The 109,877-nt window shown below is 33.7% G+C and overlaps 8 protein-coding genes and 1 non-coding gene across 17 annotated transcripts; 4 read left to right on the top strand and 5 right to left on the bottom strand.

The window, feature by feature from the left end:
• Window positions 1–7,412: 7,412 nt before the first annotated feature.
• Trnam-cau (transfer RNA methionine (anticodon CAU)) lies at window positions 7,413–7,484 on the bottom strand. Its single transcript has one exon. It is a non-coding gene; the product is annotated as a tRNA-Met (tRNA).
• Window positions 7,485–17,608: 10,124 nt separating this feature from the next.
• On the bottom strand, window positions 17,609–21,489 carry LOC106056463 (uncharacterized). Its single transcript, XM_013213238.2, has 3 exons — window positions 20,903–21,489; window positions 18,964–19,178; window positions 17,609–18,670 (listed from the first exon to the last, which is right to left on the bottom strand). The coding sequence occupies exons 1-3, from the start codon at window positions 21,276–21,278 to the stop codon at window positions 18,329–18,331; spliced, it is 933 nt and encodes a 310-aa protein (XP_013068692.2). The 5' UTR covers window positions 21,279–21,489; the 3' UTR covers window positions 17,609–18,328.
• Window positions 21,490–23,332: 1,843 nt separating this feature from the next.
• Window positions 23,333–36,548, top strand: LOC106056464 (AP-4 complex subunit beta-1-like). Its single transcript, XM_013213240.2, has 3 exons — window positions 23,333–23,485; window positions 32,478–33,593; window positions 34,077–36,548. Exons 1-3 carry the CDS (start codon window positions 23,381–23,383, stop codon window positions 34,524–34,526), a joined length of 1,671 nt encoding a protein of 556 aa, XP_013068694.2. The 5' UTR covers window positions 23,333–23,380; the 3' UTR covers window positions 34,527–36,548.
• Window positions 36,549–36,650: 102 nt separating this feature from the next.
• LOC106056466 (39S ribosomal protein L21, mitochondrial) lies at window positions 36,651–46,237 on the bottom strand. The gene is made up of 5 exons (XM_013213243.2): window positions 46,092–46,237; window positions 41,031–41,208; window positions 39,845–39,906; window positions 38,690–39,010; window positions 36,651–37,399 (listed from the first exon to the last, which is right to left on the bottom strand). The coding sequence occupies exons 1-5, from the start codon at window positions 46,183–46,185 to the stop codon at window positions 37,305–37,307; spliced, it is 750 nt and encodes a 249-aa protein (XP_013068697.1). The 5' UTR covers window positions 46,186–46,237; the 3' UTR covers window positions 36,651–37,304.
• Window positions 46,238–51,396: 5,159 nt separating this feature from the next.
• On the top strand, window positions 51,397–61,880 carry LOC106056465 (uncharacterized). Its single transcript, XM_013213241.2, has 9 exons — window positions 51,397–51,697; window positions 52,567–52,732; window positions 53,930–53,987; window positions 54,849–54,912; window positions 55,950–56,105; window positions 56,665–56,723; window positions 59,868–59,973; window positions 61,022–61,081; window positions 61,315–61,880. The coding sequence occupies exons 1-9, from the start codon at window positions 51,549–51,551 to the stop codon at window positions 61,466–61,468; spliced, it is 972 nt and encodes a 323-aa protein (XP_013068695.2). The 5' UTR covers window positions 51,397–51,548; the 3' UTR covers window positions 61,469–61,880.
• A 530-nt stretch (window positions 61,881–62,410) lies between these two features.
• On the bottom strand, window positions 62,411–69,761 carry LOC106056467 (PEST proteolytic signal-containing nuclear protein-like). Its single transcript, XM_013213244.2, has 5 exons — window positions 69,610–69,761; window positions 66,484–66,728; window positions 65,670–65,744; window positions 63,515–63,570; window positions 62,411–62,757 (listed from the first exon to the last, which is right to left on the bottom strand). Exons 1-5 carry the CDS (start codon window positions 69,626–69,628, stop codon window positions 62,619–62,621), a joined length of 534 nt encoding a protein of 177 aa, XP_013068698.1. The 5' UTR covers window positions 69,629–69,761; the 3' UTR covers window positions 62,411–62,618.
• An 89-nt stretch (window positions 69,762–69,850) lies between these two features.
• LOC106056468 (alpha-ketoglutarate-dependent dioxygenase alkB homolog 3-like) lies at window positions 69,851–80,310 on the top strand. Of its 6 annotated transcripts, none has more exons than XM_056032035.1 (8): window positions 69,851–69,950; window positions 73,596–73,854; window positions 74,601–74,635; window positions 77,829–77,876; window positions 77,983–78,175; window positions 78,898–79,110; window positions 79,209–79,313; window positions 79,689–80,310. In XM_056032035.1, exons 2-8 carry the CDS (start codon window positions 73,600–73,602, stop codon window positions 79,770–79,772), a joined length of 933 nt encoding a protein of 310 aa, XP_055888010.1. In that variant the 5' UTR covers window positions 69,851–69,950; window positions 73,596–73,599; the 3' UTR covers window positions 79,773–80,310. The 6 variants fall into 6 exon arrangements, with proteins under 6 accessions (XP_055888010.1, XP_013068702.2, XP_055888008.1 ...); XM_013213248.2 differs by having other exon boundaries at window positions 69,857–69,999; XM_056032033.1 differs by having other exon boundaries at window positions 69,863–69,950; window positions 73,236–73,854.
• A 2,372-nt stretch (window positions 80,311–82,682) lies between these two features.
• Window positions 82,683–84,552, bottom strand: LOC106056474 (uncharacterized monothiol glutaredoxin F10D7.3-like). Its single transcript, XM_013213256.2, has 2 exons — window positions 84,266–84,552; window positions 82,683–83,236 (listed from the first exon to the last, which is right to left on the bottom strand). The coding sequence occupies exons 1-2, from the start codon at window positions 84,482–84,484 to the stop codon at window positions 83,123–83,125; spliced, it is 333 nt and encodes a 110-aa protein (XP_013068710.2). The 5' UTR covers window positions 84,485–84,552; the 3' UTR covers window positions 82,683–83,122.
• A 573-nt stretch (window positions 84,553–85,125) lies between these two features.
• LOC106056469 (ubiquitin carboxyl-terminal hydrolase 16-like) lies at window positions 85,126–109,384 on the top strand. 4 transcript variants are annotated; one of them, XM_056033994.1, is made up of 23 exons: window positions 85,126–85,262; window positions 90,510–90,546; window positions 91,568–91,695; window positions 91,793–91,881; window positions 93,002–93,142; window positions 93,308–93,411; window positions 93,513–93,619; window positions 95,495–95,592; window positions 95,851–95,898; window positions 96,007–96,168; window positions 97,091–97,227; window positions 97,455–97,542; window positions 98,601–98,691; window positions 99,566–99,654; window positions 99,769–99,825; window positions 100,573–100,749; window positions 100,861–101,119; window positions 101,981–102,812; window positions 103,525–103,670; window positions 105,737–105,840; window positions 105,960–106,046; window positions 106,279–106,451; window positions 107,295–109,384. In XM_056033994.1, the coding sequence occupies exons 3-23, from the start codon at window positions 91,581–91,583 to the stop codon at window positions 107,503–107,505; spliced, it is 3,315 nt and encodes a 1,104-aa protein (XP_055889969.1). In that variant the 5' UTR covers window positions 85,126–85,262; window positions 90,510–90,546; window positions 91,568–91,580; the 3' UTR covers window positions 107,506–109,384. The 4 variants fall into 4 exon arrangements, with proteins under 4 accessions (XP_055889969.1, XP_055889972.1, XP_055889970.1 ...); XM_056033995.1 differs by lacking the exon at window positions 85,126–85,262 and adding an exon at window positions 86,803–86,943; XM_056033996.1 differs by lacking the exon at window positions 85,126–85,262 and adding an exon at window positions 86,935–86,958.
• The last annotated feature ends 493 nt before the right edge of the window (window positions 109,385–109,877 follow it).

Genomic DNA, 109,877 nt, shown 5'->3' with positions numbered 1-109,877 from the left:
TTCTCATCATGTGTCATGTAAATCAGCGGCGTACTCTAAGAGATAAAACTTTACACTGAAGTGATGGAGTGATGATAGAAGAACCCCTGGAATGTATTGGCGCCCTGGGCGATATTTACATCAATTATAAATTCATTATTTTATATTAGGAATAAAGCATCCAAAAACCATAAGCGGAACAAACTCTAGTGTTTTAGTGAAGGTTTTGATGTAAAACAATGCGTTTCAAATAGATTGTCACTACATGCCCCCCACCCCCCAACAAAGATTTGAAAGGGCCGCCTTTACAATTTTGCACTGATGATGTCGGTCTAAACACAAGTTACAAGTCTCGAGATATGCCGTGCATCTCATATAGCCTAGGTCTAGGTCAGTGTTTCTTAAAGTGGGAAACGTGTACCCCCGGGGGTACGGTTAGACTTTGAATGGGGTACGCGTTGCAACTCATTAGCTATGCTTTTTTTTTCAATACTCATTTATTATGTGCTGTTAATTAAAGTGTAGTGGGGGGGGGGGCGAGGGGAACTCTGCATTACAAAAAATATAAAAGGGGTACACATAGGTCAAACGTTTGGGAAACACTGGTCTAGGTGAACTCTTCTCCCCGAGAGTTCATTTAATTATATCAAGGAAACGAAAGCTTGGCGTGCGCTCTGTGTTCAGTCCTAGTCTGTGTAGGCCAACTTGTTATTTTGGTAATGGATGCTAAGTGAGGCGAAGCGGTTGGCTGAGCCGTAAAACAAAGTTGATGACATTGTACGTGTACTGGAGGAAATGTTTGCCAGAAAGTCAGAAGTGATACATTACCCTCTCACTTTGCCTCCTCCGTTTACATACAACATTTATAAGTTTTCATAAGGGGACAAAAGTGAATAGAAAAGAACAAGCCATGAGTGAGAGAACATGTGTGTCTGAACAGAACCTACCTTGACTCTTAGGCCTAATGCTCTACTCATTTTTTTAAAATCATTTTTCTATGAGAAAGATGAATGAAGAAAAAAAAAACAAGCTTTTGAAAATTGTATTAAATATTCAGTAAAAGAAAGACATCAACAGAGCCACCACGCACTAGCGGATCCAGAACTTTGGAGTGGGGGGGGGGCGATTTTTTTTACAAACCCTAACCCTAACGCCCAGTAAACCCTAACCCTGAGCGTAAACGCGCGTACCACATATATATATAAGATTTTTTTTTAAGCAGTGTTTCTCAAGCTTTAGCGAAAAAAAAACAAACGCCAAAGCGTTCTTCCCTACAGAAACGCATTTTCCTGACATCTACAGCTCATTATTCATCCTATTAAAAAAAGTACCTTTTAAAAATGTTATACGGTACTTGAAAAATATTATAATATGAATTTACAGGCCCTTACTACATTGAAAATGCAACCGATTTGTTCCTTGATATATCCTTGATATAAGATATCCCACATACTTAGATTAAGACTTTGAGGATCGCTGCCGAAAAAAAAAATTCGAAAAATAATATTTTTAAAAAACCTCATTTGTAAATTGTAAGTGATACATTTTGTTCAATTGGCATGTTTGTAACTTTGTTTTGTTACAGAACTATAAACATTCAAAGCTCTAAACAAAAAATTTCGGAAGTGGTAGGAGAAATTAAGTGGGCCAATTAGATTCTACTCTAAACTTTTTACATTTACATTAGGATTCAAGTATATATTGTGAGTTATAGTCTCAAATTTTTTTATACAATAGAAAAATATCAGTATGAGTAAAGGTTGGAAATGGTGACTAGGAAAATAATATTTGGGTTCAGAACTCATCTCAATTGTTACTCTAATAACGAAAATTTTCCTATGAATTCTAAATTTTCTAAAACAAAGTCTTTCTTAAAATAACTAAGATTAATTGGTGTGCAATTACATAAACTCTGTCGCCATATTTGACTGAAAAGGAGAGATGGCGGTACAGTGAAAACGTTAATCTTCGCTCCTTTTTATACAATTTATGCTAATGATTGCACTTGGAATTAAAGAATAGGGGTGGGGCGACCTTTTATAACAATTAAATTTATAGCATATATAAATTATATTTGTGACATTTTTTTTAAATTTTGTTATTTCTTAACTAAAATACAAAAAGAAAAAAATATTGTTTTGTCCGATGGGCGGAAGGCGATCGCCTGTATCGTCCCCTCCCACCTGTTACAACCCTATTTCATTTTATATTTACTAATGATAAAATTTGAGATCAGAGTGTGTGTACTACATAATATACAAATGGGACAAAACATCAATATGTATCTTATAGAATATAGATATTCAACTAATTTTGTTCACAGCATTTCTCCATAAAAATAAGACCCTTCCCCCCACTCAGATTGCTAGAGTGGGGAGGGCAGCAGAAGCAATCGCCCCCTCCCCCTCCACCTTACTTAATCGGGTAAGATACCAGAAGTGTAGCGATATAATACAAAAATTATATAGTAATTCAACTAATTTTGTTCACAAACTATGATTTCTAAATAAAAGGAGGACCGCCCCACCCCCCACTCAAAGGGCTTAGGTGGGAAGGGCAGTAGATGTATTCGCCCCCCCCCCCACCCCACTCAAAGAGTTTAGGTGGGAAGGGCAGTAGATGTATTTGGGGATTGATGCCATCGCACCTCCCCATCCCTGCAAATCGGCAAACATACTAGAAAGGGGGGGGGGCGAAATGATCTAAAAATAGGTTGAAATATAAATAATAAGTATATATTATTAACATAACTAATAAATTCGTATACATATTGTTTGATTTCTTTACTAAAATTCGTCCTTCCTCTTCGGGCGATCGCATTGCACCTTAAAAGACAACAACTCTTAAAGTCAAAATGTTATAGACCTAATTCTTCAATAAAAAAAAAAAGAAGAAGAAAAAAGTATGTACAAGCAGCAGACTATACATTTTAAACATATAAAGTATCTTGAAATAACAGAAATAAAAATGAAAAATAAAACAAACTACACTGTCGAGGTAAAAAAAAATCTGGACATTAAAATAGTGTCACAGTAATGTTTTAGTCGGTTTCCGGTTTCCCCATCTCTTGTTCCTTTAATGTCCTCTAATTCTGTGTTCCCAAGGTTAAAGAGTGTCTGTCAAGGTGTTCTATAACTTCCGGAGCAGCTGCAGGAACAAGATAACACTGAGCTCGTCAGAAGCTTTTAGTTTTTCATCTTTAAAAGATTATTTATTATCTTATAATGTATAGGATAATAATAACAATTTAATTTAACAAACATAATGTAGGCTCGAGGCGCTGATACCATTACAAACATAAACACGACAGCTAAAATGACAAACTAATCTAAAAATGTTTCGAACAGATAGGTCTTAATGTTCTTCTTGAACAAGCATGTTGTCTGTCTGAGATCAATGGAGAATGAGTTCCAAATCTCTGGACCATGCTCTGAAAAAGCCCGCAAACCGTAACTTTTGAACGAGAAACGTGGCATCACTAGAAGCGTTGAGTCCACTAAAAGCGTTTCACTGTGGGCTGTGGGACATATGGAGTGATCAGTTCACTAAGATACAAGGACATTTCTTTATTGTAGACACTGAGTGTGCTCATTTCTTGCTTTCACTGGAAGCCAATGGAGTGTGCGCAAGCGAGCAGTTACACTATCTCGTCTTGTTTTCCGAAGGACTATTCTATGGCTGCCTGGTCGTGCGGTTTGCGCGCTGGACTGTCGTTCAGATTTATCGATGGTCCAGAGTTCAAACCCTGCCCGCTCCCATCCCCCGTCGTCCTGCTGAAGGTTTGGACTAGGAAGTAATTATCTTCAACTCTGAAGGAATATCCAAAACATGTAAAACAAACAAAACATTGTTCTGAATTCGCTGCAGTTTGGGAGCGTAAATCTCTTCACGTCTATCTCTCACGTCTATTAACAAACCATATCTAAAAATGTTCTTTATTTGTGTCAGATAGTTACTGCTCTTTATTTCATGTTTATTTCCCATTGACAAAAAATCTCCTTCAATGATTCCATAGGCGGTCAAGAGTGTCTCAAGGGAAGGAAGTATAAATAAGTTCATCATTAGATGTGGCATGAGAAAACAGTTTTAGTACATAAATGAGAAAACTCGTTGACCCTCTTGATCAATAACACTTGGCAGATTCGGATTTATGACAGTGCAATACTATTGCAGCAACCTAGGGCCTCATCATAATAGGGGGCCTCTGCCTTTCAATTATCTATTATAAAATAGGCATATTAATTATGAGAAAATATAAGGGAAATTAGTTTAAAGGTACATGTAAGGATACCCTGTTTCTATCTTGCAAATACGACTTGCTTTTTGATGTATTGCATTTGGGCCCTATAGCAAAACTTGAACAGAGGGGTAAGGGCCAACACAACAATCCTGCCTGGTGTGCACCGCGTGGCTACCCATCACTAGCACACAGTGAATACAATTTTAATGGAAAAATGTTGATCTATATTAGGTAATGATTTATCTGAATAGTTGTATCTGATCCCAAGCTTGGAATGTAGCTTCTGTTATATAAAAACACACACTATCTCATTTAGCCTTTCTTTACTATTAAAACGGCGGTGGGAGGGGGGGGGGCAACAGCTTCAGGTATGACTCACACAAGATGTGCAAAGCAAAGTTGCAGTAGATAACAAAGCTTTCTCAGAGGCAGGCTTGAATTGGTATCTCCCCTCCCACCAAGACCCCTTACCCCAAACACACGCACAATCCCTGTAACACTTTTACCTTTTGTCTTTCACTTTGTTGTCACTTCCTGCAGGGTGTCACTCGGTTCTGTGCGCAACTCTAGCACCCCTATCGACATCACAGGGTTTTAGCACAGATTAGATAATAGCAATACAATTAAAATATATATTGAGCAAATTACTATTTACAGTAATTGATTGTATACTTTTAATGATTTAACAAAATGAACTACGCAGAAACATTCCGGACTCGGTGATAATTAACTGTTGACAGTTTGAGAGATGACTGAACATCAGGTGCTTCGTGGGACATCTGCTGTCAATCAAAGGGCATGAACTTTTGTTTTCTTTAAACAACAAAAATACTATGACCCAGACGTTATAAACGGCCTTTCTAAGTCATTAAATATTTAGGTCACTAAAAATAACTTCCAGAATGTACATTTTTATTTTAAAAAATTAATAGTCCATAGTTCATACGTAACAAGCACATTTTTCCCCAGGTATTTATCAATAAAGTAAATAAAGTAAAATACTCCTTTCAACCCTTTAGCTCTAAAGGGCGGGTGATTAGCGGTCAACTGTTTCTATGGTCGATAGTTACGAGGATGTCATATGGCCAGCACAACGACCAACCTTTGCTTTCCCCTATCTAAATTCAGGTGTCCATTAGAGTTGTGCGTCCTAAAAATGCCAAAATTAAAGATCCCAGTCTTCTAGATTTGAACCGGGGACCTCTCGGTTTGGAAGCCAAGCTCCCTCGGCTATCATGCCCCATGCAGTGTCATAAATCATTAGGATTTCTTTTTTATTTTGACAGACACTACGTACAGAGTTAAGCCTGCAAGTGTCAAGATGATACTGACACACAACAAGAAATAAGCCTAAAAATAGTTTTTAATAAATTCTTACTTTATGAAGCTGGTGGAGGTCTGTGATTTCTCGATCTTTTCGGATTGGTTCTGATTAGATCAAATCCCAATCGAAATGGATCTGATCGAATCGGATTCCGATCTGAGTCGGATTGGATTGGATTAGACCGATTCGGATCGGATCCACATCGCATTGTATAAGATCAGATTGAATCGAATCCTGATCGGAAATGATAGAAAAAAGTATCTGATGGACTGCTATATTTGGAAACTCCCGATCAATTTCAGTAGGCTTTAAGAGTTTTGTCGTCGTGTGTAGTATGTAGATCTAGGGAACAGAGTCTATGTGAGAGAGGCCATACCTTCATGACAGTGACATTACCAGAGCAAAGCTTGTCAGATTCAAGATGAAACAAAAGAATAACTAAAATCCACGGAAAGAAAAACTATAGGCCTAGGTCTTTGTGCTGACCACATGGCTGCCTGGTAGTACACTACTCCTTCCAGACCTAGCGATCAATAGGACAGATGAGGTAAAGATCATCTGTTTCTATGCTCAGGGGTTTGTGAGGGCCAACACGACCAACCGCCTTTACTTTTCACAACTAATGTTGGGTACCCATTAGAGCTGGGTGGACTCAGTGACTTCAATGAGATTCGAACCTCTGATCACTTGGATGGGAAGCCAAACGCTTTACCACTTAGCCAACACATCCGCTCATAGCTGCCAGGTCATGTCACTCAAATGGCCTGCGATTTGGAATGTTGCCGCGTCAGCCGCGATAACCACGCTCCCAAACTCCGCCAAATTCCTTCCCATGTCGCCCTGCACGTTTGAACTTCATTTCTAAAGATTTTTTTTTTAATTTCCTGTACTGTTGGTCAGAGAAATGGGTTCTTATATCATCATTTGCCTCCACAGCTACTGGCCGCAAGTGAGCCTTTACCTTTACCTATCCCTTAGTCTGTCGGACCATGCAAGATTTGTCGACCGTCTTTCTCCCTTCCTCTCTGTCTATTGGCTTAATTAGAACCTCTTTCAATGGTAGTCTCGCCCATTCTTTATGCTGTCCTCCCATCACTTTCTCTTTCTCTGTCTACCTCTTCTTCTTTTTCCTTGTATTGTTCCCTGAAGGAAGGTCTTTGCGAGCCCCGAAGACCTTGTAATATGGCCATAGAGATTGCCAAAGCCAGGGAATAATATTATGTGTCTCTTGATCAGAGCCTGTTCCAAAACCTATGAAAAATTTGTAAAAGTACCATTAGAGCATGAAACCGATTGCCTGAATCAGACAGAAAAACAAATGAATGAACATAATTTAAGTATCTAATTTACATGCACAAACTGGATAAACAGTGCACGTGGAAACGAGTACGACGTAACAATCTTCTTTTTTAAACGATTTATAGAATTAGATTTATATGAGATAACCAAAAGGTAGGCCTATCCCTCGGTGTGCCAGAGGCTTGTACAAAACAACTGCTCGCCATGCTGGCAACTCAATTCAGCGCTTATTGTAAATAAAATTTAATTGAAAACCTGTTCCTCTAACATCACACTACCCTCCCCCACGACTCAATAGAGAGAGAGAGATCATTGACTTCTTTGTTTTAAAATGCACAGATATTTATATTTAACAGTCAGCGTCTACGTGTATGTAGAAAACAGCTATATTAAACTAATTATATTCTGTCTGTAGTGTATGTAGAAAACAGCTATATTAAACTAATTATATTCTGTCTGTAGTGTATGTAGAAAACAGCTATATTAAAATAATTATATTCTGTCAGTAGTGTATGGTTTGATCGTAATCAAAGTAAAGTTGAACCACTCTCACACACACACAAAAAGTAATAGCAGAGCGTGGTTTCGATCCACGGACCTCTGGGTTATGGGCCCAGCACGCTTCCGCTGCGCCACTCTGCTTACAATGTGAAAATATGGCCTATGCCAATGCTTTATTTTGATTAAAGAAATCCCCCTACGTCCCTCCCTCTTTCAGGAGAAGTCAGGCTCGTCCCTTTGGAGCGGCAGCCAATTTTCTAAGTCAATCTAGCACACTCGCAGCCTATGGCCTATATGAATTTTTTCTCTAAGAAAACACATTATTCCTTAAATATAACTACTAAAAAAAAACAACTGACATTGTCAAAATCTAGATATGCCTGCACTTACAGACTGTATAACAATATACCGTAGAAAAGGAGTTCCACTACATTTGATTGAAAGAATGTTAGATATAGGCTTAATAGACTAAGCTGCAAAAGGATTTAAAAAAAAAGGATCCTGTGTGTGTGTTGGCCTGTATAGGTGAAAGAGTGAAATGGGGAGGAAAGGGGGGATGGGATCCAAGTGGTTGAAGCAGTACTTCTTGAAAATTCCATTAAAGAGTTACTTGGGTGAATGAAAAAAAGGTTCAGAAACACTGCAGTAGAAATATGCTCAGATTCGATTTCCTGATGGAATCGACGAACCTTATCACAAATTGCTTTTTTTACACATTGCCGGCATTTAGATCTAGACTGTGGGAATATTAAATTCTCTCCCTTCCTGTAAAACAGCGGTTCTCAACCTTTTAAGCTCGGCGACCCCTTTTTACAATCCCCCCACTCAGCCGCGACCACACACACACACACACACACACATACAGCAATAGAAGAGTAGACAATACCAATCCATATTTTCGATGGCAAATGGTCAATCGACACCCTAGGGGGTCGCGACCCACAGGTTGAGAACCCCTGCAGTATAATTTAAAGGTGTTTTTTTACCCCTCTTCCTATCGTGTAATATTTTTCTCATTTTACGGAAAGCAACCGCTACTCCTGTTGAAAGAGAACATTATTAGATTTATAAACGAACAACAAAGCCAAAGTCTCACTTCCCTCCTGTCAAGAGGTTCTGGTTTTGTTTTTTTCTACTCTTCCCTCATTTCTTCACTCTTTAGTCTTGAAGCTCTTAACTCTTGAAACAATCATATGACTCGTGTGTTTACAAATATATTAACTGTATGTGAAACTATATACCAGTGCTGTGTTGCACAGTAAGATCTAGTTGAGAACTCCCACTATCAAAGACCAAGCTGCAAACAAACTTTCCGTGGGTTGGTTGCCTTCTTTCAAACTGTATCGATCTTTCATCCCCGAGTCAGAGAGTTGATACTAAATATAGAATGTGAGTTATTCAACACTCGCTCTCTGCTACATTATAAGTTCACCCGTTCACATTTCTGTTTCAATAAATTCTAGATGTGGAGCTTCTTCACATTACGTTCACGTCTAACGTTACATCGCATTTGTTGTGTGTTTATTTATGTCTCAACATTAACAAGTCTAGGCTATTTTTAGCGACTTATTATTTTACAAATTAAAATATTCACCACAGAGAGAGAGAGAGAGAGAGAAAGAGGGGGGGGGGGAGGAGAGAGAGGGTGAGAGAGAGAAAGAATAGGGAAGAGGCTTTCTTTCATGTCTTCTAAGGGAGTAATCTCAGCGTGTTTGTTTACTAATGGGAGTTTCTGATACTGGGAGAGAGAGAGATAAGGAGGAAGGGGGAAAGAAAAAAAAGATAGAAAGAAGAGATAGAGAGAGGGAAGATAGGAAGCAAGATTCCAATGTTCTTAATTTTTAATTTACGAGACCTTCACAATTTAAATTAATTTATGGGAAAACGGAAGTAAATTATCTCCCTTTCAGCAGCACTCCGAGTAGGCCTACTGCATTTAATGGTAACTCTTGAAACAATGTTTGTAAAATGTTTGATATGTTTCGGATGTTCCTTCGGAGTTGAAGATAATTACTTCCTAGTCCAAACCTCCCGCAGGATGACGGGAGATGGGAGCGGGCAGGGTTTGAACCCTGGACCATCTATAAATCTGAACGACAGTCCAACGCGCAAACCGCACGACCAGGCAGCCATCCTATAATGTATAAGTTAAGCCTACTTGAAGTCGCTTAGGAAGTTGAATGTTCGCGTATTTTTGTGTCTGTGTGCGTGTTACTATGTATAGCCCATTTATTTATGTCTATGGTATAGCCTAGAAAGTTCTTTTGTATTTAATCAAAGCCATTTAGATTGGTGAATTAATTTAATAATGCTAAGATATTTTTGAAACAAAACCGTGCATTACAATTAATCTACAAATCATTGAACCTAAATGAAAAAGCAGATTTGGCCGTTCGTCTGAATTTCGTCACAATGGTCCCGGGTTCAATTTCCGCCCGCCACACCCCAAAGCGTCCAACGGGATATTTAGAATAGAATGTATATCTAGTATAATTTACTTTCATTGCTGAAGGAATGTGTGAAATCTATTAAGTCCAAACAAAAGACTTATATATAGAATATATACTAGTAACTAGTCCAAACATTAGTGTAAATTTGCCAGGTCAAAAATAAATCTGAAGGCCAATTTTGAGTAGCCTAATTATTAGCTTCAAAAGGATATTATTAATGTTCTCGCTTAAGATATTGGTCCCCATTTTTTTTCTTTTTAAAAGCCTAATACATTTGAATACTAAACTTGTTTTAAGATCTCAACTTCTAAAGACTTTGTGCACACGATGCAAACTTATTATTTTTATTACATGTTTACAGAGGATCGAGTACAACTTTTACACCTTTTTTTTCGAGCAAGTTTAATTAAAGGGACAGTGAAATTACATTTTAGTTTTTGATATTTTAGCGTGACGATATTCTTGGCTAAGAATTTAATTAGTTCATTAATAGGAAAATGTTCTAAGTACATTTATGTTATCTTATCTTATATTATACAGGCGTTACTTTAAAAAAAGAAGATAATTACGTCCTAGCGTCATGCATTTATTCATGCATATTAACCAGTGACCTAAATTCTGACAAGTCACTGGTTTTCCTGGATAGCTCAGGCAATCCATTCCATGCTCTATTAGCACTAGGGAAGAAGAAGCCTTTGTACACATTTGTCCTAGCATATGGAACGAGGAACGTGCCTTTATCTTTGTGTCTTTCTGAGTATTTTATTATATTTTGTTTTTGTAGTATAAGAGTTTAAACTCTTTCAACAAATTCTATTTAAAATATTACATTGGATGACATGAATGTTGTAGCGAGCAAGCGATGCAGCTTTTGGAGTTCTAGCTTCTAGAAAGTGTGATAGGATGAAAATGAAAATTGAAAAAAAAAAAAAAAAAAAAGGAACATTAGAAAGAGTTCTCGCCTTTTCCATTTTTTTTTTTAAATATAATAAAAACAAACTGTAGATCTAACTGGACTTTTTTTTTCTTTTTAAATTCAATTTCTTACACCTTCCTCCCCCCCCCCCCTTTTCTTTCTATCTTTTGTATTTACTTGAAGCCGCAGTCATTAACCTTTAACCTAGTGATTGAAACTAATCGGCTCTCCGGACATTTTCTTTCATGCTGTCAATGCAAATAGCGACGAAAATGATTTTTTTTTTCTTTTTAAGTTAGGGACCCCCCCCCCCCCAAGCTCTCTCTCTCTCTTTCTCGTGTTATCATCCTGGAAAGCTCATCTACATCAAAGTTTCTGAGTTAGGTGCTGCAGGGAACTCACCAATCAACCCCTTTCGGGCAAGCTGCGCCCCTGATCACGCCATGAGCACACACAATGTCAGACTAATGCCATCAACCTTTGCTAAAGGATTAACTTATTTATTGTCTTCCAGAGATTCTTGACCTTTTTGTTTTTGTATTCATTAATCTCTCCATGATTGATTGTCTTTAGCCATAAGGATGTAGAGGTCATCGGTTTCTTTGGCCGACGGTTAACGAGCAGGGTGTATTGTGTCCATCACTACGACCACCCCCCTTTACTGTACCCATGTTAAGACAGGTACCCAGGCGTCCTTAAAATCCTGAAATAAAAAATCACAGTCTTCACCGAGATATCAAACCGGGAACCTCTCGGTTTGGAAGCTAATTGCTTTATCACTCTCTGCCACCCAGCAGAAATTAGTTAAGTCTTTGACATTGAGTGTCACACGTTTTTAGAATAATTTAAAACAAAAATGTGCCTATTATCTGTCACCTAAACCAGAAAACTTCGGGAACGAGAAGCTTGTTAACGTAGGAAATAGATAACTCTAAATCCAAACCTTAACTGCCTTGCGGCTACACCCAAACACGGGAAAATCTCTGAGAGTGAACCCAAAATAAAAAAAACGGGGACCCTTAGGCAGCTTTGTGCTACATTGTGCTACACTCGGGAAGACTTCGTCTTTCCTTTGGACTCAAAAGATGCCTGAAAAGGAGGGACATGAAATGTGGGTGACAACTTTCCGCCCTTAGCCAGTGCCCAGGCTCTAATCTCGCCCTACAATAGAAGCCATTGTCATCATACGACTTAAGAAGGCTAAATTTTAGATACAGGGAAGTGGATCATCTTGTCAAGGACAGACGCTGTTTTCAGAGAGACTGCTACTTGTTCATATTATTGTAGCCCCGTGGCTCGCCCCACCCTTCCATGTTCCTCACTAAAAAAGTGTGAACACCTTAAGACATTTCTTTTCAGTTGTATTTACCCCTCAAAACACTCGCTTAGAAAAAATTCTCACAACTATTCGAACCATAGCTAACGTCTAGGGCTCCATACTATTGTCCATTGTCCCTTTCACATTTCAAGGACTGTTATGGAGTGTGTTTGTGTGTGTGTGTTTGTGTGTGTTATGGTAAAGTTGGGACGAAGTTAGCGATTGGTTTTGAATGATGCAAGATGAACAGAAGTGTTATTGTGAGTTTGATTCTGTTCAAAATACCATTTTACATTACTTCTTAAATCCGCAACATTTATTTTCATTTCTTATTAAGTTGATTTTGTCCATATGTTAATAAATGTTATATTTAGAATGGTTCACAAAGAAGTTATTTCACGTTTTTATAAGCTAAGACATTAGGCTTCATACGCCGACAGCGGTTTAGTTGTCTACCAGTTTGGTGCAGCAAGTCAACGACCGTCTACAACACTACCAACCCCCTCCCTTTTACCCCTCGATACAAGGAAAACGGCTTGTGACCCCGAGTTTTTTTTTTTTAAATCCTAATTATACATTTTGAAATTCTATTTTCGTTCGATCCACCTTGGAGAGTTTGTTGACAACAGATTGAGAACCACTGGATTGATCTATCTTTCATTGGAATCCGCTCACGTTCAGGTTCAATGGCAAAAAGAGTGTCTTTGGTGAAGTTGTTTAAATATATTTCTTAAAGAAACAAATAATATAGTAAACTAGTTCCTATGGCATCCAATTTTAAAGGCACTCACGTCAGTTTTTCGATGTAGCAATTTAAAAATAATAGACTAATAAAAATGGCACTACATCTATTGACAAATCTGTTTAAAGCTATTTATATAGTTATTAAAGAACGCGTGTTTTGGATGTGTTGACAAACACCTGTTTTAATCATTATAAAATATTAAATATCATTATTAATGATTATAGGCTCTCCGTTTAGCGAAAGATACATTCTCCTAAAATTGCAGGTATAAATGCAGTTAAAATAAAAATTAAAATTAAAATGCAGTTTATACAGATGAATTATGAACAGACATACACATTTTATTAACGCTTTTTGAAAAAAATTATAGGAAAAAAAAAGTTCTATATCGTAAACAAAAATCTTTCTCGATTCGTCTTATAATTCATTTTCAGTATATTATTCAATTTAGAAAAAAAAAAGAGGAGATGGAGGTAAAGACAATGGGGCGGCGGGGTTGGAATATATCTTGTGTAGAAGTCAACAAAGTTAACAATTGGCCTTGACTGTGTGTCTGTAGTTTTAACTTTGTAGGCCTCATGTGTGCTAATTTGGGATACATTTTTTGTCACACAAACGCAAAGCAGGTCATTTGCCTCTTTTGTAATATATGTGTCAAGGTCGACCACGAAAACAAATATGTTGACGTCTGGCGTTCTTACCAAACACCACACGCACACACAACAGAGGGAGGTTAAATAATCAAATCAGTCGGAGGCGGCAAGTCATGGTGGCGGCTTGACCACAAATGTATATGTATCGTATATTTCTAATTCTGTATTTAAATATTAACCCACAGGAAAATAAAATATACTTCAGGCTCAACTACAATCCAAAATATCGTAATAAACTTTTGATAGACATAATAAAACTCTATGTGTGTGTGAGTGTGTGTCTTTAATACACGTGTGTCTAAAATGTAGGCCTACTTTGTTCCAAAAAAAAAAAAAAAACGTAGACTATTGATATATTTGTAGGCAGGGCCGGATTTAAGTATGTGGAGACCCCATGGCAAAATCTTTGTGGAGGCCCCCTACACTTTTTCGAAAGCTTTAATAAATATTCAAACTATTATCTAATTGCAAGCCATATTTTAGAAGAAAGAAATGGAGCACTTGTAAATGTGATCTAATGTTCTTGCTTTAAAAACAAAAAAACTACAATTACTTAATTATGAAATTTTTGTTTTAAAAAATATATATTTTGAATGTTTTTGAGTTTGTGGACAGTAAAACTATGGGTGACCCACTGCCGTATATCCTAAACTGCATTTATATAATATGAGCACGCTACTAATGGATTCTTCTTAACCACGACAAAGTTGCCATCCGTAAAATGGCTTCTGTCTCTAAAGACAATGGATGCGCCACTTGCGCCTAGATTAATCCCTAGTTTTAGTTTCTTCTTGAGTCACAGCTCGTGCTTGTGGGTACTCCTGTTTTAAAGCTAATAGGGCAGCTTTCTTTCTCATTCTATTAGCGTTTCATTCATTTTGCTCTCAGCGAGGTTCGTAACAGCACGCACAGTCTGTCTCCATGTTGTGCGATCTTGCGTGATTTCCTGTCACATGCTTTCTTTGATGCATGTAGTCCTCAGATCTCGCTTGCAGACATCTCTGTAGATAAGCCTTGGGAATCTCTTGGGTCTGACTCGCTCAGCATTCAAAGGAATTCTTCCATCTGGCATGCGGGTGACATGTCGAAGCCAACGTAGTCTTCTCTGTGTCAAAAGAGCATAGATGCTGTATGTATGGCCAGTTTCAAAGCTTTCTTATCAGAAGCATGAACCCTCCAGAAGAAACACATTATAAGCCAAAGGCAGAGCAAGTGAAAACTGTTTAATTTATGCTCTTGGTGCATGAATGTTGAATAGCGCTCGCTATCATAAAGAAGTGTTGACTATACAGGCGTTGTAGATTAGCAATTTGTTTGCCATGGTCAGTTTAGGCCTAGGCTACTATTTTCCTAGACATGCTTATAGTTTTGTCAATCTTGCGCTAACTGTAACAACGTCAGAATTATGAAAAAAAGAAGCCATTGGACCTCATACCACTGAATTGAAAAGATGGACAGTGATCATGCACTGCAAGTGGAGTTATGGGTAGAGCATTATGCAGACTCTACTAGACCGTAAATACAATCTTGCTAATCGCGTTGTCTAACTTTTCAATACTTGCTGTTTAGGATGAATAAGATCAAACGCCCCAGTAAAGAAATTTAGAGCAGCCATTGACAAACTTACATTTTGGAAAGCAGCCAGAGGAGTTGGACTAAGCCTGTGTTGGGTCCCCCTGGATTTAAAAAATGCAAACATTTTTACAATTTAGAAAAAAAAATCAAGGGCGATTATAACAATTTCTGATTATAACAATTACAGAGGTACTCACTGCTAAGCATTGTTGGAAAGGAAAGAGTACTACTAAAACAGCTGCCTATCTTATCAGAACGAAGTTAGAGCATGTAGATCTATAACAAATTTGACTTTCTCCTTGCTGCAGAGGAATGGCAGAAAAGAAAAAAAAAGTTCTTTTATAAAAGCTTTTATCGATAAAACCTGATGACCATATTAGCAAAAGTGGTATTTTAGCCGTAAAGGAGAAAATTGACTGTTCAAAAAGCCTACTGCCAACTTGTAATGACAACATGCAGGGCGCTGTACAGTTAAACAAATTCGCCTCTATGTCAGTCTCCGTCAAGTGCAAGATAAAACAAGGATGTGTTCTGGCCCCAACACTATTCAGCATCTTCTTTTCGGTTGTAATCGCCAGCGCATTTGAATCCCTGGAAGATAAAGTACATATCCACAGTTGGTTCGATGGAAACCTTTTTTAACCTGTCTCGAAAAACGAAAACTGTTCACCTCCCATTCACAAGAATGTTTACAAAGGCAGGAAAATGCTTTGGCAGCTGCATATTGAGAGCTCGGTATTACAATAAGATTCACCAAGACTGAAATTCTGGCACAAGGCGCAGTGCCCGTGGTAAGTATCAGAAATCACACATTACGGTGGTGCATGAATGTACCTGCCTATAACCAACAAGTGCCAGCAGCCTGAATTTGAAATGACAGAAACAAAAATGAAAAAGCCTCTGCAGCAACGGTTGTCAATTTTAATAAATTGGGGGTGGGGGGAGTAAAAGTTAGTAAACCGCCTAAATTTAGAGACATTTAAAAATCTCTATTGTGTATATGTGTGGAGGCCCCTTTTGTGCGAAGTCCCCTGGGCTGTATCCCCGCCTTAAATCCGGCCTTGATGAAAGGCCTATCAGCCTACTGGTATAACCTTCCATACGTACGTCGCCTTTGCAAGATAAGAAACAAAATCTGCAACACACACTTTTGATGCGTTAACCCCCTTCTAGCATCCCCTTACCTAGTATCCTTAGTTCATAGCCCTACTTTTTCACTTACTTTATTGAAAAACCAACAAATTTTGCTTTCCGGCACTTGGTCTACGCCTTACCTTTTACTCTTATTTCGTATCTGCCAACTTTGTCAATGGTTTCTTTTAAGAAATGAACAATTGGTCTAACTTTATACAAATCGTGATAATCATCTGTACAAGCCCATATCTGGTTTGTATGTGGTTGCTTTCAGGGCCCCAAGCCTTAATAGTTATCAAAAAGGCTATACCGGTATTAGAATTTTCCTTACACATGAAATCAAAGCAGGATTTAATAGGTTAAGAAAATTTGAATCTTAACTTTTATTACAGTTTTCAATTCAAAATAACAAGCCCATGGGAGCAGTGGTGTTGCTTAAGTTAAATGTCATCCTCTTGACAAAAAAAAAGACTTTACCAAAAACATTTTTTTCGGTTAAAATAGATATAACAGATACGCTAAAGTATGTATGAAATCCAAGCCAAAAATTGTGTTGCAACATTTATTAATTGCAATTATTGTTGATCTTCTGTGTTCTTATAGTGTTGGTATATTTTTTCTTATAATAACATATGAGGATGTTTTGGGGCAATTGTCTTGTTCGGCCACTCCATGGTATGCATACTTTGGTGCCACTCCACCGGAATATATGTTGTTTCATTCCCTAGCTGGCTTGATTCGAGAACATTCTTTCTCAAGAGCATTTTGAGCTTATATGTTATGCTTTCATAAAGTTCAAATGCCATAGGAATCACTTGGCTAAACGTTTAGCATAAAGCTATTCTCTTGTATCCTAAACAAAAATCTAGACTTAGCTTATGAGCAGTGTTGCATGACTCCGATGCATAGCTGAAAGTATAGTCAACAAGATTGAAGGTGATATTAAATACAATGATACGATCTACAAATTTTTTATTTTTATTTCATGAAGGAGGGTATTAGAAGGCTCGGTACGGAACCACTAAGTCCACTGCAAATGGGAATAACTGTTCCTGGAATTAATTTTTTTTTTAATTTTATTTTGTATTTTTCCACATGCTAGGACAAATTTGTACAAATACTCCTTCTTCCCTAGTGCTATTAGAGCATGGAATGGGTTGCCTGAGCTAGCCAGGAAAACCAGTGACTTGGCAGAATTTAAGTCATTCGTACATATGCATGACTAAATGCATGACGCATAGGACGTAATCATCTTCTTTTTTGAAGTAACGTCTGTATTATATAAGATAAGATAAGAATTTTAAAATTAAAACACAAGAAAATGTGTTAATATACCTGGTATAGCAATGTACTGTTATTATTTTAGCAAATGCATAGAGTTACTGTTCATTGTAAAGACATTTAAATGAACTACGGCCAAAAACGAGATGATTGTTATACACAGATCTAGGCTATAAAAAGAAAAACACTTGAGTTTAAAATGCCAATATTTATTATCATTAGGCAACAATACTGTTGTACCGGTATAAAATGTTCAGCCCATTTCATGGCACACTATCATTCATTATTATAGTTTAAATTCATACACAACATTTATTTATACAAGTACTGGTATGACACATACACAGGCTGAACTTATAAAATATTTTACAAACAAAATACAACATTAAAATGCAACTTACAAGACATAATTCAGCTTATACTTGTTAAGTCGCCTCCTAAAGATTAGTTGTTAGATCTAATCTGGTACGGGATACAAAATGAATTTTAAAAATCCAGCTTACAGCAGCATAATGTAAGCTGAACCCCTATAAAAATGAGGTTGAATAAAAAAAAAAATCTTGTTTCTTGTCTTCTTAATCAGCATATGTCCTTAGTAAACCCTTTTCTTTACAGATCTTCAAAAAAGAAGATCAATATATACACAAGTTCAATACAAACATAACCAACATAAAATGTTTTACAACCTTTTAGCTGATCATGTCATAACTGATACATCCAACTTGTTTAAAAATTAAAAACTATGAATATTTACAACATAAATTTAAAAAAAAAAAAATGTACAAAAATACTAACTGACATACTGAATCAATGGTAAATTGAGATCATATGTCTTATAAGCAAAATAAATAAAGCTTATTAATGCTTAGGTATTAACATACATTGCATCGTCCACAATCACAGCCAAATAAAATTAGCAGTCAGGCACAAACTTGCAGTCCCCAATGCGGGGAAGGAAGACACCCTCAATGGCCAATAAATTGGCCTTACGAGATGAACGAGGCTTGAAAAGAATGGCCTCCCCAGTGACAGTCTCTTGGCTCTCATGAACCATCATCTCCTTCAGGCCATAGTGATGCTGTTTGTAGTATGTGATACAGCAGGTCATTGCCACATCCACATGCTTTGTAACTCCATTTTTTCCAGTAATCATGTTTGTTTCCTGTTGCGGACCATGAATTCTTTCAACAATGCCTTCTCCCACAACTTTACCGCTGACATCTTGGATGAGAAACTTCTGATCAGCATCAACAGCCTAAAAGCAGAAATTTAAAAAAAAAATTAAAAAGGAAACTTGAGAAGAATTAAAAGATAATGTAACCTATGGAAAAAAAAAATTACAAAGATTATGCACCAAAAAATTGACATCATTTAAATAGAAGGTATTTGTTTAAATTATATAAAAAAAAGCCTTTACAGAATTTTGCTGCAATTTTAAGTTTTCAAGAAAATCAAATTATGGAAATGTAAACAGAAATCCCCAATCATCACCAAAAAAAAAAAAACACAAAAAAACATGATAACAAAACTTTTAAAATAAAGACCTACCTGGATACTGAAGGCAAACCCATAAGGGTCACTGTCTGACCAAAAGTAGTTGTCGTTGTCATTAAGTGTCTCCCCTGAAAATGTTAGGCGAGCACCATAGCCAGTTCCTATGGACAACAATGTTTTTGCCTGACCATTCCAAAAGAAATTCTTGGACGTAACACGTCTAACACGGTACTGAAACCCTGGGCAGATTTTCTCATGAATGTAGACACCTTGAAAAAACAAAAAATAAAACTACTTGCAAGATGTTTAATGGGAATGACCAAAGGATTGGTCTAATGTAGAAGGGACAAAAACAACGATAAAAAACAAAAAACAAAAAAACAGTTTGGCTGTCCTAAAATAGGAGCTTTACAGACAGTTTTTCAATAAAGCTAAATTTAAAAAAAATGGATAACTGAACAAAAAGATAAATCTTAACTTTCAAAACCTAAATAATAAAATATATTTAGTGATAATTTTCAATATTTTAATTTTTATCTCACACTCTAACAGACATTGATTAATGACTAAACATATTTTAATAATAGCACATGATGATGCATACAGATGTTGGACAAAACTTAGTAAACAAAACAAAACAAAAGGTTAAATGAAATGTGAAAGTCAAGTAAGAAGACAGAAAAAGACAGAAGTAAAAGTGATTGTAGATAATGAATGATTCTAAATCTTACTGTCATTTACTGACTAGGTCAGCAGACAATGTTACTCTAATGCCCGTCAGTACGGGTCAATGGTCAATGATGGACCTCTCGGTCCCTAAGTGGGTCAACCATCTGGAACAAAAGATGTGCAATAGCAACGTGGCAAACACAAATAGGACAAGCCTTCTAAATAAAAAAATATATCTTAGGCTTGTCCATGCAAAATAAATTTAATATGTTGAAAAGCATTAAAAACAATGCAATAAAAACATGACAAAAAGATACACTTAAGTATATCAAGGGAGGGTTACTTAGTTATGTGCTGATTCAAAGAAAACTTGTTTCTAATGAAAAAAAAAAAAAAGAATGTTTTGCCTATGGCCTATGTGAAGATATATATTAATAGAAAACTCATTATAAATTATGGACCTATTTTTTTAAAATCCGAAATGCCTTTTGAACATTTTTTTTTACTAAAGCAAGTTATAAAGTGAATATAATTCTTGAGTAAATAATGCAAAAGTACATACCAAACACCTGTTAGGTCTAAAAAATAAACCTAGAGATATTAATTATAATTGAAGTATGATGACTGGAAGAGTGTTTATATTTGGTTACTAATGAAATGTATAATATAAATAACTTATTCCAGTTTGAGCATTGCCAATAATATAGAACAGATCTATCAATATAGTCTAGATCTAGATTAAAGATCTATATATAGTGTATAGAGATAAACAGAGTACAGAAGGCTATTTCCACATTTTTATCACAATGAAATCATTACTGTTTGTTTATTGATATAAAATATTTCAACAGAAGGACAATGAAAGATGTAAATATTGTTGTTGGAATGTTATTGCATCATGACAACACTTCCTGAAAATGCAGCCCAATGACCTAGATAATCTGATTAGGTGGTAATACTTTAATTCTCTTATTGAATATTGGACCAAAGTACTAGATGTAGAAATGTGGAACTAATAATAGTATTATAGCACTCCCATTGCAAGCAAATGAAACTTTTCATTGCAGTAAACCAGTAGATCCAGGCTCTATAATCTATAGTTACATGGATACTTTATGTATGCAATTTATGCATATAAACTAGACTCTATTCTTATTCTACTAACATATAGTGACTTACAGTCTATAAACTAGATCTATAGACTATACTATTAATTATGACCTACTCTATATTGAAAGCAAGCCCACACAAACTGATTTCAGTTATTGAGTTATTAGGACGGGGTGGATATTTGTAATTCTTAGATCTATATTTTAATGCTTACCAATTACTGGGAACTCGTGTCTTTTGATCCCTCTCACAACGTACTGGGCCGGTACATGTCCTTGATGGGCGCCGTTGCAGACGACATCGAGTAACTCGTCGTCAGACTTATCGTCGTCACTGTCTCCTGCTGAAAGCAATGGCTTCTTTTCGAAAAGCGTTTCGATTCCACAACCATGTTGTTTTTTAACATGGTTGTGATTATGGCCAAACTTCGCTAAAGGGGGCTGAACATCTGTGTAAAGCTTAAGAAGGGCAGAGAGGTCCCCTGGTCTCAGAGTGACGTACGGCGAAATTCTGCGTTCAAGAATCCCTTTGTTTACGTCATCGTCGTCGAAAGAAGAGGATGTGATGTAGTCTTTGAGAAATAATTCCATTAAAATTTGCACTAATGACAGTTTATATAACTTAGTAAGATAAATCTAGATCAACTTTGTATGCGTGTGGGACAAAGTAATTCTAGGTCTATGTTATCAAACTAAATAAGTATAAAAATGGCTTTTTTGTCTTTTTTTTTCCGCTCTCGGGACAAACGGGAAAATATGGTCAGCTGCAGAAGCTAAAAGCTAAACGGAAACTAATAGTTTTACGCAAGACGACGCGTTTTATACCCCAAACACATTATTTATTCCCACCAATCAGAGCTAAACACTGGGAGAACACCGAAGTAATTTTATTGGCTCGTTGCAATGGAAAATTTTGTTCACGTGCTAGTCTCGTGATCTCATTTACGTTTACAGGAAATTCCGATGTCTAAGCACGTCCAATCGTTTGCCGGGATCTGAATCTAGTAATATCTAGTATAGACCTATTTGTCTATTAAATATTATATATATATATACTAAATGTTTTACGTTTTCAAAACAGTTATTCATTATAAGCCTAGATATCTAGATTGGTATACTTTAAAATATTTTCAATCACAAATGTGTGTTTTTTTTTTAATAATTCATTAGACATTTTATTATAGATGTACCTAGTAGATCTAAACAGATTAAAACACTGAACCATAATTTACAAATAGAAAAACAAAACCTAATAAAATACTCAGAAATACACAAAGACAATAGCACACTTCTTATTCCATGTGCTTGGACAAATTCGTAGATAAGTGCTTCTTCCCTGTTCCCTAGTGCCACTAGAGCATGAATCAGCCAGGAAAAACACAGGGTTAGCAGAGTTTAAGTCACTGATCAACATGCATGACTATTTACAAAATTGAATTTACATGCGCTAGCTATAATAAGCAAAGAACCTCGCAGACTTTAATAAAAACAAACAAACAAACAAAAAAAAAAACCTCCAGAATTAGCTAGTGTAAAATTAAGACTTTAAATGAAGCATAGATCTATATCTACATCAGTGTTTCCCAAACTCTTTCCTTAACGGAACACTTAAAACATTTTGAGTATTTAGCGGAACACTTTGTTTATTTTTAGAGAGATTAATTCATATAGTGACAAACTAATTAATTTTTCCAGTAGTTCTTGGAACACCTATTCGTGCCTCGCGGAACACAGTTTGGGAAACACTGTTCTATAGGATTTACATTAGATTAGAGTTAGATTAGACTGTAACAAGAAAAACATTAAAAATGTTTCTTTAAAAAAAAGACAATATCTCCTTTATGCAACTTGTAGAGCAATTGATTTTCACTTTAAAATTAATGAATGTTAGATTTTAAAAAACAATGGAACTTTCTTTTACCCCGCCTCCCCCCCTTTCTCCCCGATAAAGAATACCGGTAAGCGAATGTACAGATTTAGTACACTTAATAATCGTCCAAAGATAAGCACTTATAGATCTACACTTAGAAGAAGAGGCGCACAATTTTCATGAACATTTATTTATTAAACTCTTCTGTCAGAAAAGCCTTGCATTGGAAATTCCCAAAAGCGATAGTCATTTCAAGAACGCGGTAGTCCTTTCAAAACCAATGTTGGATCTAGATTTATATCTATTCAATAACCAAATTTAAATTTTCTTTCATTTTTTATTTGAAAAATGATAACGGCCAAACTATAGTTTCGCCCGTGTGACCAACTAGCTCAAGGGACCGTGACCCATGAACATATGGATCATTCACTACTCGTTGACGATGGACCTCCAAGCATGCAGACATCATTGTCACGGGATAAAACCCTTTCCCGGGTCACACGGATTTATCTCGAACCTTTTGGACATTTCAACGAGAACCAGCATAGACTCCACATCTAGATATAAACTTTTACTGCGAGCCGAACTTTTTTTTTTCTAGAAGGCTATAAGAGGATCTATTTACTAAGCAAAGAAAGGATCCTGTCTATGAACGAATCCTTTTCTTAGCGTTCTCCCATCTATTTATAGCTTTGGCACGGACCTATATATATATATATATATATATATATATATATATATATATATATATATATATATACATAAATATTCGTGTGTTCATTAGTCTGGTTCAGAATAGCTAAAAATCACGTGACATGTATCTATGTACAAAATGGCGGACATCACCGAATTAAATAAATTATTACACAATCTTAATGATAATGACTTTTTGAAAGATATACGTGCTGTAAGAATTAGTGTTTATAAGGTAACATTAAACATTCTATAATAAATCTCCAGATCATAATAATTATTGATAATTAAAAAATCAAACAATTACTGAATAAAAAACTTACAAAGCATTTCTAAGTTTTCTTTATTTTAAATTTTATTAGATCTATTTAATTTAAATTATTATTAATATTATTATTATTATACTTTATAGATCTAAATTATAGATCTACTATTATTTACTATGACTATAGTTATAGTTATACTACCAGTTATACTCTATAGTTATACTAAGATAAGTACTAAGTTATAGACTTGTACTTTAGTGTCTTTAGAGTTAGAGACTAGAGTTTTGTTTACTTTAGACTAAAGACACTAAAGTCTAAAGTAGAGTGTCAGAGTCAGTGTCATTTCTTTAGAATTTAGATGTCTAGATCTAGATTTCTAGATCTACTAGATGATTTGTGATTAGATCTAGTATCATTATGATTAGACTAGTGATTAGACTTATTATCTTATATCTAGATCTATGACTTTAGATTTTGATTAGCCTAGCACTAGGGTAGGGTTTATTAGAAGAAATTTTGGTATTAGTATTAGTATTAGTTAATGTCTAATGTGACTAGAAACGCTAAATCAGGTTTCTCTTAATTATTTAATAACACTTATATTTTAAGAATATGCAGAAAAAAAATGCAGATTACAAATATGCAATTTGATTTCATCAGAGAAAAATAGTTTTTAAAATATATATTTTTAAGTTTTATTTCTTATTACCATATATTGTCATTGGAAATATGCCATTTTGGTTTTAAGGCTTAATACTAGACTATCTCCCTTGAATTACTTGCCAACTTTTTTCAGTTGCTGTTTTGTCTTTCTTTCTAGCAGCTATTAGATCTAATATTAAAATTCATTTAAAATGATAGCATAAGAACAAAAACTCTCTTTAAAAAAGTTATTGAAAAAAAGAAGAAACAACTTCATCAATTTATTATTAACATTTTTTAGACCTTCATTTCAGTAAATACACTTAAAAATTCATAAGTTGACAGCATAAGAAAAAAAATCTCTTTTAAAAAAAGTTATTGAAAGTTTAATATAGATAAGGGAGATAAATATGCTTGTGGTCAGTAAAGGTATCTGGGCATCTAAACTATTACCGAAATTTCTACAAATTACAAAATAAGAACATAATATAAAACTAATGTTATTTAACCTTGGACTTGGTTAGGTCAATAGGCCTACTAGAATATGCTTCCACTGTTTGAGGCCCCTCAACTTCTGGCTCAACTCAAGAAAACATAATTAATAAGATACTGGAACAAACACAAGTGACAAACTACATCAGTTAGCAGTGAGATTCATAACAAATGAATATTCACATTTGATTAGAGTATCATTAGAGTAACATCTTTAGTAAAATCACTAAATTTAGAAACCCTTCAGGATAGAAGACTCAAAAGTAAAGTAAATACATAAAACAATAAAACACTGAACCATTATCTTCAAATACAAAAACAAAACCTAATAAAATACTGTTACGAATGAACAGTGACAGGTAGAGGTCACTATGTGTGACCCCGGCGAGATGACACAGCACCGAGTGTTATCTGGAATCTATACATGTAAACAAAGACAGGATGGGACGTGCCTCACGTGTTGTTCCAGAGGACGAACAGATTTACGAAGGGGGGCATTGTGACAAATGAACAGTGACAGTTAGAGGTCACTACATGTTACAGTGACGAATTGTTATAGTTATAATTCAATAAAGTTATTTAAAGCTGAAAGTTGAGTCGTCAAGTTCTTTGCTGTGTTTCTTTTATTTGTGTGCCTAGTACATTTAGCCAGAAAATCAGAAATACGTAACAATTGGTGTCAGAAGTGGGATGTTTTTCTGGCTGAAATGTCTTCGAGGAAACTACTTAACCAGCTGTTGGTCAAAGAATTAAGGCAAGAACTTCGTGAGAGAGGTCTGCAGCTCAATGGTAACAAAGAAACACTAACAGAACGCCTAAGACAGGCCCTTATTGAGGAAGATCAAGATCCAGATGAATACATATTTGAATTAAACCCAGATATGACAGAGATCCTGAGTAACATGCAGGGCCAGATGAACTTAATGAAGGAGAGCCTCAAGAAAATAAACGCCATGAATGAAAACGTAAATGAACAGATGAGCTCTATGAACGAGAAGATTGACCAGAGAGTCAACACTGTGGAAAAAGAAATGGAAGAGATAAGGACTCATGTCCAAGAACAACTGAGTAAGGAACGGGGTACTAGAACAAAAACATTAGTGCCCGAAATCTCTGGGAAGATAAAGCCGCCTGTGTTTGATGGATCCATCTCATGGACTGTTTACAAAAGACAGTTTGAGGCAGCGGCCAAGGTTAATAACTGGAACACTGAAGAAGAGAAAGCGACTGCTCTGGTGTTAGCTTTAAGAGGGAAGGCAGCAGAACTGCTTCAGTCAATAACAAATCAACAAGATTACGCTGCCATTGTTAAGGCTATGGAGCTCCGTTACGGAGACGAACATTTACAAGAAGTTTATAGAGTTCAGTTGAAAACCCGACAACAACGCTCCGGTGAAACCTTGCAAGAGCTAGAGGCGGACATAGAACGTCTTGCTCATTTGGCATATCCAACAGCAGCACAAGACTTTCTGGACGTCATTATCACTGATGCATTCATTGATGCTATTCGAGATCCAGAACTGAAGAAGGCAATAAGAATCAGTGGTAAGCGCAAATCCAGCGAAGCTCTGGTCTACGCCCTCTCCTATGAAGCCGCCAAAGACGCCTCTAAGAATATCCATCATGGGCGTATGCTGGAAGTCCAAGAAGAAGATCTTACACAACTTCTCAGAAGGGTAACTGAAGTGCTAGAAGAACGCAGACCAAATAAGAAGCAAGAAGGACAGAATAGAACCAGTGTACGTTGTTGGAATTGTGGAGAACCTGGCCATCTACAAAGGAACTGCACGAGAAGATTTCCCCGACAAACAGAGTATCAGCACAGACCGGAGACAGATGCAAGGTCAGGTGCTCATGTCTACCAGGGAAACTAACTTTCGCCGGTTTTATGGGGCAAAAATCGGCGATCAAGAACATGACAGCCCCTGCAACTATAATTCCAGTCGCTGTGTTAGGGAAGAATAAAAGTCTGTACATCAATGGTAGAATTGGATCTCGAAATTACCGTTTTCTTCTAGATACTGGTGCCTCACGTTCAGTCATTCGTCCAGACATTGTCAAAAAGAACGAAATCAAGAGAGTGAACTCTTACTCCTTGAAGACGGCCAGTGGAGAGATGATGCCTATACATGGACTGACAAATATAAACTTTGAGCTCGGGCATCAGTCATTTATACATGAATTTCTGATCGCTAACATTACGGATGACTGTATTATTGGGCTCGATTTTATGCAGAAATGTGAATTCTCTCTGAACATCGGAGGTGGTACTTTGAAATGTGGTGATGTTGAGATTCCCTTGCTCGGGGATGAAGATGAAGAGAATGGTCAAATAAGAAGAATCCTTTTAACAGAAGATACAAGTTTGCCAGCTCAGTCTGAAGCAATTATCTGGGGAAAGTTAGAGCATGGTCAAACTGCAACGATGACGGCGATAGTGGAAGGCATTGAAAATGACAACAGCGGAATGGCAGTAGGAAAAACATTGGTCCTTGTCGGAAAAGATCAAAAGGTGCCCGTCAGAATCATGAACCTCGGCCTACAGGAGAGACATCTAGAGAAAGACAGCCCCATCGCAATATGTAATACTCTTGACCTGATAAGAAACTGTAATAATGATATCATGATCGTTAATTCCACCAAACCTTTCAATCCACAAATTACCAAGCTCCTGACAGAAATGAAAGTGAATTTATCAGATGAGCAGTTCAGCAAAGCGGAACAGTTGATCATTGAGTTTGAAGATATTCTGCCATCTGATGAAACAGACTGCGGACGGACAAACATGGTACAACATCGAATAGACACTGGAAACACCAGACCGATTCGACAGCCACCACGTCGCTTGCCGCTAGCAAAGCAACAAGAAGCTATGGACATGATAGAGGGCATGACGCAGCAAGGAATCATTGAGCCCTCAAATAGTCCTTGGTGTTCGCCTATTGTCTTAGTAAAGAAGAAGGATGGATCTATGCGATTTTGTGTAGATTACAGAGCTCTGAATGAAGTCACACATAAAGATAGTTATCCACTTCCTAGAATCGACGATACTTTGGACACGCTTGCAGGGTCCCAGGTATTTTCTACTCTCGACCTAAAGAGTGGGTATTGGCAAGTTGAAATGCATCCCAATGATAGAGAGAAAACCGCCTTCTCTGCTGGCAATGGCCTCTGGCAATTTACTGTGATGCCATTCGGTCTCTGCAACGCACCAGCCACCTTTGAACGATTGATGGAGAGGGTTTTACGAGGACTTCATTGGACTACATGCCTTGTTTACCTTGATGACATTATTGTCATTGGCAAAACGTTTGAAGAGCACCTTGCAAATCTGAAGGAAGTATTTCAATGGATAAGAAGTGCGGGAATGAGACTCAGCCCAAAGAAGTGTTCCTTATTCAGGAAAAACGTTAAGTACCTTGGTCACATTGTGTCAAATGACGGAGTCAGCACTGACCCTGACAAAGTTGAGGCAGTGAAACGATGGCCTACGCCAAGTAATATCCATGAGCTGAGAAGTTTATTGGGACTCTGTACATACTACCGACGTTTCGTGCCAAATTTCTCAAACATCTGTAAGGTCCTTCATCAACTGACAGAGCAAAAGAGGCCATTTATTTGGACATCTGAATGTCAAGAAGCTTTCGAGAGGCTGAAAAACACACTATCCTCATCACCAGTATTGGCCTACCCCATTCCAGGGAAGACATTCATACTCGACACAGATGCAAGCAACACTGGAATAGGCGCAGTCTTGTCCCAAAAGGTGGATGAAACTGAACGAGTCATCGCATACTTCAGTCGAAGCCTATCGAGAGCTGAAAGGAACTACTGTGTGACGAGACGTGAATTGCTGGCTGCTGTGGATGCAATAAAACATTTCCACAAGTACCTATACGGGCAGAAATTTATCTTAAGGTCAGATCACGCAGCTCTGCAATGGTTGCTTTCGTTTAAGAGCCCTGAAGGTCAGGTGGCAAGGTGGATCGAACGTCTTCAAACCTATGAATTTGAAACTAAGCACCGAAAAGGGCAAATTCACCAAAATGCTGATGCACTGTCTCGACGACCCTGCAAAGCAGAATGTAAGCACTGCAAGAGGGCTGAAGAAAAGGAGGTAGATGTCAATTGTCTTCGGCTCGGAGTAGATGTTTCCGGACCCTGGTGTGATAAAAGGATTCGAGAGGACCAAATGCAAGATGAAGATCTGGCTCCCATTCTTCTATGGAAAGAAGATGGACAACGGCCAGATTGGAAAGACATCTCTGAGAAGGGGGTAGCCACCAAGGCGTACTGGGCTCAGTGGGACTCGCTGACGTTAGTCAATGGTGTCATCAAAAGAGTTTGGGAATCTGCTGATGGAACATCCAATCGCCTTCAGCTGATGTTACCGAAGGTGAGAGTTGCTGAAGTACTGAAAGAGATGCATAATGGCGCTAGCGGATCTCATCTTGGTGTCAATAAGACTCTGGAAAAGGTTCGTCAGCGGTTCTACTGGTTCAGATATAGAGAGGATGTAGAGGAATGGTGTCGAAGGTGCGACATATGTGCGGCAGCAAAAGGCCCTCGACGCAAAACTAGGGGTCTTTTGCAACAGTATAATGTTGGTGTTCCATTCGAGAGGATCGCAATAGATGTAGCAGGCCCATTTCCTGAAACCAAGAAAGGAAACAAATACATCTTGGTAGTCATGGACTATTTCAGCAAATGGCCAGAAGCTTATGCCATACCAAATCAAGAAGCTATCACAGTGGCCGAAACACTCGTGGATAACTGGATCAGTCGCTTTGGTGTACCTAATGAGTTGCACTCTGACCAGGGCAGGAACTTCGAGTCCAAAGTTTTCCAGGAGATGTGCAAGACACTTGGCATCGAAAAGACTCACACGACAGCTCTCCATCCGCAATCTGATGGGATGGTGGAGCGATTCAACAGAACCCTAGAACAACATCTGTCTAAGGTTACTGATGACCGACAAGACGACTGGGACAGCCATATCCCCATGTTCCTCATGTCATACAGAGGATCCGTTCATAGCACCACAGGATATACCCCAGCGAAGATGTTATTTGGTCGTGAGCTTCGTCTACCATGTGACCTGTTATTTGGGATTCCGAGAGATACGCCAGTGTCTTCAACTGAATATGTCACCAATCTCCGAAGACGATTGGAGAATGCTCATGTATTGGCCCGCAGAAACATCAAGACCAACAGTGACCTGATGAAAACGAGGTATGACAAACGGGCCAATACGTCCGGGTTCCATGAGAATGATCTAGTGTGGCTCTATAACCCACAGAGACGAAAAGGCAGATCCCCGAAACTCCAAAGAGACTGGGAAGGTCCATACCGTGTCGTAAAAAGAATAAACGACGTGGTCTACCGGATACAGAAAAGTCCACGGTCCAAGCTGAAGGTTGTCCACGTTGACCGACTCCATCAGTACCGTGGTGAAATAGAATCTGTTCGGGACGAACAGATCTAAGAAGGGGGCAGTGTTACGAATGAACAGTGACAGGTAGAGGTCACTATGTGTGACCCCGGCGAGATGACACAGCACCGAGTGTTATCTGGAATCTATGCATGTAAACAAAGACAGGATGGGACGTGCCTCACGTGTTGTTCCAGAGGACGAACAGATTTACGAAGGGGGGCATTGTGACAAATGAACAGTGACAGTTAGAGGTCACTACGTGTGACCTCGGCGAGATGACACTGCAGCAGGCATCCTCTGGAATCGACATGTATAAACAACAACAGGATGTGATGTTTCCTCCCATGTTGTTCCAGAGGGTACTAGCAGTGTTTTTGCAACAATAGACAAGCGATTAGGGACTCTTTATAAACCAGAGATGTTCATGTGAAAAGAGTCAGTACAGTCGTCGATACTGTTCTCTACTGTGCGAGACAGTAGAAGAGAGTGGACTTGAGCCGTTACAGTCGATACAGTCGATGTAAGACGTATACGCTACATGTTACAGTGACGAATTGTTATAGTTATAATTCAATAAAGTTATTTAAAGCTGAAAGTTGAGTCGTCAAGTTCTTTTATTTGTGTGCCTAGTACATTTAGCCAGAAAATCAGAAATACGTAACAATACTCAGAAAGACACAAACAGCATAAAAATGTCCTTCACCATGGATCAGAAAAGTTGATTTAAATTTTTATTTTTTTTGGTTTGTCTTTCAAAACTAATATTAAAAAAGATGTTTATATTTAAAAAATTAATTTTGTTCAATATGTCAGCCACCACGTTACAAAACTATAATTAGTCTCGCAAAGCTCTGGAAAAAAAAAGTTGGGAGAGGGGAGATTAATAGGTTTAGGGGGCACTGTGGCTGAGCGATAAAGCGCTTGGCTTCTGAACTGGGCATACCGGGTTCAAATACCTAACACTAGTTGGGGAAAAGTATAAAGGCGGTTGGTTGTTGTGCTAGCCACATGACACCCTTGTTAACCATGGGCCACAGAAACAGATGACCTTTACATCATCTGCCCTATAGATCGCAAAGTCATAATTGTTGTTTCAACATTTGTTCCAAAACAAGAAAAAAACATAAAAAATACTTTAAAAAAAAAAGCTTATTCGAATTGTAATTTACATATCTTATAGATTACAGACATTAATTCAAAAAAGAAGATAATTACCTCCTCCGCATTTCATGTGTCAATTTACGTATGCATGTTAATCAATAACCTAAACTCTTCTAAGTCATTATGGTTTTCCTGGCTTGTTTCAGGCAACCCATTCCATTCTCTAAAGGCATTAGGGAAAAGGAGCACTTGTACACATTTTTTAAAGCGTATGCAATACGAAATGTGCCTATATCTTTGTGTCTTTTTGAGTATTTTATTAGGTTTTGTTTTTCTACTTAAAATTAGTTTGGATCAGTCAAGTATTTAAATTTGTAATAGATCTAAGGATTCTAGATCAACAACAATAAATCTGTGCAATTAGAATTATTTTTACCAAACGTTTTTATTTAGTGCTATTTCATGCTTTTAGCTTTCTCAATACTCTGATCCTATCACTTATCTGAAAAATAAGGGGGGGGGGGGGTGAGAAAGAAAAGGATATCTGGGTGAATTTTTACCATATTCACTTTTTAAAAGTAAAAAAAAAAAAAGGCAAACGACCTGAATTCAAACTCATGGCTCAAGCCAACATCCTAAGCACTCTGCCTATTGAAATAGCTGACATCCTAACCACTCTGCAAGTAAGGCCCCTATGGAAATATAAGATTGTGTGTAAGTATAATGTTACTTTGAAGAGGACTAATTCAGCTTATACCACAACTTTGCTGAAGTACAATTTCTTTCCCTTGTTCGAGATACAGAACAAGATCATTTATTACCAAAAGTTAATTAACCAATTGATTAATTTTTTAAATTGATTCTTTTGTTGTAAACGAAATAATTGCACAAATTTCAGCTTCATCCGAGATTGGGCGTGGGAAAAACAACATTTACACAATTTTTACCAGACAAACAGATAGAGTTGATATAAGCTTTGTAAAAAAAGATTTAAGTTAGGTTATTCACTTGTTGAAAATATGTAGGTCTACACAAAGAACACATAGTTTCTTCATTTATATACAAAATAAAGTCTTCCACTATAAAAAAATTATAAAACATAATTTTGACACTAATATTAGTATACAGTCTAATTTCTATATAACATTCTAAGGTTGTCTGATATATTTCCATGTTATATATTATAATGTTTTGCAAGAATTTTTTGTTGCGTTTTTGTTTAATCATTATTTCTGTCGTTTTTTTCCATGTAATGTGAAACATACTAATTATTATTATTTTTTCATTACCAGATTCTTTCATTAGCCAACGATGGGTGTGATGTAACTGCAGCTTTACCAACTGTGGTAAAACTCCTGGCGCTAGGAGATTCCTTTGTTAAACGTGTGGCTGGTGAAATAATTACATTGTTTGCTGAGAAAAACCCAGAAATGGTTATGCTAGCTACAAACACTTTGTTGCAAGATTCAAAGGATATCAACCCCGTCATCAGAAGTCTGGGGTTGCGAATATTGAGTTCACTGCATTCAGAATCATCAATAGAAATGCTGACTAATGCTGTAATGCAAGGGCTAGAAGATGGCAGTCCACATGTTCGGAGACAAGCAGCATTAACATCAGTGTTCTTGTATCAAATGGCTCCTAATGTTGTCATGGAAGGAGGCATATGGGATTCACTGTATGGACATTTAAGTGATTCTGACTCTCCAACTGTTGCCTGCTGTTTATGTGCCCTAGAAGAAATCTTTGCAAGTGAGAAGGGCATTGTTGTCTCTAATAAATTAGGTCATTATTTAATAGGCAAAATGTATTCATTTTCTCCTTGTGTTCAAAGATATGTTTTACAGTTTCTTTTAAAATACTCCCCTAAATCAAAAGTTCAAGTATTTGAACATTTAAATGACCTAGATAACAGTCTTACCAATGGTACATGTTTGCCTATTAATCTGTGCACATTAGAACTCTTTTGCCACTTCACTTCCTCCCTACCAAAAGTGAAACTGAAAGCATATTTAAGTGGCTGGAAAACTATCAAGCTACATTTCACTAGGGAGAGAAATGAAGAAATGGTCACTGCCATTATTGATTATCTGTGCCAGACTAACTTTCCAATCGATGTCATTACGAAAGACTTCAACAAATTCTTTTGCAGGGATGATGATGCTCAATACTTAATGGAGCAGAAAATAAGAATATTGTGCAGGCTCATCTCTGCAGAGAATTCAGAACACATACTTGAGGAGTTTTTTATAATTGCTAAGCGTCTTGAAAAGGAAGCTTTAAAGAAAATGATTTTGCGTTTGACGGAGACTGTTTCACTGAAGCCAGAATTAGAGAGGCATTATGTTTTATTTTTGAAAAGGCTGATGCAGCTTGGTACTTCAGGAGTCATAGATTGTCTAGTACAGGTTTGTTTGTTGTCAAGCTTTTTAGCAGTATTTCCACAGAGAAACAAAACATTTCCTACAGATTTTTTTTATGTAATGGATGGCATTGAGGTTAAAAGCTTTGGGTTACAGATCATCATGTCAATTGTAATTTGAGTTTTGTAGTCAATAGTTGCTGTCACTACAATCACCTTTAGGTTAATCTATGAAGTCAACATTTTTATTATTCTAAGGCGTGGCCAAAGAGCTTTTCAAATAAAATAGAGATAATTTCATTATACAGCCAAATCCAGTTAATCAGACCCCCTGTTATTTGGGACCAAATTAAAGTACAGACACCTTCTTGTAACACAGGACATGTTGAGCCATAAATTGTTAAGACAATACAAATCTTGTTTGTATATGTTCTGATTAACCTTATCCATAGTAATTTATTAGAATACTTATATTCACAATATTGGAAATGAGAGCTGAAAATAAAACTTGTTTTTTTTTTTTTTATAGGTCCTGGTAAAAGTGAAGTTCTGCAGTCAAGAAAATTGGTTGATTGTAGCACCAAGTCTACAAGACCATTATCAAGAAATTCACAGTACACTGGGCAAGATAGCATTATTAGAAGTAATACGGTCACAAGGAGAGCACCTTCCAGATGCACCTTGTATCTTAGAACAAATAATGGATGAACTTGATTTGGACACAAAAGATAGTCATTTTAGCCATTCTCTTGACCAGGACCTGGTCAAACAGCAGCATAAGCAGTTGATTAAAGTCAGCCTTCTTGGTGCCATGGTAAAAATGTGCTTGCACAATGCATCCAAGATTCAGCCACTTCTGTCAAGGTTAATGGACATCTGTATGTGTGACAAAGACAGAAATGTTCAAGACAGAGCTCTATTCCTCTATGGTTCACTCTGTAGTCAAGTTATGACATTAACAGGAACCCAGATTACATGAAGCTTGATCATTATCATATCACTTTATCACTTTACTGTTACTTGGCAAAAACTTGTTATTTCATAAAGCCTGTCATATTGGACAGTGCAATTTAATTTTATTATGTTGGAAATGACAGAACATTTTATATCATCTAAGTATTTGTAATTCCTTTAATGTTAGGATATATTATTCTACTGTGAAGGATTATTCATTGTAAATGTAATATTATTATAGTTCATTGTTTCAACTGTCATTTTGTGCATGTTGATTCTACAAATTTAATGTATTATAGTCATAATTGTCTTTATTTATATGTAATTATAAATGCTTTGAGCTGTACTTTGTTTTACAAATGTTACACCTTACACCAGTTAAGTGTTGATGAAATGAAACAGGAGGAAAGGAAAGATAAGTTGGACTTGACCTTTGAAATAATTTCCAGCACACACAAAATTCTATTGTTCACACTTAGAGAATGAAATTATTTATTACACTTTTCAGATGTTGTCATTGAAGGGGGAACAACCCTAGTTCAGGGAAAAAAGGTAGCTTTAGCAAAGCAATTGATTTTTAAACATAGGAGATTTCCAAAAGTAAACTACTCAGGAGAGCACTTACTATTATATTTTAAAGTAAAATTAGTAGTACCTTGATGTACCAGTACTGAAATAAGTTATACCCATAATTTTCAAACTTATAAAAGTCTTCAAGCAACCTACAGTTTTCCTAGGTGAGCATAAAGTTTAGATAGTAATTCTATACAAAGAAAAGTGCTGTTGTGTTTTTTGTATTACCAAAAACATGTTTATTACAGTTGTCATTTGAAATGGTTCTATAATATAAAGTGCAAAGCCCTCAATCCCTGGATGACGTAAGTGGTCATCATTGAACAACGATGGACAAACTATATATATATATTTATATATACAGTGTTTGTAATTTGTAAAAAAAAAACAGGTGCCGGTACTCAATGATGTATTGCCTTTTAACTACTAATAAATAATATTTTTTTCCCCACATTGAAAAAGGTGCCAGTTCGGTTATATATATATAAGGGAGGGAAACACTGAGAGCCAATTATTGAAAAAATACTAAAGTCAGGTAATCTTTTATTCAATTGTACTAAAATTAAAGAACAATTGATAATAAAAGTTATGGTAAAAATGTTTTTGTTCATTTCATTCTTTTAAACAAAAATTTTTTTTATTTATACACGAACTTCAAATAGTTATTAGTTAATTCTGTTTCTTCAAAACTTGGACTAGATAATATCATTGACAGTCACAGGTTACTGAGATAATACAAGTCCCTGTTCATTGTTCTATATTGTATACAGCACAAAGTTCACAATCAATTATTTGAGAATCAGAATGTTAGACAAGTTATTTAAGAAACAAACAGTTAGTGCTCAGATATCTGGAAATGCTGGTAAAATAATATAAATATAAATCTGCAGGTTGGACATTGCCTCTGAAATGTTAATAAATGGGAAAAGAGATTCTTATTCTAGTTAGTCAAATGTGGTCCTACTGAAACTATTACATTACTTATTATTGGGTCCTACTGAAACTATTACATTACTTATTATTATCTATAATATTAAATATTGTAATTTAAAGATACTACATTATCCATATAATATTAAATATTGTAATTTAAAGATACTACATTATCCATATTGCGAACTGAAAGATACTACATTATTTATATTGCAAACTGAGTTCAATTTATGTTTGAGTTATCTTTTCATCACCCATGTTCAAGAGCATTTTTCAACTAATACAAACTTGCATTGCACTAAAGTGGGAATGAAAAATCTTAACATTTCTCGCCACTACTGTGATAAATTCAATCAGTGTCATAATGTAATATAAATATATATTGATTATTTAAATTTATGTTGCTCATTCTATACATAAATGTATAATATTACAAAAATATAATGGAATTATATTCATTTTCGCTGAAGTATAAAAGATTGGAAAATGGTCTATTCCTCATCCTTCATTTTCAGTAATGAATATTACGGTTCTATTGTAAAAAAGAAAAATACTATACAATAAATTATTTTTCTGAAAATGGATTTTCCCCCCCAATAGAATGCTTATATGTATTTTTAATAGACACTGAACAAAATAGATCGACAGTAAATCAATGTTTAATGACAAGAAAAAGCCTGTCAAACACATTTGTACATTTTTTCTGATCAAATTGTAATGTAACAGTTCAGTACCTTGAAAACATGTTTTCATAGAAAGTAAACATGATTACTATTAAAAATATAAAATGAAAAGAGAGACATTTCTCTGAAATTTTTACATTGTAACATAGAATGCTTTAAAAATAATTAAATGGGCCATTAATTTAAAGTTTAAATTTTATAAGGATAAAACAAGAAATTGAAAAGAAAAAAAAATAGTGTGCCATAAATGGTAACTAAGTAGTATTTAATAGAAATGACAGAATTGATTGTTGTTTAAGGCTCATAATTTTAGTCTCACACAAATACTTTGACAAATACAAAATGTGCAATGTTCTCAGTTGATACAATGCCTCCTAGTGCTCCTAACTTATTCATTAATGAAATAAATTATGTTATTGGGTCAGGCACCAAAAACCTCAACAGGAAAAAATTTGCCTGCTCTCAAGAGCAACAATTATACTTTGAAAACTACTTGAAATGCACCGTTCTCTAAATGAATTTCAAATATTATGAGTTAGTGCTGACCATTCAGTTCATCCACAAAATCAAGTCAAATTTATGTCACAAATATCTGGTTATATACATTTTTTAAATTATTTTTTTTCATCTATCTGTTCCTGGGCTTCAACTGGTAATTTTCCTACTTGAATTGAATTGATTACTAGCATTGTGTACAGCTCACGAAATACTGAAAAGAATTTAAAAAAACTGAGTAAGAGACATAGTTATTTTGATGTAAAAAAATATATTGCACATTTTTCATTTTGATAACAATTGGTATATTCCCCTCATAACCTCTAGAGTTTAGTACTTTCACAGCAAATAGATTTCCTATCAAGTGAAAATTAATCATCAATATGCACTATTAACAAAAACCTCTCCAATTTTTAGTAGGTTCAACAAAATGTACATTATAACAATAGTTGATTAGTTTTTAATATTTAAATATCTAAATTTAAAAAACTCTGATACAACATATTTTCTTTGTATATTATAATATTACTAGTCGACTGGCGGCATAGCATACGCCACTATTTTGCAGAGCCGACCTTAGGCCACTGCAACCTAAACGACAGCAGCGGGACCCGCACTTTCATAGGATCCGTGCTAATTCTAGGTGTATAAATTATTAAATTAAACCATTTTATAACTTATAACAGATTTCCCGCTGCCTCCTGTCGATTTACCAGGAGCTACTGGAAATCTGCTGAAATTGCAAAATATACGAAAAGTCCTGGAAATATCCGGAAATTATTAAAATCTTTTGAAAACTCATACAAGTCTCCTGAAATATATAGACAAAAATTGTCATTTTGGGGTGTCATTCAATATGGAAAACGCCTATTTTAAGCCTCAAACTAATGAAGAATTACTTCAGGTCAATAATTCTCATAGATAGATTAAAACATTTGGTAATTCTTGCTATTGAGCAAGATCTATGTAGGAAATAAAATTTTTATGATATACTTTATGACTTCGCTACATGCAAGGCTCGTAAAGTAGTTCTGTACGTAGTAAAGAATGAATAAAAAGCAAAGACGAATTTATTTTCTAATACAAACTCTTAAATTTCACTTATTATCCATATCCCTACCCAAACTTGGCCCTGCGAAATCTGTTTTTCTCTCCTGCCCCCCCCCCTTTTTTTTTTTGTCGCTAAAATTATGTGGGGTAGAAATAAAAAAGAGTGATCTTTCCATCATCACTTCTTGGTCACAACGGTTAAGTCCGGCCCTGCTATTTTGTGATGGGTGAATACTTCTTGTCCTCCCCACCCTTTTTTTTTCATTGGGTAACTCTAGTCCGCCCAACTTGCAGAAATAAAAGAGTGATCTTTCCTTTACGTGGTGTCCATAGATAATAATATTATAATACATGTGTTTTTGGTAGTACAAAATGATAATTATTTTTTGAACAATCATTTTTCTTTAAATGAGTTTATTTCGTTGTGAACGTAAACAGAAACAACAGTACTTACAATGGAATCTTTGGAAACTTTTCCTTTTCTGGTAAACTCGCCAAATACGACTGTGAGATAAAGTTTTTTCAACAACAGTGGCATCCACTCGAACAACATCACGGCTCAACATGGGCTGTCCAAATAGTGTGAAATCTTTCCCACCTACAGCAAGGACTTTTTCTAGGCGTATTCTGTCACCAACATTTGGTGGAAAGTTCAGCCTAACAGCAATAATATCTCCAGCTGTGACTTTATGTTGCATGCCTCTTATGTAAACAACAGCAAACAGGCGTCCTGCTTCACCCAGCTCTATGCTTGTATTTACACGTTCTGCTACCCCTACAAACAAACAAAAAATGTACCAGTTAACAAATGGATCAAACAACCTGGCTTGCTATTTACCCTTAATCCTTGTTTTACTTGTTTAAACTAACTTTTTAAAATAAAAAGAACCCCTCAATCTCACTCTATTTCATTGTAAAAATCTAATATAGAAACCATATTGTAGAGATCTACACCATTTGATCAATTCTGATGGAACTTGGCAAGAATATTTCTTAGATCATCAAAGAAACCGTAGGTTATGTTAGAGCTCAAACATGCCGGGGGATGGAGGCTAAAAATAGCTTTATATGTATTGTTAAACTGTTTGTCTGAATGATCAGTACTTGAAGGTTTAAATCCTACTGGAAGATAAGGCAAGGTCTTCAGTAATGCTATCATAGCACAATTTTGTTTTGCAGCTCAGGCAAAGGAAACAGATTACAATTACAGCATCATGTCCATCAAAAGAGAGAATAAAAAAAATAATTAAAAGATGACAGGTTTGTGAACAACTCCAATAAACAAACATAAGTTTTGACTGTAACTAAAATAATACATTAGATGTATATTCTCAGACAAATCAGCTTCAGGGTGAAATGAGTTTGCCAAGTACAATGGATTAAAAAATTAGCATGTTCAATGTAGACCATTCCTCTGACATACACTGAGGAACACTTATCATGCACCACATCTCAAAGTAGCTTAGAGGTATTTTCCAGTGTCAAGCCTGACCTTAACAAGCCTTATAAATTCTTAAAATCAAAGATAATCTTGGTTGAATTCTATTGCCACATGATTTAAATGTGTAACTTTTAATTGAAGAAAAAAAAACAGTTATGATTAACAAACCTTTCTGCAGCTCTGGGTCTGTTAAAGGAACGAAATCCTCTAGTTCTTCAATGCCACAAACCCTACATATAGATGGAGAAAGAAAATTCATAATAGAAAAGTGCTCTCTAGAAATAAAGTTTACAACTGCAGGAACTTATTCTTTATGATTTTTTTTTTTCAATTATTAAACCTTCTCATACAATGTATACATACATATAGTGCTAAATTAGTAAAAAAAAAAAAAAAAAAAAAAAAAAAAAAAAAAAAAAAAAAAAAAAAGGTGCCAGTACTCAGTAATGGATTGCCTGACTTTTAACTACTGTGTCTGTTTGTCTGTCTGGTAAAAAGTTTGTAAACGCTATTTCTCCCACACCCAATCTCTGATCAAGCTGAAATTTTGCACAATTATTTCTTTTACCTGAAGAAACAAGAATCAATAAAAAAAATATTAACCTATTAGTTAATAAGCTATTGGTAATAAATTATTTTGTTTGGTATCTTGAACCAGGGAAAGAAATTGTAATTGACTGAAGTGGTTGTATAAGCTGAATTAGTCCCTTTTTATAGGTCTTAGAGAACACAAACTTGAAAAATAGGATGAGACTATAGAAACAATAGGTAACTATACAATCTTCCATGTTCATAAGCTCTCCACTAGCAGAGAAGTTACTGTGTTGGCTTGAGAAGGCTTGAGCCATGAGTTCAAATTCAGGTTGTTCACCCGTTTTTTAAATATTTTTATAAATGCTTTTTTATTGTTAGTCTAGATCTATCATTAATTTAATTACAGGACTGATCCAAACTAATTGATAAAGTACACTTAATATAAGCTTTGTTTTTTAAAAGTATTTTAAAAAATATTTTCTTGTTATAAATTCAAACAGAATGTTGACATTGTATATATGTGTAAACCTACAAGTTATTTGTATTATTATTATTATTTCTCATGGAGGGAGTTGATGTTGTAATATTGTGTGCAAGAAAGTTAGTAAACAGACTCATGAATCTAGATTTTATAGCATTGGCTCTGTTTATTGCTTATCAAGTGTACCAGTATCATATTTATAAGCTAACACAGAAAACCACTTATGCCTCTTCTATAATTGAATAAAGTTTCCCAGTCCAATACCAGGCTAATGTCAATTACCATTGTACTCTCAGAAACAGCAAAATAATCTGTGATGTTTAGAACAAGATCACTTACCCCATTGCCCAGCTGGTTGTTGAATCTGCAAGTTGAATACTTTTACAACGATATGAATGATACACAGGTGATGACTGCTGTGATAGTACATGGCCGTTTCCATAATGACTGCACAGACCTACTACTCCTATGTGTGCTCTTAAGTAATTTCCAGCTACAGAGCTGAGATTTCTAGCACCTTAGGTAAAGAAAGAATAAATATGTTATTGTTAAAGGAAATTTCTCTTTGAAACTTTAAGCTTTGTTGCATGAATTTATTTGTAAACTAAATTTTTGTTAGTAACAATTGATGTAATATATATATATATATATGTTTTGATTTACAGATAATGAATATATTATTCTTTTTTTTTATTTGCATTAATAACTTAGTAATTGATGTTTTTCCAACACAATTTTCTTGCGCATCCAAAACAGTCAGACTTTCACCGGGTTTCTATGTGACGTCACAAATACGTTTAGTTTAATCTATTGACTTCTATATAACGAGAGACCATACAGCAAAGTTTACATTCTCGTAAAAGAAATATATCTTTGTCTATGCAGTTAGATCTAGGATCTTGTATGCAAAGAAAAAAATGCTTATTAAAAGTAGATTTCTTCTTCTTCTTCTTCTAGCCAGCTTTATTGCTGCTGAGCTGTGAGCTCTTTTGCAGACTGTGCCAAGGAAAAAAAGTGTGCTGTTTTCTTCAGTTGTTCAGCACTGCCGTACAGGGTGTTGGTTATGTTGGGCTGTAGTGGAAGTAGGGTCTGCCTAAGGTGGATTAGGGAGGGGCATTCAAAGAGGATATGGTTTACGGTTTCAAAGGGGTGAGTGCAATGTCTGCAAAGGGGTAGTTGTGTGGAGTTTATTTTGTTCAGGTGGTAATTTAATAGTGGTGTGTGTCCTGTTCTTAGTTGGAAGATAGTAGATTGTTCTTTACGGGGGAGGAAGTTAATACTGTCCAGTTTGTTAGGCGTAGTCATTTCTCTGTACATGGCTCTGCCTGTGTTTCCTGATGCCCATTGGTTGAGCCACTCCTCTTTGTGATTGTTGACTAACATTGACCTTAGGGTGAGGTAGTTAACAGGTCTATCTGGTTGTTCCATAGATGAACCTGCCTTTGATAGCTTATCTGCCTTTTCATTTCCCATGATGCCAATGTGTCCAGGGATCCACTGTAGTGTAATATTGATATTTAATTTTGATATCATCTGGTGGATTATCACAATGAGTGTTGTCAACTCTCTTGGGCTGTTTGAGGTGCTGCTGTTAAGTGCTTGCAGAGTAGATTGGGAGTCTGTAAAGACAACAATATCTGATGGTGGTTGCACTCCTTCATATAATTTGTTTTCCACTGTCTTGAGTGCTATGGTAATTGCCTCAATTTCGGCTTGGAAGTTTGAGCAGTAATCACCACAGGGTGCACGTTTCTCAAAGTGTTTATTTTTAGGGAAGACCAGGAAGATTTACATGCTTGACTAACCACGGCAGTGTGTATTTTCCCGCCAGACCACTCAACACACAACAAACACTATCACTTGGTTGTCTTGTCATGACCGACTATACAAAGTCTTGACTAGCCTTACACTGACCAGTTAGTTCGAATCAGTCAGACACACGATCTATTTACTTCTTGGGACAGGGACAGGCTTAGATGAAAATGTTACTTATTTTCTCGAGTTGGTTATCCAATGCTTTTAGATCTATTTATACAAGTATATATATATATATAAATGTTAAATGTAGTTTCTCTTTCAGTATTGTTGAGGGAAGTGAATTATGAAATAGCTTAAAACAAAATCTCATTTTTTTTTTAGATGTCAAGAATTTACTGACTGATTCATTAAATATAAATGTTAGAAGCATTTAAATAAAAAATGGTAAAATGTTTACTATTGCAACTTTGTTCACGCAGAATTTAAATATGTCAATAACTCAAATTTAAAAAACTTTCGGAGTTTCCCTTTAAAATTTAGGCACATCTCAAAAATCAAAGTCCAATGTCATATAAAAAAGCTATAAATTAAAAAAAATCCCCACCTTCATGCCCCCTTGTCAACAAATCATTAGATTTAGATCTATTTTAATAATTTTAAATCAAATCTCCATCTACTGGTGCCTAAATCTATAAAAATAAATCTTATTTAGGGTCTGGATTATATTATGCAGTTTGATATTGATTATTAAAAAATTGTGTTAGGGAGAATTGGAATCATTTTTTCCCAAAATAATAATAAAATTATTTATTTTTCAAAGTGTTTTGTATAATAGAGTCTAGATCTGTTTAATCCAATTTACGATGTACAGCTTTGGCTTTTTGCTACATCTACATTGATTATGATAGAAATATTAGTTACTGTACTACAGTTCAGTTAGTACAGTAAGACTACAGTGTGACAGAAAAAATAACTGGATTAGAATCAGATGTAAAGTAAAAATAGTAAATTTCCCCTTTCAGACCTTGTGGTCTATAGAATCAGATGAGGGCAGTACATTATTTTTAATTATCTAGTATTACCCTAATTCATTTATAATTTTATTGCTTATATAAATGTTAAACTTGTTTTAATAGTTTTAAGTATTGCATTAATGTGGTGAACCATGTACTTCATAACATACAGCTAAATTTATTGTTCATATTATAAACACATACATTACTGTTCATTACATTACACACACACTGACTACCCTAGGCCTAGAGTGGCTAGAGCGGCTAGAGACTAGATAATAGTAATAGATATATAATATATAGATCTATATAAATATACTCTATAAATAATAGTATTTATAACTATAAATATAGAGTCGGCTAGATAGAATGTAATAGAGATAGTCTAGTCACTCAGAGTCACTGTGACTGTGACTGTGAGTAGTGTGAGACTGAAAGTAGTGAGAGTCAAAGTGTAATTAATGCAACTGTAACACTCTAGACTAGAGTGTCTTAGAGACATTACAGTGTCTAGAGTCTATTCTATGTCTATGACTATGTTAGTAAATTTTTACTAGACTATGTGACAGTATGTCTATGTATAGTGATGGGAACTAAACTAAATTTTTTTAGTTAAACTAAAACTAAGTTTGAACTAAAAAAAAGTAATTAAACTTTTAGTTAATCACAAATTGAAAAAATTAGTTAAACTAAACTAAGAAACTTTAGTTAAACTTTTACTAACTATTTTGACCTTTTTTAAGGACGAAACAGCCAAACATGAAAACTATAAACAACACGTAACCAATCTCTTTAGCAAAATGTAATAAACATTTATTTGTGCACATGAAAAAAGATTTAAATGTCTTTATGGGATAGATGTAGATCTTAATAGAATCACTAGATTAGACTAGAATGATACTATTATAGAAAGAAATTAGAAGTAATTGTCCAAGTTCTAATATAAGTTACCTTTTTAGAAGTAATGATAAAACTGCATGTTGACTCTCTAACTAACTCTAGATTCTAGAATATTCTGGATCTAATATCTTCTACAAACGAAATGATCAGAAATATAATCTGGATCTAGACCTAGAATTAGATCTAGCTACTAGACCTAGATCAAATAATTAATATTTTAATCTAAAAATAATTTAAGAAATACTAGTTACTACTACCACTAGATCTAAATAGTGTCTATAGTAGATATCTTAGTAACTCTAGATCTATCTAGAGATTTTAGATTATTATAATTATGATTATAACAAGATATGGGTATTTAGATCTATAATAATTAATATACTATAATATAATATACTCTAATAGATAATATAGGCCTACTAGATCTAGATCTAATAGATCTAGATAGTAGATATAAGTATAATTATAATAGAAGTAGATCTAGTCTAGATTTAGTTAATTTAGTATTAGATCTAGTATAGTGACGACTATTATTAGTAGGGCCTATTATAGTCATTAATATTATAGATCTATCATCTTTGCATCTTAGGTCTTAGTATAGGCCTAATAAGTAATCTAGAATTTTCTAGATATATCTAGATCTAATCTAGACTCTAATTCTAGAATAGTAGAATCTCTAAATTAATACTACTAATAGATCTAGCCTATATTATTGACTTATAATTTTAAATTTACATTTAGATCTAAGACTAAGACTACTAAGAGTTAGACTCTACTTAAGACTAAGAGACTAAAATAATTAAATATAGACTATTATGACTATAGATCTAATAGTAATAGTAGTAATAGACTAATACTAATAGACTAGACGTCACTAGACTCTAATTTTAGATCTATCTAGTAAAAAGTTTTAAAATAAAAAGAGTCGACATTTCTTTTAGATCTATAGTAAAACAAAATTTTTTGCCTGCAGCTATACAGGAACACACTGGTGTTTAATAAAAAGAGCAAAATGTAGATCTATAGAAGCAAGGAATTATCAGGATTTATCAAGCAGCGAAACTTGCTAGAAATATAATGAACACGTGTATTTTTTTTTTAAAGGCGGGAATAGTGGCTATTATAGGGTAAAGGTCAAAAGGCTTTCTAGTGACCTGTGCACCCTCTAGTTTATTCTCCTCTCTATCATTTATTATATATATTCTCCGAATTACATATATCTAAATATTTATTGGTATGTTTGTTAAAAAAGTTTGTAAAATTTGTAATTAAACTTTTTAGTTTGTAACTAAAAAAAATTAATTAAACTAGGATTTTAACTAAACTATTTTTTTTAAATTAAACCTTGGCCTTAACTAATTTTTTTTAGCTTAACTAAAAGTTAGCAACTTTTTAGTTAACTTTTGCCCATCACTATCTATGTAATATGTAAAGTATTAAACAATAACAAAGATGGCTGCCCCTTGAAATCCTGCAGAATTACCGTAAAGTCTTACTAAAGTCAAGTACTGTAATTTGTAATGTAACTTAACTTATTCAGTTATTGTAACTGACTGTGTTTTGTAACTTTTCAATAATTATTATAATTTCAAGACTTTTTTTTTGCAAGATATTAAATATTAAATTATTAAAAATTTAAACGATGATCATGATCTATATCTATTTAGATCTTAAGTTTTTAATAGTTTTCAATGGGCTAGCCTAAAATCTACATCTATATACTATTTACCACAGCAATTTTTGGACAAAGAGCATGACTGCAAAAATGGTTTTAGAAGGCCAAAAATGCATGTTTTTGCAGCCATTGCTGTATCCTTGTTCATAACCTCGTTTAATTATTTTCTGAGTAGCGTCCCTTGTAAATAGGCAGTACATTATAATGGATCACAAGTCTTCCAATAAAATCTACCCAAGCCCTAAATATCTCCGTAAATGCACAACCCTTAACGTTTTAGACCACTTTACATATCTGAGAATCACGGGATCGACGCATCAGTTTTCAGAGAAGTTGATAATAGCCGTTTAACTAAAGCAAATGGGAGGCTGAGTGGTAAAGCACTTGGCTTCCGAACCGGAGGTCCCAGGTTCGAATCCTGGTGAAGTCTGGGATTTTAAATTTCGGGATCTCTAGTGCGCCTTAGAGTTCACCCAGCTCTAATGCGTATCTGACATTAGTTGAGGAAAAGTAAAGGCGGTTGGTCGTTGTGCTGGCCACGTGACACCTTCGTTAACCGTGGGCCACAAAACCAGATGACCTTTACATCGATCTCCCCTATAGATCGCAAGGTCAGTAATAGGAACCTCTTTTTTTATTCAAAGCAAAATAGCACTTTTGGACGCCTCCAAGCGAGTGCAGCGGAGTAAATTGCTCCAGCTGTCTATAAAAATCAATGCCTACCTTATCTTATATAATACAGATGTTACTTCAAAAAAGAAGATGATTACGTCCTGCTGTGGTTCTCACTATTACCACACTTTTGTACAACTCTGAGACCGTGGTGCTCTCTATAGGGCGTCTACGACTCCTAGAACGCTTCAGTCATACGTGCCTTCTCTCGTACTGTTCATACGCTGGCTAGACAGCCTTAACAACAACCATGGTGTGGACAGCATGGAAGCTCTAGCTTACTTACCATTCGACAGCTACCCTGGATCAGACACTTATCTCGAATAGGGGACGACCGCATGCCAAAAGCAATTTACTTTTTTTTTTTTTTTTTTTTTGGCGAGCTTATAAGAGGACGGCGTAAAAAAAGAAAACGCCTCCAATTCTGCAAAGCTGTGTGTAGACCTTGCGATCTATAGGTCAAAAAATATAAAAAATCAACTGTTTCTATGGCCGACTGTTAACGACGGTGTCATGTGGCCAGCAAAACGACCAACCACCTTTACTTTCCCCAAACCGAAACTCTCGGTAAATTAATGCAAGGCTCTAAAACTCGGAAGTTTCGTATTTCTAGAAGCGACTTTTCGGTGTAGTCCGACCGTGTAAATATATTAGTTGTACAAACATCATCGTAAAAATTCATGCGCATTTTCTTCAGATGTTACTTAGTGATTAAAAAAAAACAACCTTTCTTTAAAGTAATGGAGTAATCAGTCACTCTCTTGTTAACTTAAGCATTATGGACAATCTCAAATCTTGAGAAACGCAGAATAACATCAATCTTTTCAAAAGACTTTAAAAAAAAATACATGACATTCACGAAGAAGGTTGTCAAGGACTTTCCAATATTTATGATTGAGTTTGTGATTTTGAAGCAGCATATATGAAGGAAAGAATTCAAGGGATGGAAAATATGCAACCGCAGTAAACAACAAAGTAAAAGCCGGACATTTCCACACTTCTCACACCACAAAAGCCTGCGGGACCCCAAAAAAAAACATAGGACTATATTTCCTCTTTTTGATGTCGTCTGATAATAACCCTACGCATTGTAAAACGTCAACGCTTTACAAGAAATAATCATGCCGAATAGTTCGATGGCAATGAAACAGAGGTGTATTATTGAGGGGGGCGCCACACGCAGCCTATATTTCTACCTGATGTTCATGGAAAATGGGGGGGGGGGCGGAGGCGCCATTAAAGTACCTTGCCCCTGGCGTACGTTTAGCTCACTACACCTCTGCAATGAAAGCAAAAGTTACGTTTATCGGGGGAAGCTTAAGGCTTCCTCCTCTCATCAACGTCCTCTATAGCATATTTTTTTTCTAATCTATTTTGTCATTCTCTGTTGAAAGCTTTAATGGGTATCTGTGGTTGCAACAACTCAACTCAAGAAAACATTAAGAAACTATCAAACACACAAAATAGAGCAGTGAGATTCATAACAAACTAAACAAACGAATATTCACATTTTATTAGAGTAACAATTTTATTAAAATCACTAAAATTAGAATAGAAACCTTTAAAAAAAGAGGACTTATATAGCAATTATACATAAAACATTAAACCATATAATCTTCAAATACAAAACCTAATAAAATACTCAGAAAGACAAAAAGATAGGGATTACTCCTAGTTCCATATGCTAGGACAAATTTGTACAAATATGATCCTTCTTTCCTAATGCTATTAGAGCATAGACTGGGTTGCCAGGAAAACCAATGACTTGGCAGAATTTAAGTCATTGATTAACATGCACGACTAGAATGACCTAAGTATTTCATAGGATAAGAACTATGATTGGAGTATGGAGGAAACGAAGACTTCGGGCAATTTCATGACATATATAAACCTACGAACGTCATCGGATTCAATAAATTTGTCTCATCTCTTATTGTGATATCTAACATCACTTATGAATAATAAATCTTCCTGCTTTCCTTCAGGTTTATTGTAAATTGTAATGGTGGCTAGTGCGTTTGAACTGATAATCGTTTTCCTATCTCCAGTCTTTCTTTTCCTATATGTTCATAAAACCATTGATAGTATTTACAGGTATGGGGGGGGGGGCAAGAGGGGATGGGGAGAGTTTGATTAAGAAAATATTAATGTTTTGTACAGGGGAAAAAAGGGCGGAGGGAGGGGGCGATATGGATAGTCCTGATAGTCACAATTTAAAATTTCGATACAGCTGCGCTAATTATTCAATTTTCTTAAAGCTTAATCTGTTTCTTATTTTGTTTTGTATTTAAACTATTGTACATTATATCATTTTAATAGGACATACAAATCATGCAATGTTACTTTATAAATATAGGTAACATCTTATTTGTATTACTAAAATGTTAAGTAGACATTTAACTGTCACGATTGTTATGTTTCCAATACTATTAAATCCGAATTTGTTGACACTGTAAAATAGTGTAGAACATTTAATCAGGACGACTGTGTCCTCTGAAGTCTTCAACACATTGTTATGTTTGTCTTCTGTAATGTGTAAATAAAAAAATTAATGCAATTAGAACAGAATAAAAAGGGGGTAAAATCTAAACAAAAAAAGAAAATAACATTAAATATTTATCATGCCAAAGAAACATCAGAGTATTGCATAGAAATCGTTAAAATTAAATACGTTTGTGCTATTGCAATTAATGAGAAAACCCATTAGGGCAGAAAGTTTATAACAAAGATCTAGAAGATAGAGAGATGCCTAAATGAATGGCATAGTGTCGTTCACTTGATGTTTGGTTGAAACTTGGTTCATAGCTCTAAATTTAAGTAAGTAAACTATATTTATACAAAAACCTCAGAAAATTGTTATGAATATTGACATTTGGCAGGAACACAATTATTAAAGCCCCACAGATATAATAGATCTGTTGGGTAATGCAGTTCTGGCAAAATACCGGTAGCCTACAATAGGACATCCATTATGCACCTTTTTTTTTCTTTCATTGGGTGGCAGCGCTCAAGACAAATAAAAAGTTGATCAAATATATATATATACTGTTTAGTGATCTCCGACGGTGGAACATCCAAAGATATAGCAATTAGATAGTCATTTCTAGGTTTCCATATTTGTGAGAACCAATTAAACGTCTACATAATTGGCTGAACAAATGCTCCAAGTAATTAAAAAAATCCTCATTTATCCTTAAATAAACTGCAAGTCTAAAGCTATGATGGTGTTTCCAATATGACTGGAGACTAGAATGCCCTTTGGGCATTGTTTCATTAAAATAAGCCGCTCACACATTTAGAAATAGATGCACTGGTTTCTTACTTATTGCTACTTAAAATGCCACAAAAATGTTATTAAATAAATATTCCACCTATTTACAGTTAAATAATGGACGTAGAACTCAATACTAGTTTGTATCAATGTTTCAAAGTTTTACACCTAGAAGTGTTTTTAGGAATGTAAATGTGTAGAATGGGAACTAGATCTCATCAAACATTTCTTTATACATTTGAAACACCATTAATTCGTTTAATTCTGTTCAAAAATTGCTTTGAAGTTCTGATTCAAACGTAATAAGATTATTCGACTCTAGTTGTATTGGAATGTCTTTTGGTAAATATACCGATACGTTCAGATTACTCGATGGTTTGTCACACATTACATTCGTCTTATTTGGTTAGGGGGGCCCACCAATATATTCTTGAACCCGGGCCCACGGGTACCTTGCTACGCCACTGCTCAAGCTAATTCAACATCTGTCAAGTACAATTTCTTTCCCTTGTTCAATACCAAACAAAATAATTAATTACCAATAGTTGATTAACTAACTGGTTATTTTTTTTTTTACAATTCTTGTTTCTTCTTCTACTTATATAATACAGATTTACTTCAAAAAAGAAGATGATTACGTCCTACGCGTCATGCATTCAGTCGTGCATATTAACCAATGACTTAACTCTTTCTCTCCGTAATTAATTTCCTCGTTCTGATAGAATTATTCATTTTGCTCATTTGTATTTCACTCTCCTGTTATGATTAAACTTCAATAACTTTTTTGTTTGCTATATGTAAATGATATATTTGGTATCCAATCATAGGGGAATGCATACTCTTTTTACACAATACAAATTAAAGTTTAAACATCCAAAAATAAATTTAGTTTAATGGGGTCAAATCAACGTTGGCATCGTCAATTAGGAGAGAAAGAGCTAATAAATTCTGCCTAGTCACTGGTTTTCCTGGCTAGCTCTAATAGCACTAGGGAAGAAGGAGTATTTGTACAAATTTGTCCTAGCATATCGAACGAAGAATGTGCCTTTATCTTTGTGTCTTTCTGAGTATTTTATTAAATTTTGTTTTTGTATTTGAAGATTATGGTTCAGCGTTTTAAGTATAATTGCTTCTTTACTTTTGCGTCTTCTGTCCTGAAGGCTTTCTAAATTTAGTGATTTTACTAAAGGCTAGGTGTTACTACAGTCTCTAGTCAAATATGTGAATATTCGCTGAAGGGGTACAGGAAATAAGTGTTCAAAATTTCACCTTGGTCCAAGATTGTGCTGTGTGGGAGAAATAACGTTCGTGTAGACAATTTTACCAGACAGTTGATAAAAGCGTTGTAAAAAAAAACAAACAAACGCCGACCTCGCGCCCTCTTTGTCGCATATCTCCCCCCACCCCACACAGCTAGGGGCATCCCCCAGTTTGAGAAACGCTAGCCTACCAATGTATATATTTAGTCCCAAGTTCGATTTAAAATAAAGAAAAGAACAACGGAACAAACAACGGACTACATATATTGTAGTCGTGGAGAATAACAAAAGGCATAGGCTACTCAGAAAATGGCTTATACTCGTGAAAATTGTCAACGTATTGTGAAGGTGGGGTATCGAGATGTCGCCTTCCCTTCAACACAGCTACAGTCAATGGAAGATTGCAATGATTATCTACATGACATGTCCGCACTTCGCAAGGACATGAACGACAAAGGGTTGGTGTTTCTTATAAAACCTCAATTTAAGTCATAGATTCAAGATTGGTATAATATTAATAATAGTTTCATAGCAAAAGACTCGCCAAATAAATGAACAGCATATTGGATAATAGAATTATCATTTGCTTGGCTTATATAGTTTAAACATAAAGAAAGTAGAACATAGAATGTAGATCTGAGATTTAAAACAAATGAATATTCACATTTGATAACTAAGAGTATTACTATTAGTAAAATCAGTAAATTTAGAGGCACTTAAAATTCAGGACAAAAGAATTCAAAGTAAAGTAGAAATAATACATAAAACACTGTACCATTATATTTACAAATACAAAAACCTAATAAAAATACCCAGAAATACGCAAAGATAAATAGGCACAATTCTTATTACATTTGCTAATACAAATTCTTACTATTGCTCCTTCTTAATTATACTGCCATATTGTTAGTGCATGGATCATATTATAGTTTGTCTGAATCAACATGATAGACCAATGACTTAGCAGAGTGTAAGTCTGCAATTAACATGCACAAATTAACACAGGGATATGTGTAGGATGTAATTACCTTCTCCTTTAAATGAACGCCTACAATTAATATGCTTAGACAAATTCTTATAATTACTCTTTCTTCCTAAGTGCTATGAGAATGGAATGGTTTGCCTGATTCAGCCATGATAACCAAAGACTTAGCAGAGTGCGATTAACATGCATATCGAGATTTACACATGAAATGAGTCTGTCATTTTTAAGAAGTCTAGCTCTTTTAGTGTATATAGCTAAAGAAACACACATTAAGGGAAACAGGAAATACCATTCTTCTCACAATTTCCTATAACAATTATTATTTAAGAGCATTGATTTCAGATACTTGCTTATCCGAGGACTGCATGACAGAGATGATGTTCTTACTGCTAGACAAGCTGTACTGAACTATATTCACAGTCTTGGGGATAAATTAGACAAGAACCACTCAGTCGATGAAGGAGTTCTCAGAGAGGGCTGTGGTCTAGGATGTCTTCCCGTTATGGAGGTTATCTAGCAAACTTTTTAAAAATATATATTACATGGAAAATTGCACTCACATAAGGCAAGCAATCTGGGTATTTAATTTAGTTTACCATTTATAGCTTCAGTAAACAACCTCTCTATAATGGCTCTATAAAGTTGAGTTAATTCCAAGGGAAGGGACTTTAATTGTAGGGGGCTGCTGAGCTTATTTGACCATTAAACAATATACATCTTTTGAATTCTAATGAATATGCAGTGTGAATGTTACCTTGCATAAGTCAATTTTAAAATATAGCTTAATTATAAACAAATTTTTTGACTTTCAGAAATTTACATTATTCTCATCCATAATTATGGAACAATCTGTAAATAGGAGGTGCAAAGATGAGTTAATATTTAGTAGCATCAATTGCTGTTGCCTATTACAATGGAATTGTGCCAAATGGTGCTGGTAAATATGACTTCAGAACCATGACACTAATTCCACCATATTGTTTTGTTTTGTAAAATGTTTTACATGTTTTGCAGGATGACTTGGGATGGAAGTAGCCAGGGTTCAAACATGGGATATTAAGACCACGAAATGACAATCCAGAGTGCAAACCAGGCAGCCAGAAATACTCGATTTAAGTGAAGAAACAACAGAATTCCTCTTAGCGAAACAAAACATTTTCAATACTGAAATTGAAATCATGGAAATATTGAACAGATTCTATAAACACAAACGATATAATTAAATTTCAATAGTAGTTTAACAAAAGCAGACATATACTATCTAGTCTAATCTTACTTTGATCAACTGACTGGCCCCACTTATTTCCTCCCCCCTGGTATATATATATATATATGCGTAATCAATTTAAATTCTTTAACATCTGAGAAATAACTAAAAATCTATTTTTATTACTATGAAAAATTTGACAACTAATAGCAGTATGAGCAAGTTATCATACATATTAATATGTAGTGAATGTCCTTATTTACAGAAACCATAAGACTTGATGTATATATGTACATTATGAGACACTTATTGCTTTATATATTAAAGAGATAATAGAGGGACTTATGGTAGAATATCTTTTAAAATGTTATGTTTGTTATTAGGGTGAGTGGTGGGTTAAAAAAAGTAAAACCTTTGGTGATTTTTATATAGTGCTCATTCTTTTAAGTTGTACTAACTGTATAAATGAGTTATCTTTATTTATTATACTTTCAACAGGGCCACACTGAAATCTCACATACCATGCCTGTGTTGAATGTCATAGCAGGAGAAAGACGTACACTTTTTTTTATATTTTTTAATTTACCACATTACAGAGCGTTGTTATGATAGATTTTTAGAAACAGTTTTCAAAATTCATAATTACTTCCACATGGGATGCACATTTTAAATTTCATTTATTGTTCTATTATATACATGAACAATAATTAAAATCTATAAATTTTTAGCTCTGCTAAGTACACATGGAGATCCAGCTAAAGATGGCAAGAATTTAGTGATGTTTGTGGCTTAGTTTGAGATTGAATTGCTTACCACCTCTTAGAGGCATTGGCAGCCAACAACACAACTCCAAAGTCTTATGTTTCAAACTTGTTATAGATGTAACCTATCTTTCATGATACCATATGTTTCTTGGATTGCTTCTGTTTTTGAGTTCTACTATACTACTTTACTAGTAATACTAGTTGGTAACTTTTATAAATTGTGCCTTACCAAGTCCCACATTCTGTTACTACTTTCTTCAGCAACTCATTTGGCTATTCCTTTGCAGAAGAAGGATTACAGTTTGGAAAAACTCTATGGATGCAGCTTTTGATAAATACCTTTGTCCTTTCCCTAGCTCTACTGTGATTTTTTCACATATACATGTCAATTTGAATCCACACATTTCTTAATCCTTAATATTATAACAGCCTGCTAAATAGGCATTTAGTTTGCTTGCTATTTAGAAATCTAGACTTATTATGGAATTTCTAAATACCCATTCTTTTCCATTTTTGTTTCTCTTACAATTTAAACCAGTGTTTTTTACTGAGCTACAATGACTTTAATAACAGCAAAATATCTTTATTTGCTTTTTAAAAACAAGTCTAATAATTATTGAATATTTAAAACATTTATGTATTTTTTTCCCCAGCTTTCAAGTTTTTTAGCCAATATTTTGATGAAGATGTCACTACCTTTGATTATAAATGGTTAAGGTGATTATGTTGAAAATATTTAGCTGTCAATACTAAATATATTATATATCTCACTGATACAGATAAATGCACTACATCCAGATTCATTTGATTATACTTCTGAAATATTTGAAGATGAAAGTGAGATCTACCCTGGGTTTACTTTGCCTTTAGCCTCAATCTGTCACTTTAAACTGATTTGACAAATCATCCCACAATCTATTCTTAATTGTCAATAAACTCCGTCAGTTAGTCTAGCATGTTTAAAGCTTATTTGAAATCACAAGACAAATTTGGGGGGCATAGAAAAACGACAGATTATAGATCAGTTGATGTTCTGATATTTAATATGTGTTCTCTCAAATTGCTTAAATTCTATGAGTGAAAAATAAATAAAATTGACAGTATATTACTAATAGACCCATTGGTTTGTGTACTTTACTTTATGTAATAGGCTGTGATATTTGTAGTTGAATGTTATGTCTAGCATTTGGCTTGGTGGATGTGTGCTTGACTACTTGACATCCAAACTAAATATGCATTGCACTGATTGTGGAAAAAAGGCATTAAGACAGTTGGACATTGTACTAGACACACTTATGTAGGCTACTTTAAAAAATCATTGACTACAAATATGGGTAAATGATACCGGTTTTACATTGGTAAGGAAGAAGACAAATGCTTTCAATAAAATTAAGTCTTTATTAGCATTGTTTCTTTCTCTTGATATGAATGAAGCAGGGCCGTCTAGAGCCTCTGTTTGTTGGTGGCCTCACACAGGACTTAAAACAAGAAATAGTGAAACTTGTCCTCATTGTTATTGCTAAAGTACACTAGGTCTTAAATAAATTGTGTAATTTTATTTTTTCACTGTTTATTTTTTATTTTTCTATTTCATTTGGAACCATCAAATTCACTTCACCTAAGACCTCCAATTATCTAAGGCCCCCTTATAAAAAAGAAAGAGCTCTTTTTATCAATGCAGCTTAAAACAAAGTCTGTCTTTTTAAAAATGCCTTTGTGAGCCTATGAAACATTTTTCTTTTGTTTCATATAAGAGCCATGCATCAGTCTGGGTTTACTGGAGCTCATGTAGACAATGTTTACATGTGTCGGGGATCCAAAGATTTGCTGACCATGTGGACACCCATTGGTGATATTACAGTTGAGATGGGTGTCCTTGCAGTTTGTGAAGGGTCAAATAATTTGCCAAGGTAACTTACACTTTAATCATATTCTTAGACAGTTTATTTTGAAAACATATAACAAACTGTATTTATAATTTATCAATCAAAACAAATGAGAAATCAGTTTGATTAGCCTACATTGTGTTGGTACATTTACGATATGCATACCATACAAGATACACATTTTCAAAGATTGTATTCTGATCTAAGAAAGGATGTACACATAGAACAGAAAGTAGGACATGAAAAGACAAGATATTAGATTTTCCTATTTGGATTCCTTGAAACATTTAAAGCAAGCCAAAAATTTTAGTTGAGTTAAACATAAATGATAATCAATCTGTTATTGAATCTAAGAAATATTAAAGATTATTATGTGAGTGACTTTTGAAGGTTTCAGTGAATAACATACAATGTGCAGCAATGATGGTAACACACTCAGTGACACAAATTCAGAATCAGAAATTGGATCATTTTATATTTAAAACAAATGATCAAGATCTGCTGTCTAAATCTAAATGCTAAAAATAAATATTGTAAAAAAAAATAATTAAATTATCCTCTTAAAAACTTTAAGTTTGTTTAGTTTTCAGAGGTTTCAATCCACTTATGGTGAGATGGATGCAGAATTAGTTGGATTAAAAGGTGAACAGTCAACAATAAATGGCTTTATTTCTCTGCTTTAAGGCCTTTATATCTTATTTTCTTTTCTTATAAAATACAGACGTTACTTCAAAAAGTGATTAATTTAAATCATTGACTTAAACTCTGCTAAGTCATTGGTTTTCCTGATTCATGCAACCCATTCCAAACTCTAATAGCACTAGGGAAGAAGGAGTATTTGTACAAATTAGTCCTAGCATGTAGAACAATAATATGCTTTTATCTTTGTGTCTTTCTGAGTATTTTATTAGATTTTGTTTTTGTATTTGAAGATAATGGTTCAGTGTTTTATGTTTAATTGGTACTTTACTTTTTAGTCTTCTTTGCTTAAGGGTCTCTAAATTCAATGATTAGACTAAAATTGTTACTCTAATCAAATGTGAATATTTGTTTGTAATGAATCTTACTGCTCTATTTCGTGTCTGTTCTAATTTAATGTTTTCTTGAGTTGAGGTGTCCCAAAGTCTAACTAAAGTTAAATAGCATTTTAGTTTTATGTTCTTATTAGATATGTAAAAAAAAATAACTCTAATGCTTTGATTTTTTAAACAATTTCATCAATATGGGAATTCTTTGATAATTTTTCATGTATTATACCACCAAGTTATTTGGAGTTTTAAGTCTGTGTAACTGGTTTAAACCACAAGTAAGATAAGTGGCATTAATTTGTTTTAGTTTTTTTGTTACTCTTAATAACTGACATATATCTGGGTGGAAAGATATGGTCCAGTTGGATTCCCAGTTTTCAAATTCATCTAATTCTCTTTGTAAAATTTCTGTATCTTGTTTTCATTTTTATTGTTCTATATAGTATACAATTGTCTGCAATTACTGACTTTCGTTCCTAAACTAATGCAAATTGGTTAATCATTTATGTAAAATAGAAATAGTACTGGGCCTAAGACTGTTCCTTGAAGTACCTGTACACCTGAGTTTACTGTTACAGGTGTAGATAGGAGCCATTTATTATTACAGTTTGTTCTCTCCCTGAGATGAAATCACCTGAGATGAAATCAATTTGGTAGCAAGGCTGGAAGGGCTAGTCCTCCCGTAGAGCCTTGGCGAGAAACTCTGCTGTTCGGCGTAGTGCCTCATAGCTCCCATAAGGTCAAGTGACTCTGCAGACACACTTCCCCACAACTCTCGGAGCTGCTGACACTCTTGCAAGATATGCGCCACTGTTTCCACCGACTCTCCACAGTGTCAGCATTGGGCATCAAAATTTGTCTGGAACCGGGCAAAATAAGCACCAACAGGGCAGTGCCCCATCCTACACTGTGCAATAATGGATTGTTCCGGCCTTCTGAGCCTCCACCATGGATCGTCGTGGTCCGGGCAACGCAATTGCTGCCAGACTCTTTTGGCTTTGTCTGAGCCATCCCAGGATTTCAACCGCTTGTCATGTACCCACTCTCGGATTAATCTCGTAGCTTGGTTAAATATACTTGGGGCCATAAAAGTGGGCATGGCCAGCGCTCCTTCTTGTGCCAGAGCATCAGCCACCTCATTGCCTCTCCCCCCACATAGCAATGTGAGGGCACCCACTGCATAAAGATGGCAGCTCCAATAAATCGGAGGATGTTATCTGCGGCGCTGAGTGCCTCTTCAACCAAAGGTGACTTTCCCCCCAAACCAGCCATGGCTTGGAGGCAGAAGCTCGAATCGGTAACCATTACAACAGAAGTCACAACGGTTTCTTTTTTACATAATATTTCCCCTTAGTTGTGTAGTGCCATGGTAATCGCTTTGATTTCAGCGTTGAAGCTACATGCGGCGAGACCTCCTGTGCCTGACAGCTTGTCTGGGTCGAGGTCCGGGTAACATATAAAGCCCCATACCTGGCTCTCGCGGGGTCCTTTAGTACACACCCATCTCTGTAGCAGAAGATGGCATCCGATGGGTATGTTTTTAGTGTGTTTGATGCCATCTTTTTAAGAATGTCAGGTGGTATGTGTTTTCTAGTGCCCCCCTCCAGTCTCGCTAGTGTAAGGTTTATGGGAGGGCTGGGCAGATTCCTCCATGGAGGGCAAGAACCTATCCTATGGATTGGTTGTCGGTGGAGAGTCCAGCTTGCACACTCAAATTACATGTGATGTGCATAAATGATTGCAGTCTTATCCGTTTTTTTTCTCTCCACCGACTGACTAGAATTTGGGTGGGGAGCCCTGGATCACTCCTTTTATAGCACTCCCAGGCTACAAGTACCACTCTCTCTCTCCTCAAGCCGAAAGGAGGCACGTTACACATTATTTCTGCAGCGCATGTTGGGCCTGTCCTAAAGGTGCCAGTAATGAACCTTAATGCCTGGGCCTGCACTTTGTCGAGTGATTCGAGGGCTGTCTTGCTCGCGTAGACTTGTAATGACAGGCAATATTCGATTTGCGAGTGGACAGCTCCTATGTTTTTATCTTAGCTAATTGTTTTGGATCCCTTTTTCATGTACATCTATATCTCCTATTGTTTGTCTCCTGGGGCTGAGAATGCTGATTCAAAGTATTTATTTAGAATATTTGCTTTAGTTTAATATGTAAGTTAAGTTGTGTTAAGTTATCTTCTCCTTTTAATGGTGATACTCCTGTTGTTTACATTTCTCTATGTTTAATGTATGACCATAGGTTTTTATTGTTATTCTTAGGTATTACATTATTTATGTAGGCCTATTCACTCTGCATATCTATATAAAATAACTCCCCTGCACCCCCAAAGAAAAAAACAAAACAAGAGGGAGAGGGACACAAAAGGAAAACCAAAACAAATTTATTAAAATTATTATGACAGTAAAAGGATGGAATGTTAAAAAAAAAAGTAATGTAGGAGCAAAGAAAAAAAAAAAAGAAACAAATTTATAAGGAAAACAGCAATCCTAAAGAAATAGTGTTTCAAATAATCACCTTGATGCTTAAATTTCATGTTATAAATTCAAATCTGTATAAAACACAAACATTATTCTAATATAAATTTTATTAAGCCTAATGAATATTCATGCTAGAGTATACTTGTTTATGTACTGTTGGCTTAGTTTAGTTAAAAGTATAAACATTAAGAGACTTTTATTACAATTGATATATATGATGAAGTAACCTACTTTACTTTTAACTGCGTCTTAACTTTGATGAATCTCAAAAGGAACAGGCTGGTTTACTGAAGATCCATTTGAAATCACAGAAAAATTTGGTGGGCAATGGAAAACAACAGATTTTAAAGCTGGCGATGTTTTGATATTTAATATGAGGTAAGCCACAGAAGTTTTTTTTCCTTTTGGAGATTTTTCTAATGGCTGAAAAACTTTCAATGGCTAGATTTTTGGTGTATCTGGTGTACAGAATAAAGGAAAAGTTGCTAAGCTAGGTGTTTTTTTTTATAGGTCTATAGAGCTGTTTGTACTTTTTAGCACTGCAGAAGTACATTTTACAGATCTATAGAGCTGTTTGTACTTTTTAGCACTGCAGAAGTACATTTTACAGATCTATAGAGCTGTTTGTACTTTTTAGCACTGCAGAAGTACATTTTAAAGGTCTACAGAGCTGTTTGTACTTTTTAGCACTGCAGAAGTACATTTAAAAGGTCTATAGAGCTGTTTTTACTTTTTAGCACTGCAAAAGTACAATTAAAAGGTCTATAGAGCAGTTTGTATTTTTTAGCACTGCAGAAGTACATTTTCTAAACTCTTCCCCTTGTAGCATTCAAATATTTCAATATGAAGGAAGCATGGACTTTCATACTATGACAGTCACGCAAATTTAAAAATAATTTTGGAAAATGGACAACACCAGGATGTAATTGTTACGATAGATACTTGAATATAAACATACTTGAAATAAGAACACTTTCAGATCATAACAAACAACTTTAATCAGCCATCTTGGTTACCAGAGCAGTGTCCCCTATACATGGGCACAACTCTTCCTACTATATACAGTATCCCTAAAGGGGGGGTAATATACAATATTATGTGAGTTACTGAAAGTGGCATAACATTCCCAACAGTAATAGTGCATCTTAAAATTTTAGGCTAGTGCATTCAGTAACAAAATGGCATTAAGAAATTTAGATCAGTGTGCTTTTTTTTTTAATTTAAAATCGAGATAGCAACATCAAGGCTCAATTTACCATCCTTGATAGTGTTGAATTTATCATGAAAATCTCAAAGAAAACACTGGTATTCAATTAAACCAAAAATCACATTTGAATGAATCTAATTTATTAGGTTTGAATTAATGTCAATGTATCATAAGTAATTACCAATAACAGTGTTTAAGAGATGTATTAACTCTCTACAGGACAGTGCATATGTCCACAACAAACACCACACAGTTTGCCAGAATAAGCTGTGATACCAGGTAGAAGGCAATTTTTTAGAATTTAGTTGAAATCATATTACTAATAATTTAGTCTACAAAAATACTAAGTTTGTTGTAGGTGAAATTTTCAAACAAATTTTATTGATAATTATTGCACAATAATTCTTGACTTTATGTATTAAAATTTTTTAAACAGTTTCTTTTTAAATCTGATGCTAATTTTAAAACATTTTTTTTTAATGCAATAAAAATAATAAAAGTTTATAACTCAGGTGGCAACCTTCAAGTCAACCAGCAGATCCAAGGTTTAGTGGTAATGTTGAAACTTCAAAAGCTAAGTTTGGTTTGCTCAGCAAGATGGATTGTTCAGATAATATACAGACATTTACTACAATTGAAAAATTAAAAGAAGAATGGGGTCTTTAATTACTATCATATTTGACTAATTCTTAACTGTCCAATTAAAGTGGCCGGAAGATGCATTATCAACTTTGGTTGAAAAAAAAAGCATTTTGTTTCATTACTGCTGCATTCATCTTCTAGATCTATTTGCTGTATCTAAAATTTGTACTATTATAACAGATAAGATAAATAAATAAATAAGCAACACAAACAATTGAAAAAAAAAGAAGCCAGAAAATGGTGTTTGTAAACAATAAAATATTAAATTCCCCAATTTTTAATTTTTGCTTCTTCAATTATTTTTTTAAGTTAAATAAATACAATTGTATCAGTTACATGTTATTTTTTTTTTGTTGGTTCTGTAAATGTCTTTTGACTATTGATATCACCACAAACACAATAAAAAAGTTGAGGATATCTTGGTTCTCAGACATGACCCTTAGTTTGTTAACTGAATAAATGAATTGTTATGTTATGACCCTTGTTCAATTATGTAGCAGATGAGTCACTTAGTCAAAGTTTACAATGGATGTAATCTGAAGTTCTTTTATCACCCATAAGTTAATGCTAAATGCATGTAACTTTACAAAATGTCTTGGATAGATTGTCTCATAAAATCTGTTGCTATTTGTTTCAATAGTCTAAGATTTTTAGCCTAAGTTTTCAACTGCTTAAATCAGACAATTTTGTGTGCTTTTGCATAACAAATAATGTAACAAGGTATTTATATTTCAAAACAAGGTCTCAATTGCCAACCTTATGCTTCCTGTTGGAGTTTGATTGGACATACTTTATCCTGCATATCTTAAGACATGACTGTGAAAATTAATTAAATTAATTTAGGTCAGAATTGAAACTCATAGATTTTTTTTTTTTATCAGTAAAGTATGTATACATTTATTCTAATGCTGATTAGTTATTGGACCTGTAATCAAAGCAATCAAAGCAAAAAACTTTCACAAACACTTTGTTTCAAAGTGAACATTTTAATAATCAAATTATTTAGTTCATGTGATAAATCATTCACACAATCTTCCATGCATAGAATAACATACAATATGACACTGCATTCCTGCAGCTTTTATGATAATGATTTAAAAAAAAGGATTAAAAAATGATGCAAACTTTTGTATTAAAACAACAACAATGTACAAAGCAATCTATCTACATTAGGTCACTTCAAAGGTCTTTCATTGTCTCCTGAAACTTTTTCCATTTCTTCTTTCAATTGTTTCTCTATTATTTTATGTCGATCAATGAATCCTTGCTTGCCTTTGCCGTAAGAGTTGGGTCCTGAAGCAGTGGGTGTGTCTCTGAAACAAAAGGATAAGCCTATTAGTATTTTAAAGTCAGAAAAGGATATGATTTTAAAAAATGATTTAACATGTTCCAGTTTTAGATTTTAAACATTTCTTCATGTACATTTCTAAACAGCAGGTCAGTGTATAAAAATGTCTCTAATTAGACACATTGACCTATACAAGTGGTAATTTCTGTGCATTTTTTTTCACTCCAGCATTAAAGAAATTTGCCACTAGTAAATTATGAAATAAAATTAATTAAAAGTTTTATGATAAACATTTTTAAGTTCAGCATCTCTGGTTTATTGGCCACTCAGTTTCAGTCCAGTATACAGGACGAATGTAACTGAACTATTGAAGGGTATTGAAGTCAATTTCACCAATATCATATTTCTGGTTTTCTTTATTTGGATGACTGCAGGTCTAAATGCATCTCCTTATATAGTCTCTGCGCAATCCACATCTTTCCCTCTTGCTGGAACCATCTAAGCTATTTGTGGTATGTGTAGAAAAGTCTAATGTCCTCTTAATTTAAACTTAATGCAAACATCTTCTTGCTGAACAATTACTCTATGTTCTCAAAATACACCAGTGATGAACAAAATAAGTGTTTTACTTTTAAACATATGACCTTGATGGGTACATTACCTGACAAACAAATACATAAATGCCATCAATGCACTAAACCCATTACACAAACAATAAGGATCTTAAAAAAAGATCTTAAAAAAAGATATTGGAGGTTTAAAACACAAAAGAAAACACAAACCTGCCAATATTTTTCATCCTCATTTTGGCTTCAGGGGGCATCTCTTCATCTCCACTCTAAACATGAACAAGAAATAATATAAAAATTATCTTTACAATATTAGTAGATTATGATGAATTCTTTATAATTAATATTTTTAAAATAAATATGAACACTGTGAGGTCTATATGAGCAGTGCTTTTGAATACAAATTTCAAAACTAAGTTCTGATGTTGACTTAGTAAAGAGTGTGTGTTTCCATGGTGAAAAAAGATTGGTAGGTGACTATGCAGTGTGAATGATGCAAGATAAGTGCCATTGTCGTAAGCAGACTCCCAATCTACTCTGCAAGTACTTAACAGCAGCACCTCAAACAGCCCAAGAGAGTTGACAACACTAATTGTGATAATCCATCAGATGATATCAAAATTAAATATCAATACCACACTACAGTGGATCCATGGACACATTGGCATCATGGAAAATGAAAAGGCAGATAAGCTATCAAAGGCAGGATCATCTATGGAACAACCAGATAAACCGTAAACCATATCCTCTTTGAATGCCCCTTCCTAATCCACCTTAAGCAGACCCTACTACAGCCCAATATAACCAACACTCTGTACGGCAGTGCTGAACAACAGAAGAAAAAAGTACACTATTTTTCCTTGGCACAGTCTGCAAAAGAGCTCACAACTCAGCAGCAATAAGTTGGCTAGAAGAAGAAGAAGTCTTGGGTTGGCCAGACAACTCAAGAATGTCAGAGTGAAGTTTTTGAAGTAAGATTTTATTTAAAACTAGATGACCGGCGGCTTAGCATTCGCCGCTACTTTGCAAGGCCGGCCTAAGGCCACTGCAACCTAAGCGACCGCAGTGGGCCCCGCACTTTCATAGGAACCGCGATAATTCAAGGTGTATAAATTATAAAATTAAACCATTTTATAACTTAAAACAGATTTCCCACGCCTTCCTGTCGATTTACCAGGAGCTACTGGAAATCTCCCAAAATTGCAAAATATACGAAAAAGTCCTTAAAATATATGGAAATATATAGACAAAAATTGTCATTTTGGGGTGTCATTTAATATGAAAAAGTCCTTAAAATATATGGAAATATATAGACAAAAATTGTCATTTTGGGGTGTCATTTAATATGGAAAACGCCAGTCCTATGCGCGATAAATAAAAACAGCATTATGCATTAGCCGTAATTGTGTAATCTGGTGAAAGAAGCTTCTCGCACCTCAAATTCATGAAGAATTACTTGAGGTCAACAATTCTCAAAGATAGATTGAAACATGCATAGATGAATTTATTTTCTAATAGAAACTCTTAAAATTTCACTTATTATCCGCTTCCCTACCCAAACTTGGCCCCGCGAAATCTGTTTCGCTTAGGGCCCCACCATTGTTAAGTCGGGCCCTGCTAATTAGTGACCTGTAACTATACATAGAAGATTACTTGTTCTCTTTCCATGACTTCTTGGTCACAATGGTTAAGTCCAGCGCTGCTATTTAGTGTTTGTAAAATGTTTGCTTGTAAAATGTTTAACATGTTTCGGATGTTCCTTCAGAGTTGAAGATAGTTTACTTCCTAGTCCAAACCTCCCACAGGACGAAGGGGGATTAGAGCGGGCTGGGTTTGATAAATCCAAACGACAGTCCAGCGCCCAAACCCAACGACCTGGCAGCCACCCGTAGAGACCGGGGAAAAAATACCTGTTCTCCACCTCCCCTTTTTTACGTGAGGTAGAAATAAAAAAAGAGTGATCTTTCTTGGTTACAACTGTCTGACCCTGCTATTTTGTGAATACTTGTTCTCCCCCCCCCTCATGTTTTTTCGTGGGTGACTATCTGCAGAAATAAGATAGTGATCTTTCCTTTACTTCTTGCTCGTCCTAACTGTTGAGTGAAGAGTAAAATTACATATATAGATAGATACCACTTTTATATTATTACTCAAGTCTGCTGCATTTATTTCATTTCATCCAATGTTGACTTTGGTGCTGCAAGTCAACAACACAACAATTAGCATCTTATTTTATAAAGTTCCCTCAAAAGCGCATTGCATTGCAGACATTTGTAGACTTGAAGTTTATACCATTTTTGGTCAACAGAAGTTGGATTTTTTTTTACCAGCTTTAAAGCCATATTAAAAGATTAAAAATCATACTTACATCATCTGAGTCATTGAATATTTTGGCAGCAAGAGCACTCTTCTGAACAACTGGTGGAGCTTCTTTTTCTTTTTTCTAGAGACATGTATACATAATACATTGGTTTATTATTTGGAAAGTCTTTGACAAACAAAATCAATGGGGTTAAAAACTTTGGTATAAACCAGGCTTACATATGTTTTGATGGTTGATAGTCAGTAAATTAGTAAATGCTAATATTAATTTAGCTAATCACAGTAGAGCTAGTTGTCAGGAGTTACTTGTGTCACAATGAACCATTGTATTTATTTTGTGTAGTTTGTTTTGAAAACTAAGAGATAAAGTCATGTAAACTTCAAGAAATTTTCACAAAGAACTAAATAACAGTATGCTGCTTTTTTTTTTTTTCGAAGGTGTTACATAATGTAGAAAGTACTTCAATTACAATAAAATTTTAAAAGTTTAACTAACAAGACTACATATTAAGAAAAGTAAAATTAATAAGATATTATCTATATGTCTATTACACCTTTTTAAAAAATGACTACAGGCAAGTTCCTGATTTACATTTGACCTTACTAATATTTAGAAAAAAAAATGAAATAAAAAGAAGTAATTTAATTATACCATTTGTACAAATCGTGCAAAAATAACAACAAAAACCCGGATTATTTGTCTACTGGCATAAGTTTCATGCTTATATTGTAAATGCTAATTAATTATCAGAAAAACTAAAATATGCACATTAAATAGCAGATGTAATATTAGTTGTTTTTTTTAAACAGTACCGGTATATAAAAAAAAACATTTTCTAATCATAAAAATGATTGATTACCTGTGTGGGATTTAATGACATTTTAATGGGTGCTTTTGTTTTACCAGTAGCAGGAAGTGGTTTGAGTTTATTTTGAGAAGGTGAGCCCAAGTCGAAGCTTATTTTCTGATTCAATAATGGCTTTGGTTTTGGCCCAATGGAGAATTTTTTAATGGGTGCTGATTCTTCTGATGACTCTGTCGAGGGACGCTTCTCTGCTGATCTGCTTTTGACTTCCCCATCTTCACCTGGCCTTGAATCTGCTCCTGGGTAATGTGAAATACTGGGGGATTTGAGACTACAAGTTGCACCGAAAGAAGAAACAAAAGAATAGCAGAGTGAACATACTTGGTGGAGCTGATAAGCACCTTTCCAGTTCTGAGAGAAAACTCCACATTGTATACTAAATGCTTATTGAAATCTAGTGTCACTTAGAATGAAGAACAATGAAACTCAAACAGCAATTTAGAAATTAGATATACAGAAACCAATAATTTTCTCCATCAGAGCATACAATAAAATCATTTCCTTACCAACTAGTGTGACAGTTTGATAAAGCCTTAAATTTAAGAGGCAAGATTTAATAATAATACACTTTAAAAAACATAGATGTAAGAAATAGACTGGTGTGTAGGGAAGCAAGAATGTTGATATTTAGTACTAACTATAGTAACTTAAGAAACATTTTTTATTCTACTAAAATTATTAAAAGTTGAATACATGTTTAGTTTTTGTGGTTTAGATAAATGGACTATTTAACTACAAGTTCACTTTCTTTAACTTCATATAGATCTATTATTTACAAGCTTTGTGAATAAAAAAAATGCTATTTTTATCAAAGCTTGGAACATCTTCAGAGTTTGATACAGTGGAAAAAAATTAGATAATTGCACATGGTTGAGATGTAAGAAACAGTTCTACTAAACCAATTAAAATCCACCAATTGTACTCGTCATGTGGGTTGTATTTCAATTGACTGTATTTTTACAGAAGTGGTGGTATAGTACAAGAGCTAAGGTGATTAACCTTTGGCCTTGTTTCACTCAGAAAAAAAAAAAGAGATGTTCTCAAACCACTCAATCAAGTTCTGATCTTAAAATGAAGAGAAATAAGATAAAAATCTATTATTACTGATACATTGTGAAAAAATTCTTTCTATTGGTCATAAGGCCTCAATGGATTTTACCTTCTCAATACATTTTTTTTTCTTTCTTCTTTTTCTTTTAAGTTACAGGCTCTAATAATTATAATAATTATATGATAGGCCCTCTTATTCTCTCAGCTTTTTGTTTGTTCGGCGCTATTTCATGCTGGCATCTCGCCTTGCTTTGTTTCTCGTGACTCTTTTTTAAACACTTAATAGTCTCTGCCTGTCAGTGGCAATGTAAGAATGCTGAATGGATACTTCTTAAGTATTCATTCAGCAATCTTACATTGCCATTGCCACAGACAGGCACAGCTAAAGACTATAGTCACACTATTGTCTATAATAGTATGCAGCTATGCTGTATAGTCAGTGAGTAATGAGTATAGGTCTAGTGATAATAGATTAAATAGTGCTAAACTTACTAAATTTATAACTATTTTAGTATTTATTAAGTCAATTAAGACATTAACTTATTCTAAAAACAAAATGACAAATCAAATGATATAGATCTATTAATAATATTATCATATATATAGAGTAGTTTATGCTATTCAGACACCTATAGGCCCAAATTTGAAAATTTGACTTTGACAGAGCATTATTTTACAATGGTTCGACGTAGAAAAGAAAATGAAGTATCAAAATCTTCTTTAGTTTAAGGAGAATAAGGATGACTACTTATATTTGTACCCCTAACCTATATTTGTTATTATATTTAAGGTCAAAGAGGCTGTGTGTTTTCATTTAATTCGGACAAATTTGACCCACATTATTTGATTCTGGACAACATAATTTATTTCTGACAGTCTCTATCTTTAGGCATCAATAAACTCAGATTTTAATTCTATATTAACATTAACTAAATTTTAAAATCCCCAGGCATAGCCCCTCACATGAAATCATAAGGATGTTCTCAAACTATGCATAAATACGAACACAAAAAATAAAAATATGAACACACTCTACCAAAATTAGGTCACTGGGATAGTGACTTCTACACAGACTTTTAGACTTATTTTATGTTTGCATGATTAGATGTGTGTTGAATGTTTGTGTTTTTTGTTTATTAATTTCAAATACAGATAATCTTTTGTAGTATAGTACCGGTTAGGATAGCCATTCTTGCTTAACTGAATCCTCTATATTCTATATTCTCTCTTTATAAATCTAGATCTATCTAGTAGCTCTAGACTCTAGATCTAAGCATTTAACTTCATTCAATGTACCTAGCTCACTCCAAACATTAATTCTCTTTTAAAAAAACATCAACAAACGAACAAATATAATATAAGATCATTTTTATTGATGTCCAAAACTGGCTGTCTGAAATAAATTTTGGTGACAAAATCGTAATTTAATTCGGACACCCTATTAATTTTTTTTTTTTGTATGGAATCAAACAACTTGGCTTATGAATCAAATAAATCCCCTCCAAAAACAGAATAAATATTGCCAGGCTCATTAGCAAAGACTTAGCCATTAAAAAAATATAGTCTTAACCCTAGGAAGAGGTAAAGTCATCCGGGTAACATAGGTTGAGGAAAAAACAACAACCTGACTAACAAATTTGAAATCCATTTTTCTTACATAAAAAGACAGCTAAATGGAAGGAAATTGGGCCAGAAACATTGGAAAATGGACAAGCACATTATACAGCGCACTAGTTTTACAATAAATATTAATATAATTATTTATTGACCACAAAAACAGCGAATGTCCGAATTCATGTAATGTCCGAAATAAATAAACTACTTATTTTAGTATATAGATCTATATTAGTATATAAGTAGATTATATATTATATTTAATATTATAATCTCTAAAGTAAAATCTAGCTTTATTATACTACAAATAGCTAAGGCATTAATTAAACGATTAGGTATTTGCTTTTAACAAAAATTGTAGATCTAGATTTGTTTTAATAATTTTTATAAATATTCAATATGGATCTAGATCTAGATATCTAGATCTATAATTTTATAAACAACAACAATGCAAACCTCTCGGTAAGTCCGCCATCTTGATTAAATATTGATTGTTCTTAATTTTTTAATATGGATGTCTATTTTTTTTTAAGCTTTATGATTAAAATGAATTATTTATTACTCTATATAAGCATTTAATTATTTTTTGAGATTAAAAAAAATAATTTCCACAATACTGGAAATATATGTTTGTTAATATATTATTTCATATGTACAGTACAATTATATCTCCCGTAAACTACTAAAACCAGATTTCATTAAGTGAAGAGTTTTCTGTTATGTCATTACTAGAGTCAAGTACTAGAATCTAGATCTAGATGTAATCTAGATCTATTCTAATCTATAATCTATGGCTAGTATGATCATATCATTTAGATTCTAAAAATAAAAACAACAGATAACAGAGTATGCCAAATGCTAGAAATTTAGAAGAGATCTAAGAAGTGTAAAATCTAATACTCTATATTTATATTATAGATAGAATGATAGAAGATCTATGTCTATAGATAGAATCATAGATGGCCTATAAATAATTAACTATATACTATGACACTATGTGCCTATACTAAATTATAATACTTTTAAATAGTTAAAATAGTAGTAAAAATACAAGATTATAACTCAGCGGCTTACTCAACCTACTGAGTTACTGAGAGTTACTGAAAATTAATAATTGCTTATTAAGACTATAGTACAGAGGTGGCCAACCTATAGAGACTAAAGAAAGAACTTAGTTGTAAAAATGTACTTGTATAATTAAACATTGAAACTGATACAAAATCAAAATTAGAATTGTCTTTGCTGTTATCGAAGAATAAACTAAAATATAAATCATCAACAGTAAAAGAGCTTGCATCATAACAAGTAGCCAGTAGTGCTTCTATGTATATACTGTCTAAATACCTAGGTGTTATAATAAATGAAAAACTGTTATGGAATCCACATATTGATGAAACTATAAAAAAAATAAAACAAAGCATTAGGGTTTATTAAAAGAAATTTCTATAAATCAAACAAGAACATAAAACTAAAATGTTATTTAACCTTGGTTAGGCCAATAATAGAATATGCATCCTCTGTTTGGGACCCCTCAACTCAATAAAACATTAAGAAACTGGAACATACACAAAATAGAGCAGTGAGATTCATAACAAACGAATATTCACATTTGACTAGAGTAACACCTTTAGTAAAATCACTAAATTTAGAAAGCCTTCAGGACAGAAGACTCAAAAGTAAAGTAGCAATATTATACATAAAACACTGAACCATAATCTTCAAATACAAAAACAAAATTTAATAAAATACTCTGAAAGACACAAAGATAAAGGCACATTCCTTGTCCTATATGCTAGGACAAATTTGTACAAATACTCCTTCTTCCCTAGAGCTATTAGAGCATGGAATGAGTTGCCAAGAAAACCAGTGACTTGGCAGAATTTAAGTCATTGGTTAATATGCATGACTAAATGCATGACGCGTAGGACGTAATCATCTTCTTTTTTGAAGTAACGTCTGTATTATATAAGATAAGATAGATATCTGCATCAAAACATCATTATTGATAGTGAAGCCTTGAAATCTAATGTTCATAATGTAGCGTAGGAACTTTTAGTGGAAACATTCAGTCATTTGAGAAGCTAGGCCTTAGTTGCTTTAAAATAACATCAGCCAATATGAAAGGTTGTGAATACCACTGCTTGGTATACATGGATCTTTTTTACAAGATGGATAGACCTATTTCTTGACATACTTATTTTAAGGCATTTAAAATTAACAGTTTTCTCAACAGTGATCAGTCATCGGATACCATACTTTCAGATACACAAAGTGATCTCACACATTAAGAGAATGGCTTTCATGGTGATTTGTGGGGCTGAATAAATTTCATAAAAGGAGATTTCTGGAACATGACTTCTGTTCCTTTTCTTAGACCCAACAAAGAAGTAGCATCCCAACTGAATGATAATGAGTGGAAGCTATTGTTCATTGTGAACAAGCACAAAGCAGTCATCTGCATCTATAGTTTGTCCATTGTGGTTCAATGATGACCACTTTTGTCATCCAGGGGGCTGAGGGCTTTGCACTGGGGTTTTGTGCCTCCTCATGTGGCTGGTGAGACCCATGTGAACCCGGAGTGTTTGGCTGCACACTGGCCAGGTTATTCCAGCTGGAGCTAGTGTCATTGGCCTTGCTTTTTTTCTCAGAAGCTTTTCTTCTGCCAGCGCTGTTCTCTTGTCCTCAGCAATTATGTGCGCATTTGAAGCGTTTTCTGATGAGAGATTACCTTATGAGCGCTTTCCTTTCCTTAATCTCATACAGAAGTCATTTAGGGATGTGGTCTTCCATTTTGCAGATGTGTACTGCCCTTCGCAGCTGGGACTGCATCAGGATTGTGTAGATGCTTTTCAGGCCCGCTCTTCAAAGGATTTCAGTATCTGGTATTTTTTCTTGCCATTTAACATTTAGTATTTTTCTGAGACAGATCATGTGGAAGTGGTTCAGTTTTTTTGCATGTTTTCTATATACTGACCAACTTTCTGAGGCATAGAGCAGTGTAGGGAAGATGACAGCACGATAGATGCCTAGCTTTGTGTTTGTAGTGATACCTCTTCTGTTCCATAGGATGCACTGATATGCAGGTCAATTTCATTATTGATCTTTCCATTTCTGGAGAGTGTGCTGCCATGGTGAATCTGTCTACTGCATCTATATCATGTCCGTTTATCTAATAGCTTGAATCCAAGTAGGCTTTACCTGGAGCAGGCAGATATAAGACTTCTGTCTTTTTTCTGTTTATAGTGAGGCCAAAGCCTGAACATGCTCTTGAAAAGTCACTGACGATGCTCTGCAGATCATTTTCAGGCAGTTAGAGCATAGTTGTCAGCAAATAGCAGGTCCTTCATTACTGCTGATTTTGTTTTTGATTGAGCTGCCTTGGGTTGAATAGGCCACCATCAAATCTATACAATATATTTTTCCCGTTATTATCTCTATTTGTGAATGGATCTGTCAGCATAGCAGAGAACATAATACTGAACAGTGTGGGTGCTAGGACACAGCCTTGTTTTACTCCATTTGATACTTTGAAGGGCACTGATGGTTCTACACTTTCCTGGAATGAACCTTCATGCCATCATGAAATAGTCTCACCTTGGATATAAATTTTTGTGGACATCTAATCTTTGACATGATCTTCCAGAGTCCTTCTCTGCTAACAGTGTCAAATGCTTTTGTTAGGTCGACATATATCTGCATCTAGAGAAGTGCTATACTGTAATAATCTTTTTCAGTTTTACTATTGGGCAGTATGAACCAAAGTTTGACTACATAGCTATGAGAGCTCCAAGTGACTAAAAAGCCTTTGTGAAAATGTTATTATTAAGCTTGTCACTGAACTGACGCAAGATAGTATGCCTACTAGGTCTACCTAGTTCATTGGAGTTGTACTAGACTCTATTATAGAGCATTCAGTTTTAACTCTTTTATCTGTTTATTCATATTTAAAAAAAATGATCTTATGTTAAAAATAAACCCATACCACTAATGACATCAGAATCCCTTAAGCCTCATTACTTTTCTTTAAAAATTCTGTATAATCTGTATCAAGATTTGAAACATTGATCTTTTTTTATTTTCAGATGTCAAACATTTTATTTCTTTGCTGTTACTGAAATTTCTGCTAACATTTAAATAAAAGGCTTGAGAAAATATTTTTTATAGCTTTCTTTCAAAGTAGTTTCAACAAATATTCTTTGGATGAAACTTTAAAAAATATCATCTAGCCTTATTTAATAATTATTTTCTTTACTGTTACATCCAATTGCTTTCAACATCTTGTTGTTAAAGGGAACACTATCAGTAGTCTTATCAATATTTTTTTTTAATTTAATAGTTATGCACCAACAATATATACAACAGTATGATGCATACTGATAACATATAGGTATTGACCTTTTTAAAAAAAATAAAATCAAGGATTATGTTCAATAATAACTTAGGAATATGAATACTGGAAATCAGAGAAGGTCACGTGTACAAGGAGGATGGGCTGCAACTTCCAATGGTGCTTCTAGTAGATTGAAAAGTAGTGCAACAGCTGTATCTTCTTCAGACATTGCTTGCAGCAAAAAAGGAGATAAACTTCCAATGAACAATGCTATATCACAGAAAGAAAAGATGAAGGCACCAATCTGGCTTGGTAAAAATATAGATCAAGTAGTTCCAAAGTCAAAATATGTCTTTGAGGATCCTGAAGAGGTGAGAATATATTTTTATTAATGTGCCAATACAAATACAAAAAAAAAAGATATAAATGTATTCAAATATTAGTGTCATACGCCTGTGTGTAAACCAGAAGTGTCACACTCCAGTTACAATTAATTACTTTAATAAGCATTTACTTTTATATTTCTGTAGCTGTTCCAAGTACTGTGTAAAAACAAAAAACGATAAATGTCATCCAATGACACAAATAAAATTAGGACTTATAAAAAGTTTTGTACTAGGGGAGGGGTATTTTAAAAAAGGACAAGAGATATTAAATAATAATTTTATGATGAGTGTTCTCCATTTCAAACTACACTAGAGAGCAGCCTTTTTTAAAACTTTTAACCTTTTGATCTACATAATGAATGATCAGACTTTGGGTTGATAAATAAGATGAATTTACAAGTGTTGAAAAGTTAAAAAAAAACTAAATATGGTCAACATAGAAATGAAACAATTTTATTTTAATTTTAAAGTTACATTTTCTAAACTCAAAGCTTGATGCAGATTTAGTTGTGCTGAAAACTGTGCTGCAGTTTAGAATAGGATTATTTTCTTCTTATTATATCTCCTTTAAAACAAATTAAAATTAAACCACAAAGAAACAAAAAAATTACTCAACTACATTGGTTAAGTTGAAATATGTATCTATTTTTTTGCACTATTTTGTGCAACAGTCCCATTTTCGTAAAAAAAAAAAAAGTACTTTTGTTTTCATGTACATTTTGTTGTTGCAGGAAATAAAAGTCAAGGCTGAAGATCAAGTTATTTTGTAAGTACAAGAGAATAATAGTAATTATAAGCTGCCTAATGAAGTTTTTGTTTTCTTCAATTCTGCATTTTACTGACCAATCATTAAGATTTCATGTTGATTAAATAATAATGTCAATCTCTTTGATTCCTAAGATAAACGATGAGTTCAGTGTTTTCTGTGATTGCATATTTAGCGCTATATCCTATACTCTTAAGAGAGCAATTCTTGTATATCGGTTTGAAAACAGCTCATTACTGAAATATTAATTTTGGCTAGAGTGTTTTATGAATGAAATTTTCTATATGACGTTAATGGGAAAAAAACTTGACACCACTTACGTCACTAGGCTCACAGCAGTACACTAAGACTTTTCTTCGCAAACAAGAAAAAGTTTTAATGATTCATTTGGCGTAATTAAACATTTGCGCACCATCTTATTGTAAATTGATCCATTATGAAACTATGGAAGAAAAATAATGAAATTAAATATCTTTAAGTATGATTAGCTATTGTGTTTTAAAGGCTTTATAAATTATTTACACTTTAATGGCTTACACCCGTAGGTAGCTTTTACTTTTTATTATTTTGCTGGTGAATTATTGCAATGTGTTTAAGCTTCGAAGTCTACTGACTGTCCCATTATCTATGCCTTACTTGCACAACCAGGGCCGACCCTAACATTTGCGGGGCCCTATGTGAAAATAAAGATTTTGTATTAGAAAATAAATTTGTATTTGCATTACATTTTTATTAAATGAAAGCTGACGATGCCATTTTTTTATATCACGCCTAGGACTGGCGTTGACCATATTGATTGACACCCCAAAATGACAATTTTGTCTTTTTAAGGACATTTTATGAGTTTCAGGAGATTTCCAGGAGCTCCTTGAAAACAAGGAGACCACGGGAACCCTATTATAAATTACAATGGTTTAATTTAATAATATAATGGTTTAATTTAATAATTTACACGTAGAATCAGCGCAGGGTTTTTGAACCTTCTGGGTCCACTGCGGCAGCATAGGCCTAAGGCTGGCCCTGATGATATCCAGCTCGCAATCAACAAATTTTCATCACGCTGCTGCTTTTTTTGGTTAACCTATAAACCTCGGTAAAACAGAAGTCCATGTTCCAGAAGTCACCCAATAAAACCTACTCAGCCCAAAGATCACCACGCATAGACTTCCCTTAAAGTGGTAGATAACTTCACATTATCTGGGAAGCATAGTATCAAATGACACATTGCTTTAAAGAGAGGTTGATATGCGATCAGGGATAGTTGTGCTTTTGGACGACTCCAAGTGAGAGTGTGGCGAAATAAATCGCTCCGCCTGTCTACAAAAATCATTGTTAACCACAGATTCTCTCAACCCCTCTATGTGGATCTGAGATATGAGTACTTAATAGAAAGCAGCCAAGACTTCTTGAACGACTTCACCAAAGACCGCAATACAAACAGCGATATTCTTGCAAAATGGTATGAACTTCTTATATTCCGACAGTCACGCTTTGCAGGGCACTTATTCCGTATGGGAGATGAACATATTTTTGGCAATCTTTTTTTTTTAGTAAGCTGAAAGGTTGTTGGAGTAACAGAGATGCCTAACAATAACGCTTCTTTAGAATACTGACGCGATGTTTTTAATCTCTTAGGAAAAAATGCATGATTTTACTTTGTTACTAGGTGCACCTTTTGCACCATAACGTAGAGATTTTGCATCACTTGATGATTCTTACTTAAGCTGTCTCGTTCGGAGGCCGCATACAACCAGGTGCTATCTTCTATGTCAGCCAAGGAAAGTTGACGCCTAAGCTGGTCTTTTTCTATAGGCCTCTGTTGGGGGGACTTTCTATTTTAATCGCCATGTACAATTACATTGAGAACTGACAGAACGAAAAAGCAACTCTTCGGATTGATAGTCTTTACCCGATCGTTCATTTTCGTAATTACAATATTCCCAAAATGACTTCAGGTATATATCCTTCCTTAACAAATAATTCATCCGAGCGAGGCTCGGTCACCTGATATTAAAAGCTATAATTAATTAATTAATTAATTTCATGCAGACAAAGCCGTTGTCTGCCAGTGGTCTATTTAAGTTTTCTTTTCATCTTCTACACCTGTCTTAAATAACTACTTTTACTTGGGTCTCAAATACCTGCTGCTTTTGGATAGCTCTCCAACTATCTCTTTCAGAGGCCATATGCTGAATATGCTATACAAATACACAACATGCATACACCAATCTTTCAAAGAGGGATCTTCTTTTTTGTCTCTTTGTTTTTTTTTAGGGTTACTTCTAGCATCTCCCTGGATGTAAAAAGAAAATTCTGAAATTTTCTTAAAAAAAAACATTTTTTAATTAAAATTGGAAAGGTTTGGGGAAGGCTGTTATTTCAATTTGAAAACAGTACAACAGACAACAGGTGAAATAAAAAAAAAAGGGGTGCTTATCTAAGGGGATTAAATCCATATTTACACACACACCACACAAATACCCATAACATAACATATATATATATATATATATATATATATATATATATATATATATATACACCGGTGCAGTGCTTTTTTTGTAACAAAATAGGTACACCTTTTTCTCAGTGATGTATTGACTAATTTTTAACTACTGATAAATTAATAATAAACGTTAAACTACAAAAAAGGTAATATTTTTCCCTCACATTGAAAAAGGTTCTGGTAGGCCATACCGTTTGTACCCTCACAAAAAAGCACTGTATATATATATATATATATATATATATATATATATATATATATATATATATATATATATATATATATATATATATATATATATATATATATATATATATATATATATATATATATATATATATATATATATATATATATATATATATATATATATATATATATATATATATATATACTGTAAGGTTTATTTCCCTTTTTGATATTAAAAAATATTAATTATCACTATTTAACTAACTTACTGGTCAATTTTTTATTGATTCAATTTTTTAGGAACAATGAATAGTTGTGCAAAGATTCAACTCGATCTGAGAATGGAAAGTGGGAGACAAAACATATTCAAAGTTTGTACCAGACAGACAAACAGACAGATTGAGTTGATATTTATATAAGCTTTATAAAAAATTTTTTTTTTTCAAATCTTTAATTGTAAAAAAATACTTCATACTTAACTATGTTTTTTCTACTCAGAAAGCCTGGTGTATATGATATCAGCACTGAGCCATCTGGATTATCAAGGTAGGCAACTCATGAAGATCTTGTAACAAAAGCATTCCCTGTCATTGTACATGCAGATTAAACTAATTACACTAATTTGAGTAAACAAAACACATTTTTTTTTTAGATTGAGATACTTTCCACAATTCATAGAATTTTCTAGAAGTGAGGCCATCTTTGCAGAACTGTATGATTCAATAGAGTGGCATCAAAGATCTGACATACATAATGGCGTACATGCCATTCAGCCCCGCCTGACTCAGTGGTATAGTGACTTGCCATACACATATTCTGGGATCACTGTTGAAGCTAACACATCAGTAAGTTGAAATTTGTAAAGGTCTTTGCAAATGTATTTGTATTTCATTTCGATTTTTGTTTTTACAACTTGCAAAAAAAAATATTTTTTTATGTTCTCAAGACATAAAATTAATTGCACAAGTTCAAGTATCTCAAGTTGAAATCCTTAGTCTATTTACCCTTCAAGGCTAACATGTAAGGGGGAGAAAGGGTGATCATTGTGTTGGCATCCTAATTTCCTCATAACCCATTATTTGGCCAACAGCATTTACAATGTAAAGTTTCATTTCCATTTATATTAATACACCTTGTCTTTGTAATAAAAGCTGTTTGGTGCATAGTCATTTTATTTTTAAGCACATTATAAATATAAACTTAAATATGTTCCATAACAGACATTAAGGAAATGACGCCCACTTTATAAATATTAATTGAAATGTAGGCACAAGGTGTACTTTATACAATCTGGCAAACTATCCTGCAGTGATATTCAGCAGGAGCTGAATATGGCTCGATAGTAAAAAATGGCAGAATATTCTGCCGGAGCTACTATCCGGTGCATCCCTAATTGGAATTGATTTTTCAATGCAAGAGAATATATCAGACGAAAATTCATAGAAAGATGATGTTTTAGTCTGTTTGAAATGCAGGAGACAAGGCATATAAAGATATTTTTAAAGCATGATGTAGTGAAGGGTACAGTAAACATTTTTCTTTCCTATGTTTTTAAAAATAATTTTAGGAATGGCCAAAAGCACTTAAGGAATTAAAAGAACAGCTCATAGAAGTAACAGGAATTGAGTTCAACTCTCTAGCTGCTAATCTGTACAGAGATGGTCATGACAGCATTGGATGGCATACAGATGATGAGCCTATTATGGGAAAAAGACCTGTCATTGCCTCATTGTCTTTTGGAGAGGAGAGAGTGTTTGAATTAAGAAAGAAGCCCCCTTTGGTAAGTGTCCTAGTGTCCTTTAGTAATGATAGTCAGTATATGTGTACTTTAGTCCAAATTGTGTTAACAATTTCCCACATTCATTAACTATTTACTAGAATGAATCTGGTGAGAGAGATTACACATACAGTCAAGTGATAAGAATTCCCCTTAGGAGTGGTGCCTTGCTCATTATGGAGGGATGTACACAGCTAGACTGGCAGGTGTGTTTAAATATGTTGATGTTAATATAAGCTTGAAAAATTTGTAAATTTTCCTTTCATGTACGTATCTATTTTTTTTAACTCTAGGTAGAGTTTTTTTGTTAAAAGTAACATTTGAAAATGTAAAGTATTTTTATCCAATGGTACTAAGATTCCTAAATAATTGTTGAAACTATAGTTTCTTTTTGGTGTATTTAAATTGTCACATTAAAGAATTTAAAAAAATATTTTATGGCTTTTAACACATTAGTAAAACATTTTTTAAATATTATATTATTATTTCTTATTATTATTATAAAAAAAATAATTGTAAATTTGTTAAAAAAACAACAATACAATTTAAGCGTTTTTTCTCAATATTTTGTTACAATTTAGCATCGAGTGCCTAAAGAATATCATGATCGAGGACCTAGAATCAACATCACATTCCGGGTAGCGAGGCCTGTTGAAGAATCTTAGAGAATATCCTGCTATACAGAGCTGTTTTTGTTTTTAAAGGTGTAACCACAATACAGTATTATGTTTAGTAGAGTAACCATGTCAATCCTTTGATTCTAGCCCAGCCTAAATTCACCTTTTTTTATTTTTAGACACTTAGAAAGTGCAATAATTGTCTGTAATGTAAAACAATTTTTTTTTATGGGTATTGGCATACATCCCTGAAACTAGGGAGACACATATAATAATTATTTCTCCTCTTAAATAGTTTCATATGCAATTGTCTGTGCTCTAAAATAATTTTGGTCAGAATTGAAATTGTTGTATGTTTTGCAAAATAAAAATAATAAAATTATTCCACTCAAAATTAAATATAATGTGAATTTTGACATCTGCATAGAAAATATTTCTAAAAATATTAATTAACTTCATTAAATTTATAGCAGCTACAAGTTACTGTATTTGCTCTAGTATGGTTGCACCTATATATACATAGTTTATTTAATTAATCCAATGAAATTTTTGTCTAACATTAAAGATTTTGTGATAAGTATAAAAACCTTGTTAGATAATTCTTTATTTTGTTTTTCTTTAGTTAATTATTAATTAAGTGCCACTATTATGTTTTAATTTTATATAAGTATGCTTGCTGTTCTATTTATTACACTTTATATAAATATTTATGTATAAATAGATAAATATATTTGTGAGTTTTAATTTTTATACAATAAATTAATATTCAATAAATATAAACTTAAATTATGTTTACATATATACTGTCTTCACTTTATTGCTAATTAGCAATGTTACATCTTCACACATGCACACAAAAAAACCTAGCCCTAATAATATATATTTTTGGAAAAGGTTTTTAAAGAATGGTTAGTATATACATTTTACTAAGCTAATATCAACTCACTTTGTATTTCTGGTAAAAAGTATGTACACATTATTTCTCCCGCAACCAATCTTGGATGAAACTGAAATTTCGCACAAGTGATAGGATCATAGCGTATTGAGAAAGCTAAAAGCATGAAATAGTGTAAACAAAAACAATTGGTACAAATATTTGTAATCACAAAGATTAATTATTGTTAATCTAGATCTATTACAAAGTTAACTACAACTCTGATCCAAACTAAGTGATACAACTACACTTAATATAAGCTTTGTTTTAAAAAAAAAAGTATTTTTCATGTTTTTCTTGTTGATGTAACTGGTAAGTCTATGAACAATAATGTTATAAGCCTTTGGAATGCCATTTGATGAAAATTAAATGACATTTTAATAAATTAAGGATTAAATTAGTAAATAATAAAATGGAACCTGGATGCTAATCTCAAAAACAGCTTTAATGATTTTTCTAGAAATTAAACAATTGATGTATATTGTTGAAAAAAGAATTACTATGACCTTGGTCATATTTTTCAAATAAAAAATGAAAGTAAAAATTTGGCTAGAGATCTAGACATAGATCTAGATTCAAAAAAATGTTACTTTGTTTTTTAAATTAGTTATTAAGACAAAAACAGTTACTCTATAAGTTCTAAAAAAAAAGGTATTGTTGTTTTTTTAAAAAGTATTTTAAATGTTTTTCTTATTTTGATTGAATTGCATTAGTTATTTTGAATCAATCATGTTATTACTTTTTTTTTTTAGTAAATCTAGACAAACAAATTCATGGAGTAGTGAAGGTACATAAAGCTTATCTCCCCTTGGCTTAGTAGGCCCTACTGTCTCTTTATAAAGCAAAATTAATCAATTAGGACTAATTGATTAATTTTTGTTTCATTGATTCATGTGTTGCCATTGACAATTAATAATTATGCAAAGTTTAAACTTGATCCAAGAATGGGAAGTGGGGGAAATAATGTGTACAAGATTCCACAGGCAGAGCTTTGTAAAAAAATAACTGATGCTTAAATGGTTCAAGGAAGAGTAGACTGTCTTGGGCTTCATAAATATTCTTAACAACCAAGTAATTGCTTTTAACTGTAAGACTTATTCATCACATTTACGTATGAGTTATATCTGCATAAAATCAGCTGATATAATTTAAGGACCCTTGGTAGGACCAACATTTGTTTAAATTAAGCAGTAGTGTCTCTTTATGACTTGCTGTACTTAATATTTGAACATGAAAATTATACAGTAATTATTTCAACTTCATCAGCAGACATTATGAGATAAGATAATCTATATATATAATTCTCGTCTTCCCTCAACGATTTAAACGAGTAGTAAGGAGTAAAGGAAAGATCACTCTGCGGATAGTCCATGAGAAAACAAGAGGGGGGGGGAGAACTCGTAGTCACAAAATAGCAGGGCAGGACCGTTGCAATATCACTTTTTTTTTTTTATTTCTACCTCACGTTAAAAAAAAAAGGGGGGGGGAGTAATCTACTCTGTAGTAACTATCGAAGCGACAGAGAACGCTCAAGAGTTTGGTACAATGGAAAGAGCACTCTTTTATTTTTGCAACTCGGACGGAGGGAGTTATCCTAGGTAATTTAAGAGTGAAAAAAAAAAGACAATTTTCATCCGTATATTTCAGGAGATTGGTATGAGTTTTCAAAAGATTTTAATAATTTCTGTATATTTCCAGGACTTTTTCATATATTTTGCAATTTCAGGAGATTTCCAGGACCTCCTGTTAAATGGACAGGTGGCTGCGGGAAATCTGTTATAAGTTATAAAATGGTTTAATTTAATAATTTATACACCTAAAATTAGTGCGGGTCCAATAAAAGTGCTGGGCCCACTGCGGTCGCATAGGTTGCACTGGCCTAAGGTTGGCCCTGCAAAATATCGGCGTATGCTACGCCGCCGGTCACTAGTATATATTAATATACTTAAATTTAAACGTGATAGAAGTAGATGTTAACAAGAAAAAAAAAAAAAAAAAAGAAAGAAAGGAAAAATCTAAAAACATAAGTCTATATTGTTTAATGTTTAAGTTGTAACTAATTTACTCTAGTAAACGTTAGTAAATATTGTTTTTATTTTGTTGACATGGATAAATAATTTTCATACCAAATTTTGTTGTACTACAAATTCAGTTTCAAGGTTTATTAAGTACAGCAGTAATAAATTGTACACATTTTAAAAAATATTACATTATGATGTACATTTTTTATTCACATAAAATATATAGATACAATTATATAATTATATAGGTTTTCTTTAAATCTAAACAAAAGACTTTATACATATTTATCTGACAAGAAACACAAAATAATCACGTTAGTATTTACATTAAATTACAATGATAACCTGCCAATTTATATTTTTCTTTTAATAATATTACAAAAAAATGTTAAGGTATTTAATTTAATTTTTTTTTTAATGGCGCAAACTGCATTCTAAATATGTCAGTCCATGGCATGGGCTTCTTTCAAAATTCTCTTAAGCTCTCCAGATTTTTGCAAAAGGTTGATTTGCTTAGCTCCACCAATATAGTGTCCATCTATAAATAGTTGTGGAACCTGCCAACATAAAATTAAAATGAAAGATTCTAAGAAGCATCCCTTCTCTTTAATTGATATATTTTATTTGAACTTAACTCAGAAAATACTTAAGACATTATTGTGTTAGAAGAGGAAAATATACTGGGAGACCCAAATTTTCACAGGACAGGGTGGAATGAAGTTCAGCAGCCCACAACTTGGCATTGTTAACTAGAAAGTGTTTTGTAGAATACTTAGCAACCATCCATTTCTTTCTGGCTGATACAGGTTCTCATTTGAAGCTGGATGAGCTAAAGAGATTTAATCTACTCCTAAAACCTTTTGTTGTACTCCTCAGACTGCTTGATCTGGTGCACTAACACAAATTATTCACAATAAATATTTGTTTAAGGACCCATTCACTCACACATGCATTTAAGAATGGTACAAATATTTTGTCATTTACTATTTTGCTTGCCCTGGATGTGGCAAAATATGTAGGTCACATCTGGGGAGGAAATACAGCATTCCTCATTAATCTTCGGACTCAAGACAAGCCTTTTTATTATTGTAGACCATATCTGATCTAAAGAATTTTTTTCTTTTTACTCTGGCTCACAGCTTCAACAGCCAAAAACACATAACCATAGCAGAGATTACAAATAACTAAGCCAAAAGCTCATCATTGTAGGGTAATTTATAGATATAAGATTAAATGCATGACTATAGATTGAAACATAGACACACATAGAACTTAATTATCTTCTCATTTGAAGTACTGATAATGTCTGTATTTTATAAATTAATCTGCCCAATATTAGTTTCTTCTTAATCACTTATGTCTTTGACTATCAGAGGATATGAAATTAGACCTACATATAAAGGTCTGATTTATTACAAAAGTAAAGGGATTACAAAAGTAATTATTAGCATCTGATTCATTATTATAATAATAATAATGACTGCAATGGCTTTAGTTAGTGATTTAAAATATTCATTAACCAAATTAGAATATGCAATAGTAAGTAGCCTATAAATGTAAAATTTGAGCATTAAGATTAAACTTACTGCTCTTGAATCATCAAGACATAAAAACTGAAAATAATTTTCGATTTGCACACAATCTTGTCGTTTTTCGATTTCCACAATTTCATAGTCTTTGTCTGATAAACTGTATTGACTTAGAATAGACTTTACCATTGAAGATTCTGGAGAAAATGTTTTGGAAAACAGTAGCACTTTTCGTTGTTTTATTTTGTAGTCTACAAAAGGTATAGCACCAGCCATATTTATGAAATTATATCTAATAAAATTGATTTTTATTTTACTTGGCTGCAGCTTGTTAAGTTCTAGATCTATTTTAAAAAAAAGGTAATAAAAAATTATCTTTATAATTATGTAATTTATGATGATACAAAGTCAAAGTAATCAAAGTTGAAAGTATATGAAAATAATGAAACTAATGAAAGTTTCAATTATAAAAATAATTAAATAAGTTGACTAGTTGTAGATCTAACGTAAAAAGTTGAGTAGATTTAGAATAAGATCATTGATTTAAATTAATATTAGTTAACTTGACCTAAGTCTAAAACGAAATTATAAATACGGCCTAAAAATAAAATAGCCTAACTAAGCACATTAAAGTAAAAAATGGGCAGAAAAAAAAAATACTTTAAATACATTATAATTATATTTTGATAGCCGGAAACGGGCACTCTGTATACATTGACAACTGTAGTTTTGTCTGTTCAGCTTTAAAAGAGTGTAAGTCGCAATGAAAATTATAAATAGTCTAAAATATTCTTTATTATATTATACATATCATCTACGTTTTAAAGTAATTACAACACATTTTCCACATTTAAATTAGAAGTCTAGATCTAAGGAGAAAATATGACCAAAAACTGGAACTATTTGCGACAATCACAGGTGTGCACAATTTCCTCCATGATGATGTTTTCCAAGTAGATTAGATCTAGAATCAAGAATAGATCTGACTTAGAAGACTTAGGTCTAGATCTAGAATAGATCTATTAATACTTTCCGATTTAGATAGATCTACAAGGTATCTAGATTAAGAAGTTAACAATATATCTAGAGTATAGCCATATAGATCTATAAATGTTCTAGATCTAGATCTGGACTAAGACTACTTGAGTCTATAGTAGCTTCTTATATTAGGCACAGCTCATCAAAATCTCCTTTAAGAAACACGTCGCTTTTTTTGTTTATAATTAATTTGTTTTTATGTTTGGAGCTAAAAACGATGTTTCGGCACAGTGCATGTCCAATTTTAGATAAGTTCCTGTATTTTTGTTCCGCTTTTCCAAAGCAGATGGCAGTTTTTTAGATTCTCGGTAACCAAGTATGTAAAGCTATTGTTTAAACCTCCCCCGGCAATTCATACCCATATAAGGGATGAAGGCTATATTATGAGCCTGTTATATCGTAGGCTGGTGGATCTATCAAAATAAGCTTCCAAACATCTTTAGAAAGACATTCCAATCACATTCATACTGTTAGCTGTTAAATAAAATTAAAAAAGGAGGTGTTTTAATGAATAATAATGAATTAAACACATTCTCCTATAGTGCACAAGGCAAAATCGTAATAAGAAATATTATTGGGATTAATAAATCTATGATTTTTTTCAATAAATAAATGTGACCTAGATCGAGAAATCTAGAATATATAATTTATGAATGAAAGAAAAAGTGCGGGCTGCTAAATTGAAGCCAGAGACCATGCCCACTGCAGGTGATCACGCCAGGCGAGCGCTGGTGGTGAGGAGAGGTATACACTAGGCGTGTAGTGTCACAACCTATCATACAGGCAGTGGAGGGAAGGGGGAGAGAGTCATGAAAAGAATTATAAGCATCTATGGGAGGGAGGGGATGTAACAAAACGAACATCCAAATTATGAAAAGAAGAGGGTCCTTGGATGGGAATTAAAAGAAAGAGACAGAGAATACACGTAGCCTAGTTGAAAATATCATGTTTGTTAAATTATAATAATTAATTTATAGATCTATAATTATATAGATTTATTTCTGTTTCTACACATAAATTATATAGGTAGGCATATATATATATATATATATATCTAGAGAGAGAGAGAGAGAGAGAGGCAATATACTATAAATACATATTGCAGAAGTGAATCTACTTCTTTTAATACAATCTAAATAATTTTTAATTAACACAGATATAATTTATTAGCAATAACATAGTGGTGTTTCTTAACGGTGCTCGATGTGTGCTGAAGGAGAAAGCACAAAAACTGCGTTTATTATAGGAGCATGAAGTGACCTGATTTATTTTAAAATAAAATCTTGACTATGGGTGGTAATTCAAAGAAACACAGCTATTTTTATAGTCCTTTAGTTGCAGAATAAGAATCTGCTTTCAGTTTTTTTGTAAGTTAAACCGTCACCAAATAAAAAAATAAAATAAAAATTTGACCTAGTTCCCGAATACGGTGTGCCTAATATAAGAATCTACTATAGGTCCTAGCTAGGTCTAGTCCTACTAACTAGGAGTCCTAGTAACACTCTAACAGTGACTAACAGTCTACTCTTCTTCATCAAAACCAAGATTTAGACCTGATCTAGATCTAGTTATCAATCTAGTTAGATTATCAAGTGACAAATTCAATAATTCATGACGTTTTATTATCAAAATTATGATCAATTATTTGAATTATCAATCAATCATATGGTTTTCCTTGTTTAGCCAGCCTTGTTCAAGTTGTATAATATAAAGTAATAGTATTAAGACTATTAAGTATATATAATATAGATCTAGTTGTAGTACAGTACTGACAGTAGTTACCACCTGACTAAGTAGATCTAGATCTAGATCTAGAAAACTAGACTATTCTAGACTTAACTAGTCATTAGTAATTTAGTATGTTACTATTGTAATTATAATATAATTAAATATAATACTAGTCTAGATCTATGTAGTATGTTAATGTACAAGTGTAAAATTACGACTCAGTGTGAAACTGCTTAATTATTTTAATAAAAAACAATTAATGAATGAGGAAGTTCCGAATCTCTGACCTACTTTATAAAAAGTCACATGACTATGGTCTTATACATGGCAATATTGGCAATATCTTCCTATGATAAGATGTAGATTCTATCTAGATCTAGATTTAGTGCTAGCCTAGATCTAGTTAAATCTAGTATTCTAGTAGACCAACTAAATAATCATAAAAATTAGTGAATTATTGTAATTTACTTTTTATTACTTAAAGATGTATAGATCTCTAGAGTGAGACTATTTTCATGTTTAAATTACAATGAAATCAATGAGGTCATTAATGTAAACAACATTTAGTATTTAGTATTCTAGTAGACCAACTAAATAATCATAAAAATTAGTGAATTATTGTAATATACTTTTTATTACTTAAAGATGTATAGATCTCTAGAGTGAGACTATTTTCATGTTTAAATTACAATGAAATCAATGAGGTCATTAATGTAAACAACACACCCACGTGACTGACAAGAGATCCGGAACTACCTCATTAGAATCTATACATATTATAGTAGACAATGATTATAGATCTACGTCTACATCTTACTAAGATGATCTTTTTATTCTTAGTCATCTAGTTGATCTAGTCTAAGTCTAGAATAGTCTAGGTCTAGATCTACACTTAGACTCTTAGTCTTAATAAGTCTTAGAGTCACTTAGATGTATTGTAAGTTCTAAGTTGTCAAAACTCTACAACTCTCTGACACTCTTTTCTTATGTACAGATCTATATTTTTTTTTATATAATAGATGAATTAGATCTAGCTAGATCTAGATCTATTTATATAGGTCTATCTCTCTCAACTCGTCTCTACTCTACTTTCAACTCATTACTCAATCGCAGTCTTGCTCTCAGTACAACAGTAGTGTAGTGTCACACTCAGTCTGAGTCTTATGAGACTCTTACACTTACATTTTACAGTCACAGTGTGTTAGTGTGTATGTTACCTAAAACTTAATTACTTGATATTATCATTATAGAATAATATAGAACTAGACTAACTAGACTAATCATTATTATTATTAAATTTTGATAGTATCATGTATGTGTTGATTACTCTTGATAGTATCATGTATGTGTTGATTACTGTTGATAGTATCATGTATGTGTTGATTACTGTTGATAGATCTAGATTCTACTCATCTAGAGTCTAGACAATCTAGATCTATGGTACTAGATCTAGATCTTTACGACTATAGTATCATTCATAAGTAAACTAGATTAGGGATGTGATAAATTAATATCTTTAAAAAATGTGTTTTTGTTAATACATCATTTAAGGACTTCATTAGGGCTTTCCAATGAAGTATAAATTATGATTATATGTTTAAAATTTAATAGAGAAAAAGTTTAGATTTTTTTTTTCGTCTCATTTTTACCTAACAAAAATTAACACTCAGCCCAATGTGTGAGAGGAGATTTTGTCACTGGCTAAGCTGGACTAGGCTAAGCAAGACACTGCCCCAGGTCAAAAGTTCAAAGTTCTAGTTGAGTTTTGTAGATTATGATAGATCTACTTATAATGTCTTATTAGTTAAGAAATTTATTAGTAGATCTAGTAATCTAGTATTAGTAGTAAATTTCTAGCTCACAAAACCGATTTCATTACCAATTTTCACTAGTTTAGAGTGTTATTTTGAAGGAAATGAAATTATGAGGTCCTGAGCTACAAGAAATGTCAGAGTGGTATGAACAAACGAACACTTCGCACATTCTGAGTATTTAGCGAAACACTTTGCTTATTTTTTAGATATTAACCCGTGTGGTGGCCTACTAGTTAATTATTCCAATAGTTCATGGAACACCTATTCAGGCCTCGCTAATCACTAGGGTTCCGCAGAACACAATTTATGAAACGCTGATATATATATTATCATATAATATCTATTTCGATATCTAGACGTTTAGTCTAGATCTAGAATGTTGATCTACTAGATTGCTAACTAGAAATCTAGATCTTAGATACTAATGATCACTCCTGAACACATTAACAACTTATTTTCTTTTAATTTTTTAGCTCAATAATGATTAGACCTATTGAAAAAAAAATTGAAAATGTGGGAAAATCATTAGCTTTTGTACAATACAAATAAACTTGTTGCTTTCCATTCCAATGCATAGCATATATTGGTGATATATGTATTGATGAAATCTATATCTGAAGATTTTGGGGGTCTTGACTATCTCAGGACATTTTTTCTATGCCAAACAATAAATGGACAGCTGTGCATAAAATTTGCTTACAATGTACTTTCATTGTTTGTTTGTTTTTTAATAAAATGTAATTGTTTTCAATAAAAGTTTAATAGTCGAAGCAGCCTTAGATTGTTAGAATTGTTCCCCTTTTTTTAAAATTAATGCTTTTAAAAAGCAAATACGGTAAAAAAAATTACCAAGATACCACCCTTTTCCAAATTTTTCCAACTGGTCCAGATAAGTGATAGGATCACAGTGTATTGAGAAAGCTACAAGCATAAAATAGTGTTAAGCAAAATAAATTGTTAAAAGTATTTCTAATTTATTTATTGTTGTTGGTCTAGATCTATAACAAATTTATTTACATGACTGATCAAAACTTATTGATACAATTACACTTTGTATAAGCTTTGTTTTTTCAAAAAGGTTTTTTTTTGTTATATATTTTAGTCTAAGACATCAATATATTACATTAAAGTGCCAATTAAAATAGAATCTCTAATATTTTTAATCTGTCACAATGATCAGTCATGTCAAATGCAGATAATGTCTGGACATCCCTTTTATTTTTACTTAGTTTCATTTAAAATCTAGGCAAAGAAACAGCGTAATATGTCCCTTGGTGTGATCATTTACTATTTACATTTATGACTCTACTATATGGTCTTGGTCTATACAACTAGTCTAATTTTGGATCTACTTGTCTAAAAAAAATTTAAATGTAGATTCAAATCTATAAACATGAAAAGTAAGAGTTAGAATCATCAGAAGATAAGACTGTGATTAATAAGTTAAATTAAGCCAAAAACTAAATTTAGAAGTAGACTGTAACAGTAGCATATACTGGAGGAGTATGGCTTTAAGGTAGAAAAATGAAAATTGTTGATGATTAGGTATAATAGAATCAAAATTAGTCTAGATCATTAGTACCTAGATCTAATCAACATTACATAGATATGGAGTTTAGAATCTAGTTCAAGTACTCATCTAGATCTCAAGGAAAAAAATTAATTAAAGATAATCCATAGACTTGAAATGAAACATTTGATACAAATTCTTTTGCTTTCAGAACTTTTGAGGCTGGATCAGTGGTTGAATTTTTTAATGTAAGTAATTGATTGACAATACCAGTGTTAATGAATCATAAAAAGATAATGATACAATGGCTAGATGTTACTTTATTATTATTATTCCTAGGATCTTAATAGACATGAACTACTCTTGACAAGAGACTAGTGGATAGACTATAACTTATAAAAGTAGTACTAAAAGTAGTATCTATTTAGTTAAAATTCTACTTAAGTAAACCTAGTACATTGTCTTGTCATTTACTATTTAATGAAGTTTTAGGCTCAGCTTTGTATATGACTGACTAAATTTAGGTAGTTGCTTTAAGGCTTTATTAACTTAATTTTGGGGAGAGGGTTTGAGTTAACTTTTTATCTCTAATCTAGTACCCTACTGTCTTAGCTTTTATTTACTATAACAGTTATACAATTTTGAGTTAAGTAACCTAGAACAAGTATGCCCAAAATACAGCCTGTGGGCCACATTCGGCCTGCGATGTGATTCTATCTGGTTCGTGATGGCACAAAGTGTAAAAATTCCAAATGAGGAGCATGCATGAAACCACCACCTAATAGCAATTATACATAAAACACTGAACCACAATCTTCAAATACAAAAACAAAATTTAATGAAATACTCAGAAAGACACAAAGATAAACATTCCTTGTTCCATATGCTAGGACAAATGTGGACAAATGCTCCTTCTTCCCTGTTGCTATTAGAGCATAGAATGGGTTGCCTGAGCCAGCTAAGAAAACCAGTGACTTGGCAGAATATAAGTCATTGGTTAAAATGCATGATGCGTAGAACATAATCATCTTATTTTTTGAAGTAACATCTGTATTATAAGATATATTATTATATGGAATGTGTAAATGGACTAACTTGTTATGACCAAAATGATTGTGTCATTATGTGACCTTATTAAGCTTTGCTGTGAATATCAAATGTTAGTGTTTTTGTTTAGTATTGCTACATGTTGTTTTTTATAATTCATAAATTGGTGCTTGCTATGGAAGATCTGCTGATGTTTTTTTTACACTCCTATTTTTTCCTCAGATCTACATAACTAATGAGAGTACAGGAAGTTGAGCTATCAATTTCTTACAACATGGGTAAAAATAGAAAACACAGAATACGCAAATCTAAAGAAAATGAAGCTGATGAATCAAGCGAAGATGGTTTAGGTAGCGAATTTTACTTTTAAATTAATAGTGCACATAAAAAATATTCAAGTTGTCTTTTGTTTAACTTTTTTCATCTTGTTAACCTATCAATTTCAAGGTGGATGCCCACATGTTACAAAAGCTATCAATTTGGCTGCTCTGAGGAAAGTTGTTACAAAATCAACAGTTACATTAGGAGAATGCACTGTAAGTATATTTTATAGATCATTATCTTATGGGTTCATTTATAAACAACAGTTTGTAGAACTGCTTTTTTTCTTTTCTTTTAAACCATGGTTAGCTAAGCTGTAGAATGTTGGAATGTCTTACAAACATTAATATGGATAGCTATTGGAATGCAAACGAGAGGTACAGGAAACTGGCATTTTTACTAGAACTCATGGTCCAAGTATTTTTCTCATTACATTTAACAGACAGTGAAAAAAATTAAATCTGGCTCTTAAACACACTTGTAAACCTTTGAACATAGAAACACTGAAGACATACTACCTTGATTGATCATTCTTCTTTAAAGAATTAAGTAAAGTAAAGAACTACTTTCAGACCTTGTGATCTATAAAGCAGATGATGTAAAGGTTTTTACGGCCAATGGTTAATGAAGGGGTCATACGGCCAGCACAACATCCAACCGCCGTTACTTTCCCCAACTAATGTCAGGTACCCATTAGAGTTTGGTAAATTAAAAATCCCAGTCTTAACTGAGATTCAAGCCTGGGAGCTCTTGGTTTGGAAGCCAAGCACTTTACCACTCAGCCAGCACACCTCCTCTTTAAAGTATATTTACATTCTTTTAAGTTCTCAAAGTGTTTTTTTTTCATTGAAGTATTTACATCACAATTGTCCAAATAGTTATTTCAAATTTACTTATATTGAGCATCTGGTTATATTAAAGCTCAAATTCGAGTCCTGGCCGAGTACTAGAAATTCAATTATGTGAAATCAACTGAAAAAAAAAATCCAACAACCTCATCATTGCTCCTGATGTCACGGAGCCATTAATGTTAGTGTTTCCAGCTATGAAACAAAGAAGATAACTGACGAAAAGAAAAAAAAAACAAGACAAAAATCTAAAAAACACATTAAAGTAATATTGCATAGGCAGAGCCTATCTATGCCTTGAATGTAATTAGCTTTTCAAAGTGAAGATCAGACTCCACAGTCATGTTTGAATTTGAATGAAATAGTTTACTATAAAGAACTGTTGTATTATTTTTATTAAATTAGTTTATAAGAAATAAATGTGTGTGTGTCTTTAAAGATTAGAATAACTTTGCAATAAATTAAATGTGTCCCTTTAATATTCAAGAGCTGCAGTAAAGAGGCTCCAAATACAACTTCCAGGGATCTGTTTGGCGGAGTGATTGAGGGTCCTGTTGCAGCCACAGAAACTGATGACACTGATACTCCAGCTACAACTGTTTGCATTTGTTTACAGTGTGGTCATCAGGTTTGTAATGTTATTCTAGTCACTTAGGTTTGAATTTTTTTTGTTCTCTACTTGTTAGATTAATTAATAAAGATTTGTAAAAAACATAACAAAAATCAATCAAATTAACTACTTTTTTTATTTGTTAAAACTTGCTCAGTGTTAATGTTCTATTGTTTGATTAAGGGTTGCGACAGAAATTCCCTCAACAAACATGCACTGAAGCATTACAAGACCCCTCACACTGGCATACATTGTATTACAGTCAACCTATCTACATGGGTTATCTGGTAAGACATTCTCCTAGCACCAATGAATGTTACTTTCTATATCTTTTTTTTTTTCATTGCTAATGCATTAAGAAAATAACATTTTTAAAATTCAATGCTAGGTGTTACATATGTGACGATCAAGTTCAAGCAAGTGGAAGAGTTCAGCCTTGTATAGATTACTTACAGAAACAGTGTGGAGTGACAAAACCTGAATTTCAGTCACCTGGTACATATGTATTGCAATAAATAGTATATTGAAAGTTCTTTAACTTTTTTTTTTTTTTTTGGATAGAGAAAGTAACTATAAAAAAAATCCAGAAAGATTAGGTCTTATAAATTTTGTCCCTATTACATATCTTGGTGTAAAACTAGACCAAAGACTGTCTCTAAAAAACTTTATGGCAGATTTAAAAGAAAAGGCATCACAAAGATTTAACATAATAAAACACCTAGCAGGAACATCCTGTGGAGCTGTAAAGAAAACCTTAAGACAGTTATACACTGGATATGTCAGATCTGTAATGGATAACTGTCTCTCCATACAAGTAGCTGCCAACAAAACCTATCAATCATCATTAGACACAATCCAAAACCAAGCCTTGCGGCTAATTATTGGAGGTATGAGAACTACTCCCACAGCAGCCTGTGAAATAGACTCCAATATTGAACCTCTTAAGTTAAGGCGCAACAGAGCAGCATTAGAAGCTATTGAGAGATACAGAAGGTTGGAGGACAATTATCCAAATAAATTACTAACACAGAGAAATAGGAAAAACAACCAAAAAAAGCAAAGGACTCTGATCCAACTTACTAACGAACTAGCCCTAAAACACCACCTACCCAATAACAGAGAAAAAATTACCAGGTTTTCAAACATTACACCCGAACTAAACTACAAACAACCAACCATCAAAACATATTTACTAAATAACACCTTAACAAAAGAATCAAATCCACTGGAGCTCAAAGTAGGCACGCTTGAAACAATCGAAAGCTATAAAAAAACAGCTATCCATATTTATACAGACGGATCGGCTTTCAAAGTCACCATCAATGCTGGTCTTGGTGCCTTATTATATGAAGGAGTGCAACCACCATCAGATATTGTTGTCTTTACAGACTCCCAATCTACTCTGCAAGCACTTAACAGCAGCACCTCAAACAGCCCAAGAGAGTTGACAACACTCATTGTGATAATCCATCAGATGATATCAAAATTAAATATCAATATTACACTACAGTGGATCCCTGGACACATTGGCATCATGGGAAATGAAAAGGCAGATAAGCTATCAAAGGCAGGTTCATCTATGGAACAACCAGATAGATTTGTTAACTACCTCACCCTAAGGTCAATGTTAGTCAACAATCACAAAGAGGAGTGGCTCAACCAATGGGCATCAGGAAACACAGGCAGAGCCATGTACAAAGAAATGACTACGCCTAACAAACTGAACAGTATTAACTTACTCCCCCGCAAAGAACAATCTACAATCTTCCAACTAAGAACAGGACACACACCACTATTAAATTACCACCTGAACAAAATAAACTCCACACAACTACCCCTTTGCAGACACTGCGCCCACCCCTTTGAAACCGTAAACCATATCCTCTTTGAATGCCCCTCCCTAATCCACCTTTGGCAGACCCTACTTCCACTACAGCCCAACATAACCAACAGCCTGTACGGCAGTGCTGAACAACTGAAGAAAACAGCACACTTTTTTTCCTTGGCACAGTCTGCAAAAGAGCTCACAGCTCAGCAGCATAAAGCTGGCTAGAAGAAGAAGAAGTCCCTATTACACAATTTTGAATATTTCAAGAAACATGATTCAACATTATACATTTCTGTTCTCATTTCTATGGCGATTTTCACAACTTGTTAAATAATATGTATTTTTCATGAATCCTTTTGTATATATATGTATAATAAATTTATATTATGAATTTATAAAATTAGTAAAAATAAAATACAAATAAATTGGGATCATTTGTATATGCTTAGATTATACTATTAAATATTTCTACACTTTTGATGTGATGTTAATATTATATCTATATTTCCTGTTATTAAGTTTATGTTATTACATGTTTTAAGTTCGACCTCTAGATAGCCCAGTTGGGGAAGCTGTACCACTTCCAGTGAATACTCTGGCTGCTAAAAATGTAACACCAACTTCCTGCATGAAGGTTAAGGTAAAAAGATTTCAATCACTTACTTTGATCTATATGTATTATGTTAGTTTCTGGCTTTTATGAAGAGAATACAGGTTAGGTAAGGCTTTGTTGCTAATACAGGCTAAAGGATGAATTAAAGGGATATACTATAGCAGCTGGGGACAGTTACGGTGGTTAAAAATGGTTAATATTGGGAAAACAGAGCAGCCAACTGAAAATTAAAATGAATCAGCTTTTATTTACTAATTACTTTTTTTCCCCCTAATTTCCATACAGGGTCTCAACAACCTGGGCAATACTTGTTTCTTCAATGCTGTCATGCAGGTAAACATATCGCATAGATGAGTACATAGAATAGTTTTAGACTAAATTTCCAAACATTGTGTAGCTCTAGTTGCCACATATTGATTTTTTGTTTACCACAAATTATAGATTATATGTCAGACTCGAGGTCTAGAGTCATTACTTCTAGACCGTACTAAAGCAGGCAGGGTGTGTACAATACCTGGTCCAGAACTAGGATTGGACACAGAGAGCAGCTCTAGTGATGAAGATGAACATCAAGAAGACCCAGCAGATAAACTGAAAGCTATGGTAAAATTCTTTTCATTCTCTACAAGGTATTGTAAAGTATTAAATTTATATTCTTGTTTATTAGCAGCCCCCGAAAGGGGAAAAGACGCTATTAGTTTTGTGTGGCCTGTCCGTCCGTCCTGTTTAGATCTCGTAAACTAGAAAAGATAGTGAAAATCCGACATCACATTATTTTAGATCATTCAAAGTTCTGATGCAACAGCTACTTTTTCTTTTCTGAAAACGAAAAACAGTTTTTTCATAAAAATACACCACTTTTACAACTATTCGCTATTAATAGTAACAAACACTTGAGGCTCATTATTAGGGGAGACTACAATTTACCATATTTTTAACACATTTATGCAAACGATTGTAGTTTTTTTTGAAAAAAAAAAATTTAAAAAATATTTTGATTGTCAAATTATGTAAGTTCTGTTATACTAAGTACTATATTTACAAAAAAAAAATGTTTACTATTTTTTAAAGAGAAAAAATCTATTTAGTATGCATATAAGTCAGACATAATTTAAAACAACAATTAATAAGTAATTTTTCATATTATCGCTTGACCTGCAATGCTGCTAGAGCACTATACAACACCTAAGCAAAGAAAAAAAATAATTTTTTTTTTACGGAAATGTTTTATTCTTGAGGAATAAGAAATTGGCCCTTTACAAAACAATTAGCTCAATTAGATATTCATTATAAGACATCATTAGGCCAGGTTCACATCTAATTTCACATTCACTTTCACCTATCCTTTGGTCTGCTGGGGCACCACACAAGATCTGTTAGCCTTTTTTCTCAATTATTTTCAATCATTTGTCTTTGATAGAATTTCATTCTGATAATATTGAAACCTGCCTGGGTGGACCACTTCGGGGGACGATTTTGTCTTTGAAACCTTGTGTTTAAAATGTTTTTGTTTCTATTATTACAGCCTAGTATTCAGACTGTGTTTGGTGATCCAGGGGCAGTGACTCTAGCATTGTTAAATTTCGTTCAAGAAATGAAAGGGGGAACAACCAAGAATGGAACAGTCAACCCCACAGCATTGTTTACTCAAGTGTGCAAGAAGTAAGTAGAGAAGACATAACTGTGATTTTTAAATTTGTATTTCTTTAGTTGGCATATAAACTTTCAAATGTACAGACATTCATTCAATAAGAAAGATTACATCTTGTGAAAGTTTCATTCCAATTAGTTTTTCTGCTTTATAAGAGAGTTACATTGCTTGTTGTGACATTATTCTACTGTTTAGTTGATGCCAAGGTGATATGAATGTTTTCTTTGTTTTCCTTCAGAGCTCCACGCTTCAAGGGTTCCCAGCAACAAGACAGTCATGAATTACTCAGATATTTAATAGACTCCATTAGAACAGAAGAAATTAAAGTAAGACAAAGGACATTTTGTTTTTATTTATTTGTGCATAGTGACAATAAGAAAATAGTCTCTTAGCTCTTTCCCACTGGAACAATGCAACCTTTGTTAATTTGAAACACTTCCATCATCTATGCTGTGTCTTTGTTTGGTTTTCTTTCTTACTTACGTGTTGTTTTCTTAAAGGGGCGTTGTGGCTGAGTGGTAAAGCACTTGGCTTCCAAACCAGAGGTCCCGGGTTCAAATCCTGTAGAAGACTTGGATTTGAGGATCTTTGGGCCCCTCTGAGTCTACCCAACTCTAAGGGGTACCAGGCGTTGGGGAAAAGTAAAGGCAGTTGGTCATTGTGAGGCCCGGTACGTGACGTTTTGGCGCCGCCGTTTTGGCGACGGGACGTTTTGGCGACGGGACGTTTTGGCGTGAGATATCATTTGACGATAATTTAATAAGCACGTAGCTTTTTTTTAATGAACCCTTGAATTCCAGCGACTTAGGCAAATAACCCTGGTGTCTATGTATACTTCACTTGTAGTATTTTGAGAAACATGGTACATGTATTATATTTTTACTTATATTAGCAAGTGTTTGGTATGTATAGTTGGAGATACCATAAAGTTATTAAATAAACCAATGTTAATATAAACAAATAATTGCATCAATTTTTAGTCTATCATCGTTTCATTTTGTTTTTAATTTTAAAGTAATATCTTAAAAAACTTTTTTGAAAATAAAAGTGTGCGTCTTAATAAACACACATACACAAGCCAAAATGTTTTATTATAGAAAATGATGTGAAAAACAAACACATTTACATTTAATACGTGAAAAATATGTCTTAACACAAACACTCATGCAAAACTTAGATATGAATAATTCTTTTAAAAGAAATAATACAATAAACGTACATAATGTATTTCGCGCCAAAACGTCCCGTCGCCAAAATGGCTCGCGCCAAAACGACCTTCGCGCCAAAACGGCTGCGCCAAAACGTCCTGCTTCGGTGAGGCCACATGACACCTTGTTAAAAAAACTCATTAAGTAAAATAATGTCTTGTATTATTCTCTTTTAGAGGGGCCAGATTTCTATCTTGAAGTATTTCCAACTATCAGAGACTACCAGCCCTAAGAAAGTGGATGAAGAAACAAAGATAAGAGTGAAAGGTAAATAAAGAAATGAAAGGAGAGGAAACATTTTTTTAATCAATGAGGCATTTAGAAAAATCTTTTAAAATTATTTTTCTTTTTTAATGTCTTCAACAATCTAATTTGTAATACATTCTTATTCCTAAATTAAAAAGAGCATACTTAAAATATGTTTAAAAAAAAAACAACTTATGACAGAAACTTGAATGATAAATTGGGTTAGGGATATTATGTCAGAAAGATTTGTTAAAAATACTTGCCCAAAAGAATGGAACAAATTTTTTATCTTCCCTCTACTAATTAAAAAAAATGATGTTGTTCACCATCAGAACTATAGAAGATCATTATACTGGTGTTAAGAATAACATTGAACTGGCTCAATGGAATAGAGAAGAAGATTTTTCTGAAGAGGAGGCAGAACTACAAGCAGTATGAAAAACTTGAAGAAATTATTTAATATCATCAGACTACTTATCCATGTCCAGTTTAATAGTTGGGGCCATGGTGGTAAAGTGCTTGACTTCCGATCCAAGTGGTCTAGGGTTTGAATTTTGAGATTTTTATGGACTCCCTTAGTCTGTCCAACTCTATTGGGTACCTGACATTTGTTGGGGAAAGTAAAGGCAGTTGGCCATTGTACTGGCCATGGGATAACCATCAGTAACCATCGCCTTAGTTGACCTTTACACCATCTGCTTTATGGATTGTATTTGTGCTCTGGATTGTGCTCTGCTGTCCTGCTGGAGGTTTGAGCTAGCACCATTAATAATCTTAAATTCTGTTTTTAAAGTCTTTAAATAAGTTTTACTTTTATAGTTAGTCTCAGCTTGGGGCAGATCCTTGACATTTTTAAACTACATTTGTAAATATCAGGATTATTTATATTGTCTAGGCTATGGCAGGCAGGTCAAGCATACATTTGTGGACAGTTTGTTTGGTGGTCAGCTGGTCAGCACTGTAAAGTGTGAGGAGTGTAAAAGTGTAAGTTTTCTTTTTTATTCTTTGCACAGTTGTAAGATTGTAGTTCTAAATGTTCATTCCATCAAGTTGTTGCTTCGTAGTGATGACATTTCTGTCTACTTGTACACTCATTAGGTGTCACAGATTTGTGAAGCTTTCCTGGATTTGTCACTCCCTGTAATGGAAGAGAAGGTAGAGCATCCTTTGTTGTGATTAAGCTTACAAGCATTAAGTGATACAATGTCACCAACTTAGTTCATCTACATGCTAGCTAGTCTCAGCTCAGTGAAAAGCTGTTTCTGTTTATTTTTTTATTTTTTTTTTATTACTTTTATTAAGTTCATCTTTTATGTTATTATTGTTATAGCATAACTCAGTGTCCTGTGGGAGAAGGGGGTATCTGGGTGAAGGTTTTGTGCTATCTTAAGCCACCCAGGAAGCAAAACTCAGGCATAAGTCTGGGTTCAAACTCAAGCCTTCTTGTTAGTAGACTAGCAGTTTAACCACTCATTTTTACAGCTTTCATTATTCCCATTTTAATTCAGATTGTACTTATATGCTTTATTTGCTTGAGAAAATATTTTGTTTGCATCCTCTTAGTGATGTCCCAATGCCTCCAGATCAATTGTCTAAGGCAATAGTTGATAAACAGATTTTTTCCTCCCTTAATCAGATTACTTGTAAAATCTAAAATGAAAAGTTTACAGGCAAGTGCTTGAGTTAACCTGGGATAGAAAAGGTTAAAAGGCAACAAAATCCTGTTGTCCCTAGCATTATTCCTTTTGAATTCTATTATAAAGTACTTCAATAAATTTGAATATAAAGCCTGAGTTTATAGGACTACTTGTGGCATTAATATTCTGTCTGGTCACATGCATTGAGAAAATCTTATTAATTTTTTAGGAGTATATTTCATTTCATATCTTTTTTTTTCTTTAGCCGCAGCGGCCCAACTTGATCCTGATAGGAAAAAAGAAAGATTCATTTTGCGGTGGGGATGGAGATGAAGTGGACACTTACAGTGCAGAAGGAAACCTGGGCCTTGATGCTTGTCATGAGAAACCCAGCAAGTATCAAGAGCGTAAAAATAAAAAGCTTGCTAAAAAGGAAGCAAAGGTTAATACTTAAAAATTTCTTGGTTCAAAAATAAACATTTCCCTTATGTCCACAAAAAAAAAACAACAACATTACACAATTTGATTCTTTTTTTTTTCTCCCATGAAATAGAAAAAGACAAAAGTACAAAAGTCAAAATCAGTAGAACACCATGAGTCAGCAGAGAAGGAAAGCAATGAGCACCTATTTGAAGGCACTACTGCCAAAGTGTGTGTGGATGTGGAAGAGACAGAAGGCTCAAGATCAGAAGAACTGAGACTTGAGACAGAGTCTAGAGCTGAAGCCAACACAAGTCCTCTGACTGTAGACAGCTCACCAGAGGGAAGTAAAGACAGCATTGATGCTAATGAAGATGAGGATGATCCTTCTGGTCAGTATAAACCAATTTTATCATGACTTGGTTCACACTCTTTTTTAGAAATCATATATAGAGTTAATATTTGAAATAGAAATTTAGAGGGAGGAAAAGGCTTTCATTGGTGAGAGGGTCTTTAGACTGCAGCATTTTTTTTTAAATTGAAAAGCTTTATATATAAACAACTTCTGTACATTGTTAGAATCAATTGTGAGAACTTTGATATCATTGTTCTCTTAATACACCACAAACTTTAAATGTAATTTATGTATTTAATCGTTACTATACCTTAATGTCAAATTTTAATTGTTTTAACACATTCACTCCAATTGCCATATAGTGCAGCATCTGCTGTTAACTTGTAACACAGTACAATGTATTAGGAACTTATCAGTAGTTTCTTAAATGCTTGTATAAGAAGAGTTCTTCTTGTTTTCTACAGAACAAGAAAATAAAATTTGCATTATTTAAAAATCAAAACCAAATCTTTGTAGATTTTTAAACTTTTGTTTCTACAATTTGTCAAATAAAAGTGCCAGTATCACAGGGTATAAGGTCAACTATAGTGACTTGGTTTTTGTTGAGCTTTCTTCTGTATAAAGGTTTGCAGTACACATTTTTAAAGTAGATCCTTTTGTTCTATATATATATATATATTTGTTGTTGTTACTGTTATAAATATTTTTTTTCTAATATTAAAAAACAATTATGCATTTTATTTTGCAGTTTTTATCTGTTTTCTCTTTTTCACTATAAATGTTGATTATTCTTGAGTCTTTAAGTTTCATTAATTATACACTAATAAAAACATGTTTTGAGTTGAACAATGTCTTTTAGAAAATTTGTTTGATAAATTTCATCTTTTGTTGCCTTCAGATGCTGATATAGAAGATAACATTGACTGTGAAACACAAAATCATGGAGATCCTTTAACATCTGATCTAAAGACACATCAATGTTCTGCTGATATTCAAACTGAACTATTGAATAATAAGGACACTGTTACTAGACCCACAGTAACAGACAGTGGAGGTGAAACAGTCATACTAACTGCAGATTTTAACTCTAATAAACAGTTTATTAGTCATGAAATACTCACACCTTCCATGGACTCTGGTGGTAATTATCAGTGTAGCTGTATTGTTGAACTGTCACAGCAGAATTCTATGCGCATGTCATCCGCTGACGTACAGATGAACATGCCAGATTCTTTAGGAAATGGACATTTAACATCATCTAACGATGCAAAGATAAGTGTTAATTGTTTGTGTGGTAAAGTAGAGGACCTACACCTTTCCTCAATAAATGGAGTTGACGGATCCAGTATATCTTGTGAGGTTAGCATTGCCAATTCTCAAGTAATTGAACTATCCAATGGTGTGGGTAGATTGACAGTTAAGGACAGTGACCAGGAAGTTCATGACAAACAGAAAACATTGAGCGAGGTCAGCGCTTCTCCTGGTAAGCCAAGTCAGCATAAATCTAACCCTGATAGCCAGTCTCAGGTCAGTGCAACATTTAGCTTAAGTCTATCAGCGGAACATCCCAACGGGGTGACAGAGGTCTGTTCCAGTGCAGAGGTCAAAGAACAAGATGGACTTCTGATTAAATGTGAAGAAAAACATCAGGTGCAGCTCAATATCTTGAAGACTCAACATGAATATTTCAAAGAGGCCAAAAGTTATTCTATGAACACTTTAGCACCTAGGTAATTATTGATTAAAATATCTTAAAAATTACATCCTTTAATTGAAATTATAAAAACAAGATGTCTACCTAACTGTCCTTAAGTGACTACCAAACTGTCATTTTCCTAAGATTAAGTTGTTACTCTTATTTAGCACTTTAAGAGTACCTTTTTGTTTTCCCTACTATCATAAAAATATTCTTCGTAACGTTTCTCTATGGGGCATAGTGGTCAAATGGCAAAGATCTTGACATCCTAACTGAGGATTCAATTAAGTTGGAATCCTGGTGAAGATTTTGGATTTTGAAGTTTTGGTGGATTTTTTAAACACTCCAGAATCCACTCTAATAGTTACCTGATGTACATTTGGGAATTAATGGTAGTTGGTCCTTGTTCTGGGCACCTCACGCTCTGTTTAATTAGATGAGCTTGACATCATCTGTCCCTATAGAAAGGTGTATGCTCTGCTTGAACTTCCCTAAATGTCTTCAACTGTCCTCTAGGTACAAGTGAATCCTTTTAATCTGAAGTACATTTTTTACTAAATATTTTTAAAATCTCAATTTTGTCTCTGTTCAATACTGCACAGAGAAATTGTTTGACACTAATTGTTAGTTCTTTGAAATAATTTTCCAATGGTGTTCCATCATTACTTAAACAGAATGAAATTTGTGAATAGCTTCTACGTTTAATTGCTAGATCTAAATCTGAACTTTTCTTCTGTGACTTGAAGGTACCACCCATCATCCAAAGAATGCTCTATCCTCTCCTGTTTGAACCAATTTACAGCAGCTGAGCTCTTAACTGGTTCTAACAAGTTTGGTTGCAAAGAGTGCACTAGAAGGAAAAGAAAGAACTCACTATTTCATCCAAGTAAAGGTAACTCATACAGCTAAATACAATAGGCATCATCAAATCTGGACAATTTACTCAGAGGGAAATAACAAAGGAGAAACAGATAACTTAGAGAGAAAGGGAACATTAATGGTTCCAGTTTAGTTTTGGTAAACTAATAAATGACCTTTAAGGTTTGAATGAAAAAATATAAAAGCTTTTCTGCACCATTTTCTTTTTCTATGTATATATTTCATCTTGTACTTGTTACAGACCTGCCTACCGTTATGCAAAATGCGTATTTGTTATGCAAAATCTCCCAAAAATGACACCTAGTACGCTAATATGAATTTAACCTGTTGTGTTTCGCATTTCGTATCCTTTTCTCCCCCCTCTCTTAGACTAGCTTGCGAGCGATCACGGAGGTCACGCTAAGCCATCCTTTGGTGGGGGGAACACATTGTGCCCAGATCTATATGTTGATTGGTTTTAATAGCAATTAGATTTTGTCTAGAAATGAAGAACGCGAGAGTGGTGGTGTGGCGGGTTGGTATCGCTCAGTTAGCTGCTACACTAACGTGACTTTTTTTTTTGTAAGCTCATTACTAGAAATTAATTATTGTGGAGCTTAAAAAAAGTCAAATGCTAATAAAAAATTCCTGATTCCCATATTCATTTTAATAAAAAAAAATATATGAAGCTCTATCGACTCTAAAGATTATAGATCTAGATTACTTACTATATAGGAATAGATCTATAGTCTAGACTACAACCCTATAGAGTCTAGCAAGACATACGTTACCATTTAGAGATTTAGATCTAATTTAGTATGGATCAAAATCTTTAAGTTTCTTTAAGTATGCCTACGTTTGTAGCGGATCCACAGGATCAGTAACACTTTGAGTCCAGATCTAGATCTAGAGGTGTAGATCTAAATTTAGATCTAGAAGATTTAACTTAATAATTAAATAGTAAATCTAGAGTACAACCACTAGAGATCTGGAATCTAGATCTAATTTATATAATTTAGGCTAAGATTAAGATCTTTATTAAACTTTATACAACTAGATTTGTTCTACTTTGTCTTTTCTGGTATCTAAACTCTAGACCAGATCTCTATTACTATAGTATTAGAAATTAATATAAATTAATGTATTAGGTAGATTTAGATTTTAGATCTAGTCTCTAGTCTCTAGAGCTCTGCAACTACTTAATTAGATTATTTAATAGATTATATAGATCTAGATTCTAAATTCTAAATTGACTAGTGGCAGTTGTGATACAGATTTGATGATTTGATGGCCTGTATTAATTAAAAAGGATGTTATGTCTTCTTTAATATATATCTACATCTAGATCTAAATATAATTTTATTTTGCTTTTAAATTATATATATATATATATATATATATATATATATACAAAATTGTTGATTGAGCAAGTGTTACACATTCTGGTGCCAAAATACAGATTTTGACCATCAGTGTTATACATTTAAACTATTTTAGGTAGGCATATCTGTTGTTAGTACTGAACTAGACTATGTGTGTTACTCTTATTGCTAATTAGAAATGCTAGTGGATGTTTTAAGCCACTCAGGAAGTTTCTTGCCCAACAGGCTTTTGTGGTGAACTATTCAAACTCAGTGCTATGTAAAAGTGAAATAATAAAACCAGAATAAACTAAATAAGATTCTTTGTTTTAAAAACACAATAGAAGGAAACCAAGTTTTAATTTTGTGTGTGTGTATATAATTCCATCTTGTTATCTTCATAAAGACAAAGAAATACTAATTATTGAATTCTGTAAAATGCAGTTTTTAGAAATATGTACACCAATATATAGTAATTTAAAAATAATATATTTGTAATATAATATATATATAATCTTTTTAGTACTGAATTATTTGTGTCAGACTTGATAACAGAATCACAAAGTGATAGACATTTGTTCAAATTTTATTTTATGTATTGTCTTCCAAGGTACACAAAAAATCAGGTTAGAAGTGGGTCAAAAATAATTTTCAAGTGGGCAAGTTACAAAAATACTTATAAAAGATTCAAAAAATCCAGCGTAACCTGTCCACTTATTTGTCCTTTTATGATTCACAGGAGATAAGAAAGTTAAAGATACTGTCTACTCTAATGCCAACAAACAATACTTAATATTTCGTCCTCCAGCTGTTCTAACTCTACATCTCAAGAGGTTTGAACAGGTTAGTACTGTTGTTGCTTACAGCTACCACTACTTTCTATATTTACATTCTACTTTTGGTTTTCATTTCTTCTTTGAGCCTAATGTTGGCTACATTAGTGTTGTGTTCTTATTTCACAGACTGGACTGACTTCTAGAAAAGTCAATCACCATGTGGACTTCCCTCTAGTTCTAGATTTGGCTCCCTACTGTAGTTCTTTATGTTTGGTGAGTTGAAATGCTGGTTACACCTTTTTTTTTAAAAAAAGATAATTCTCTTTATTAATTTTAGCCTCACCAAATATTGAAGTGTGAACATTTTCTACTTCTTTTTTTTTTTATTTTAAATAGAGTTTTATTGAAATGAATGAGAAATCTTTCTTTTTTTTTTTATAATGCTGTCATCATGTTCATTTTGGATCACTAGATGAGATTGAAAACAAAAAATGTTTTGTCCTAGGGGGTGCGAGAAGGTCAGACCAAAGTTTTGTACTCACTCTATGGTGTGGTAGAACACAGTGGAAGGCTGACTGGTGGACATTACACTGCATACATCAAAGTGAGGACAGGCTTAGGGCCAACTACACAATTTCTTCACATCAATCCTCCTAGACCACTGGATCTGCTCAATATGTAAGTCTTTTTAGATTTTTTAGTTTTACAAGCACACTTTTTTTTTTAAAATAAATTTCATTGGAGTTAAGAATGGGAAAGATTGAAGTCTGGTATATAAAGTTACAGAATGGGAATGGTTGGAGAAGATCATTTCTATTTGAGTGCTAGATGTGAAGATGTCTTAATGTTACTATAAGATTGTGTTGATCAGACAATGCATTTCTGGTGTTATAAGTTTGTGTAGGTTTCTATTTTAAACAATTACTGAACACTCAAATAATATCGTTATACTGGAGAGTCTAATGTAAACTATCAATTCAAACAATGAAAATCCTTCAACAATAACAAAGCTTTAATTCTGGAACTAGGAATCACTTTAATAAAATATACACATTGTACAATACAATTAAACAAGTTAACTATCTTCATTCAAGCTCATCCCTACAAATGACTTTTCCTGTCCTTTCCAAAAACTTTTTATAAATCAACCTCTCTTCTTTTGGAATAAACCTGTCCACTTCTTTTCCAAGAAAGCATGCTTGTTCCAAAAACCTGTTGACAATTAACCAGGACCCTGCTCTGAAAATGGTTGCAGAAAACTAAAAATAAACTTAATGCAACAGCTGCTTTATGCTACTTGACAGTTTGTAAAGTTTTTGTGCTCAACAGCTAAATAGAATGCCATGTGGCCAGCACAACTACCAACTGCTTTGACTTTATTTGTTGAAAGTAAAGGTTGTTTGTTATCAAGCTACTAATTATCTTTCTGGTTGACTCATTGACTAATTTTAGCTGCTTAATAAACCAGTAGGTTACAGAATAGATTTTTTGTTATTTGTACCTGTATATGTCTTTCACCAGATACTTAGCCAGGGTTGTCAAGTCCAAAGAGCATATTCACTTTGAGAAGATGGACAACTGTACTGTGGACAAAGAGGAGGAAGCTGAGGCAGAGAAGCTGGCCCCACCTGGCAGGTGGTTTCATATCAGTGACAGTCGAGTCAACGAAGTGGCAGAGGCTGAAGTTCTCCGAGCACAGGCCTACTTACTGTTCTATGAAAGGATATATTAAGAGGCACTAACACTGCCTACTTGTACACTCCACAGATATTGTATGTATATACATTGTGTAGAGTACAGCTCGTGTTCTAGTTGGTCAACAAATTCTTCCAGGCAGTGTCTCTAGTCATTTAGGATTTCTCTTGCACTCACACATAAAATGTTAGAATCATTCATTTTTGACTTAGTCTTTTTTTTTCTTAGTTTTGAGTAACTTTGTAATACCATAATATGAAGCAGCATGAAGGCAAGGTAACAATATTTGTCACAGAGATTTTGTAATTACTTAAATTTTTTTATGTCTAGCACAATACACTTTTAAAAATTCTGATCACTGGTGCTGCAATTGGTGAATGTATGCATAGCATCAATATGAGATATGTTGTGGGATAATGTTACAGCATGGTACATAGTTCTCTTTGCTCATATTTTGTTGTAGTTTTCATGAAACGGGTGATACATGAACAATTAAGTTACAATGTTAGCATGACAGTTAGGGTTAATAGTTTATATATTAGCCAGCTTCATGAGTACTTTAGCTGTGATATTTCAGTTTGATCTAGTATCATGCTTCAGACCAGCATATCTCAATTTGTTTTCATTGCCATGTATTCTGTTTTAACTAAGTTTATTTACACAACTACTTTTTCTTCTAGGAAAATCATGTTAACAATTTTCTGTATTCTCCCTTCCAGTCCACAATTATGAGATATGTCTACTTCCTGTTTGAGATACAGGCTCCTTTTTTTCTCTTATCATACATTAAGTAGCATCCCTCTAAGAAGAAATTTTCAAGATTCATCTCCAATGAATTTACCCTTTGAAAAAAGACATCAAAATCTTGTACACATTGTACTGAACCTGTTCTAAATGAACATTATTACAACATGTGAAATATTGTTTTATATATGTTACAGAAACATAGTATATGTCCATGAGCAAACACCAAGATTTAAGTACCTGGTTTTGTCTGTTTTTAGCACTGTTTCAATCTGTACAAAGAGTGCACTCTGAATATGTGAACCTAGCTTATGGTACATAAATGATTGAATTCCAATAAATGTATGAAGCTAACATTGGCAATAGTTTGTTCTTATCATTTTGCTTTATTGTATTTTCCTGAGTTTATATCATAATGCTAAGACCTCTGACATTGGGATCTAATATTGTGTGTACATTTTTCAATTTTTTTGAATAGACAACTGTATCATAAATTTGCTTGCATTATGTAATTTGACTTTATCTGTTAGAAAGAATGTTTGCTCAGTGGTTTGCATGAATTTTTGTCATTTTAGTCACATGACTGGGTGTATGGAAAGAAAGTCTGTTTACCCTTGTTTCACATGTCCCTCCCCCATTTGGACTTGACTGCAGTGCTCCCAACCTAAACATTCTATTTCTGTTGTAGTTATGATGTCAGTAAAATTCCTTTTCTTTTTCTATACACAATGAATTAAAACTAAACTTGGACTTCACTCTTGTATGGATTAGACTGATACACACACATGAGTATTGTATATCCTTTAGAAAAACTATTGACATTTGAAGAATGATATATTTTTTTAAAATTGTTTGTTTGGTGAGGGGAATGTTTACATTTGACTTGTCAAGGTTTCATGATTGCGTGCATGACCTAGTTTATTTCAGACTAACACTGTCTTTCAAAAGTGTTTTTTTTTTTTTTGTATGTATTTATTGTACACATTAGATTCCATTGACTTCAGAGATGGTTTGAGAATAATGTTTCTATGATTCAATTCCACTCAGTGTTTGGATGCCAATTGTTAGCTTGAACTCAAATCTTGCATTCAATTCTCTAAGTACCAATTCATTGTTTAGATTTTCTTGTTAACAAACTTTTTATTAACTGGTAATAAATTTGTAAAGAAACATGGAAGAAGTTATACAATTGTATTCAATAGAAAAATGATGAGAAGTTTTGAGCATCTTTGTTCCTAATAAAAATAAGATTTACATTCTGGTACAAGGTGATGTGCTAAGAAATGTAATAGTTGAATGTGGAAAGACCAATTAATTTACATCATCAGATTTTTATCCTTTAATTATACAGACACCATTTTTTTGGATGCATATTATGGTCTAATTTGCTTTTTAAAACCTAAAACTGAATCCACTAACACGTTCAATGCAATTGACCTGCTATTCCTGTTGCATCATGTCCATGAGTGGCCTTATGTTTCTCATACAAACAATTTCATCTCTTAAAACTTTGTAATTTTGTCTATCTTTCAAAGTAGGCATGCTTGAAACAATTGAAAGCTGTCCAGAAACAGCTATCCGTATATATATATATATATATATATATACAGATGGATCTGCCTTTAAAGCCACCATCAATGCTGGTCTTAGGGTCCTCGTAGTCTT

The sequence above is a fragment of the Biomphalaria glabrata genome, chromosome 6 (genome assembly GCF_947242115.1).
Source record: "Biomphalaria glabrata chromosome 6, xgBioGlab47.1, whole genome shotgun sequence".
NCBI lineage: Eukaryota > Metazoa > Mollusca > Gastropoda > Planorbidae > Biomphalaria > Biomphalaria glabrata.
This window is presented reverse-complemented; position numbering and strand designations above follow the sequence as displayed.

Excerpts from the sequence above, each read along its gene's own strand:
- LOC106056463 (XM_013213238.2), bottom strand. The coding sequence starts at position 21,278 with ATGGAATTATTTCTCAAAGACTACATCACATCCTCTTCTTTCGACGAC. Across the intron at positions 19,179-20,902 it reads ACACGAGTTCCCAGTAATTG|GTGTCTACATTCATGAGAAA; the intron begins GTAAGCATTAAA and ends TGTTTTTTCAAG. Across the intron at positions 18,671-18,963 it reads GGTTTGCCTTCAGTATCCAG|GCTGTTGATGCTGATCAGAA; the intron begins GTAGGTCTTTAT and ends TTCTGCTTTTAG.
- LOC106056464 (XM_013213240.2), top strand. The coding sequence starts at position 23,381 with ATGTACAAAATGGCGGACATCACCGAATTAAATAAATTATTACACAAT. Across the intron at positions 23,486-32,477 it reads TAAGAATTAGTGTTTATAAG|ATTCTTTCATTAGCCAACGA; the intron begins GTAACATTAAAC and ends TTTCATTACCAG. Across the intron at positions 33,594-34,076 it reads TCATAGATTGTCTAGTACAG|GTCCTGGTAAAAGTGAAGTT; the intron begins GTTTGTTTGTTG and ends TTTTTTTTATAG.
- LOC106056466 (XM_013213243.2), bottom strand. The coding sequence starts at position 46,185 with ATGAACAAGGATACAGCAATGGCTGCAAAAACATGCATTTTTGGCCTT. Across the intron at positions 41,209-46,091 it reads TTTGTCCAAAAATTGCTGTG|GTGCTAGAAATCTCAGCTCT; the intron begins GTAAATAGTATA and ends TCTTTACCTAAG. Across the intron at positions 37,400-38,689 it reads AAGTTTCCAAAGATTCCATT|TATTTCGTGAGCTGTACACA; the intron begins GTAAGTACTGTT and ends AATTCTTTTCAG.
- LOC106056465 (XM_013213241.2), top strand. The coding sequence starts at position 51,549 with ATGGCTTATACTCGTGAAAATTGTCAACGTATTGTGAAGGTGGGGTAT. Across the intron at positions 53,988-54,848 it reads TGTCATAGCAGGAGAAAGAC|CTTTCAAGTTTTTTAGCCAA; the intron begins GTACACTTTTTT and ends TTTTTTCCCCAG. Across the intron at positions 56,106-56,664 it reads GGGTCAAATAATTTGCCAAG|TTTTCAGAGGTTTCAATCCA; the intron begins GTAACTTACACT and ends AAGTTTGTTTAG.
- LOC106056467 (XM_013213244.2), bottom strand. Across the intron at positions 65,745-66,483 it reads TGTCATTAAATCCCACACAG|AAAAAAGAAAAAGAAGCTCC; the intron begins GTAATCAATCAT and ends ACATGTCTCTAG. Across the intron at positions 63,571-65,669 it reads TATTCAATGACTCAGATGAT|AGTGGAGATGAAGAGATGCC; the intron begins GTAAGTATGATT and ends GTTCATGTTTAG.
- LOC106056468 (XM_056032035.1), top strand. The coding sequence starts at position 73,600 with ATGAATACTGGAAATCAGAGAAGGTCACGTGTACAAGGAGGATGGGCT. Across the intron at positions 77,877-77,982 it reads GAGCCATCTGGATTATCAAG|ATTGAGATACTTTCCACAAT; the intron begins GTAGGCAACTCA and ends TTTTTTTTTTAG. Across the intron at positions 78,176-78,897 it reads CTGTTGAAGCTAACACATCA|GAATGGCCAAAAGCACTTAA; the intron begins GTAAGTTGAAAT and ends AAATAATTTTAG.
- LOC106056474 (XM_013213256.2), bottom strand. The coding sequence starts at position 84,484 with ATGGCTGGTGCTATACCTTTTGTAGACTACAAAATAAAACAACGAAAA. Across the intron at positions 83,237-84,265 it reads GTCTTGATGATTCAAGAGCA|GTTCCACAACTATTTATAGA; the intron begins GTAAGTTTAATC and ends TTATGTTGGCAG.
- LOC106056469 (XM_056033994.1), top strand. The coding sequence starts at position 91,581 with ATGAGAGTACAGGAAGTTGAGCTATCAATTTCTTACAACATGGGTAAA. Across the intron at positions 99,655-99,768 it reads AGTGTGAGGAGTGTAAAAGT|GTGTCACAGATTTGTGAAGC; the intron begins GTAAGTTTTCTT and ends TACACTCATTAG. Across the intron at positions 102,813-103,524 it reads ATGAACACTTTAGCACCTAG|GTACCACCCATCATCCAAAG; the intron begins GTAATTATTGAT and ends TGTGACTTGAAG.